A 144,179-nucleotide genomic window follows, 5' to 3' on the forward strand; every position below is an offset into this window, starting at 1 on the left:
GAAAACCACATCAGACTGAATCCTGGGTCGTGGAGTCACAGAACAGCCCAGATCATTAACATCTGCACAGACTTTGGGAATGTGAGGCTACTGTGACATTTTTTCTGCTGTGGATTCTAGAATGTCAGGAAAGAACATTACAAATTGGAAATGATTGGGAAGGTTTTGTTTGGAGTTAAAACGTAGGGCAATAAACAATAAACAAAGCAAGTCTATGGGAAGGTGAAAAAAATTAGTCAAATCAAACATGCAATAGCAGAAGTGTTGCTTACCTTAGCAAATATCACTAATAATGCTTCTGGAAGTATATGTTATGGATCAAAATTTGGGGGTCATTAAGTTTTTTTTTTAAAGACAAGAACACTTATTCAGCAAGAATGCATTAAATTAATCAAAAGTGACAGTAAAGACATTTATAGTGCAACAAAACATTCAATTTTCCCATTTCAAATAAAATAACTTTTAAATAACTTTTCAACACGGACAATAATGATGAAGTTTTTTAAGCAGTAAATCAGCATATTATTTCTTTTTGTGTTTCTGAACACTGGAGTAATGACTGCTGAAAATTCAGCTTCGACATTACAGAATAAATTACGTTTTAAAATGCATTCAAATAGAAAACAGCTACTTAAACTATAATATTGTTTCACAATATTAAAATGTTTTTAATGGCAAGTTCTGTCATGAAACTCTAGATGGCACAGGCTTATGGTTTGTTAATGCAAACTTCTGATATTCACAGCATTAAAATATCTGGCCCAAGCTGATTGGTTCATGTTGCATACACAGCCAATAAGTTTGCTGCTTTACATTTGAATGGCTGGTTAGCAGGATAGGCAACGTCTGTCCTGGAGTGCCGATGTCCTGCAGACTTTAGCTTCAACCTTGAAAAAAAACCTCACGAGGGCTGCGTTCACCCCCAAAAAAACGGTGCAAAACGTTTATTAAACAGGAAAGGTGATGCGTTGAACACCCTGTTCTGATGACGCAAGTGTTGCAACTATGGCAGTTGAGAAGGCCATTCTTTGTGTTCTTTTTGAAGAATTTTCAGAGCCTGATGAAATCGGTATAAATATGTGTTTAATACTGCTAACTATGCTCGATGTTACAGTCACTGCCCTTGCCGTCCAGACTAAAAGAGAACATCCCAGTCGAGTGAAGGGATTTGTGGAAACTGTGGTTCCTAATTATTGTGATCCAACATTTGCCTTGCATTTCAGGATGAAAAGAAATTTCAGGTGAAGGATAATCCATTTCTTACCTCTGAGACTGTATTATGATCTATATGACCTTATTATTTTTATTGTGAGTATTAGGCTTATCATTATTGCTGATCACTGTTGTTGTGCTATGATATTGTTATGTTTACCATTATATAATCAGATGAGCATAGAAAAGTTTATGAAAGTGTCACTCCACAATACAATAGCAAAATATATAAATATGTATAGTATTTTTGTTACATTAATTAGTGTCTAGCACACCTTCCTAAGGAAAGGATATGGACCAGAAGACATTGCAATTACTACATATTTAGACAGACTTAAAGAAGTTCCAGATCTATACTTGTGCTCTTATTATTTCAGTTATTTTGCCTTTAATGTAAATAAACGTGCAAATATGCTCTTGTGAATTTATTTTGATGTTAATTACATTTACTTACAAATTCATTATCATCATGTTGATATGCTATGTTACTATAAAACTCTTACGACAAACATGTCTTCTAATATCTTGAATTGTATACCCAGCTGCAGCGGACACACATTAAATGCCTTCACTTGGACCCATTGTGCGATCTGTCTCTTTAATGGTTTATATATACGTTGCTGCTGTTTGGCTGACATTTTTGACACATCCACCAAACAAGAGAAAACGTATCTCAAACCCCGTTGCACACCCTTTCAAGGAAACATGCCATTCAACCCGGAAACCATAGCAAAACGTTGGGCACTGGTGTGAGCCTGAACGTGCCCCTGCTTGTAGCCCTAGTAAATCTGATGACCTTGATTAGCTTGTTCAGGTGTGTTTGATTAGGGTTGGAGCTAAACTTTGCAGGACAGCGGCACTCCAGGACAGATGTTGCCTATCCCTGCACTAGAACATTTGGTAGCACACTTTCAGAGTTCCTTTGAAACCCTCCACCTTCCCCAGCTCCACCTGTACAGATCTGCTACAGATTATATATGCTACTTGTGCAGCAGCAGTATACTCACAGCATCATATCTGCGCATGTAATGGCAGTATCCAGTTCCTGTACTTGCGTTGCAGCAGCAATAATCTACAACAGGGATCCTCAAATCTGGACCATTCCTGCAGAGTTTAGCTCTAACCCTAATCAAACACACCTGGACATGCTAATCAGAGTCTTCAAGATCATTAGAAAATCACAGGTAGGTGAGTTTGATCAGGGTTGGAGCTAAACTCTTCAGCAGATTGGCCCTCCAGGGAAGGATTTGAGGAACCCTGATCTACAACAATAGCAATAACCAACAGCAGCAGCAATTCAGCAGCAGCATAGCAGATCTATTCCACCAAGACCAAATACATTAATATTGTCATGATACAACTGCATTTTTGAACAAATAAATGCAGCCTTAGTGCGCATAAAAGACTTCCTACAAAAACATTAAAAAATCTTAACAACCCCAAATATCTGAATGGCTGTGTATTAGAACAGTGAAGAAGTTTGCAAAAAAATCTATAGAAACACAAAAATACATGCAGATGAAAATCATTACATAACATCGATCACTTCAAAACCCAATTACATTAAGGCTTGCATTAGACTGATTTCACACAAAATCAATATTTGACATAAAGATGAAGGCGCTCTGGTGAATGTCTAATGCAGCATTTACATTAAATATCAAACCCTAAAATACTTTTCCATTCTTCAAAAAGAAAGCCTTGTGACAATAGGGGTTTGCGAAGAGTTTGGATCCAGAATAAGGATCTTGTTTAATATAATCGTGCTGTAAAATAACTAGGAAATGCATTCGATATGCAGCCTAGATATATTACATGGGTAAAAGAAACTTCTCATTACTTGCCAAAGACCCATTCACTTCCTGTTTAAGATAAGATTATTTGATGTTGCATTCAATATAGTTGGAAAATAACCAGCACCTCAAATAAAACGCACTGCACAGCACTGATCTGTCCATCTGTATAACATTCTTCCATGAGAAACTCTCCCACACATACACACATTGAGCTTAACAAAGTGCACTATGTACAGTGTTTTGATGAACTACTTTATCAGGAATGCAATGTTTCCATAACACCCTTTCCAGGTGCAGTTACAATGTCACCTGCAAATGCAGGCAATACAGTAAGAGTACAGGTGTTTAAAACACCTCACGAGAAGCCATGTTGGCCTATAATCAGACTGATTTGCCTTGCACCCCTTGAAAGTACAAGGGATGAAATATTGCTGCGTTTGTGGATCTGACACACTGTGACCCTATAAAATTTGATAAAAACTATAAACATAAAATACAATTCACTCTTCAACATTCATCCACAACCTGCACTCTCTCCATAACCCTGTGCGATGAGCTTCTTCTAGATCGGTCTTTTCCTTGCTTTATTTCTCTTCTCCATTACTGTGGATCTTGTATCTCTCCAGGAACTCGGTGTGCTTCTGTCTCAAGATCTCCTGCTGCTTCTTGAAGCCGTTCACTCTGAGGAAAACCAGAAAGCAGCATGGGTAAATACATTTTTTACAATTTCTAAAGAAAATATGAATGTGCTATCCCATGCAAAACTCACTGTCATTATGCAAGATCATGGTTTACCAAATGAGAGGTTGTGAGGGGGTTGATGAAACGCTAATAATTATATATCAAATGTAAAATTTAAATAAACAGGGCTGCACGAAAATCTATCTTAGTGCAATTAGGAATCAAAGGCTGTAGTCTGATGTGCTGTGTGTTTCACAGTGAAGCGCAGCACCGTGTAAAGCCCGCAAACAGTTTGCTGAAGACAAGCAGACTAAGGACATGGATTACTGGAACCATGTCCTGTGGTCTGATGAGACCAAGATAAACTTATTTGGTTCAGATGATGTCAAGCGTATGTGGCGGCAACCAGGTGAGGAGTACAAAGACAAGTGTGTCTTGCCCAAGAGGGTTAAGGCAGTGCTGGAAAATAATGGTGGCCACACAAAATATTGACGCTTTGGGCCCAATTTGGACATTTTCACTTAGGGGTGTACTCACTTTTGTGGCCAATGGTTTAGACATTAATGGCTGTGTGTTGAGTTATTTTGTAGGGGACAGCAAATTTACACTGTTATACAAGCTGTACACTCACCACTTTACATTGTAGCAAAGTGTCATTTCTTCAGTGTTGTCACATGAAAAGATATAATAAAATATTTACAACAATGTGAGGGATGTACTCACTTCTGTGAGATACTGCATCTGCAAGAATATAATCTAATGCACAGCTAGCCATGGGTTATCCCTTACAATGAGAATGTAATATTGACAAACTCTATCACAATTAAAAAGAGTTCTGTCAGGACCGCTATCATCAAAATGATTGACACTAAGCATGGAGTTTGGATTGGGGGTATGGTTCTGTTCTGTGCAAAAACTCCCTGCCCATCCATGCAGCCTGTCATGAATGAGCAGAGAGAGCCGCAATAACCCCCTTAGGATAAACAAAGCAGATATCATTAATGTTCTTAAAGATATTTAACTATAACAACATTATTCATGATAAAAGGAGTCTGATTCAACAAGGAATATCAGAAGCCAAGTCCTGACTGTGGCGAAAGGAGGAGTTGGGGATGGAGGAGGGTAATTTGCTCCTGAGCAATCAATAAAGCTGCTAATACTGAATAGGCCTTATATAAGAATGCTGTGATAGGTGTCATATTCCTATAGGTAGAGGTGGATCACGTGATCTGCCAGATCTAACTCTACACACTTGATTTTGATGCACTTGATTTTGACCTTTGAACAACAAAGTCAAAATAAAACAGTAAAAACTAATAAATAACTAAGTTATTTACTTGCACGCCATGTGACCATTAACTGAAATATTGAAATATTAACTTAAAATCTCAGGGAGTACTTCAAGTAAATATTTTACATCTAATCTTGTTACGTACTTGTCAAAAGTCTAAATATTCCGGTCCCACAATACAGTGCCATCATGCAATTTAGCATTATCCTAAATACCATTTTTTTGCCTCAAAATGTTCTGCCTTTATCCAAAGCAGATGCTCTATCCTTTATCCAATTAGGGAGCTGACTGAGTTGCTTATAAAGAACAAATCCATAAAGGCTGTCAAATAACGTGATGGGAGTCCCCAACAACAGGTTGACATGTATGCAAGGTCAAAAAACACTTTCATTGTCTTATATGTATTTATTTTTTAACTTATTTGCTCGACGACTCCCAATCGATTTGTTTAACGAATAATTTTTCCAAACCCCTCCTTTGCATGACGCTAATCTGCGGTGATTGGTCCGATTGGTTTCATTTTAATTTTATCTTGCCTGTAATGGCCAATAAAGCAGCATTTATGAGCAGTGCTACTTTGTGTACAGCGTTACCAGGGAAACAGCTATTTTACGCTTCAAAAGCGGCACCTAGTGGCAAAGAATGAATTGGCATTTTCATTCAGACCAAAGCGAAAATACCAACAAGTGGGCGGGCAATATGCTAATGTTTCATGTTGACATCAACATGAAACGGCTTGGGATTCGTTTTAAAAACGACTCGTTTCAATTTCTTTTGAGAGATAATAACTTTATACACGGTGCACTTTCAGATTTAAACTTTGCAGGATGTTTTCATTCATTTTAGAGCTGTGTTACACACTGCATGAAAGGTAATTTTCAAAAATCCATAATAGGGGCACTTTAACAATTTATTCCCTAACGTTCAAACGCTACAGCTTTTGTATTCAAAACCTCTGATGTGCCTCCTGAGGCGACACGTGTAACTTCAAAGCGTTCCCCACCTGGCTTTTTCTTTGGATGTGTTATAGATCTCAGTGATGACTCTATCCTTCTCATCCATGAAGTTATTATGGACCTCTTCCAGTTTCCTGCATGGCAGACCAGCCCAAGGGTCAAAGGTTAACAGATTTACTGCCAACATATATATTTGGAGGGGTGAACAGACATCCACGACGTGCCCGCATTGCTTTAGGGTCGCATTTAAAAGGCACACAGGCACTGACAGGGCAATAAAACATTTGATAATTTTTCAAAACATTTTAAGTGCACTTCTGCTCCGCGTCAAGCGAGCAGTGTCTGTTTATAGAAGATACTTAATCTCAGTCGCCTGAAATCAAGGTGTAAAAACATTTAGCCGATACTGAAAAGCATAACTAAACATCAGGGATTATGGGAAACCAGTGAACACGCTCTACTGGGGTTTGTCTGGCTCTGGGACAGACAAAATGCGTTTCAAAAACAAAACATCATTATCACGTACTCATCCGAAAACCGACACATGAACTAAAGAAAACATTTTGCACTCTGTTTCATACAAACAGTTGCAAAACACTCACTTATCAGCGCAACATCATTCAGAGTGTGTTGGAAAATATTAGGATGGAACGCTGTGCATGCTGATGTCAATACTATGTATTAGCGCTTACCTGAACCCAAAGTAATGTACGGAGAGACTGAGTAGCATGGTTAGCACGCAGTAGCCCACCAAACGCATGTTACGTGTCTTGCTCTTTTCCTGCTCCTCAGCCGTGTTCTCCTGAGGCTGGGCCTGTCTGAACTGCTCCCAGTAACGCATGCTCTCTGCAGCCTCCGCACTAACAAACAGAGACACAACACTGGTATTTCAGCCAGTGAACCATACACTTTTGCAACATGACTCTTAAAAATAAAAATCTCTTAAAGTTCCAAAGGGGGGTTTTAGCAGTGATGCCATAGAATAACCATTTAGGTTCAATAAAGATCCTTTCAGTGAACAGTTCTTAAAAGTACAAAGGAATCTTATGTACACTTGAATGGTTGTTAAAGGTTCTTCATGGAACCAATAATGCCAATGAAGAAGCTTTATTTTTAAATGTGTAACACATATACCCAAAATTATCACTGTCAACATCACATCTCTCTTAAGAAATATTTTTGTGTATTATTCAACAAAAATAGTTTTCATACTATTACCTCAAATTGTACAAACATTATTTTAAAATGACAGAATAATAATATTAACCACCAGATTATTACAGATTCTGAAGAAAATGTGACTGGTGCTTGTCTGTGCAAATCTTGTCACCATGATGATAGGATGCTCTGAGTGGTTGCTAGGGTGTTGCTATGCAGCTGTTTAAGTGTTCTGAGCGGCTTTCCTGTAGCTCAAATGGTAGAGCATGGCGCTAGCAACGCCAAGTTCATGGGTTCGATTCCCAGGGAAAGCAAGAGCTGATAAAATGTAAAAACTGTAACTTGAATGCAATGTAAGTCGCTTTGGATAAAAGCGTCTGCTAAATGCATAACTGTAAATGTAAATGCTTTCAGCATGCTGTTATGCAGTTGCTATGGTGTTCTAACTCTGAGTGGTTGCTAGGGTGTTGCTATGCAGCTGTTTAAGTGTTCTGAGAGGGTTTCAGTATGTTGCTATGCAGTTGCTAAGGTGTTCTGACTAGGGTTGCTACCTTCAGCAAGGCAAAATAACCCCACAAAAAAACCCCCCAAGAACACAAATAATCAGTTCAACAAAACATGTTCAAGTATGTACACTTGCAACAGAACATTAATATTGTTGTTTTTAATTAGATTATTTATAATCTTTAATTATTATTGATTTTTTTTGACAGTTCTGCAGCTCAGCTGCAGTTACCTGCTGTTACCTGGATGGGATGAATTTTTATTTTTATTTTATAATTTGCTTAAATATGGATTACATTATTATGTCATTATTTGTCCCATTTTTTTATCTAAATAATTTTTTGTTTTGTTTTTACTTTTTAAAATGCCAAATTGTATATGACATGATTATTTATTATGTATTTATGATTAATTTAAATGATAAATTAATAAATAGGGTCTAACATTATTTATAATCTATTAATTCATCTGTCTAATAAGGTCTAAAATTATAACAATTATGTCTACCAAGCTCTGATAATGTATGGAATATTATATTAACAGACTATCTAAATTTTAATAAAACAATAGGCCTATACCTTTAGAAGCACGGATGTGTCTGTCACTTTAAAGGTATGGTTTTATGGTTAAATGAAAATTCTATCATAATTTACCCAGGTTGTTCTAAACCTGCATTAAGTCTTTCTTCTGTTGAACACAACAGAAGATACTTTGAAGAATGTGGGTAACTAAACAGCTGCTGGTCCTCAGTAACTTCCATAGAAGAGAAAAAATACAATCAGTCATTGGAGACCAGAAACTGTTTGGTTACCCACATTTTTCAAAGCATCTTCTTTCATGTTCAACAGAAGAAAGAAATTATTACAGATTTGGAACAACTTGTGGGTGTATAAATGATGACAAAATTTTCATTTTTGGGTTGAACTATCCCTTTAAGTCAGACAGTCCACCGTGAACAACCGGAATGCTTCTCTGCTTATCTGCAAGCATCATCATTAGTTACAGGACAGACCCATTGATTACTTTCCCATTCAGCCCTACATCTGGAGAGCTTTTTGTTCAAAAGGCAGATGTGAGCTCCTAGATGTTTTGAACAGCGCAGGTTTAGCACAGTTTGTTTTAAAGGCGCACGATCTGGAGACTCCATTGCTATGGAAACAAAGACGCCACAAGCTTCTCTAATACTTCTTATGAAAATGATTTCGTTATAATTGCTATTAGTATTATAAACAGTGCAAAATACTTATTTGTTGATTCAATGAGTTGCTTTTGTAAAATACATGACAAATCGCATCCCATATTGATTTAATACAGGACGCATCATTTTACCTTTAAATATGGGACGATTCCGTATTTTAAGGGACGGGTGGCAACCCTAGTTCTGACTGAATGGTTGTTAGGGCATTGCTATGCAGTTGCTAAAGTGTTCTGAGAGGCTTTCAGCATGTTGCTATAGAGTTATTAGGGTGTTCTGAGTGGTTGCTAGGTCAGTTTTAGTTTGTTTCTGCCGATTTGTTCCTCCTTTTTGACATATGATAAAATTAATGGAATTTGGGATCAAATCTGTGCCTTTAAGGCCCCTGGTTTCTACAGTATATATGCCAATATTATAACCTTCATGTTAGTATAAGATGCCCACTTTTACTAGTAAAATCCCATTTAATAACATCAGGTTGGTTAATAATGACGCTAACAGTCACCTGGGGCTGTTGGTGGAGCTGGAGGATCTGAAGGCCGGACCTGCAGTGTACTGGTACCTCAGCCTGAGGTCATAATCTTGTCTGGACCCTTCTCTGCTCAGCACCCTGTATGCCTCGTTCAGCTGCACAAACTGACTGTGCAGACTGGGATTGGACGGGTCACTGTCAGGGTGCAACTGAAGATGAGAAGATGGATATTTTTGTTCATATCAAACCAATGACATTACACTTGTATATACATTTATCAATTTAAACAATTCAAAGAACATGAACTGCACCTGCACAAAAATATTTAGTATCCTTAATGAACTGAATTCATAAAAACACCAGATTAATGCACGTTTCATATTTAGTGAACGGAATATGGCACAAGCCTCATCTTTATGACCTTTTCACCTTTCTACTCTCACTTGTTCTGTAAGTCACATCACTCATAAAGCTTTTATCTGCTTCTGACTCGGAAACAAAGCTCCCATATCCTCGGTTTGTACCCTCATCTCGTGTCACACACAAAAGCATGTAGTGGTTCTATCTTGCCGTCACTCTGCCTCCTTCACTCGTAAACAGATGTTTCTCATTCTCTGTCTCGCAGACACATAATTCGCAGACTCGCATAATTGTCTCACAACTTTCGTTTGTTGATGTTCTCTCACCAACATTTAATTGCTTCAATTTGTGATGTTGACAAATTATCCAACAAAATAAATGTGCCTAGTAAACTCAACAACTAAACAAATAGAATAAAATTCAAGAATAAGTGCCTAAAAATGTAAGACTATGGGAACAGACAACAGTCTCTCTGCCACAATTGAACAGCTCCCTCGAGGGGTGAGGAGGTGTATAGCTAGGCATCATTTTTGTACAACAATAATGCAACAGGATACTTTTTTTTACCACTAAGGATAAACTATGCATTAGAGAAGAAATTCTGAGGATCTGCCTCAATTTTTGACAAATTAAACTAATGCATATTGCAAAATGCTTTGATCACATCCATATTACTAACTCCTCTTCCATTGTCAAAGCATATAGATGAAGCAATAAATAAAATAAAATTTAAAAATAACTATAAAAGATAACGGTAACACTTTACAATAAGGTGTCATTTGTTAACATTAGTTAACGTATTAACTAACATGAACAAAAAATGCATTTATTACACTATTTATTCATCTTTGTTAATGTTAATGAAAATACAGTTGTTGTTTATTCATGTTAGTTCACAGAGCATTAACTAATGTTAACAAACACAACTTTTGATTTTAATAACGCATTAGTAAATGCTGAAATTAACATTAACTAACATTCATAAATGCTGCAGAAGTATTGTTCATTCTTAGTTCATGTTTACTAATGTTGATAACTAATGAACCTTATTGTAAAGTGTTACCAAGATAACTATAAAAGTGTCCAAACTGGTGGATGATAATGTTATAGTTAATAAGTGATCATAACACTAGACTCTATAACCAAAATCACTCTAAAATAACAGAAAAATCCCTAGAAAATAACCTTTTTGGATTTGTCAAAAAATGCATTCTTAATTTGCTCCAACGTAGCATCTGGTTTCACCCCGAGACGTTCATAGTAATTGGTCGATGACCTATAAACAGAAAAAGAGGCAATGAAAACAAATCATTTCTCAACACTGTCTTCATGATGACAAGATTACAAAAACTACAATAATAGTCACTCTACAAAAATAATATCTGCAGCCAAATCTCATAATCTCATGGCCTTGATGGTAATTTACAAAATAATGTTACCTAATATAACAGCCTGATTAGAACAATAAGTCAAAAATAGATTTTTATATTTTCTAAAAAACGTGAATGGTGCTAGTTTCTCTGGAAATTCCCGGGGGTTGTTAAGTAGTAGCTAGGATGTTCTGAGCCAACAATTATGCCTCTATAATATTCTGGTCTATAGATGACAACATCAGCTCTGAAGGATGCATTTACATAATTGTTCAAATAAAGATTTACCAAAAAAAAATCTCATTGCAAAAAGTGAATTACTCAGTATTTTTGTTTTGCTTTTCAGTACAAAAGACAAATAGTCAGACTTGTGAGAAGTAAACTTAAGTTGCAAATATATTTTATTTTTATAATATATTTTATTCTGTTGCAATAACGTATAGTATTGCTATATAGAAAAAACAGGGACTCAAATTTGTTTTAAGCATATGAGCTAAACCATTTTGGTTTTGGAAGCTCCATGTATTGTTATTGCTCAAATGAAAATGTTTAATCTGTATTCAACAGATAAATAAAATTTGGTCGTGCATACCTGTGCGCAGTACAGAGTGAGAACAGCCGCTGAGAACTTTTACAGAACCACAAACAACTCTGACAGAGACGAAGATGAGCCTTCAACTGCATGATGCGCCCGTAGAAATAAACTATAACATAGATGAGAATCTAAAGAACAGATGAGATAAAGGGGATTATTATGGGAATAACATGTTTTGTTTTAGATTTTGCTGCAGTTTCAGTATGTTCAATGCATCCTGTGTTTTGTTGCAGTTTCAGCATGTTGAATGTGTACTGTCTGGGTCAGGCTTCATAATGTTGTGTTTAAGTTTTAGCGCGCTGAATGCATGTTGTATTTAGATGAAACTTTATCACGTTGAATGCGTGCTGTGATCGGACTAAGCTTTATCGTGTTCAATGCATGTTGTTTTAGCTTAAAGCTTAATCATGCTGAATGCACATTTTGTTTGAATAAGGTTTTATCATGATGAATGCATGTTTTGTTTTACTGAAGCTTTACATGTTGAATGCATGTTGTGTTTTGGTGCAACTACATACCGCTCAGCAGGATACCATTGAAATGCAGCCAGTCAGCAGCTCTGCAGGAGATCCTGAATGGACACACACACACACACACACACACAGTTTTATATAATAGTTTAGGCCACTCTTTGACATCTGAAGTTCTTAAATTGATCTAATCACTACAATCTAAACCCTATAGTCTAATTATTATGTGTAGACATTATTAATCAATGTAGATTTATCAGGATCTTACTGTCATTGTGTGAACAACAAGGAGTACATAATTCAAGTAATACATGTGTTCCTATCCAAACATCTACATTAACTAAACATCATAAACCTAGACAACTATTCAACTGGAATCTATGACCAATAAATATCAAAATCTCAAAAATCAAATTTGGCAGCTGTCAAAATCTAGCTAACTAGACAGTACTTTTAGGAGCAAAACACGGCTGTCTCGGGTCAAATGAGCCCAAAAATGCTGTCTAGCCAGCTCACTAGGTTTGAGACACAACCAGTGAAACAAATGAGACGGTAGCTAATGTTGTTGTTTATGAATAATCTAAAGTGCACAATCTTAAAACCGTCTGATAAATGTCAGTTTATGTGACACAATACACCTTCCGGTCGACTCATACTAGCTTAGCTGCAATGCTAAAAACAAAAACAACAAAACTAAAGGAAGCGTGTAGCTCAACACACAAACATCGATCAAACGGGCTGTAAATCTCATTAGCGAGACATTAATTTAGCGGATTAAACACACATAAAGCCGTCACCTTCATTCACAGACTGCTCTCATGTTCTGCTGCTCTCATAACGCTGTTACATAAAAGGACAAAGTGTTTACAACGGGTTACCCTTCATTTACATTAATAATCTAATGATATTGCTACAATACAATTGTACATTTTTAGAGAGAACTAGATATTAATATTCATATGAATTATTACTTAATATGAGAATTCACAGTAGAATTTGCTTATTTATTGGTTGCCCTTCTTCATTGTTATTCTATAATAATAAGTGAGAAATTTTTGACAGCATAAAATAAAATGTATTATTAAAAATATTTTATATATTTTTGTACCTTTATGTATTTAAGAGTAATAGTAAATTCAATAGTAACTGGAGTAACTTCAGAATAAATAGCATCTTAAATAAACACTGTTTTAGTATTGCAAACAAATTAGACATTTTAGTATGTTTTGTGTTGTTGTCACTTTAATGTGAGGATTGTGTAACCCCTGTAGTGAATTTTTTTTAAAGAAATGGCACATAAAGATATATTCACTATATAAAACCATTAAAATGCTGTTCTGTGCATGCACTGGTTAGTCGGATCAGCAGCAAAAACACATGAACATGCTTCACATGTGCAGTGAAAAAGGCATTTATTGAAGTGCTAAAAGGTCCATTCAGTTTGCTTTGAAGAAAACAGAAAATCTTTGCCATTCTGTCTTTGGACGTGCTATGATGAAAGGCTCTCCACCTTTAAACAAAAAGAAAAAAAAAGAGAATATTGGTCATGGTGATTCCTCACATATAATATGTCCATAAATAATAGTAGGTCAATGCAATATTGACCTCAGAGAAAGAAGGGAAGTGATGATCGAGAATGTAGGCGGCTCTGACACGTTGCTCTCCTTCACTGTTATACTGAATGGCTTCCAGCAGAGGAACACCATTTAACCTGGTAAACTCCTCCACCACCTGTTACAAGCAGGAGGACTTAAATTAAATTTGCTTGTAGAGTCATTCTAAGAAAGCCTGTCATTAAGTTTCTAACAAAGATCAATATAAAATTATTTGAAGTGCAGGGTTATTATCGTTAAAATGTAAAATGTAATTTTTGGGTAGTAAAGTAAAATTTTATAAAAATTTTATAAAAATAACAAAAATTACTAAAAGTTTTAAAATAAAATGAAATTGGACAATATTTAAAATTAAAACTGGAAAAATGTTAATAAAAACTATATATATTTATAGTATCACAATACTATTTGAAGCGAGAATGGATTCTTCAATGATCTCACTGATTCACCTGTGGGCTGCTGGATACCAGCATGTACAGCACTTCCAGGCTCAGGGTGACCACCTCTGGCTCGGCCATCTTGAGTGTAGCACAGAGGGCAGTCAGCAGCCCCGCTTGTGTCAAACCAACACAGTGTTCTGCGCCATGATGGGCGATATTACCCAGAACTCTCAGTGCCTTGTACAAACAACAATAATTGTGTGAGAACTCAAATTTATCTGTGTATGTTATCAAAATGTACATGATGTGAGTGAATACAAGTATAGTAGAATTACTGCAGTAGTAATATAAAACTTTTTAAAAACAATACAGCAAATTCAAGTAATCTATCAGCAGTGATTTACTATGACAGAAACACCGTAATATTAAGTGAATACAGTCAAACAAGTATTTAAAAAAAAGTAAGAATATTTCTACTAATGAAAACAATATGAATCATATATATATATATATATATATATATATATATATATATATATATATATATATATATATATATATATATATATATATACACAATTACAATTTATATAAAAAAAATTATATTTGATTATATTATAAAATCTAATTTATTCCTGTGATGCAAGAAAATCTTCAATGTCACATGATCCTTCAGAAATCATTCTAATATTCTGATTTGTTGCTCAAGAAACTTTTATTATTATTATTATTATTATTATCAATGTTGAAAACATTTGTGCTGCTTAATATTTATGTGGAAACAGTGATACATTTTTTCAGGACGCTTTGATGAATAAGTTTAAAAGCTTTTAGAACATTATAAATGTCTTTACTGTCACTTGTAATCGATTTAAAATATTCTTTTGTTTTACAAAAATCATAAAACTCCAAATTTTGAATAAGAGAGGAAATTATTCTCAAATATTTTCACGTATGTTTTTTTTCAGTACTTTAATATGGGTCAGTGTAAGATCATACACCTCGTAGTGGGTCGCAGCCCAAAAATGTAGATATGTTAGATTGATGTATATATGCATGCTGGTTCCTCACCACTGAGTTAATTCCTCTAGAGAAAGACAGAAACTGGATTAATATGGGAACCATATTAAGAAGCAGCAGGCCAGAGCAGAACCCACTGGAGCCAGCTGAAAAAACACAAGACAGTGCATCACAGTTGTAATTGTGAGAATGGTGTTCTCTCCAATAAACACAAGTTAATTTGTGTTTGAGCTTTAACTGGGATGAATAATTGGGGTGTTAATCAATTTAAGCACATGCATGCTAACGTCCTGCTCACCGGTGAGGTTGTTGAGCGCCCACAGGCTCTCTCTGGACAGAGCAGGATGAGGGTGAAGGTAAGCCTGACTAAAGACACAGAGCGCGGCGAGGAGCCGAGTGTCCTCTGGCATTACATCACCTCCATTGACCAGAAGGTTACCAAGGCAACGTAGAAGAGGCCAAATGAGCTGCACAGCAAAAACAAAAGTCCCAGTCCAGAGGAAAGCAGGTAAAAGCAGTTTTTAGAGGATGAGAGAGCCATAATAACCACATGATCATTCTGCTGATGAACTGGGCAATTTGTTCAGTTTATAGAAGTTCAAATATTATTATGTATGAGAAAGTACGACCTTGCTTTGGCACCAATATAGGTTTCCTGAGATATTCTAATTCTATAATTCCCTCTCTCCCTGTTAAGTCTGTATTATCTTAATATATATATATATTTTTTTTTTTCCAAAGTACTGTATTTATTATTTTATATTTTTTAATATGTATGCAACATTTTCTGTGTTCAACTTTAATATTAAATATGATGTATTTTGTGAAATTCATAAAATAACACACACATAAATATATATGTATATATCAAATTACTGTATATATTCTTATATTTTTCTGTGTTCAATTTTAATATTAAATATGACTTGTTCGTATTCATAAAATAATGTAATAATAAGCATTGATTATAAAAGCATTGATAATTGAATTATATATAGGCATTGTTTCTATTCAGTGAACACAATTTAAAATTACTCTAATCCTAACCCAGATGTGAAGTATGTACGTGATGTGGGTATAAAATGTGCTGTAATGACTAACCAACTCTATTCCACCCTCCAGGTTTCCTTGAGCAACAGCGCCTCCTAGTGTTATCAAAACAGCACTGCACTGCGAGAGGGCGCCTTGAGCGATCAGCATCGAGTTATCCAAATTACTGCAAACCACAACATCATGTCACAATTCAGCTGATGTTTTACTCACTAGCCTCTTTTTAATCCAGATAGAGATTGAAAGAGAAGTCATGCCATCTGGAGGAACTGGCACTAAACAGGTTTTAGCACAACTCTCCATTACTCTGTCATTGTTTAGTACGTTTTTATGAAAGGAGAAAAGACCACACCTGCTGACTAAATAGTGCAAACACCATGTGCACTCAATCGCTGGCCCGTAACCAAACTCAGGATCTGGAGTCAATGCTGAGATCACATGAGGGACTATTCCTGAAGCCATGACCGCTCTGGGGTTTCAAATATAAAACAGAAAAATTTGTGATGAATATCTTAATCTTTTTCATTTACATTAACTATTTATAGTAAACTATAGCAATTTCAGTGTGCCAAAACCTTAGTTCACTTGTCATAAATACGGCAAATGAACATAAATAAACAAGTTGTGGTCACTTACGGGATGATTTTTTCAGTTGCGTCTTTTGCCTGTAGCAGCTGAGACAAAGTGAAGCCAATCGCCTCCACAACGGCCAAATTATACCTCTGATTCTAGAACAGAAAAACAATCGTACTATTTCATGATCTCAAGAACATGTCCAAGTAACATTTTAACCCAAATTAAAAAGAAAGAAAAATTAAGAAATAATATTTTGCTAAAAGAAGAAGAAAAAAAAAAACATTATGACATTATTATTATTAGATTTGATAAAAAATAAAAAAGGAAAATATTACTCTTACAGTAATGAGAATCACCACTGAGAATAATAAGAACAAAAAATCCACAAAAGTTATATGTCTGGATGTGTTATGGTATTTAAATTAAAAAGTAAGAACATTTTAAGAAATAAGACTTAGCTTAAAGATTTTTTTATAATTTTTTATTATTATTATTTAATTTTTTTGCATTTCATAACAGTTAAACACCCCCCCCCCCCCCCCCCCAAACTTCCCATTACTGTGATATGAAAAATTTAATAAAATAAAATAATGAAAAGTACTCTTACAGTACTGAGAATCACCACTGATAATAACAAGAACAAGTATAACTGAAGGGGTAAATCTGCACATAATCATCAGTTGTCCAAAAAGCTTCCTTTTGATTTAGGATGAAATATAATCCAGATTTTTTTTTGTGAGACTCAGCCTATGAGAATGCATTCAGAGACACGAAATAACATTATCAGTATATATGCTAAGATTTGATTTAAAGTACTGTTAGTAACCTAAATGATCTTACATGAATGCAATTTGCAAGTGCAGAAACTATTCCCTGAGCTAGAAGCTTCTCTCTAACCACAGCGCTGTCAGGACACAGATTTCCCAGCGTGTATAAAGAGAGCTCCTAAAGGAAAAGACAAAAGAGACAAATTCATGAGGAATGATCGATTACATGCCTCTGACACTGACTTCAAAGTGGTAACCCACTGACCGTTAGCTTGGTGCTCTGACTGGAAAGGTAAGTGAGGAGGTAGGGGCTGGCAGACAGACAGGCCTGACCTACACTGGGGTGAGTGGAGTGAGACAGCTCATGCAGACAGCGTGCCGCTTCCAGCTGACACTGAGCATTATGGGAACTGAGCTGTCCGATCAACATGTGCATGCTGTTCTCTGATCTGAAGAAAAACACAGGCAATGCATTAGTAAATACACTATCTTATCTATATATCTTTGGAATAATGTTTTTTTTTTTTTGAAAGAAGTGTATTATGCTGTGCATTCATTTGATGAAAATACATAAATACAAATATTATTATAATTTAAAATAAGTAAATGTATGATAAAAAATATCTAAATATTAAATAAGAATAAATAATAGTATAAATTATATTATATTTAAGTATATTAGCTATATTATCTTTACTACATAAGTTAATTAATAAGGATTATAATTAAATATATTGCTAAATAAATTGCGCAAATGTGACATTATTTCCATGACAATCAAGCATGATTGCAAAAAAATAAAAAAATAAATAAAATTACTGTTCCTAAAAGACGCTTGCAACATGTAAAGTTTTTCCTGTTTAGTTTAGGGCTGAAATATGACTTGTTTTGTGAAATTTACCCCTACACATTAAAATATAAGTTGTAGACCTCCTAAAATAATGCAAGGCAAGTTTATTTATACAGCACATTTTATACCCAAAGGTAATGTCAAAGTGCTTTGCATAAAAATTATTTAGAAAATAATAAAATAATCAGAAAAGATTACTAAGAAATAAAACTAACAATCCAAATTAAATACTAAAAAGTATAATACAAATTAATTAAAAATTGTATTAATTTAAAACAAACGAGAAGAAAAGAGACATAAATAAAATGATGCAGTGCAGCAAATAATATAAAGTAAACTCTGTGTTGATATTGAAGTCCTACTTAATGAAAGTAAGTTGGTTCTCTGGGTTTCTTAGTGCTTTTCGTAGAGATGCAAGACGAGCTGCTTTCTCCTCACCCCCAGACTGGACTCCACGAATCATCTCTCTGACCTGATGTTATACATACAGCACACATGCTTCATAAGACATAAAAGCAACCATACATTCAGTACATAATAAACCTAAGCATTTCTCTCTGGAGACTGACCTGTTCAGGTGACCGAGGGGTGGAGCCAGTCTCCATGGAGTCTTCCTCCTCATCCTCATTCTGCAGGAGTCTCTTACTGATGAGCTGTCTGTCTCTCCGTGCCTGTCTAAGAGCTATGAGTAGATGAATACATACCTACATTAATATATTACAAACGTAGGCCTATATAAGAGATGAAACACACCTTTCTCAAACTCTCTTCTCTTGTGTTTGAACTCCTCCAAATTATTGGCAGATCCACTTGCTTTGTGACAGAGGGTTTTCAATCTCCACATCTTTAAGATGACTGTTCACTGCATCCAAATGAAAATTTGCACCCTGACTATCGTATTATTTTAATCTGTTTCTCTCATCACATATTCTAACGTGTTTTATTAGCCTGGCTTCCTGTGGTTGTTTTAGAAAAATGTGAACCCTGAACGATATTTCAAAATAAAGGTTTCCTCGGACCTGCTAAAGACATAATAATAATAATAATAATAATAATAATAATAATAATTATTATTATTAAATGATTTAAACAGCTAATTTATAGACATTTTACAATTACAATTCTGTTAACAATGCTCTCACGCTCAACGTGTGGCTTTTATTTTGAAATGTTAAAATTTAGTTGCATCCCTCGCGTTTCGCTTCACACTTCTGTGAAGAAGACTCGAGTAAACGCTAGCAATTCATCTCGATGCCATTAGTAAATAAACGCAGAGCACATCCACAGTTTCATTTACAGTTTCTAGGTAGGTGACTATGACCAATTTGCGCTTTTACTATTTAAGTAAATCTAGACATTCAGGGTTTTTATTTGTCCAGACCAACACAGCATGAAGGCCACATGTTTCTATGCCATGCTGTAATATTGTTTCCAGTTATGTATATTCTAGCAAGGTGCCAAGATGTGGTTTGTGTGCATGTTGATGTATTTCAAAGCATAACAGTTGCCCTGAGAGCCGCTATATTCTTTGTAGTCCACATGCTCACCTCTTAACTGTAACGTTAGTTCTTAAACAAATGTATATTTTTCTTTATTCAGTTGACAGAATCGCCAGAGGTTTATATCCACCATGTCAAAGGCAACCAAACGCAAGCACGTAGTCAAAGAAGTTCTGGAGGACTATGTCACACCCACTAAAGACCAGGATATCATGAGGGTACAATAACAGTTTTTGAGATCTGTAAGGCTGTGAGAACTCAGTATTCTCATTATACCATGATACTAATAATTCTACATCACCTTCACATCACAGGTCTTGGGAAGTAATGGCAATAACCTCCATGAAGCTGTGACTGGCAGTGGCGAGCGCTTCCTTGTCAGTATGCCTACTAAATTCCGCAAGAACATCTGGATCAAACGAGGTGAGTTTGTTTTACCTCATGGATATATAACGAATTTAAAGACATTAAATGTTTTTTCTGTTTGTTAGGAGACTTTGTCATTGTTGATCCCATTAAAGAAGGAGGGAAGGTGAAAGGAGAAATAAGCTTCATACTTTACAGGGACCATATTCAGAACCTGAGAAAACTTGGTGTCTGGTAAGGCCATGTCTTTTTTTAAGTTGTTCTAAACCTGTAGGAGTTTCTTTATTCTTTTGAACACAAAAGAAGATATTTTGAAGAATTAAAAAATATATATATACTGTGGAAGACGTCCATGGGGACCAGAAACATTTTGGTTGCCAGCATTCTTAAAAATATTTCTGTTCCACAGAAGAAACAGGCTGAGGATGAGTAAATGATAACAGTTGTGTAAACTATCCCTTTAAACCTAATCCTGAAATATGTATCTTTTTTTATGAAAGTTCAGTTTTAATTAAAAATCCATTGTGTCTCAAGAAAACAAAATTGAAATGTGTTTAGTAGACAGCATTTTCATTCTTCACACAGGCCAGAAGGATTCCAGGAGGATCGCACATCCAGTGAGAGGAACGAGGGAACACCGAAAGAAAGAAGTGAAAGAAAAACAGAGGAGGAGGAGGGTGACAGCGAGTCTGAGGATGACTACAGCGATCTTTTTGTAAACACCAATCGTGCCACTGTTCTCTACAGTGAGAGTGAGGAAGAGACTGATGAAGGTGACGATAATGAAGAGGAGGGAGAAGATGAAGGAAGAGCATAAAACTGCAAATGATACTGGAAAGTGCTTCCACCACAGCATGACCAAGAAGAGTTTTATATGAGTCTTAATCGGGCTTAAAAACCTGGGAAAAACTACAGTGATGCCTGAGACTGAGCTAATTTTGCATTGAATGATTTCTCTCTGATGACTTTCAGAAGTTTCTGCTTTAGTTTAATTTGTTTCAAATCTCAAACACATTTTGTTTCATTAAAAGAAACGTATATTATAATTCTTGTAAATACGGTGTTGTAATAAACTTTTTGTACACTTGTTGTTTGAGCTGGTTTATTACTCAAAGTAGTACATTTACATTAACTCACTGAAGTCAGATTTCAAATCATAACTAAGACAAAGTCAGCATGAAATGAATTTCTCATTTTCATTTTTAATTGGTCTTTCTCTGGGTTTCTGTGTGTATTAAAAAGTACCACAGAACACTTCCACAAATCAAATGAATGCCCTAAAAGGGTCATAAATTGAAACAAATTCTTAAAAGTGTGAAGTTAAGGCATTAAATGTAGCATGCACCACAAAATTTTTACATCAATTTAAATATCTAAATATACTTAAATCGAGATTATTCTACTTGGTGCAAAATGAAGATATGAAGTTTAGTTTCTGACAAATCTAACCAAATTAAGTTTGAATTTGCTTAAAACAAGATTTTAGACGATGTAGATTTAAACGTTTAGACATCTGTACTTGACAAGACAAAAACTGAGCAAGAACATCACTTTTTTGCTATCTTTAAATACTCTAGTTATTGGGAGCAGCGGAAGTCGTTGATCAGTTCTATTTTAAATGTTCAAGTTTTTCCATTTACAACTCATTGTGTGCTCCATATTGATAGTGTTCCCTTAAATTTATTCCTTAAATTTTCTTTACTTGGTCTTAAAAAAGGTCTTTAAAAAGTCTTACATTTACATCACAAAACCTGCAGAAACCCCGTTTATAAAACCTTTAGGCAGTTATTGCAGCAAAATGTGAAAGTCAGGAATATTCAAAACAATTTTATACAAAATACTTTGCAATGCATAACACCAGTTTTCAAGTGTTCAGTAAGAATGAGTACTTGCTTTAACTAAAATAAAAGTTCAGTCTGAACTCAATCAGGGCTAAGTTTGACTCTCAGAGTTGCATTTCTGCATTCAGGGCTGGGTGCCGACGTTTCGTTCCAAAGTTGAATCATCTCAGCTGGGCTTCGCTTGTGCACCAGGAGGATGGTGTGATTCGCACAGGGTTTCTTGGGCTCATCTTTGGGGAAGTCAAAGGTGAGGAAGGCAGGGTGGTTGATAGGGTAAACTCCAAGTCTCAGAAGACACATGCCCAGGTAGACATCGTCAATGGGGAACAGATGAACCCTTTGTGACACCTCCAAAAGCCTATGAGCCAGAGAACCAGAGTAAAGCACCCCTCCTCCACCAGGGTATGATGGGTACAGCCCTTGATAGAAACTCTCCGGGATGTAGTACTTAGTCCTATTAGAGCGTATAGGTGCTGCATTGCTTAACACATCCCCCACAACAAACGTCTCCATTTTATTTGCCTGCCTGGATCCATTTGAGGAGCCTTCGTCTGCCTCCTCAGCCAGCAGATAGTCTAGGACAGCAGGTGTCCTCACAAATACATCATTATCGCCCTTAAAAATGAAATGGGCATGCGGGCATCGCCTTGAGAACCAGTCCCAGAACAGCACGTCCTTCAAGGTGAGGTTGAAGAAGGTGTCCATGAAGTCCCACTGGATGATATCACCATATTTCTCACTCTCTAAGTGCAATTTCTCTTCAATATGCAAGTCTTTGGACTTCCCCAGAAGGAAGACCCTGCGGACGAGCCTTTGCCTCCCACCTAGTGTTTTTATATTTCCTGAACGCCCCCATGTTGCTCTTATGGCTTCCCTGTTCTCAAAGTTTGCAGTCTGAGTTTTGATGGCCATGAGCAATGTTGGTGCCCCTTTCTTTGCTTGAGCATCACAAACATCTAAAGGATCTAAGATCAGTGGATAGTCTCGACAGTGCATGGTGGCTACAAAATTCTTCATCTGGATTGGTAGTTTGGCGTAGTCTGGCATTATATTGTTAATCTCATAATTTGGAGAATATCTATCTCCAGTCCTTCTGGACATTTCTGTTTTGTAAGAAATACTGGATGGGTTTTCAGCCAGATGAGACCTTAGGATGGGGTTATACTAGCGGTCCGTCATGTACTGGAGGGTGTTCCACAGACCGCCTCTGTCTAGCACGCTTCTCCAGAAGGATTTCGTAGGATGAGGAGCCAGATCTCTGGAGTGTTTGAGACCACTGGCGGTAAAGTGTTTCGGCAGCACAGAATGACCAACATGTGCACCACGGGGTGCCCCATGTTTCATGACATAGCACAAAGTAATTGAGACATAGATGTAGACTGGGAGCAGCAATATGCATGGCAAACAAAAGAACATAAACTGCTGGCAGTATTGACGCAGGTATGGTAAAGCCATAAACTGAGGAAAGAAAGATTAAGAACGTTAAATAGATAGTCAAATCTGACCCTGGACCACAAAACAGTCTTAAATCGCTGGTGTATATTTGTAGCAATAGCCAAACATACATTGTATGGGTCAAAATTAATGATTTTTCTTTTATGCCAAAAATCATCAGGACATTAAGTAAAGATCATGTTCCATGAAGATATTTTGTAAATTTCCTACCATGAATATATCAAAACTTAATTTTTGATTTGTAGTATGCATTGCTGACTGCTGAGAACTTCATTTGGACAACTTAAAGGAGATTTTCTCAATATTTATAATTTTTTTGCACCCTCAGATTACAGATTTTCAAATAGTTGTATCTCGGCCAAATATTGACCTATCCTAACAAACCATACAGCAATGGAAAGCTTATTTATTCAACTTTCAAAGGATGTATAAATATCAATTTTGATTGACAATTATGACTGGTTTTGTGGTCCACGGTCACAAATGTGATGGTTTTTTTCTCAATCACTAGTTCACAGGCATCACTGGTGTAATTAAAGATCATTTAGACCAGGGCTGTCCAAACTCAGTCCTGGAGGGCCGGTGTCCTGCAGAGTTTAGCTCCAACTCACCTCAACACACCTGCATGGTAGTTTCCAGTATGCCTAGTAAGACCTTGATTAGCTGCTTCAGGTGTGTTTAATTAGGGTTGGAGCTAAACTCTGCAGGACACCGGCCCTTCAGGACCGAGTTTGGACAGCCCTGATTTAGACAAAGACAAAAATCGTCAAAAATTCCCCATCAAAACCCTAGTTTTCACCAAAATGGAATGGTGCGTTTTTGTTATCGCATATTATATTATTTACATTTACATAAATCCATGCATTTACATACAATTATTCAGCATAAAATATATTAGCCTATAGTCGACTACATAAATAATAATAATAATAATAAAGTTTATTATAAAAGTATCTAAGTTTTAAAATTGTAGATAAAAAAAAACTTTAATTTAAAACTATTGCCTATTAACGAAACAACTCACAAGGTGAGACTTGCTAACGTTACTCTAAAAAGCACAGCAGAAATCGTTTTCTCTCTTTGTGATTATTTTACTGTTCCAAAAACGAAATGAAAAGAAAACTGCTATTACTAAACTACTAAATCGCTTTAAACTTACCATGTTTTCCTGGTGATGTATTTTATGATGAATTTCGATACATTCACATCGCAATTCCCATAATGTTCGCGGAAACTAAAAGACAAAGATATGTGGAAACGTCTTATTACAAAACAAACCAACAAATATGTTTTTAAAAGTAAATTGACATTCCCTTGTTGCTCGTGGACTGTGGAATCTGTTGAACAGATGGAAACAAAATAATAAAAAAAGAATAAAATAAAATAAATGTCTATCTTTTAACCTAAGAACCTTTTTGAGAACAACCTCCACATGCAACATCAGGCTGTTATCCCTTTTTTGTCCAGTGCTTTTGTATATTGTGGTTTCACTCACTCAAATACTTCTTGTGTGACAAGTATGGTAAGTTGTCACCATATATTGCATTGCCACATGAAAGCGTCACAGATAACAAGTCACTCCCCTCAGGGAGTAAGATCAGATGATCTGCACTACAAAACAATATCAGTATCACTGTTGATGTTGATTAGAATCTGGATTTTAGAATAAAATATTTTCATCAGTGTGATGATGATATTAATATGAGCTCACCAGACCTTTTGTATGGAATCAATCATGGGTAAAGCACTCTCATCTTCTCCCCAGGCAGCTCACCCACAAACTCATTGTCTTCAGGCTGCTTGCTGATAAATGTATTTCATACCGAGCATTTTTTTTAATTCTGTCACCACTAGAAGGACTAATCCTTGACAGAGTCTTGGTGGGACAAGTCGAGCCGGTTAAGTAGGGGTTACAGAACTTTGCTTTCCTCTCTTGCTTCATATTATATATATGTTTTTAACATCTAAGTAATATTACTATTGAAAGTTGCATCGAAAGTACACTGAAAAAACTATTGTAAATGTAGAAATTGCTAGAAAATGTCACAATCAATTACAAAGAAACAGTAAGTAACACTGAAATAAAGTTACATTCGGACGCAGAAGAACATGTAGAAAACATTGTGTGTTTTCTTATAAAATTTACTTCAATAATCTGTTTTATTTAATATTCCCAAAAAAGTCAAATAAAATAAAATAAAAAATCAAAGATAAATATTTCACGATTTATATGTTGGAAAACAATTTTATTTATTTAAAAAATATATATTTTGGTAACACTTTACTTTGGTAATAAGTTCACATTAACTGCCATTAGTTAACTGCATTATAGTTAACATGAACTAACAATGAAAAATACTTCCAAAGTGTTTATTAACCTTACTTAGGTTAATTTCAACATTTACTAATACATTTTTAAAATCAAAAGTTGTATCTGCTAACATTATATAAAGTGAGGTAATATTAACGATTAACATTTAATGAATGTTAACAAAGCTTAAGTACTCCAATAAGTGTTTTGCTCACTGATAATTAACTTTAGTCAATGCAGTAACTGATGTTACTTAATGTGGCCTTAATGTAAAATGTTACCCATACTTTTCCTCTAAAATGTCTCATTGTCATCCATAACTTCATGTAAGTGTATTCTTTGCATGTGTTCAATGCATTCATCTGATGTCAAATGTTTTTGCGAATTATTTTCAATAAATGCTCTTTTTGGACTGAGGACTTCACAGTACTTTTCAAGCACTTTTATCTCTAAAATTTAAGGAAAATTTGATTCCTCAAAATGTTATCCATACCTGTACACACCATAGAGACAGATGAGGACGCATATCGTCTAATATTAAAATGAGTTGTTGATCAATATAAGTTTTTCAAAGGCTGGTTGTCAAGTTTTTACCTCCAGTCTCCATTAAAATTGAACATTTGGTTACATCCTTGATAAAACTCAGTCAAAGTTCTGTCAAAGAACGAAGGAACTGTTGACATATATATCACTCCAAGAAACAGACATAAATCCTGATGAATTCATTTTTTAAAATGGTAGGAATTAAGATTTATTTTTTTTCTCCATATGAACAAGTGGTTTGATTTTATTTTATTTTTTAACAAGTACTATTTTTTGAGAAAACTTGCAAAAATTTCTAGCATATTCCAAGTCAAGAATGAACATGAAAAAGGGGATTTATTGCTGAATGTCAAATGAAAACTACACTTTCACCGTGTGAATACGACTCAGTTGCTGCGGTTACCATGCACCCATCTATCTGAACCACAAGAACATGCAGAGGGAGGGACGCCTTCACAGGCAGAGAGGAAGAACAGAAGAAACAGAAAGAGAAAGACAGGAAGAAAATCAATTGGTGAGACGAGCGGTGCTTTAAACGACTGTGTGCACACAGAATGAATCTTGAGCATGTGTGTGTGTGTGTGTGTGTGAGTGAGTGAGTGTGTGCATCTGCATGTGTGTCTAAGTGTAAGTGTGCGGGTGGCGGGTTTGTCTTTTCAGATGTAGTTGTAGGTTGCTGGGCTCTGGAAGTAGGGGTTTACACTTTAGAATCCACCTAAAGTAGCACGTCTAGTAGCCGAACACCCATTGCTTCGAGCAAGTCTCCAACTTGCATACAGATGTGTCAAAAAAAGAGAGCGCGGACTGGGAACGACCCCACTGAAACAAAACGAAGGAAAGCCAACAAAACATGGAGCATTCGCAGATAAACACATCTGGTCGTATCGTTCTTCATCGTCTTCCCAGCATGATGCAGACACGACGGGCATTAATGGATCTGTTTTATGGGCAATGCAGTTTTCGATGAAAAGTCCTGAGACACAGTGCGGCTTAAAGCTGCTGGCATAGGAATGGGAACGTGTGGGAGAGAGATGTAGGTCCGTGTAGGCTAGAATCAGGCTGGATTGGTTCCTCCGCAGGCCAATGACTACACAAGGAAGGAAGGTTACAGTGCAATGAGCTCGTGTCACCACTAGGGGTCCGGTTTAACCCTTTAGCGTTAACCCAGAGCTCTCTTTCGACAAAGCCAACATCCTAAAAAGAGTACAAGCATACCTATACACACACAGGCGCACATCGAAACTCACAACACGCACACGCGCTCGAAACGCTAACCTGAAGACGAACACAACGCGAACGCACGAACGAAATGCGTTCTCGCACGAAACTGCGTACACAAAGACACGTACATATACACTGAGGTTCAACGATACTCTCACGCACACGGACAGAAGTGTAAACACATTCATTGGACGCACAGACCACCGTTTTGAAAACCCTGAACACCAGGGCCGATACTGCGACCCAGCGTCATGCCCTGTGAACTCCTGCGTACCTCTGTTTCAATGGAAACAATATGCGACAACCAGTTGAGAGAAAGGAAAACGTTGAACGTAGAAACCAAAGACGAATGCAAACGGCGCTCAGATGCGCGAATGATTCGGCATCCGATGCAATATAACGTCGGTTATGTGTGCACGTGAATCCTAGTCATGTAAACAAACACCTTACACAGAAGTGATTCGATATTGCATGGTGTCTGAATAATATCACAGTTCAAATGGGGAGATCCTGAACAAACGAAACAAACGAACGAAGAAAAAAACTGAAAAACATGTCTATAAAACCCAAGAGTCTGTTTTTAAGAAAGGCTACAAAACTTCAACTGAACCTCCCTCGTCGGCAAACAGCAAAAGGCACCACAATATTATTCTATTTCTAACTCGTGAAAAAATTGGCACGTAATTCTTCTTCGTAATGCTGTAAATCAAAAAAAGGAATTACATATAAATAGTTTTCCCCCTATAAAAAAAGTCTTTGCTGCTAGCTAGTAGACAATTTTTGCTGAAATGAAAATAAATATTTCATTTGTTTAGAATATCTGTCTGTTATATAAAATAAAAAATATTTCTCATAGGTGCAGGTCTATAGCATATCATTTGTTTTGCGCGCCTACGCAAGTTCGTTCGTCCTTGCTCTCGTCGTTCTTTTTTAAAGGGGTGCATTGTCCGGTCTGGACCGTGACTGCGACAGTTTGTTGGCCTGCACGTTTCCCCGGGAGCCCGAGCGTCCCGTGTTGGTGAAAGTCCGTGTGTCGTTGGGTCGGTAGATGGTAGCCGGTTCGGTGGCGTTCATGTTCTGCATACTGAGAAACGGCGTGCTCTCGCCGTGGCCGAGGTCGCCGACCTCATCGTCCTCCCACTCGCTGTCCGACAGGCAGCTTTGAGAGCTGTAGTTCCTGGGGCCCGGCGTGCGCTGCGACACGTGGCCGTTGAGCCGCGACCTCCTGTGCCAACGGCGGCCATTGCTGCTCTTCTTCGGCTGCTCTCGGGAGGACATGTACTCCTGTGTGGTCTCGTAATCCTCATCGTCCACGAAGCGGTACGGGCTGGACGGAAGGGAGCCCGTGCTCTCCGCCGCGTAATACGGGCGTCGGGATCGCTGGTAGTGGTGCAGGAGGGGTTGGTCGTCATCGGGCGAGTAGGCTGCCATGGCGATGGCCGAGGCGGCGGGCGGCAGGCAGAGGGCATGGGTGGCGTTGGGCGTGGTGATCTGAAAGGTAGGTACCTGCGGGGGCAGTGAGGAGTGAAAGTCCACCGGCGATAGACGCGCTGGCGTGGTCAGAGCAGACACGTACCTGCGAAGATGCAGAAAAACATGGGGTGAGACACAGGACAGAAAAATCTTTTAAATACACATTACCTTTAATAAATTCAGGGTCAGTGAGAAGACTCTTATGCTCAGCAAAGCTGCATTCATCTAATCAAAATTATTCCAGTGAAAATTAAATATTTTTACAGTTTAAAATAACATGTTATGTTGAAAACAACTGTTGCTTAATATGTGACAAACATCATTTTTTATACTTTGATGAATAAAAAGTTAAATAATTTGAATAGAAATATTTTGTATTTCTTATTATCAATGCTGAAAAAAGCTGTGCTGCTTGGTATTTTTAGAAATGGTGATACATTTCAGGATTCTTCGATGCATATAATGTTCAAAAGAACAGCATTTATTTGAAATAGAAATCTTTTTTAAAAAGTATTAATTTCTTTAAAAAAATTTAAAAATCGTATTGACCTTAAACATTTGAATGGTAGTGTGCTGCATGTTATAATTTATATGAATATTAGCACATTCAGATCAATATTTATGGAATAAAAAAATTGTTTTTGAATCAATGATTTATGATGAATCAACCAGTTATAATGACATTATATCTAAACTACACTAAATACTAAAAAATCTTAGAAAACAGTTGAAAAAAAATTATGCTATTATGCATTATTTTATCTCGCAAAAGCATTTAACTAAATATTTTCCCACAAAAATTAAATTTGATATACTGAATCAGCCTGTTTACATCAACCATCCAACCAAAACAGCTCATGAAAATGAATCTGACTTCTACTTTAGAGAGAAAAGATAGTGTAGAAAAAGCAGAGCAGTAGTGTTTTGTTGCATTACACTGCTACCTGTTGGAAAAAACTAGGAAAAATGTTTTGAAAGGAGGTACATTTAATCATTTAGCAGATGCTTTTATCCAAAGCAACAAAGGAGGAACATGACAAGGTAAGTTAAGCTACTGTCAACGCTACAGAACATATCTGAGATCTGCTTATATTGTACAATGGTTCAACACCAAATATCAAATTCCTGATCAAATAAAGCTTACAAACTTATTTAACCAACAGGACAATCAGCATACTTTCATTTGACCACAAATATACTCAGTGTCTTTTATCTGTGAAGGTGAACACTTCTTATCTGCTGCAGTCGTTTCCTTTTTCACTCACCTGTCACTGTGAGGTGAGTCCCGCAGGGAGTCGTAAGAGTCTCCGTACTGTAGGGGGCACTGTGTAGTGCCAGAATACCCACAGTATGCTGCTCGGCGGGCACGAGCCTCCATACAGGCCGGGCTGCTGCATTTACTGGTGGCAACAGAGGAAGAGAGTGCCCCCGACTGGCAGTCAGAATGTATGCTGTCCGTCCTCTCCATACTCCATGTGCGCTCCTCGTGCCTGACAGGTGGGAACAACACGGGGGGGTTTCAAGATGGCGGAGTGAGTGGTAGCACTTTTGCAGGCTCCGGTAAAAAGTTTATTTTTAGTCCTTGAAATGTGATAAACTAGTGTAACAACCTCTTTACTAAACAGATATTTAACGTAGTGGCAACATTTTATTTGTTTTTTGGAATCATGTCCGACCACAACTACAATTTGGCTGCTCTCCACGAGGCATGTGACGATTTGGACATTGAGGGAGAAATGGAAGCAGAGCAACATTCATCCAAAGAAGACAAAATTAACAAAGAACATACGCCGATAAAACAGCCAAATCCAAAGAAACAGAGAAAACAAAGTGAAATTGAGGACGTGAATACTGGCGCTGCAATTCTTCATGCAGTACAAGCTCTGACCAGAAAAATGGACGAGCAGACAGAACTTTTGAAAAGTTTCGACAGACGTATTGAAGCTAACACAACCGCAAACAAAAAAAACCGAGAAGAAATCTGCGCGCTTCAAAAACAAATAGGAGGCCTTCAGAGAGAAAACAGCTTGTTAAAAGAAGCATGTGCAGAGCAAACCCGATATAAAAGAAGGTGGAATCTGAGGATGATTGGTCTCCCTGAAAAGGATGGAGAGGACACGAGAGAAGTTGTCATCGGGATACTGACAAGAGTTGTTCCAATGTCTGTGGAGCGGCTGCGAGACACCGTAGACACCGTTCACCGGCTGGGAAGGAAAGGCGATGCCGCTACCTCAAATAACACACCGAGAGCGATCATCATTCAGTTCGGGATGAGAACGGTGCGGGATGATGTTTGGAAGAAGTCGAAGGATGCGAGAGTGTGTAGAGACATGCACATACGTTTCAAAGAAGACTTCTCGAAAGAAGACCGGGAGGCGCGTGCAAAGCTGTGGCCTCTGGTCCAAGAAGCCAGAAAGACGGGTAAAAGGGCATTCTTAAAGGAAGGATATGCGCTGATCGATAACCGGAGAGTGGACCCCAATTGATCACTTGTTTTGCTTTCATTTGAATGGCTGTCAGAAACTCAGCCTGCACTCACGTTTGACTGAGAAATTTATTTTTTATTGTTGGTTGACATAAATGCTCCAATATGTAAGTATCAACACTACCCGCACTTTGTTTGTTAATGCATCACTGAACATTCGGGGTTGAATAAGTCGATGTTATGATCGGAGCATGATAACCTACGTTGATGACTCCAAATTTTTATTTTTTTATTTTTATTTTTTTGCACGCCAGCATATGGCAGATACTGATTGTTTACTTTGAATACCTGTTAAATGTTTTTAAAGCTGGTCATAATGTGAGAATTTTATTTAATTTTTATTTTTTTATTTTATTTATTATTATATTTTTTTTGGTAGTCTACTAACAATAGCTTTATGGCTGCCAAAATTAAGAAAAACACAACAAAGAAGACGAAGTTGATTCCATATCTAAATAGACCTTTGTTACAATAGCTGGTCGGTTTGTAGTTTTCCTTTATTTCCTCTATAGTGTATAGAGGATTAGTTACACTAAACATGTAGATTTAGGACTAATGACTCATTCCTGCGCATCGTTAATACTCTTTTGCGCACTGTTTATAGGTTATCTACTATCACCTAAATGTTTTCCTTTATTTCTTTAAATACTAGGGGGTTGAAAGATAATGTAAAACGTAAGGCTATTTTTCTTTTCTGTAAGGAGCAAAGGGCTAATTGTGTTTTTTTGCAAGAAACCCACTCAGATGAAGCTGACATCAAATTTTGGAAGTTGCAATGGGGAGACTCTATCTTTTTCAGTCATGGAACATCACGCTCGGCAGGAGTTATGATTTTGTTAAATAGATTTCCTGGGAAAATTATTGACCATAAAAGTGACCCTACCGGCTATTGGATAATGGTCGCAACAGAAATTAATGGTATAAATTACATTTTATTATGTGTGTATGGTTATAACAAAAGACCACAGAACAAAAATCTCTTCTCATATTTAAGTAAGTGCTTAGAAGAATGGAAAATGCTTTTTTCAACGGATAGAGTAATAATTGGGGGAGATTTTAACTTGGCCCCTGATCTTTGGTTAGACCGCCTACCATCAAAAAGACACTGCCACACATTTGACGAAACAATAGCTGAATTAATCACAAAGGCTAATTTAATAGATTATTGGAGAATGAAAAACCCAACCAGAAAACAATTTACCTGGTTTAACTCATCTAATAATGGCCAGTGCTCAAGATTGGATTATTGGTTAATCTCAGACAATTTAATTAATGAGGTAAATAGATGTGAAATTTCAGCATCACCCCTAACTGATCATTGTGTAATATCTCTGACACTTTCTACAGGTAGAAGAGAGAATTGCATAAACCCCATATGGAAATTCAATAATACCCTCTTGGAAGATACTGAGTTTTGTTATGAAGTTAAACAACTGGTTAAAGAAGTAGGTGAATTGGAAGTGTGTTTTCTGAGTGAATGGGAATGGTTCAAATTTAAAGTGAAGCAGATAGCTATTAAGAGAAGTAAGCAATTATCAACACTTAAAAAGATAAGACAAAGGGACATCACCAGTCACATTAATAGGTTGTGCTGTAAAAATGATTTGACACTGGAAGAGCAGACTGAATTAAACAATCTACAGTCCCATCTTGATAATATATATCTGGAAAAGGCCAGGGGAGCATTTATTCGTTCAAGGGCTCGTTGGATCGAAGAAGGGGAAAAAAACTCTTCCTATTTTTTTAGTCTGGAAAAACAAAGACAGACGAAGAAAAAAATTCGGAAGTTAAATATAAATGATGTTATTGTTGAAAATCAAGAACAAGTAAATGAAAAAATTAAAGCTTTTTATAGTAATTTGTATAAATCCCTTTTTTCTAAAGAAGATTGTTGTTTTTTCTTAAATAGGATTCAGGGGTTTAAAAAGACAATGGATGATAATTTTAAACAGTCTATGGAAGATGAGCTAAGAATTGAGGAACTAGACTTGGCAGTTCGACAGATGTCTAAGGGGAAATCACCTGGAATAGATGGGATAACTGTGGAGTTTTTACTTTTCTTTTGGAGTGATATCAGGGAAATGCTCTATAATGCCTATTTAGATTGTATCTCAAAAGGTAATCTTTCTCCCACTATGAAACATGGTCTCATCACTCTAATTCCCAAACCCAACAAAGATAATCTGTTATTGGATAATTGGAGACCAATTACCTTGTTATGTAACGATTATAAATTATTGGCACTTGTCTATGCTAATCGTCTGAATGAGGGATTATCACATATTATTGATGAGTGTCAATCAGCTTTCATGAGGGGTAGAAATATACATAATCATACCAGATTGCTTCTTGACATGCTTGATTATCGAGATCTCATTGATACAGATGCCTTTATTTTATTTCTCGATTTTTACAAGGCATTTGACACTGTTGAACATGCCTTTTTATTTGAAGTCTTAGGTTTTTTAGGTTTTGGGAACAATTTTTGTAAAATAATTAAGATGTTTTATACTGACATATATAGTTCTGTGTCCCTGAATCCTGGTATGACTCCTAGGTTTGAGGTGCTCCGCGGTATTAGACAAGGGTGCCCGATTTCTCCCAAACTGTTTATTCTAGCCACCCAATCACTTATCATGTGCATTAATCACAACCCCGATTTGCATGGGATCTCTATATTTGACAAAGAATTTAAAATTAGTCAGTTTGCAGATGACACAGCAATCCTTTTAAAGAATAAATTCATGGTTGATGTTGCCCTTGATTCAGTCTCGATGTTCTCTAAAGCGTCAGGATTAACTCTCAATGTTAAAAAATGTGAGCTACTTCCCATTCACTCGTCATCGGATTCCATCATCTCTTCAATCGAGGTTAAATCTGAAGTGAAATATCTAGGAATAGTTTTATCTAAAAATGCTATCAGAAGGGAAGATGTTAATTTTTCTGACCGATTAATAGATATGAAGAAATCTTTGAGTCGATGGCTTACCAGAGACCTCACTATCTTTGGTAGAGTTACTCTATCTAAAGCAGAAGGTATTTCCAAAGTAATTTATCCGTGTCACTCCCTGTATGTTTCTTCCGGTAATATAAAGAAAGTCAACTCAATTATTTTCCAATTCCTGTGGAAAAATAAAACCCATTATATAAGGAAATCTCAGCTGGTTAAAGAGTATGATATGGGTGGTATCAAAGCCTTGGACTTTGAATCAATGTTTGGGACCTTTAAGATTAACTGGTTGAGAACATATCTATCACAATCAGATTCTATGTGGTTTCACATTCCTAGACATCTATTTAAAAAAGTAGGAGGGCTTGATTTTCTTTTGCAATGTGATTTTGAGGTGACCAAAATTCCTGTTAAATTATCAAACTTCCACAAACAAATTCTCCAATATTGGAAAATGATATTCACCCATAACTTTTCTCCACATGGATCCACCTTATGGAACAATAGGGTCATTATTATCAACAGAAAATCATTGTTCAGGTATGATTGGTATGAAAATGGCGTTGTGTTTGTGAATGATATTATAGATGATAATGGCAACTTCTTTGAATATAAAGCTTTCTTAGACAAATATAATTTAAAATGTACGAATAGAGAATACAGCAAGATCTGTAAAGCAATACCTGTACCATTATTACAGTTAATTCAAAGCACATTGTTATATTCAATAGTAAGACCCTTACCAACTTTACCAAATTTAGTTATTAATGACTGTAGTTTAGTTGACTATAAATGTAATAATAAATATATTAATGGTGTTTTGAAATCTAAATTGTTTTTTGATTATAACAGAGGATTGTGTGTACAGGTTCCGAATATGCTTGCATTGTCCATAGAAAAAACACATTTTAAATTCATCAAATGGCCCATTTCCCCAAAAGTCAAAGAAACTCACTTTAAAATAATTCATAAGATATATCCGGTTGCTGATTTTCTTAGAAAAAGATTCAAATTTGTTGTAGACCCCTGTGTTTTTTGTGAGATGGCTGATGAGACTCTGGAACACATGTTTTTCCTTTGCCCCGTGGTCAATAGTTTTTGGTCAGAGTTACATAATTGGCTGTCACTTAAGATTGATAATATCCCTAACCTCACCTTGTCACACATCCTCTTTTATATGGATAATGTAGATTCATCAGTATCAGATTTAGTCAATATGATTATTCTTATGGGTAAATATCATATTCATTGCAGTAAGTGGAGATGTTCTAAGCCTTCCTTTGTTTGGTTTATAAATGATTTTAAATTGTTTTTTACCTCACTGAAAAAGATCAAATCTACTAAAATTGCAAGGAAAATGTGTAGTGACATATCTAGGAAACTACTGTTTTGATTAATCTCCCCTTGTGTGTGTGTGCAGCTCCAAATGGTAATTTTCTTTTCTTTAGCCTTTTTGCCTGTGACTTGTCTATTTTGAAGTAGCTCCCCCTTGTTCTTTTGTTTTCTGTTGTTTTCTGCTTGGTTAGTACTGTTTGTATAGTGACAACATTTGTATATTGGTATGTATATTCTCTTTCCCCTACGAGAGTTTTGTATGTTGTTGTTTTTGTCAATAAAAAAAAAAAAAAAAAAAAAAAAAAAAAAAAAAAAAAAAAAAAAAAAAAAAAAAAAGGTGGGAACAACACAAAGGGAAGTAGAAAATATGTGAGAAAAAAAAAAACAAATAAAAATAAAAGGTATAAAAAGTTAAGTAAGATTTTTTTTTATTTTAAAGAGATTTATGGCTTTATTCAGGATGCAATAAATTGGTTAAAATTGGCAGTAAAGACATATCTCTTTTTTAACTCTTTGATCAAAGTATATGAAAAAAAATGCTCTTCACAAAAAAATTTTCACACAATTTTTTAGCAACTGTTTTTAACATGAATTATTATAAGAAATAACTGTTTTCTATTTTAGCAGCAAATAATATATTACAATGATTTCTGAAGGATCATGTGAAAATTCAGCTTTTGCAAAATACATTTTGAAATATATTTAGAAAATTAAAAACAGTTATGTTAAATTGTATATGTGACTATTTTTTAGTATTTTTGAACAAATAAATGCACCTAAATTATGTGTGTGTCTTTGTACATAATAAGTATATTAATTATTATTATTTAAACAAAAACGTTTATTTTGGATGTGATTAATCGTTGCCCATATATATATATAAATATATATACACTGTATAGACAGACAGATAGATAGATAGATAGATAGATAGATAGATAGATAGATAGATAGATGTAAATATATGTATATTTGAGATTGGAAAAATATTTGGGGTCCGATGGAAAAATAGATACATGTAAATAGTTTTGTCTAGTTAGGTTAGTAAATGAACAGCTAAATAGACAGATGGACAGAGGATATATCAAGTCAAGGATCTATATATGGATATATTGGCAGATGAATCAGTCAGGGAAGAGTCAGTACCGGTGACTGGAAGCGTGAGAAGCTGTGGAGGTGTGGTGGGATCGTGACGACATTCGGCTGCCCGAGAAATTGCCTGATGTCTCTGTTCCATGTCGTACTACTCGCTCAGTTGCTGGGACATTCTTAGATATATACTGAAATATAAAGAGTAGCATGAGATTGTGTCATTTTCACACCTGAATCCTAACCTAAATTTAATTACATTTGAAGAATGCTTAGTTGTCAATGTGAGCACCACAGGAAGCAGTTTATCACAATAATGTAATCAATTGCGAATTACTTCTGAATTGCTGTAACATCCAGAAGATACCACACTGCAGTTCACATAATCTTTAAGAACTTTCAATCTAATCTAATCAAACAAACAAACAAACCCAAATCGATGATTTACTCCAAAAGTACCAAAAGCAACATTAAAGGGGTCATATGAGTTTTCCTTTCTCTTTGGAGTTGCAAAGACTAAAGTCTCAAAACCAAAGAGATATTCTTTATAAAATTTAAGACTCGAACACGCCCTCCTAAAACGGCTCATTTAAACACGCCCCCCACATGTCTACGTCACGGTGTGGGAAGATTTACAAAACACCACCCAAATGTATACACAAAGAAAGGGGGCGTGATTTTTATTCTGGCTGTAGCATTATTCCTGCCGCCGGCGCCATGTCGTGGCGACGCTGTTTCGTTGTGAAAGCGAAACTACTGTGTTTGGGCTTCCAAAAGAGGACACAACTAGAAATCAGTGGTTAAGCTGTATTTACAACACTGTTCCAGAACAGTTCAACCCAAATATTAGTTTGTGCAGCGCATTTTACAGAGGACTATTTCCTAAACCTGGAAGAGTAGCCTACAATGCTGGCTTGCACAAAGGCTGTTTCTATAAAGTGGGGCAATTCCAACTATGCAAGAACAGTACATTTTCTTATTTAAAGAATTTGCTACTGACTATTCAAACGTGAGTTTTGAGCAGTGTAGAGTAGTGCTTGTTGTTTGTCGTTTCTCCGATCACAAATGCAGACATGGTAATGTTTATTAAAAAGACAGTGTAAGTCATTATAATTAGTAATTATGTCCCCACTGGATGCAACAAATGCCTCGTTTATAATGGGTTTTGTGTTTTTGTTGTCGTTGCGCCGGGACACGGCATCACAATACGGTGAGGGGCGTAACATTTCCGTTTCACGCTTGAGGTATTCGGTCAATCACAATGCACTGGATTGCTGGCCAATCAGAGCACGCCTCGCTTCTCAGAACAATGAGCTTTGTAAAAATGTATGCGTTTCAGAAAGGTGGAGCATAGAGGAGCAACAATAATGTACAGTATGTGGAAAATAATGTGTTTTTTTTAACCTAAAACCGCATAAACATATTGCATTACACCAAATACACAAAATAATGTTCTTTTTAGTAACGTCATATGACCCCTTTAAATGCTTTTTAAGGCAATCTGCCTGTGAACACTTTTTTAACTGGAATGCTTTATCATGCCTTCGATGACTAAATCTTCAGAATATGCAAAAGATATATCATCATGAGAGGCAGGCAACTCACATCCACCATGGGGATTTCCTCAGGGCCGGGGCCGGGATGGTTGGGTCCGTTGGCCAGCATGCGGTTCGGATGCTCTGCACACATGTTCTGGTGCAGGTGGTTATGCAACTTCTTTCTTTGTTTCCTGAAGAAAGATCCAATCTCAAATCTTATCTTTGACTTATACAATGACAGCAAATACTCTAATATTTAAAACAGAAAATGACCAAGTATCTACAGACAAGATGTACTAACCTGCTGATCGCTAAAGTGAAACATACAAAAGTTACTTTGATTTGGTGTAGATTAGGGCTAGATGGCATGACCATATATACATATATTGTTTTAATGATAGGAATAATATTATCATTTAGTTTGTATCCAGTAGAAAATATAAAATTAATTCATTATAATAATTGTAACAATAATTAGTTCTTTGAATTACTGAAAAATAGTCATTGCCATGGTCATATAATTAAATTTAATTTGGTTTGATTTTTTTGTTGTTGTTTCCAGCTAAATTGCTTTTTTTCTTTTTAAATAAATTATATATCAGCAATGTATGTACACTACTGTTCAAAGGTTTGGGGTATCTTATTCTCACCAAGGCTACATTTATGTGATCAAAAATACAGTAAAAATAATGATGTTGTCAAATATTATTGCAATTTAAAATAATGATTTTCTATTTAAATATATTATAAAATGTCATTTATTCCTGTGATGCAAAGCTAAATTTTCAGCATCATTACTCCAGTCTTCAGTGTCACATGATCCCTTACGAATCATTCTAAAAAAATAATTCTGCTGATTTGCTGCTCAAGAAATATTTCTTATTGTAAATACTGAAAATGGTTGAGCTGCTTAACTTTTTGTGTGTGTGGAAACCCTGGTAATATTTTTCAGAATTATTTGATGAATAGAAAAGTTCAAAATAACAGCATTTATTTGAAATATAAATATTATAAATGTCGTTAATATCACATTTGATCAGTGTAATGCATCCTTGCTGAATAAAATTATTAATTTAATAAAAAAAAAATTAAATAAAAAAAATTATACTGACCCCAAACTTTTAAACACAAGTATTATAAAAAGATATAGTGATATAAATTTCCTCACAAAGCAAATTTTGCTTATACCACCCAAAGGGTGTAATGCTTTTTTTTTTTTTGGTATGCTTTTAATTTAATGTGTGAATGTGCACAGCTCTTTCTGGCGATCGCTAGAGTTCCCGGGGCTTACTTGGTTTTGCAGTATGCCACCACACACACGATGCCAACCACCAGCAGTGCCACGCAGATGCCAGTTATCGTCAGCACACGTTTTTGGTACAGCTCCTCAGCCTCTGAAGGAATGAGAGCCATGGACAAGCACACACATATACACAGACATACACAGAGACAAACACACATGTACACGACGACCATTGAACACAAAGACACACATACATACAAAACACACAACCGCTGCATCAGTGGAAGCCTTTAAACCAAGTCAAAACTAATTCATTCGGCCTAAAACATTTTCTAACTTCAGTCTATATTTCATGTTATAGTTGTAAACAGCCATATTTGTCACTTCTAAACAGATTTCTTTAGTTAAAGGGACAGTACACCTAAAAATGAATATTCCGTCATTATTAACTAACCCTCATGTTGCTGCAAACCTGAATGATTTTATTTCTCCTGTGGAACCAAAAAGGAGACGTTTAAAGCTTTAAGTCCAAGCTACAATTTCCAATTAATGAAAATGAATGGGGACTGGGACTGTCAAGCAAGATTGTCAGTGAATAATAACATCTGAAGCTATCAAGCAACTTGGAAAATATTGCACAAGACATATGAATGACTTTATGCTTTCATGGTGCTTTTTTGTCCTTTTTAGAGATTGAGAGCCCCATGGAAGAAAATATGGAAGAAATGTATGGAAGAAAGCTACTTGGACCCCGATATGCAAATGTAATAGGCCTATATATGTCATGTACATGTATATTCATCCTGTCAATGCATGTAAATGCAAGCAAATATAAAAGACAGACATGTATTTAAAAAAAAAAAAAAAGTATTTTTTTTACATATATGATGTATATGCATATATAAATAAAATGTACTGTTGACATATATGGTTGCCACATATTATACTAAATAAAAAATCATCATATAGTATTATGTACATATGAACATATACAAATTTCACTATGGGGATTTTATATATGTTATAATCTTGCATCACGTTTGTGAAAATTATATATCACCTTATAGGTAACATATCGATATCATAATATCATATATATTGATACATTTCCAGCCATTTTGCTAAACATCTCATTTTGTGTTTCACGGGAAAAAAAAAGTCAAACAGGTTTAGAATGACATGAGGGTGAGTAAACAATGATTGTCATTTTTTGGGTGAACTCTGCCTTTAAACCTATAATCGTTATTTTTAATGGGCGCAGACGTGCATCAGATGTCATTTTAAAAACACATTTCAGATGGCTGATATCAGGTGCTCGGCAGCATGGGAAGGGCACAGCTGTGGTGCTTTCGCTGTCTGTCAGGGTTTCACATAAAGCGTATTATGCTGAAACGGTGGGAGAACTTTTGGCTACCTCTAGGACTGAAACCATACTGTGCAACACTGGAAACTCACATTTTTTGGCTAGAAGTGTTTATAAAATGAAATCTCCGCCCCTCTGAAAGCCCATTACATGCATTATTCTATATATAAAATCCTATGACGTCTGAAGACAGAGCAGTCTGAGTTTATAAGTCTTGCGTAAAGCATGCCTGTAAAATAGAGTTAAAACATGCAAACTGCATTATAAGAGCTCTTTGGAGAGGGTTGTTCATAAAACCCGATTAAACTTCACAAGCAGTTTTATCGGAAATAAATGTGTTTAAAAATCAACATGAAATCAAAAATAACCCAATTACTTTCTTAATGCACATTCCGGTGAATGATTCATCAGTGCACATTATTGTGAAGTAATAAATTAATGTTTTATTTCTTCATATTTTTTTTTTTTTTTATTTAAATTATTTCATTAAACTTTTCAAGTTCACATTTAATTTCTTTTTATATACGTATATATTTTAATGAATTTTAAATGCTATTAATTATATATATATATATATATATATATATATATATATACATATATATAATTTCACATTTCACTCTGAAATATTACAGTACTAATTAAAAAGGGTTGCTAACACCATTTCATGTTGACTTTAAAACTGATTGGAGGGTAAAGAACATACATTTTGGCAAACGGCAAACCAAATGTTTGATGAGCAGGTTTTATGAAGACCATATATACAGATGCCTTGAACACATATTTTTATATCTGGGTCTGATTTTTGAAAACGAGAATATTCGAAAAATCCTCTGGGGTGCTGAACGTGGGCAGCAACAGAGGAAGCATATAGAACATGAAGGGAGGGAACGAGAAAACGGACGGGAGGAAGGAGAGAAGAGAATTGAGGGCCAAACAGAAGGGGGATGAGTGTGTAATAAAAGAGAAACGCGGGGGGGAGGGGGGGCGGTTGAGTCAGACACTGATATTGCATTGCATGCTTGTTACAGGAAACAGAGATCAGAGTACACAAAGAGAGAGAGAAAACGGAGAGCGAGATGTACCCAGACCATTGGCTAATGTACTCTAGTGGTGCAGACAAGAAGACAGAAGAAGAGATGGGCAACACTCATTTTACCCCTCACTCGGCTCCCTGACACATATGCTGTGTGTAAATAAAAGTTTTATTATTGTTTAATGCACTGCAAAAAAATACGGTTCTTAATTAGTATATTTGTGCTGTTTTCCATGAAAAAATATACAAAAATATTTTTTATGAAAAAATATCCTTAAAACAAGATAAATGCACTTGAGAAACAAAATTGCATGCTTTGAATAACTGAGGTTTTTTTTAATGTCTTGGAAAGAATTCTCTTATATATGCTCTTTAATTCTCTCTAATGCTTCTATTATTATTACTACATATAAAAATGTATATTCAAATAAAACAACTTACTTTAAATTATAATAATATTTTACAATATTATACCGTAAAAAATTAATCATGGGTCTTGTAATTGTCATTAAAAAAATGAAGGTGATAATTAAAAATAGTGAGTATATTTCATTAAAGAAATTGTGATTCAGTGTTGTATATAAAATATTGAAGACCTTTTACTAATAAAACCAAGAGATGTGTTTTCCTCATTTTTTTTAAAGGAAACTTAAGCAGTTTTGAGGCTTGAATTGAGGAACTGATTAAACTAAAAAAAATAAATTTTAGGAAAGAAGACTCCCTTTTTGTTTTAAGAGAATTAGCTCAATTTTGCAGTTTTATTTTAGAGGTGATTGTTACTTCCCAGCATGCTTTGCATATGGCTGGATATGGAGAGTAAATTTTGAAATGAAATGCTATGCATTTTTGAGTGAAGGGAAACATCTATTAATGTTTAATGTTCAGTTATGTTTGACATTTGAAAGAGTTTCTGTTACATTGACGTTTCCATTATACAGTGCAATCGTTACCATTGTGCAGAAGAGTAGAGCTTATGGTTATGGATACTGCCCCTCTAAGGCAATTAAGCCTTGTTCAATGAGCAATAGCTTTGCTAGTGCAGTACTTTCCAGTATTTCTCAAGTATTTTCCTACTTGAGCTGTTTGGCTGTATACAGTCTTTAAAATGTACAAAAGAACTAGAAGTCAAATACAAACAGTCCTCACTCAAAGACATCACAGACTTATGAAAATGAAAACCTCAGATAAACAACGTCACACGACATTATTTACTAAACAAAAATAAAACCAAGATGGAAAAGCCATGTGTGGCAAACTTAGGACACCCTATATGATTCAATTGCCTGTAGATCCACATTTAGCAGCAATACCCTGAAGTAATCATGTTCTGTATGACTTTATCAGTCTCTCGCGTCATTCTGGAGGAATTCTAGCCCAACTCTTCTTCATGGTCGACCCAAGGACTCTGAGGTGCCCAGGGCCTGTGGCTACAAAACAAGCCCCAAATCATCAGCCCTCCACCAGCATGTGTGACTTTTGGTATGAGGTGTTTGTGTTGAAATGCTCTTTAGTTTTTCACCTAACGTGGTGCTGTGCATTATGGTCAAACATCTCCACTTTGGTCTCATCTGTTCAAAGGATATTGTTCTAGAAATCTTATGGTTTGTTCAGATGCAACTTTGCAAACCTAAACTGTGCTGCCATGCTTTTTTAGAGAAGAGGCTTTCTTCTGGCAAGCCTTCCAAACATGCCATACTTATCCCATATTTTTCTAATTGTACTATCATGAATTCTATCATTTAACATGTTAACTGAGGCATGTAGAGTCTGTGGTGTAGTTCTTGGGTTGTCTGCCATTTCTCTGAGCGTTACATGGTCTGATCTTGGGGTCAATTTGCTGGGAGGTTTGGTGTCTGTTTGAACATCTTCCACTTGTGAATAAACTTCCACACTGCCTAATGATGGATTTCACATTGTTTGGAAATGGTGGTGTTACTCTTCCCAGATTAATGGCAGCAACAATTGCTTCTCTAAGATCTTTGCTGATGTCTTACCTCCTTGGCATTGTATTAACACCCACCTGAAGGCTCCAGACCAGAAAACTGTCAAAACTTCTGCTTTTATAGAGGTGCTCACACTTGCTGATAATCACTGCTATTTCCCCCCTTAACTCCTATGTTAACAGTAACTTTGTCACACATGGCGTTTCCATTTTGGCTTATTTAAAAAAAATAATAATAATAATGACATGGTGCAATATGTCATGTTGTTCATCTGAGGTTTATTTTCCAAATTTTAAGACCTGCCAAGGAACAGATTTATATATATATATATATATAGTTTATCTTAATGTTCTCCCCATAATAATTGCGAATTCATTCAAGATATATTCTCTAAAAAGAGAACCAGCCTTATTATCCTACACACAATTTTTCTTCTCAAGTATTTTCTTTTAAAGTAGTTTTATGTTAGGATATTTGACTGGAAAACATGTCAAAAACACTGGTTAAAAGATTGTTTGTTTGTTTTTGTTTTTTTGCAGTGTGAAGAATTACAAGCTATTCTACATATCTTATTTGTCTAACAAGTTTAGTCACATAAGCATAATGTGTTTAAATTTAAGAGTTTATTACAGCAATAAACCACGGAAGGCTGTGGTAAAATCACTGTAACGATGGTCTTAGTGGCTTATCACTTTTATAAAATGGTGTTTTGATAAAAGACATGAATTGCTACATTTCTAATGATAGCACAACTTGGCCTATAATTCTTCAACTGATATACAGACACAGAATAGGAAATATGCATTTGATAAATATTGATCTACCTGACTGATGTGTTTCCTATATTCCTAAAAATGAGTGTCGCTTTGTCAGAGCTGAAAAAAGTAAATCAGAAGCTGGGAATGTGTTTGCTTGTTCAAATATAGGACAGAGAAAATAGAACGAGACGAGTCCTTATGTGAATATGCTTAATCTATGTCATCAAATTATGTCATGAACCTTAAAAACTAAAGAATCAAACAAATAATAACTTCATACCCATGATTTCAATTCCAAGATGCTCTGCCAATGCAGAAAGTTGACAATGTAAAAAAAAAGGAAAAAAACAAGAAAACAGGTTTCAGGTAAAAATGTCCACTTGTTCAGATAGAGGCGGTTCACTAGAATGCGATCAGTGGTGTTGTTTGGTTGGTTTTGTTTGAGACATTGAAGTGAGTGACTGTACGTTCCAGTAACAGACAGACAATGCAGACACACACTGGCCAACTCCATATTCCCCATAAAACAGAAACGAAACCAACGGAAATACCAGTAAACAAACAACACGCCTTTCTTGTTCATCGCATGTAAGCAAGCGTACAAATGCATGCAGACATAGACAGCCACACTTACTGCCATATTTACTAGACCTCATTTCTGGTTTAGGTTAAGAAGAAAAAAACAAACAAACAAACAGAAAAGCACAATGTACAACACAAAAAGACTCAAGTACAGATGAATGCAGATAAACATCTAATGATCCATATGCAAAACAACAATCAGATGGCTTTGGTTTAGTCACAAAATTACATTTTCATGTATGTTTTTAAACTTCCACTGCAAATGTGCAGAGGTATAAACATCTTGAGCTACGGCATGCATGATACTGGCAATGCTGAGGGTTCCTCTATAGCGGTTCTAGATGTCAAAGGTTAGAGGTTAAGGGTCATGCATCAAGCTTCAAGCTCAGAACGCTGTTAGAGATCATACAAAACAACAGCATCAATATTTCTTAACAACCAAAACTTGATAAAAATGTTCCAGGTTCAATGCAAGTTAAGATTTACTGACAGCATCTGTGGAAATTACGCTTGCAATAACGCACTTATAATGCTATTACGGAGGATTTGAAAGCAGAAATATGTGCAGAACCACTGAATAGATTATGTCTAAAACATACAATTTTGAATGCAGAATAATTATTTATCATTTTTGTTTTGTGCAGAACAATCAACGCCAAGATACACAGCAAGAAAATCTACTAAACAGACTGTATTGTACATTATTTTTTACATCTTCCATATAAAATATATGACACAAAGATTGTATGATGTATAAATAAAATAAAATAAAATAAAAATCCAGTAAAAAATCAGGAATTGTTTTTTAAACAGCCCCTTTGTGTTCTTCTGGAAAAAAGACAAAATTATTTATTTTTCTATGTAAACAGTCCCTTTCTGTTATTTTTGTGTATTATGTGAAATTTATCAAGTATTACATGGTCATGACAGCAGATGACATTCACTTCCATTCAAAAGTTTGGGGTCAGTATAATTAAAAAAAAAGAAAAAAAAAAGAATACTTTTATTCAGCAAGGTCACATTAAATTGATCAAGAGTGACAGTAAAAAAAAAAAAACTTTCTATTAATCAAAGACTCCTGAAGAAAATGCATCATGATTTCCACAAAAATATTAAACAGTTTTCTGTTTAAATATTAAACAGCACTGTTTTCACCCATAATAGTAAGAAATGTTTCTTGAGCAGCAAATCATCCCATAAATTAATCTTCATGTGACACTGAAAACGGGACTAATGGTGCTGAAAATTCAAGAATAAATTAGATTTTAAAAATAGAAAACACTTATTTAAAATTGCAATAATATTTTACAATATTACTGTTTTTTCTGTATTTTTTTTTTTTTTACAAATAATTGCAGCCTTGCTGAGCATTAGTGACTTTCAAATACATTAAAACATCTTACCGACCTCAAACTTTTGAACGGGAGTCTATATTGTTTTGTCTTGTTTTTTAAAACACCATAAGTTCAGTTCCATCCATGCAATTTTTGGGCTGATATCATTTTCTGTGTTGACACAGATGCTATCATTGATCTTAACTTGTATTGAACCCAGAACAATCCTTTAAATGATATAAATGAGTGGCTGTCAAACATGTCATGAATCTGTCTAATGGACTAATTCATTTATTAATCTAACTCTGTTTTATGGGAAAATAATATATATGTTAACATGCTTTTTTTGTGTCATTTCTTTTTTTGTGAATTTCTACATAATAAACCAATATAAAAACTCTGAATGGACAAACAGAGGCAGACATGTACATGCGCACACACATCATAGCCAGCATGCAGCTTCAGAGCAGACAGACAGACAAACAGACTGGAAGAAGAAATGGACATACTGTAGAAACCGGCCATAACGGAGGTTTGACAGCGTTCACCGGTATAGTCATTTGGACACCTGATGGAGGGAAACAAACCCACAGAGGGAGAAGGAAGGAACGAGAGGGAAGGGGTAGAGGAGAGAGAGACATGAGGAGGAAGAGAGAGAGAGAGACGAGAGCAGAGAAACATGCAGTTAGAACAACAGAGAACAACCCCAGCGAGCTGTTCCACCTGATGATGTCATCGCTGTGATGGCACAGCCTGCGGCCATGCTGGACGAGTTTGAACCTGAGGAAAGAGGGTCCATGTCATTTCATGCCATTTTTAGGATGGGTCTAAAAATATAGGCATTGTGACGGTTCAATTAGATAGCAATTCCTCAAGGGGGCGCTTACCCGCCTCAAAAACTCCATAGTCCTCCATTGAGCAAAAATGAAATATTAATACCTTTTTTTTTACTTGCTGGAGCCATTTGTACACACAAAAATATGCTTGTTTAAATCTGAGTAAAAATTTATTTATTTATTATTTTAAATGTTTTTTTTTATATTTTGATTTTATATTTAATTTAAAAAAATGTATATCATTTATTTGAAGTTTTAAATAAAACAGATTATTTCAGTCTTTCTACAAAAAAAAAAAAAAGTTTCATTCAAATGTTACTTGCTATTTCTTTCTAATTATTTATCAAATTTACTGGTACACTCTTAAAAATAAAGTTGCTTCACGATGTCATAGATGGTTCCATAAAGAAGCTTTAACATCTGAAGAACCTTTCTGTTTCACAAAAGGTTCTTTGTGGTGAAAGAAGGTTCTTCAGATTATAAAAAGGTAAGAAAGAGATGGTTCTTTAAAGACCCTGTGACTGAATGGTTCTTTGTGGAACTAAAAATGGTTCTTCTATGGCGTCTCTGTGAAGAACCTTTTAAGCACCTTTATTTTTAAGAGTGTATTTTTGAGTGATTTTTTTGTCAGTGTATGAATTATCATTTATTGTCATCACAAATTATTGGTCAAATCAGTCCATTCCTTTCAAGTAATGCCTAGATGATCGTGAGAGTTTAATAGGCATTGAATTCTCAATAATATGATGATATGACAATACGCGACATGCACATTCACATTCTCATACTCAATAGGTGTTTGACTTCAGTTGGATTTAACCGCTTACAATCAGAGGAGGAGCTGAAAAGGGAGACATGAAGTCAGAGACTTTTCTGCTTCTCCTGCATGTGTTTTAAAAAATCATTCTGAATGTAAAAGAACCACCGCAACTATAACGATAACAGCACAGCACTAAATTATTTTTATAAACATGACGGTTGTGTGCAGCACTATGCCATTTTTAAGCATGCCATAGGTGTCCAAGTACTCTGGAGCCGCTGTAGATCAAACATAATGAAACCTAATCTGAAGCTTTACGTCTTTACCTCCTCATAAAATGCCAATCAGTTCCACTTCTGTGATCGTCTATCAGACCTCACGTTAATGAGGGGAATGTCCTAAGACAAACAGGAGCAAAATAAAGTCCCTAAAAGCTTCATAATGGTGCCAAGAGCTTCGTCTACTCACAGGTTTTCATTATTTATATACTGAGGGTATTTTAGAGTTCAGTTCTACTGGGCAATTCACCTTTCAGTCTGTCTGCAGAATTTACTGCAGAAGTCAATGGGACAGGCTGCATTTCATTTGCCTCAGGAGCTACAGTAACACACACACACACACACAATGTGCCAAACGGTAGAGATTTTGCTAAACATTTTTTTACTGTGGTCGATATTCAAAACCTTAATTTGATGTGGGAAAATGTATTTTTGACTTCACAATTTATCCAAAGAAAGGTAAAAACATTTAAACAATTAATGTTATTATAATTCTGCCCAAATTTAATATTCTTACATGTCAATTTACTAATAAAAAACCCCAACTTTATAAAATAATACCAGGTTATATTAAAACCAGGCTGTATAATAACAGTATAAGACACACTTTAAATAAAAAAGAGACTTTAAAGATATAACAGCTTTATAAATCAATTAAATTAAATATAGACTAAGAAATGTCTTTGGTATATATATATTTTTTCTATATCATTAATGCCACCCAGATATTTTTGCTTTCTGTTATTTTTGTTTTTAAGTCACATACCTTATGATGTTTAACATTTATATTTCATGCATATATAATTAAAATATTCAATATATTTAACTGAAATATAAAAAATATAAACTATACCATTTTATACAATATGTATATAATTACATATACAAATATATGTATATATACATGTATAATCAAATGAGATGAAGTATGATTCATTAGTAAAGTATTTTATATACTGAATTTCCACCATGATTTACTGTTACCGTGATATAAAACATCTCATCCTGTGCTAAAGGATTTTGGTCATACCGCCCACCTGTACTGTGAAGTAAAGCTTCAGTGCTGTTGAAGAAAAATTCTCAGGCATATAAGTGAATCACTGTGTCAAGAAAGCCAAGAGCAACACACACTATTTTCAAATCAGTCCATGCTTCCCTGAGGGCTATTAACCCTTATAGCCACTTCAGACGCTCTGTTCTGTAAATTAAAGAGATTGACTCGACAAGTCACTGTTAAAGGATGACATCTCCCCAAAGGATTTGAGCTTTAAACAGCTTTAATGGGTTTGCTTCTCTTCCCTTAAAAAATCGGCGCATACACCATAAATCTGCGTTGCCCTGTCCAAAATGGCTGATAAGAACAGAGCATTGTGTCCGTGGTATCACAGGAGAGCAGTAAGTCAGCCTACCATTGATAATGCGGCTGTATACATCGACAGAGCTGACAGGCGACACGGCAAACCCTGTCCCCTTCCTCCAGACCCTCAGACACACTGTCATTTCTCTGGCAATTAAAGCTCAAAGAGTCCAAGCTCCAAGAGTCGGCTTCTTTCCCAGCAAAGTCCCAACAAAACTAAACTTACACAGTTTCATGAGCCAATACTTTGTAGCACTGGGTGTCATTTAGAAATGAATGGAATTTCTTTTAAATTCCCAAATTTGAACTGAAGCAGCAAATAGAATGCAGAACTGTGTTCTACATTTGAATTGAAAGGAAGTCAAATTAAAACTGAATAAAATTCGAATAAATTGACATAACTGTACTAACTGTAATCAGTTATCAGCATGGATTACCCATAAACATGTTAACATCCACACAATTACAGAAGGTGGTAACTGATTTGCTCTGATGCAGTTTTCCCTAATTGAAGTAAAGCTAAATTAAAATATAATAAAATATAAATATTATGTGAAAATCTTAAACTTGCGTAACTTCAATGAAAATTAGAAATGTTGCCTTGGCAAATAATTGAAATAAATATGTTTCAAATGAAGTACTAAAATTACTATAACTGAAATAAAGATAAGTTAAAGCTACGCTAAAAATAAATACATCAATAAAATTACAAAAGCACATAACAAATGTACTACAATTTAAACTAAAATACTAAAATAACTAAAAATTGAAAATAGAAATCTAATTTAAAATATTAATAAGTAATGGCATAAAACAATACTAAAATAATGGCTTCGATGGTAGGAAATAAACCTTATGCAACTGTAATCTGTGAACTGCGTTTAATTTTTGTTTCATTATTTTGAATTTATATGTGTCCAGGGACCACAAAACCAGTTTTAAGTGTCATTTTTTCAAAATTGAGATTTATACATCATCTGAAAGTTGAATGAATAAGCTTCCCATTGATGTATGGTTTGTTAGGATCGGAAAATATTTGGCCGAGATACAACTATTTGAAAATCTGGAATCTGAGGGTGCAAAAAAATCTAAATATTGAGAAAATCGCCTTTAAAGTTGTCCAAATGAAGTTCTTAGCAATGCATATTACTAATCAAAATTGAAGTTTTGATATATTTATGGTAAGCAATTTACTAAATATCTTCATGGAACATGATCTTTACTTAATATCCTAATGATTTTTGGCATAAAAGAAAAATCGATAATTTTGACCCATACAATGTATTTTTGGCTATTGGTACAAATATACCCCAGACACTTAAGACTGGTTTTGTGGTCCAGGGTCAGATATAGATTAACATGTTAATTTGACAGCCCTATTTGGAGTAAAAAATAAGCCCATAAACAATGACATTACTATAAGGTTAAGAACTTGTCAAAGTGAGATAAGATAAAATGAATATATTCGGAATGTGTTTAACTTACTTGCAGGACAGCTGATTTATACCATGTATGAAATAACAGTCTCCACCGTTAACGCAGTATGTCTTCTCGGTTTCATTGCACTTCCTGGCATGACTTGAGCCCGGAGACAATGTAGTGGTTACTATAGAAAGATACACACAGATAGTCAGAGATCAGCATCATACACGTTGTGAAAAATGTCTCAATGGCTGTGTTCAGAATGCTAGCATAAGTATACAGCACAGTACACGCTATGGGAAAAAATGCAGTATGATAAACACTTAAATTGTAGTATGCTACATTATTGTCACATGACCTCAATACTATGTTTAATTCAATGTGTGGCAGCCAGTTTATGTTTGACAAAAATGTCATGATTTTTTAACTCACATAACACATAAAAACCATTCAGCCTACAGTTTTTTTATAGACAACCTAGGAAGTCAGGGAAGGTCTCGTTTTTTAATTTTCATTAAAAGCTGCTCACATAGGAAATAAAAAAGTGATTAATGCATGACAATTTTTACATATAATACCTTTAAAAATCATAGCACACATGGATGGTTGAGTGCATTGCATTGTGGGATACAATATTACACGTATTGTGCCACAAAAACGTCTCAGGTTACGTATGTAACCATGGTTCCCTGAAGGGAACGAGACGCTGCGTCGAAACGCATATGGGAACGCCTTCAGCGTTACCAGGCTCTGAATATGATGTGTAATAAGTCAAACAAGGGCGAGGCGTCACGGGCGGGGTGACGTCACGACCAGGAAGCATATAAGCACGTGCGGCGGAGCCGGCTTCAGCTTCAAGTCATGAAGCAAGCGCTGGCAGGGATGCCGGAAGTGTGGCAACGCGACGCAGCGTCTCGTTCCCTTCAGGGAACCATGGTTACATACGTAACCTGAGACGTTCCCTTCCAGGAACTTCGAGCTGCGTCGAAACGCATATGGGAACGAGATACTAACGCCGCCAGACTGACAAGTCCCTGCCTGGTGTCAGGACGAAAGGACAGAGGAGCCGGGAGTGGCTCGGATGTCGAGGTCATAGAACCTAACGAAAGTCGGGGGCGTGGACCACCCAGCTGCATTGCAGATGTCCTGCATGGAACACCTGCCCAGAAGGCCTTGGAGGCCGCCACACCTCGGATTGAGTGCGCTCTGACTCCCACCGGCGGGGGGAGCTCAGAGGCCTCGTATGCCAAAGCCATGGCACCCACAATCCACCTACTAAGAGGAGGGCTTCGTAGCAGGAAGACCCCTCTTAGGCGGACCATAGCACACGGGCAGCTGGTCCGACTTTCTCCACAGGGAGGACCTGTGGATGTATGCGTCTAGTGCTCGCACTGGACACATACGGTTGTGCTTCTCCTGGTCTGGCTCCCCGAAGGGAGGAGGACAGAAGGCCTGCAGTAAGACCGGCTGTGGAACGACCGATGGGACCTTCGGAACATACCCCAACGGGGGGGTAGAGGAATACTTTCGCCGAACCGGGCGCAAAGTGAATAGAGGCCGTAGTCAGGGCCTGAAGGTCACTCACCCTCCTCAGAGAGGTGATAGCCAATAAGAAAACGGTCTTGATAGTGAGGAGTCTCTCAGTTATCTCCTGAATGGGCTCGAAAGGTGCATTGCACAGAGCCTCCAGAACCACAACCAGATCCCACGTAGGGACGAGATCGTACCGGAGGCCTCAGCCTCAACGCACTCATGACCGCACCCCAACCGGTGAGGGAAGCGTCCGTCGCTAGCGAGACACGGCGACAAGGAGCTCCCAACACCGGGCTCTGGGACAAGAACCAAGGATTCCTCCACATGTCGAAGGCACGGACACAACGGCGTGACACTTTGACAGTGCGGAGTGAGTTTCCCCTCAGGGAGACCCCCTTGGTCTTGAGCCACCACTGTAGGGGTCTCATGTACAGCAGGCCAGAAGGTATCACGCTGGACGCAGCTGCCATGAGCCCCAGCAGTCTCTGAAACTGCTTGACAGTGAGTGACTGGCCTTCTCGCACTCTCCTGACTGTAGTAAGGATCGACTCGATCCGAGCAGGGGACAATCGTGCCTGCATCGTGGTCGAATCCCACACCACGCCTAGATAAGTGATTCTCAGAACCGGAGAAAGCACACTTTTCTTGGCGTTCAGTCTCAACCCCAGTTCTTTCATGTGGGCGAGAACGACATCTCGATGCCGAACCGCCAACCGCTCTGATTGAGCAAGGATCAACCAATCATCGATATAATTGAGTATGCGGATGCCCTGAAGCCGCAACGGGGCCAGTGCCGCATCCACACACTTGGTGAAAGTGCGGGGTGAAAGTGCTAGGCCGAAGGGAAGAACCCGATATTGGTACGCTTTGCCCCCAAAGGCGAACCTCAGGAACTTCCTGTGAGAAGGAAGGATGGAAACATGGAAATATGCGTCTTTGAGATCTATCGTGACAAACCAGTCCTCGGACCTGATTTGAGTCACGACCTGCTTGATAGTAAGCATCCTGAACTTCAGCTTTCTGACTGAGCGGTTCAGTAGACGCAGATCTAGGGATGGGTACCGAAACTCGGTATTAAATCGGTCTCGGGGCTAAATTATGAAAGACCGGAGTATCGATAAGCTCTGACGTTATCGGTACTTCTGTCGGTATTGGAGAAATTAAGAAAACACACATACATTTATTGTTGCTCTCTCTCTCTCTCTCTCTCTCTCTCTCTCTCTCTCTCTATATATATATATATATATATAATGTCGCCAGCTGTTTTTATGTGCAATAATATTCAAACATTTGTCTATGATGCATTTTTGCTATGCGCAATTCAGAAGCCAGATCGCGCTCACGCGGATGAGCTTCAGCACACGCAACATGAAAGTCCTGTTTAATTATGATAGAAGAGAGAACCAACTATTCAAACATCTGCTCACACTTTAGGCCTGTGGCTGTTATATTAAGCTAAGTATTTATTTTATTTTTTTCGATTTTGGCTTCCAAGGATTATAGCCGCATTTCTCCCTTCCCTTCATAGCGGCGCGGATTCGTTCCTCCGAACCAAAACTTATCTGAATCAGCTCAATCAGTGATTGTTATAAAATGCCGTCTTTACTGTTGCTACATTGCAGGACATATTTGATAGTAAAACGTTGAGAGTACAATCTGAACAAGTGACGCTGTTCAGGCTGAAATGTGTGTGCGCGCGTGTGCCTGCGCGGCGGCGTGCTCCAAGACGGACAAGCAAAGTACACTTTGAGCTTCGGGCGCGTCGAAATAACACACAAAAATATGCCAAAAAAATACACACACAATGTGTCAAAATGGCCGGTTATGAGAGTCTTCACTTTTATGTTTTAAGTGGACGAGAACAGTTGGGAGAAAATCCGATGCGTGTCAGTATATTGTCTTAAAGTGTCAGACTGGAGCTTGAGCCATCAATGTTAATCAAAGAACAAAATGCAAAGAGAAAATCACCCACAGCTCTTAATCTGAACAACGTTATAGCTTTAATAAACATAAATCTATCAGTACATACAGTGAAAACTATGCAGTGCTCATTTACATTTGATTACTTTTGTAACTATTACTTACCTGAACATTAATATTAGTAGACCTTCATGGAAAAATGAAAGCACTGTTTATTTCATTTCATTTCGTTTGTGTGTTTGTTTTATTGTATTTGTCAGTTTGTTTTACTTTGTTTCTTTGTTCATATTCTTACAGTATCTTATCTTATGTATATAAAACACTAAAAATGCCTGCACACTGGTGCATTTACAAATTGATGAAGAGCAGGCATTTTTAGTGTTTTATATACATAAGATAAGATACTGTTAAGAATACGAACAAAGAAACAAAGTAAAACAAAAAGTACCGATAAGAATACCGTTAAAGTACCGGATCGATAAGCAGTATCGATAAGAGTAGTAATACCGTTAAAACCTTAACGATACCCATCCCTACGCAGATCCAGTATGGGCCTCAGCCCTCCATCCTTCTTCGGAACAATGAAGTACCGGCTGTAGAAACCGGACTGGGTCTCGTGAGGAGGAACCAACTCGATGGCTTCCTTCCTCAGCAGAGTACCAACTTCCTGTTCCAAAACCAGAGCCTGCCCGGGGCGGACCGCAGTCATAACAACCCCGCAGAACGGCGGGGGTGGCCCGCCGAACTGAATACGATAGCCTCTCGCTACGGTCTGCAGGACCCAAGGAGACACATTCGGCAGCCGCTGCCAGGCTGTCAAATGCTCTACTAAGGGAATCAGTCTCTCGAGACTGACCTCTGGTGCAGCCAGACCGCTGTCTCGAAGCGGCGCACCGGAAGGAGGCACGTGGCCTGGCTGCTGGGGCGAGTTTCTCGGCTCTGCGCTGCCGGGCGGACAAACCTGAGAAATATACTCGCTGGGACCGGCTGTGCCCTGGAACAGCGGCAGGGTCAGCAGACAAGTCCCTGGAGGGCACCGAGGGGAGACGGTCACCGTGTGCCGCGGTGTAAGCCGCTCCACCCCAGTAGGGGTCGTCCTCCGTAGTCCTGGGGCTCACCCGTCAGGACCTCTGAACGAACCAGACCCAAAGAGACACATTCGGCAGCTCGCTGCCCAATGATCTTCTAAGGGAATCAGTCTCTCGAGACTGACCTCTGGGTTCAGAGAAGCGGCCAGACCGCTGTCTCCATGCGGCGCACCGGAATGAGACGCGTAATCTGGCGGCTGAGGCGAGTTTCTCGGCTCCGCGCTGCCGGGCGGACAAACCTGAGAAATATACTCGCTGGGACCGGCTGTGCCCTGGAACAGCGGCAGGGTCAGCAGACAAGTCCCTGGAGGGCACCGAGGTGAAGTGGTCACCGAGTGCCACGGTGCAAGCCACTCCACCCCAGTAGGGGTCGCCCTCCGCGGTCCTGGGGCTCGCCCGTCAGGACCTTTTGCGCGAGGAGCTGGTATGCAGAGGAGGCTGCGCCCGCCCAGCAGCCACCTGAGTTTAGAGAGTGCGCATACCCTCTGCCCACCAAAGATGTTGTAAGCAGAGCAGGAGCCTTCAAAGGCGATGCCGTAGAGGGAGACAGATAGCTCGCAAGCGGGAACGAATGGCCGGGACGAAAAGATTTCACCCGCGATCTCGACACCTCGGTGAGGAGATCGGGGAAAACGGAAGGCTCCTGTGCAGAAGTAGCTCTCTGGGGCGAGAGAGGCGGCGAAACTTCGTCAACGCTCATCACATCAACCTCCTCGGAGGACGCAGCGTCAAGCCCTCGTCTCGGGGGAAGAGACCGCTTCCGAACCGAGAGACGGGACGCCAGATCAGGCGCGGGAGGAGATCGGGACATGCCCGTCTGACTCTCGCCAGCCAGATCAGCCTTTTTCTCTTTTTTTTTTTCACTGCAAGCCCCGCGAGCGCAGCCGCCGCTCTGCCTTTTTTCTCTCTGATTTAAAGGCAGAAGCGGGACCGGCTTTATTCATTTTATGCTTGTGCAAACACTGCAGCTTACAAAGCTCATAGTTATATCATATTGGGGTGACAGAGGCGGCGAAACCTCGTGAACGCTCGTCACATCAACCTCCTCAGAGGAAGAGAGACGAAGCATTGAGCCCTCGTCTCGGGGGAAGAGACAGCTTCCACACCGAGAGACGGGGCGCCAGATCAGCCTGCGAGCCCCACGAGTGCACCGCCGCTCTACCTCGGCAGCAGCGGGACCGGCACCGCGTGGGGAGCTCGCGAAGGCTCCCTTCTCGAAGAGAGCCCTCCGGGTGCGGAGACCGATTCTGCATGCTCCGCACCCAGGCAGACCACGCAAAAATCGTGTGTGTCCTCGCTCGTGATATAGCGAGGGCAAGGATGCACACACGACTCAAAACGTGGTCTGAAAGCTTCACCCCTGAGCTTGCCCTTGGCTTTGGCATGATACTGAATGCTTTCCACTTAAAACTAGGACAAACAACAGTAAATAAGACTGACATACACAGAGCGCTTCGCTGAATGACAAAAAGCTGAAGCCGGCTCCGCCGCACGTGCTTATATGCTTCCTGGTCGTGACGTCACCCCGCCCGTGACGCCTCGCCCTTGTTTGACTGATTACACATCATATTCAGAGCCTGGTCACGCTGAAGGCGTTCCCATATGCGTTTCGACGCAGCTCGAAGTTCCTGGAAGGGAACTGTTAAATTTAAATAATAATAAATAAAACAAGAAAATAAATATTAGATGGAAAACTAAAATGTAAAAACTAAACTGAAATAATAAAATTATTATAATTAAAATTAAATTACAATGAAATTATAAATAGAAATAACTAATAAAAAAATTCAACAAAAGCACAAAATTAAAATTAAGACAGAAAACATAAAAAAGCTAATAAAAAAGAAAAAAAAGAAAAACCCTAATAGTGTAGAAATATATGGTATTCCATAAAGAAAATTAGCACAATATACAAACAGCATTGTACCTTCTTCACAATATAGTAGATAATAGACCATTCTGAGAACATCCAACATTATATAAAAAAGAAGAAGAATCTGGATTGTAAAAGTGGAGCAGAGGCAAATCAAACATTTATTTTACCAACCTGGACAACAGAATTTAGTTTAACATTCAAAAGTTATTATATATTTCAAACTTCAGAGTAACTGTTTCTGTCATTATTTATTCACCCTCATGTTGTTCCAAACACGTATGACTTTCTTTATTCCATGGAACTTGGATTTTCAAGCTTGAATAAAGACACTAAAGGTTTAATAGACTTTTGGATGAACTCCTCGTTTAACATCAGTGGATCAGAATTATTCCTGTTTCTATCTGTACACAGCACTGCTAAATATTTCTCCAATATGGCAACAGAACTGAAACTGCAGACACACACACACACACACACTTCCACAAAACACTGTATCATTCTGTATATAAACCAAAGTGAGACACACACTGCCAAATACACATGGCAGATGGGAGGATGTTCTCACAGGCATCGCTGGCTCACAGCCACACCGAGGTTTCAGATATTCTGCAGTGTGTCAGAGTCACGCAGAATCAAGCTGCGTACTGCAAACACCAGCACATCACATCAGGATCTCTGCAGCCAGAGACACGGGGAACCCATGATTCAATCGTCTGCCCGGACAAAGAGCCAGACGGAGATAGTCAGAGAGAAACAGTTAAGAGTGACAGATAAAAAGAGAGAGAGGGAGAACAGTAGCATGCTGCACAGCAATGCTATCTTTAAAAACAGCATGTGAAGCTGCATGCAGTATGCAATAAATATTTCTAACAGTAAGGTACAATGTTGTCACATTACATTACTTACATGGTTAAATCGGGTTAATTCAAGATTGCTTTCTGCTTTTGATTCAATTCAGTATAAGAATGTGTCCAATTATAATCAAATAATAAGTCAAGAATGGTTTACAAATGGCTCAAAAATAAAATTGTGCTCAAAATTCATCATTCATCGCTTGTAAACGGCACTTGATCTGTGCATATTTCTCTCCTGATTCAGATGAAATTACTTTTTCACTGGAGAAAGCAATATTATGGATAGAAGACTCGTATTTTAGTTTGAAGCCACAATTTGAAGTTTAAAACATCTGAACATCTGAATGTTTCTTACAAACTAACAACAATGCAGTTTTTACTTCACAAGATGTTAACTGATGGACTGGAGTGGTGTGAATTACTTCACTGTAAAAAAAAAAAAATTGAGCCAACTTCAAATTTTAAGGCAACCAGCTTCAGCAGATTTTTGAGGTTATCTCAATTTGTTGTTTTAAGTTTATACTACAAAAAGTTGAGAATCACCTACAAAAATAAGTCGAGAGAACTTAGAGAAGTTGAAGCTGGTTGCCTTGGCTCAACTTTTCTTTCTTTTTTTACAGTGTTGTGGATTATTGTGATGTTTTTATCAGCTGTTTAGACTCTCATTCTGACGGCACCCATTCAGTTCAGAGGATCCACTGGTGAGCAAGTGATGTAATGTTAAATTTCTGAGGGTGAATACATTTTTAGAAATATTTTATTCTTGTGTGAAATTGAAAGGTATCCTGTTATGGAAATAAGCATATTTTTTTTTTAATCCAATTTTGAGAAAAATGGTCTGAATTTTAAAGTTTGATTAAAAATGAGTGAAGGAAGAGATGTTAAACATTGCATTGCTGTAATAAAGTCAAGCACACTGCATTGTGGCACAGGTTCTCAAACTTGAACTGATGTCATTTGCTTTGTGCACTTTTATGAGTGGATGTTGATGGACTGTCACAATCACTCCTCCCCTCAAGGGTCACAGATCAAGAGAGCAGCCCACAACGCTCATGTCTGTGGAGAATGGACCAGTTCTGATGAAATCCATGGCAACTGACCAAAACAATGTTATTGTTACAGGAAAGTCTTTGAATAATTATGGAAATCAGAAATATACATTCCTAACACATTTGCTGATATGCTGTGTAAGTATTTACGGTCGCTCTTCCCTGATGACAATAAATAAATTCACACCCATAAAAAATCCACACCCCTCTTCCAATGTCTCTGCTTCCCTTAGTTTGAGAAGCTGGGCATTGTGGGATGCAGTATTGAACACAGTGTGCTCTGATGAATACTGCACATTGTGGCAAATGTAGTAGGTCTGTGATTCCTAACTAGTTATACGTGAACTTCCAGGGGTAATTGGAAACATCAAAATTTGATAAAACAACATAATGATAGATAGAGTGACAAAATGATAGATAGATAGACAGACAGACAGACAGACAGACAGACAGACAGATAGACAGATAGATAGATAGATAGATAGATAGATAGATAGATAGATAGATAGATAGATAGATAGATAGATAGATAGATAGATAGATAGATGACACTACCTGAATCTCCTGATTTTATTGCACTTCCACCTCCCAGACACCAGAGGTGCTGGGCACAATGCCTGAGTGTGTGTGTGTGTGTGCGTATTAGTCTCAAAGCCGTAGTGTTTCTTTCCTCCTGTGTACTAATTAGTGACGTCAAAGTGAGCCAACAAAATGTTCTAGTGCCATAAAGTTACTCCAGTTACACGTCTCATCTGATGTGTAGTTTTAACTTCAATCCACAGTAAATCTGGCTCCTCACAGCGCAGAGAGTTACACAAATGCATCTGACAGGATTCTGCTTCAGTTATTATTACATGTCATGCATTCATGTCGAAAAATAAATACACTCTCAGAAAAAAGTATCACTGTGGTGGTATATCCTTTCAAAAGGTACACTTTTGTACCTTTTTTACCCCTAAAGCGTGCATATCAGTACCTTAAAAGTACGTTAGCCTTTTTGTGACAGCTTTTGTACCATTTTTTTTCTGACAGTGTAAGTTGACAAAATATTTGGCTTGTATAGTACCTTACAAATAATTAATTCATTTGCCTGACGCATACTGGTCAAGCATTAGTCAGTGGCCTTGCATCAGAAGACAATATGCTTTGTTTAATACAAAATCTTAATATTACTAATATGCAGCAGTATAAATAAAAATATCTTCAAAAAACATCACTTAAGAGACTTCCACCATCTTTAACGTCACAACTCAACAACCCATAGTTTCGCAATGGTAAATATAAGTTTGCTTGGTCATTAATGTGCACATAACCCAAAATTATGATAATTACGATAATTACTCTTCCTTGGAAGTTCCTACTTGTGAGTTTGTTAGTCAAAATTATAACATCAGAATACTCCAAACAAAGAAGAAACAACTTCTTCAGCACATCTATTTTTTTCTCAGATTCTCGGGAGGGGGAAATTGGGGCTAAAGCGGGCTAAAAATCCTGTAGTTTGAGGCTGGCTTTATGTGACGTATCTAGTGTCAGGCAGACACAACTTTGGTGAGACCGAATGGAGTGAAAGCCAACCACCTGAGCCCTGCCATTTCATAACGAGCTAATTAACTAATTAACATGCGCACACAAACACACAGCACAGCAAAGAGAGAGAGAACAGAGGGGCATAAAGAGAGAAGGAAAGATGTCTCAGAGCACAATAGCCTGTCTCTAAAGGTCACACATCACTCCAGCAGGAAATGGAGGAAAGCAGAACGATATAACATTCAACCTTACATCTGTCTCAAGCATATGTCCTCTTCTCTGCAGTGACAGTGTGTGCTATCGAGCTGCTAGCCTGTAAGTGTTTCCTGTGCGACAGATAAAGTGGTCCATACCCTTTTGTACCTCAGTCAATTCTGAGGATGAGGTTTGTAATATTGGAGATATTTGTTAGCTACAAAGAAATTTACTTTAAATCTATTAATTCTAAGCATTGGGGAATACACAATATAATGTTTAAATTTAAATGGATAGTTCACCCAAAAATGAAAATTACCCATGATTTACTCACCCTCAAGCCATCCTAGGTGTATATGACTTTCTTCTTTCAGACCATTATATAATATATAATATATCAGAGTCCTGGCTCTTCCAAGTTTTATAACGGCAGTGAACGGTGGTCGAGATTTCGAAGCCTAATTAAGTGCATCCATCCATCATAAAAAGAGCTCCACATGGCTGGGTTACTAAAGGCCTTCTGAAGCAAAGTGATGCATTTTTATAAGAAAAATATCCATATTTAAAACTTTATAAACCATAATCTCTAGCTTCCGTTAACTGTCATATGCGCGTTCATGAGAAAGTGGCGGATGTAGGTGTAGCGTAAGCTCCGGTGAGAAGTGACGAAAGCGTAAGCGCAGAGGAGAGAACAAAACAAAACACTGGTCAAGAATTAGAAGTACAAAACGAGGATTTGTAAAGAAAAATATTGGAGGAGTTCGATATATAGACCAAGTGGAGACTGATTTTCCTTTGCTGTAAACAAAACTTGGTTCTTGCGAGACTAGCATATTCTCACCGGAGCTTATGATATGTCTTACATGATCTGCTGCAACGCCACTCTCGTGAATGCGTGTACGAAAGTGGAAGCTAGATTACGGTTTATAAAGTTTTAAATATGTATATTTTCTTACACAAGTGGATCGCTTCACTTTAGAAGTCCTTTATTAACCCCACAGAGCCCATGAGCTATTTTTATGATGGATAGATGCACTTTATTGGGCTTCAAAATTTCAACCACCATTCACTGCCATTATAAAGCTTGGAAGAACCAGGACATTTTTTAACATAACTCTGACTGTTTTCATCTGAAAGAAGAAAGTCATCTACACCTAGGACAGCTCAAGGGTGAGCTGAGTAAATATTGGACAGAACACATGCTGGGTTATTTTGACCCAGCTGGTTGGGTTAATGCTTTTTACCAAATCGGCGTTGGTGGCACTGAGAACCTCTCTCTCTCTTGTAGGACACAAAAAGCCTGCGGTCTGACTGTAACTCAGCAGCTGGGTTGTTTCATGAGAGAGGCTCAACCCAGCAGTTGGGTAGAAAAATATAACCCAGCATTAAAAAATTACCCAGCAGCTTAGGTATAGAAAAACTACCCAGCACCTGGGTAAAAAATATAAAAAATAACACAATAAAATGACCCAACAAGCTGAACCCAGCATATGGGTAAAAACCCCACCCCAAAAAAACAGCATTTTTCAGTGTAATGATGATTTCTTAAGAATTCAGATTTAGCAATCACAAACAGCAACTGATCCTGACTAAAAGCATTACATTGAATGTGCACAGTGAAGCATTACAACAAGAGAAATAGAAAGCTTGTGTACCACTCAGAATTGAATAAAAAATCTTCTTAAGTTCCAATTCTGAATTTCAATTGAATTTGAATTGAGGTAGTGAATGGGAGATAAAACTGCAATGTGAATTTGAATCGATAAAGAATTAGAATTTCTTAGAATTCAAATTACAATTTAAAAAAAGTTTAAAATGCTTCAAGTTCTGAAGATAGATAGATAGATCTAGAAAAGCACATTTACTTGAGTTTTGATGCCACACATAAACAGGCATGTAGACAAGACATGAAAAAGTGCCAAAAATATACATACACCTTTGTTTTCTAATCAATTTCTTGGACAGTCCAATGTTTTCTTCTGTGTGTGGCTGTGTGTGTGTGTGTTCGTGGATCATAACAGCATATGTCTTCCTCCACAGGGGGAGATGGTGAGTTTATTCAATCATGACTGAAAGACAATAATGTTGATCAGGTGCTGCACTAGCAGTGCATCTGTTCTCCGCTTTAAATAGATCCAGAGAGAGGCTTTTAAAGACTGCACATATTTCCCTCTATCCCGTAGTCCATCCTGGTGTGGCAGGATATTAGCTCCATTAGCCTTGGCTCTGAGCCGACGGATGGATGCGAACAGGCAGGAGAACATGATTCATGACCCAGCGAGGGGAGTCATGGGGAAGGCTGTAAGTCACACGGGGCCTGTACGGGGCATCCGATCCACTCTACTCAACCAGGTGCCGATCAATGACATCGAACCACTTACAGGCACTCCCTATTCAGACGCCATTCACAGACATGTCCATCGCAAGAGTGATCACACGCGTGCAGAAAGGCACATGCACAGGCTGCAAAATGCATGTGGGGGAGGAGGTGGAGGGGAAGCTGGACGGATGGAGAGACAGGCTAATGAAAAGAGGAGTGAATAGAAGCAGGATAGAGGAACGAGGGACTTGAAGGAGACAGATTATTAAGAAGGAGAGCCACTGACGGGAAAGAGAGAGAAAAAAGGGGTTTAAAAAAGACGGTATGTGTGTACTACAGTCTTTCTGAAAGAAAATGCAGCGTGTGCACTGTATACTGTACATTTGCATATGCATAAACTACACATTTGCATTTACATTCATTTAGCTGTTGTTTTTTAATGCAATGCCCAAAATTAGCGAATTATCATAAAGCGGACAAAAATATTAGAAAAATATTAGAATATATATAAATGTGTGTGTGTGTACAGTTAGGTCCATATATATTTGGACACTGACACAATTTTCATAATTTTTTCTTAGGAATTACCTAAGAAGGAATCCCCCCCCCCATTTTAAGGGGCTCAAAGGTAATTGGACAAATAAATATAATCATAAATAAAATGTTAATTTTGTTGAGAATCCTTTGCGGCAACGACTGTCTTAAGTCTGGAACTCATGGGCATCATGGAGACTGGGTTTCCTTCTTTGTGATGCTTTGCCAGGCCTTTACTGCAGCTGACTTCAGTTGTTGTTTGTTTGTGGGTATTTGTACTTTAGTTTTGTCTTCAGCAAGTGAAATGCATGCTCAGTCAGGTTGAGATCAGGAGATTGACTTGGCCATTGCAGAATATTCAATATTTTTTACCTTCAAAAACTCCTGGGTTGCTTTTGCTTTATGTTTTGGGCCATCATCCATTTGTACCATGAAGCGCTGCCCAATCAGCTTTGCTGTATTTGACTGAATCTGGACAGAGAGAGTATATCCTATACACTTCAGATTTCATCTGACTGCTTCTGTCTTCTGTCACGTCATCAATAAACACCAGTAACCCACTGGAAGCCATGCATGCTCATGCCATCACACTGCTCCTCCATGTTTCACAGATGATGTTTTATGCTTTGGATCATGAGCTGTTCCAAGCCTTTTCCATACTTTTTTCTTCCTGTCTTTCTGGTACAGGTTGATCTTAATTTCAGCCTTCCAAAGAATGCTTTTACAGAAGTGATCTGGCTTTTTTAATGTTTTTTGGCCAAGTCTAATCTGGCCTTGTTTGCACCTTGTGGTGAAATCTCTGTATTTGCTCTGGTGAAGTCTTCTCTTGATTGTAGACTTTGAGAGTGACACGTCTGCCTCCTGGAGAGTGTTCTTCTCATGGCTGGATGTTGTGAAAGGGTTTTTCTTTACCATTGAGAGGATCCTCCGATCATCCATCACTGTTGTCCTCCGTGGACATCCAGGCCTTTTATGTTGCTGAGCTCACTAGTGCGTTCTTTTTTTTTTTCTCAGAATGTACCAAATTGTTGATTTGGCCACTGCTAATGTTCCTGCTATCGCTCTAATTGATTTGTTTTGTTTTTGAAGCTTAACAATTGTCTGTTTCACCTGCATGGAGCACTCCTTTGACCGCATGATGTGGGTTCAGAGCAACAGCTTCCAAATGCAAACGGCCCACTTAGAATCAACTCCAGACCTTTTACCTGCTTAATTGATGCAGAAAATAATGAAGGAATAGTCCACACCTGTCCATGAAACAGCTTTTGAGTCAACTGTCCAATTACTTATGATTCAAATCTAATGTTGACAGTTTAACAGCTGAGCCCAAGCCGCCATTACTTATTTCAAAACGTCACTTTAGAACTAGTAATGAAGAAGCAAAGAGTTGCTTCATTAAAAGCTTATTGTGTTATTAAAAGCGGCGTAAAGTATAACGAGGGAGAGATTGACTCAGCGATCGTGATTACCTGCATCACATCCAGCATTAATTCTTCAGATCAATCTCATAATCACAATTTGAATGTCCTATAGGCTCGTAATATCCTTTCATTTGTCAAAGGTGATTCATGATGACACGACAGCCTGCTCAGTGCGCTTGTTGGCTGTGTGCAAGCTGGTTTTGAAAGTAAAAATAACTTCCTTGTTCAAAACTGCTCTTTAGTATTTTTCAATTTAAAAGTCTTTACTGCTGAATCATGAACACATACACACACACACACACAGTTTACCAATACTAAATACTACTGTTATTTATATAAAATAATATTTATTGAATAATAATATTCAGTGAACAACAGCCATCATAAAAGTTGCAAGGCAATTCAATCAAAAGTACAAAGGCGGTGCTCTGATATACAACATTAAAGTTACGTAAACATGAGATTTTGCCAAAACTATAATAGGTTAACGAGACCAAAGACTGCTCGTTAGACATACCCAAATATATATCATGTTTAACCACTACAGACACATCAGAGCCGGCGGTAAAAGAACATCTGGCCGAGGTGAGGCGCTCTCGGGTAGCTTCATGAGCACTGAACGGCTGCTGACGATCTGGAGCTCACATCTCCAAAACCGTTGAAGCAAATAAAACAAGTACATTCTCGCATAAAAATCTCTTAAAACTACATTCCGTGACACAAAAACAGTATTATTCTTAAATTATAATGGATTAGGGCATCCGCCATGACACTGAGAAATGCAAATACAAAAACATTTTCATCTAAATACTTTAATTTTTAAAAAATTATTTAAATCAGCATATACAAATATACATAAAATGACAGGGATATTTTTTACATTGTGTATAGCATGCTATTTCACAACTATTTGTGAGCAGCAGACAGTAAACAGTACATACTCTGCAGCTGGAGTAAGCAGCACACTAGTACTCCACTGTGAACACAGGCAGAAGTTGACAGACACTGGGCAGGGGTGGAGGCAGAGCAGCATGCGCAGGAGTGTGTTTTATGTCTGCGTTTGCGTCAGACTCATTAAGCTGAAGGCAGCAGTGCTGAGCTCTGGACAGAGGACTCATTCCTCATTTATCTCAACAGTAACACTGGATCCAGAATCATCAATTAAACATGACCTGTGTCCATGTGCCTTTGTGAGATGCGCTCATTCATACAAATGTGTAGCAGCATGATACAAAATCTGCAATGCATTTTTATTTCCATTATATGTTTTTCTGATTTAAAATGGTTATTGCAGAATAACGGAGACTGAGATTTGATTGGATAGTGACTGTTAGTCTCTCATATTGTTAGTTTATATAACTCTCTGACTGTCTATTATTTCAGAGACAGAAAAAGCTATTGTATTGTGATAAGATTACGATTAACATTGTGAAAACAAGCATTTTTTTTTCTCTTTAAAATAATGTGCACTGATGAATCATGCAAAATAAGGCCATTTGTTAAAAGAATAGTTCACCCTAAAATTAAATGTAATTTACTTGCCCTCATGTCACTCCAAACCTGTATGATTTTTGTGGAAGAATACATTTTAATGTTATTGTTTTCCCCTTACAAATAATGTATCTAAAAATCTTACTGAACCCAAACTTTTGGACTGTAGTGTAGTGGTTTTTTGTTTGTTTGTTTTGTTTTTTGAGAGAGAGTGAGTTATGGAGAGGACAAAATTATCAGTGAACAACAACATAAATTTGTGCAAAAAATTATTAAAGACTTGGAATATAGCATATGACCCATATGGACCATTTATAACACATTCTGCCTCACATCTCCAAATGTGTTCCTCAGAAGAATGTAAGGCTTTGAAACAACATGAAGGTAAGTAAATAATGACAGAACTGTTCATTTTTGGGTGCACTATTCTTTTAAGATCACAAACAGGGTCAACTGTGGTTGCGGCTGTGTGTGTGTGTATTTTGGGTTAAGTATACTTGGCTCTTGTATCTTACAGGCTCTTGGCATTGCAGCTGAAGAATTCAGCGGCCAGAGTCAAGCTGGGTCTCACGTCACACACAAACATATACACAAAGATGTAAACACACTCCTCCTAAATGACCCGTCTTCAAGGACGTTCTGCTTTAGCCAGCGCAGTTGTTGTCCTGTTTTAAGACTCACACAGCCACACACCTTTACTCTATGCTCTCAAATACTGCAGAGCTTTACCCTGGTGACCCCCCATATGGCCACTAGAGCATCTCTCTCTCTCTCTTTCTCTTTGTCTCTCAGGTGTATGTGCTGTTATATATAGCTGATATCTGTGCACTTATGGACTGAAATGGTTGCTGTTCCTGGAGTGCAGAATCGGCCAAAATGATACAGTTTATATTCATTAAGCATAGAGAGTTATCTGCAGATTTCCACTGAACACACACACACACACACAATCCCTAATATATTCTATCGATTCCTTTACTCATTCTTTCATTCATTTATTCTTTCATCATATTCATTCTCTCGGTCATTCGTTCATTCTTTGTGTCCATGAGACACTGCTGACACATCAGATAATGGAAGAGTTCGGTGGAGAGCTAAAGGACAAAGTTGAGAGAGAGAGGAAGATCCTATATCTCAAACCACTCAACCATTGCTGCCCTTAAGATGGGCTGGATGGAGCTCACATTAGTTACACACACACACACACACACACACACACACACACACACAGACTCTAACGGCACATCAAACGCCTCCGGCTGATGTGATATACTCCAGAGACAGAAGCAGTTGGGGAGATCAGTGAGTAAAACAGCAGATGAGAGAGGTGTGTTCTCTTCTCCACAATAACACCCAAACTCACAAAACAGACATGAATGCTGCCTCAAATTCTCACATCCAAATAGCTGTGTGCTGGTACATTTCTACATCCTAATGGCCAATAAAACAGCCAAAACAATCCTATAGACTTGCTATCCATTGAAGGATGGATCCAAGCCATATTATAGAGGGATGGACTCTTTTGACTTGGGCTTGAAATCAACTAGCAGTTACTCAAAAAGAAATGCCATATTTATAGCATTTACTGCCCTTAGTAATGTGCTTTTAAATGAAGGGATCAGATTTGATCAGAGTAGATAAAACTAATCTGAAATAGTTGTAACATAATGCTTGTGAAAAATGTGTTTGCACAGACAAACTTTTCACAGATTTTTTAAAGGAGTCATAAATGCAATCCAATACTTAGGCCAAATGATAAATTAAATAATAATCATTAGGTTCAATTTTTTAAAGGGAAAACTTCTGATTAGAAAACCACTCACATATTTCTTCAGAAACTCCAACAATCTAGTTTATCTGACCAGAGCTAAAGACTGGTCTCGTGTGCTTTCACAGTACAGACATCTTACAAAGCATATCTGCTGTAAATATAAAGTACACACAGAAAAATCTGCCCCATGACGAGCAAAGCTGAAGCTGGTCCCTGTGACTCCCAGCCATTTGCAAAGAGGGAAATAATGGAGCTCTTACTGCTTTGGACGCTGACGTAGCTGGTGGTGTTTTCTCTGCCCAGCGAGTTCTCCGCCACACAGGTGTAGTTCCCAGAATCCTCCAGTCTCACTCTGCTGATGTGAAGCTTTGAGTTTTTCCTGCACAAACGCAACCAAGACACAACAAAAGAGAGAAACTGAGAAAAACATCAGGGTATATGAGGGCAGAAATTTAAAGAGGGACAAAAAAGTCAGATGAGAAGGGGGAAGAAAAAAAACAAACATTGGTAGAGACTTTGTAGAGAGTAGAGAGTTTGTGTATGTGCACATGTAGTTGATATTTATCCCAGAAGGATAAATACCTGGATCACCATGTTGTTGGGCCTAGAACAAAATTACTATCAACCAATCAGACTGTAGGATCATATGCTGCGTTCCAACTCGAAAGTCAGAATTTCCAACACTCTATTCGGAAAAGTGCAATGAAATGGCACTTGCACTTTGGAAACTGATGTGGAAATCCCCACAATTTTGCCAAGATGAGCTCACATAAACATGCCAGCACAGAAAACCATTTAATAAAAAGCAAAGTTGCAACATCACATGATATAAACTTACAAGCAACCTTTGATCTTTGTTCTCGTCAAACTTTTGTAACAAGCAGGTTTGAAGAGACAGGTGTATAAAATTGATAAATTGATAAAATATAATATTGATAATTAATATTAACAGATAATATATAATATTGATAAATTGATCAAATATGATAAATTGTTGTCGCTGCTGATAATCCTACACCTGCCAAATGCTAGCATTAACATTTTGTGTCACTGCATTGGACAATAAAATGTCCTTACATTTAAATTTCCATTCAAAAGTATTGAGTGTGATTTTTTGTCTTTTTTCTTTTTTAAGAATTAATATTTTTTTCAGCAAGGATGCATTACATTGATGCATTACCTGACAGTAAAGTAGGGGTGTAAGAAAATATCGATACACGTGAGTATCGCTATATTTTGTTTGGCGATAGGCTACTGTATCGATTCTCCAAAAAGAATATCGATATTAAAAAAAATGTTTCTTCAGCATATTAGAATGATTTCTGAAGGATCATGTGACACTGAAGACTGGAGTAATGATGCTGAAAATTCAGCTTTGGCATCACAGGAATAAATTACATTTTAAAATATATTCAAATAGAAAACAATTCTTTTAAATTGTAATATTAATGGTTTTTTTGTTTTTTATACTGTGTTTTTCTTAAGTAAATACAGCCCCAGTGAGCATAACACGCTTACAAAAAAAATCTTCCACCCTCAAAATTCTTAACAGTAGTGTACTTATAATTTGTCTTTATTAATTTAGCAAATGTTTTATATCCAAATCGACTAACAAATAAGCAACATCACAAGCAATAAAGTCTGTGAACTTGATCAGAGGAATCAGAGATACAGAGTAGGAATATCCCACATCTGATTTTGGGCTAGGATTAGGATTAGACCTGATTTTTGATAGGAATGTTGTTCCAGGACCAACAAAGGATGTCGGTCCAGGAATATGTCGGACTTGGCTTCATCACATTATGCGTGGGGTCTCTAGTGGTATCAATGTGATACTCGCATTGTCTCTCTGGCCTTCTCCTCAGGTCAGCATGTGGACAGCTCATTAGAGGAGCAAAGCTCTTGAAGGATCTCGCTCTGGAGCTGAACGCAGAGAAAATGGCATCTGCGCGTATTATCCTCTGTCCTTACTTTACCTCTATCATTATTAAACCATCCCTGTCCACGCTGTCAGCTCTTTCGCTCACAGTTCATCTGCGTAAGTGTGCGTACGGATGTGAGCGCGTGTCTCTGTGACTATGGATCTGCAGTTTCAGCACACACACATTTGCAAAATTACACAAGGGGCCAGTGAACAGGCAATCCTGTTAGAGTGATCTGCTTTCTGTGGAAACGTGCACCTCAGCACTTTTTCTCAGAGAACAGAAGAGGACCGTCGCGTTACGGAATGCCCTGAATTCTCCCGTATGTTTCTTTCCATGCGGTCCCGGCATATTGAGCAGCTACATACGTACTGACGGTGACATACAGACTGAATATAAAGCTACATGTGCACTATTGATTTGTGTTACAAACGGCTAAATGACATTGATGCAATTTTACTGCAACATGTACAGCACAGCAGCTTTTTATTAGATCCTTGTTCCCGTTTAAGAAATGCAGCTTTCCCATATATTAAGACATTTGCATGATTATGCAATTCTCACTGAAGACTAGTTTATCTAGACCCCAAGCGTATATAAACTTAGTCATATGTTTTTTTTTTTTTTATTCCATTCTCCACCTACAGACACCACTGAGGGAGAAAGTATTGCGTGTTTGGGCCCACACATTCTCCCCTCAGATGCGCCGGCAACCCACGGTCCCATTGCCAGAGAAAAGCAATGACGGGGAAGTTACCCACAATTCACTGATGGAGCTTCCTTCAGATAGTTGACCAGAGTCTGGAGATTCAACATCACTTATTTTGACTGAAGAGGAATAGTTCAGCCAAAAATGTATTTTTTAATATCATTTACTCAATATCTTTCAAACCTGTATGACTTTTTTTTCTTGACAAAAACAAAATTACAGCCTCCACTTGCACAGAATGACACTAATGCAAGTAAACGTGAATGTACAGTAAGTTACACTACTGTTCAAAAGTTTGATTTTTTTTTAAATAAATTAATATTTCTATTCAACAAGGAAATGTTACGCTGATGAAAAATGATAGTAAAGACATGTATTATGTTACTCATTATGTTACAGCTTTTAATAAAGTTTAATAAAGTATGTCCTTTTGAACTTTTTATTTTAAGAATCCTGATAAAATGTTAAGCAGGACAACTGTTTTCAACATTGATAACAATAAGAAATATTTCTTAAGCACCAAATCAGCATATTAGAATGATTTCTGAAGGATCATTTGACATGAGTAATGATGCTGAAAATTCAACTTTGCATCACTTTGCATCAATAATTTCTATTCAAATAGAAAATACTTCTTTTTGATTTTAATATTATTTTAGAAAATACTGTTTTGACTGTATTAAATATAGCTTTGGGGAGATTTCTTTCAAAAACGTAAGAAAATCGTACACAAACAAACTTGTGAATACTTTTCAAATTAATTTGAATTTATGTATTTAATCATTTTGTACTTTCCCATGAATATGACATGATGAAATATTGACTAAATTAAACTGCAAATGAGATTTGAGCACTATAACCGAAGGTTTAAAATATAGCTTACATTTCTTTTCTCCATCTGAGGACCATTTTTTGGCACGATTAAGATGTTTTTGGTACTACTTTCATTATATGAGAAAGAGCAGCGTGAACTTTCTTCATAATTTCATAAAGAAAAAAAATCATACGGGTTTGGAACAACATGAGAGCGCGTAAATGATGAAAGAGTTTTCATTTTGTGTGAACTACTCCTTTAACAAGATGTCTGCATCTCTCTCCCCTCTGAAAATCTCGGAGTCTATTTACAAACTGGGACAATCTTCTGCTTGAGTTGATGGGAGATGTATTTTTAATACCTCTGATGCCAAGAATAGTTCTGCCAGCGTATGAGTAGTGTGTTTGTTTGTGCATCTCTGTGTGTGTGTGTATTTGATGAGTCTTACTTGTTGGATTTGATTTTGACGTCTTTCCTCTTGCGGAGCTGGCTGCCATCTTTGTACCAGTTGAAGGAGGGGCTCGGGTTGCCCACAGCTTCACACTTGAGTGTCAACTTTTTACCTTCCAGGAGCCACTGAGAATCCATGGGCTTCACCTTCGGAGCTGATGCTGCGGCGAAAACAGACAGAGAGTGAGCAGAAAAGAAATGTAGGTTTGCCCAAAGGACAGAGAAAGAACACATTGTTTTCTCTTGAATACCTCAGTTGTTTCTCGTAGACAGCAATGAGCAATGCTTTCACTTTGATTTGCACTGATTTAAATAAAAACAACAGAACATATAATGTTGCAAAACATATTCGCTTGTTTTTCTGGGGTGTTTATTCCTTTCACGTTCATTTTACATTTTGCACACACGTCCCATTTGCTGCTCTTTTTATTTATCCTAAGGAATTTTAGGAGAAATATTTGAGACAAAAAAATGAAACATAACTGGAGCAAACTATGAGCAATACAGATTCCTTGGGGTGGAGGTGAGATTGACTAATGTGACAAGTGGAGAAGAAAGAGAGGTTACTGGAGTAAAAAAGAAGAGGGACAGATGGAGGGAGGGATTGATTTTGTAGGAGGAGGAAAGGAGAGAAAGAAGAAGACATGACGGCTGAAAATGCAAGGAAGCATGTTGAGAGACGGACGCAGACGAGAGGATGAAGAGAAGCAAATAGAAGAGTGGGAAAGCAGAAAGAAGTGAGAAACGAAAGAGCTTGTGAGAGATTAATTTGGGTCATCTTTCTGCAGTTTACCTCGCTAAAGTAATCCATCTAGCAATGAGAAACAAGCCCAATATTGTGAACAGTAATAAAAAATACAGCAGCAAATAATGATCACAGATCACACACACACACACACACACCCACACAATAATAATGCTGCTACCACAGAGAGTTTGTTTTATTTTACACCTCAAGGTTCATGTGAAATTCCTGACAAACAAAAACGACACCAAACATAAAGCCTTTTTTTTTTTTACCTTTAAGGTTTTTTTTTACGTTTTCCACCCAAGTTTCCATTACTGTAACGCATTTGAATGTTTTACTATTTTGAAATTCTTTTTTTTCTTTCTCAAAAGTGATTCTCATAACAAAAATTCTATTTAAACCATCTTAAAATAAAAATTTGTTTTGTTTAAACCAGTTTTAATCCTTTTTATTTAAACTAGCTTAAATTAAAGAAATATATATATATATATATATATATATATACTTTAAAATATATATACCTTAAAAATACTATTATGTATAAATACATACAGTTTGTATATATATTTATATACTGTATTTATATATATATTATTTACAATTTAAATTTAAATTATTACAATATTAATATTTATAAGGACATACATTATATACATTATAATATACAATAAATACCTTATAAATTAAAACATTAAATACAATTTAAATATAATGTTTCATAAAAATATATGTAATTTTTATTTTAATTTCAATTGTCGTAAAATTTGATTTCATTTCTTTATGCAAAATATGTTTTAACATATCTTTCCTTTGATTTTGAGGTAATATTCCTGTAAGTGGAAACAAAGGACTTCAGGTACAGATTTGGACTGAACACAACATGTTATAGCCGATTGTTCACTGTTTAACTGAGTGTGGCTCCATCTGTGGTTTTCTCCCTCTTTCGCGCACGCTTCAGAGCAATACTTCATTCTGTCACATCCAATGAAATCACACCTTCTCGTCTCCAGATGCTTCTGACTCTCTCTCTCACTCACTTTTTCATAGACACACACACACCAAATGTTTAATACACACTTACACCTCTTGACTAAAACACACATACAGTCCTCATACAATTAATGCATATGTACAGAAGCACTCACACACACATTTCACTTCTTATCACATACTTGCACGTTGTAACTCTGCTCACGTGGACTCAGGAGCATAAGAGGAAACCTTTACATGCCGCTCACAAACAGCACAGTGAAAAACCTCATTCTGAGTCCATCCAATCAGCTTCACTCATCAATACCAGCCAATCTGCTGCCTCGGCAACTCAAGCTACACTTTACATGAATCTACCACCACTTCAGATCACTTCATTTGACCAGAGAGTGAAACCACTGTCGGAAATTTGATAACAGAGAAAGACATACACACATTCTAAAGGATGTGGGTCCCTTTTTTCAATATTAAAACACCTTAACATGCAGGGACAACTTAAAAAGACAAATTTTCCAGACTCTGTTGCAGTGTTTTTATCAACGTTAACGAAAACTATTAAAAATCATTTTCTATAGTTAAAGGTAAAATATATATATATATATAAATATTAAATGAAAACTTAAACTAAACAAACTAAAATTAGAATTGGTGCCTTGCAAACTAACTTAAATAAATGTATATAAGTTGACATACTAAAATTGCTTTTTGTTTGTTTTTGGATGACATCATCAAGTCCACCTATTTTTCAACCTCCTACCATACAAAGACACTTTTCACGAACAATTCCAGACGGAAAAAAATCATGTCCCTATTTTTTTTTTCTCACTGAATACCCTGTTTACATTCCGTTACATTATGTAGAAGGGAAATAAAATCCTAAAAATGTTAACTATGAAGTAAATCTGCAGAAAAGATCTGGTTATTCTCTCGTTTTTATTTGGGCTTTTGCCACTTTTTATTGAAAGGACCCCAACCAGATTCAAACTTGTCAGAGCATGTGCACTATATTAAACCCATCTACTACAGTTACAATGTATATCAGGTGTTCCTTTTCAGTCGATCACTCCAAGTTACGTAAGTGACCGACGAATTGGGATCCCAATTCGTCGGTCACCGACGTGACGTCTCCGTTCCCTCCTTCAGGGAACGAGGGTTACATACATAACCGAGATGTTTCTTTTGTATAAATCACTAAACTATCAGCAACACAAAAAGTGGAAGTATTGGGGACAGCTGTCCAGAGGACAAAAGAATACCAGGCATTTCATGTTCATCATCGAGTTGATTTCTGCTTGATCAGTAAATCCAAGTATAAACACAGAGGCACAAACGCACACACTGATAATAGTGACATATGTATTTTCTTCTCTCTGCCCAATGCTCCTTCCACTCTCTTTGATAGTCCTGGAAGTCTTTTATTAGAAATAGTATTTCTGTCCCTGTTTCCTCTCTCTTCCTTCTTCCACAGAAACAAGGCCTATGAGATGAAACTGACTGTCGCTCTATAATACAAGTTTAGACTGGTTTCTGCAAATATTAAGGAAAAAGTTAAACCTTTTAAACCTAGTTTAACTTATTATCAAGCATGCAAACAAATAATCAAGATCTAAAAACACACATCAAGCACAGTTAACATTTATAAAACAGCAACATTCACTACTGTTGAAAATTATATGGTTGGTAAGCTTTTCTAATGAAAGAAGTCCCTTATGCTCACCAAGGCTGCATTTAATTGATCAAAAATACAGTAAAAACAGTAATATTCTGAAATAATATAACAATTAATAAGAACAGTTTTCTATGTTAATATTTTGTTTAAATGTAATTCATTCCTGTGATGCAAAGCTGAATTTTCAGCATCATTACTGTAATCTTCAGTGTCACATGATCCTTTAGAAATAATTCAAATATATATATATATATATATATATATATATATATATATATATATATATATATATATATATATATATAGACGGTTTCATCGGGCGCATGCGCCTGGCCCGAAGTTAACTTCCGGTCTGTGTTTGTTTATCGGCCTGGTTAGTGGTGCCGGCTACAAACGTAGTTAAAGTTAAAGTGATGAGTAATGAAGTTGGGCTCAGGTTGTTGTGCTGTGGGATGTGTTTCACATAAATTTATTTATTTGGGGTGACTCGCCATGATATCAAAACTGACCGATTTTCCAAAAGGCTTTACTGAATAAACATGAGCACGTAATGCACGTTTAAAAATCAAAACGACGCGCGGGTGTTTTTTATCTCTGTATTCCTGGGAAAACTGTCTTTAGAAAATGTTTGATGTCATTTTCATTTCATCTTGCATGTTATATGCCTGATAAAGCAGCGTTTGTAAGCTCAGTGCTGCTTTGTGTAATGTACAGCCCAACAGCCGTTTCCGGGGAAACCTCTAGTTAAAGCGCCTCCTGCTGGCAGAGAATTAATTTGCATTTTTAATAAGCCAAGTAGTTATCGCTGCATCTCAGTCTGGCAACCTGTGAAGCTCTGGTGAACTCCATGCCCAAGAGGGTTAAGGCAGTGCTGGAAAATAATGGTGGCCACACAAAATATTGACACTTTGGGCCCAAGTTGGACATTTTCACTTAGGGGTGTACTCACTTTTGTGGCCAGCAGTTTAGACATTAATGGCTGTGTGTTGAGTTATTTTGAGGGGACAACAAATTTACACTGTTATACAAGCTGTACACTCACCACTTTACATTGTAGCAAAGTGTCATTTCTTCAGTGTTGTCACATGAAAAGATATAATAAAATATTTACAAAAATGTGAGGAGTGTACTCACTTCTGTGAGATACTGTATATAGACGCTTTCAACGGCAACAACATAAACAAACATTACTGCGCATGCATGCTTTTGTGGCCCATATATATATATATATATATATATATATATATATATATATATATGATTATTTTATTAATATAAAGCTAAAAAGTACAACATTAATTTCAAATAAAGTAAAGTAAATTCGTGACGTATTGTCAAGTATGGTGACCCATACTCGAAATTGGTGCTCTGCGTTTAACCCATCCAAGTGCACACACACAGCAGTGAGTAGTGAACAAATGCACACACACACACAGAGACCGTGAACACACACCCGGAGCAGTGGGCAGCCATTTATGCTGCGGCGCCCGGGGAGCAGTTGGGGGTTCGGTGCCTTGCTCAAGGACACCTCAGTCGTGGTATTGAGGGTGGAGAGAGCGCTGGACATTCACTCCCCCCACCTACAATCCCTGCCGGACCTGAGACTCGAACCCGCAACCTTTGGATTACGAGTCCAAGTCTCTAACCATTAGGCCACGATATTGTATAATAATGTAAAAGTTTTAGTCACTTTTGATCAATTTAACGAAACCTTGCTGAATAAAAGTATTAATGTCTTTGAAAAAATGTTGAATTAAAACTTTTCAAAAATTGGATATTTAAATAGCAGTGCATTTTAAAAAACAAGACATCTATCATGTTTCAGTGAATGAGAGATTCCAATACCCTACTAAACAAAAGATTTTTTATTAATCAATCAATACATAATTATTTTCAATGACCAGTCAGGAATATTTAACATCCTTGTTGTCATACATCTCAACTTTTACTTTAGTTGAAAATCCCACATTGGTAATGGTGGTCGAAAAATGGCTGGTACAAGGTTAATGTAAGAGTCTCTGACATCACCCAAGACAGAAGTGTGTGTGTGTATGTAAAGCTCCACAAGGTTGCAGTTGTGCATGAATGCTTTTGCTCAAATCAGCATTTTCTGATGGAGTTTTATCACCGACCAACCCTCTCTCTTTCTCCTTCAAGGTTCAAATGTACATCTGTCCAGTGGAGCACACACACACACACACACACACACACACCCGTCACGCACACACATTATAAAGAAGAAAACTGTGAAAATAAGCTGAATGAAGCCCAGACGCTCAAATGACACGGCAAAGAAAAACATTAACACTCATTAACACCTGCATGCAAGAGCATTTATCATGAGCTTCATACACACAAGAATGGACAACCTCTTTCTAAGCTATCGCTGGTAACCGTCACATAACCGCATCTCTCTTCCAGACGGCCCTCAGCTGGAATGAAACCAGAAAAGACACTTAAGATTTTTATTAAAAACAAACCCATGGAGGCGAAGCAGCGACTGTTAAACTTGTCCATCGGTGGAGAGGAAATCTGAATCTGAAAACAAACCTGATGTTGCAATATGAAACAAAATGTGATATAAAACACAGCACTATCCGCTGGGACACTCGATAGAAAGCCAACAGTACACATAAATAAATCCTGTCACAGGGACAAAAATAATTTTTTACATTTACATTTATGCATTTAGCAGACGCTTTTATCCAAAGCGACTTACATTCAAGTTACAGTTTTTTTTACATTTTTATCAGCTCTTGCTTTCCCTGGGAATCGAACCCATGATCTTAGCGTTGCTAGCACCATGCTCTACTATTTGAGCTACAGGAAAATAAATAAACTTTTAAAGAAATAAAGCAAAATACAGTTTCTGGTTTGAGAAATATTTATGGATGAAATTTCCCACAATTGCCAGATGTGGCAAAAAAAAAGAAAAAAAAGATAAGAATAAAACATGATTGGATTAGCCAAATGAACCGTAATGAGAGCTCTGTCCATAATCTGGAGAAAGAAGCATTTTGATGTCTACATCAACTTTTGACCTGTCCATATGATGCAAAAAGTCAGAAAACAGCACACATCCATTAAAAAAGAATATATAAGTTCTCTTATATAGCTCTATTTTTTCTTCGAGATGACAATGACACTCTTTATGGCATCTCACTCTAGAAACTCGATCCTGATTGGTCAAACGCAGTCAGAGGTCAAATAGTTCTGAATATTGACTGCTGTCTAAGACAACTCTGTATAATCAACGGCTCATCCTGTTCTGTCTCTTTATGGCCTCTACAAGCAAGCAAATACAATCATTTTGTTCATGTTTTTCGTCTTTATTTTGCCATAATAACCGACTATACATTATCCCTTAAGCATATCAACAATTATTTAATTTTTTTTTAAGTTACAGAAATGAATACTTTTATTCAGGAATTGAATTAATCAAAATGACTTATACTACAATAATGTTACAAAATAAATTATTTAGAAATAATAATAAAATAATAATAATATTTTTTTCTTCATTAAAAAGTTATCTTCATTAAAAAGTTCAAAAGAAAAAAGTAAAAAAAAAAAAATCAGCATTAGAATGATTTCTGAAGGATCATGTGACACTGAAGATTGTAGTAATGATGTTGAAAATACAGCTTTGTATCACAGGTTATTTTAAATTGTAATTATACTGCATTTCACAATATTTCAGTTTTTAATGTAGTTTTAATCAAATAAATGCAGCCTTGGTGAGCACAAGAGTCTTCCAAAACCTTTAAAAATCTTACCAACCCCAAACTTTCAAAAATTACTTCATATAAAACAGAACTTAATCCAAGTTGCAAAAAAAGAAAGATAACCTTTCACTAGGAACAAATCTTATAGTGTGAAACGGCAGAACGAGACAGCGAATGCAGAGCTTGTGATCGAAAGTTTCCATAATTCTCTGGAAACAAGGTCAAATTTAACATGCTTTAGACGGCTTGCAGTTTTCACTTCAGCTTCACGCCACAGCTCAGATATCACACATCTTCACTCTTTCCTTCACACACACAAACACACTCCACTCATTCTCCACAGCTTGATGACAATACTTGCACAGAGCAGAAAAAAGTAAAAGTAAAAAAAAAGTTTTCCAGTAAAAATATCGAAACACTCTTAACACAAGATAAATTGACTGGAGAAGCTAAACTGCGCAATAAGACTTTCAAAGAATAAATCTTGAATTAAGTCTATTCGTCTTACCCCACTGCCATCTCTGACTTACTTCAAGCATAAATCTAACTAAATTTATGCTTAAAATATATAAAAAAACAAGTATTACATTGCTTCTCAAGTTTAGATATGTTGACTGTAAATCAAAACAGAACTATTGATTAATAAAACGATTTGTTGCAGTACACATGACATCTCACCCCTCTTTTTTCCCTCCCGTGGTCCATCTTTTCTTCTCCTGTCACACTTTCTCCTTTGCTGCTCTCTCTCTCTCATCCTCCTGCAGTTGTGGTAGCTGATCTCTCTCATGCTAAGACCGGATTATGAAGAGTAAGCTATGAAGACGGGATGCGAGCGTGTATGTGTGTGTGTGTTTCCACATTATAACCGTGTAGGACAGTCCCACCCCTCATCACACTCAGCAGGGATACACCTACTGAAGGGTGGGGAGTGTTGGGAGATTGTTGGAAAGAAGAGAAACAAGTTACGAGCTCACAAGAGACGACCGAGTACTGAGAGACAAACAGAGAAAGAGCGAGAAACAAAAGAGCCAAGCAGCAGAGAGAAAGTATGATAAGTAGACAAGGGAACATGGATGATAAGAGATAATTAGAGGGTCCATTAGATGTATTTGTGCCTCAAGGGAAAGAAGTAGCCGAAACGCCCTGTAGATGGATCTGGATCAGACTCAAAACAAAATAACACGCAAAATTGGGCTGGTAAAGCTTACCGGTTCAATAATCGAAGCTGGTAAGCAGGTTGCGGGTTTGAGCCACTTTAGTGATAACCATGGTAGTAGATAATCTTAACTAGCTACGAATTGTTGTGCGTACTAGTTATATTGGTTCAACATTGCTAAAAGAAATATGAACAAACAACCTTGCCGACCAGCTTTAGGTGGTTAATAAATATTTTGGGTTAAGTTTGCAAAAACTAAAGGAAAATCTTGGGATAAAATGGAACAAATGGACAATACCATGAAGAAACATTTAAAATGAAACATTTTTAAAATAATAATAAAAAAAATTCCAGATGACGTAAAACCAAAAAGAGACATAATGTGCACTACTGTTCAAAAGTTTCTGGTAAGAGTTTTATTTAACTATTATTTATAAGAAATATATACTTTTATTTATGCAAGGACACGTTTAATTGATCAAAAGTAACTCTAAAGACATTTATTATGTTACAAACAATTTATATTTAAAAAACATTGTTATTTTGAACTTTCTATTCATCAAAAGGATATTGTGGTTTACTTGTTAATAATAGGAAATGTCAGCTTTGAATCACAGCAATAAATTACATTTAAAAATATATTTAAAAAGAGAAAAGTTATTTTATTTCACAATATTACTTTGTTTTTGATCAAATAAATACAGGCCTGGTGAGCATAAGAGACTTTTTTCACAAACATTTAAAAATTGTACTGACCCCAAACCTTTGAATAATAAAAACTCTCTAAAGCAATTTTTTTATGGTTGAGACTCCTTAGTTATGCATAAACTAATCCACATAAAACATTAGTCTCAAACTGACAATCCACACAACTTTAAAGACTAAATAATGAACATTTCCTGCTGAATAATTCATGCATGTTTTCACATTTCTACATTTAAACCGTATGCTTTAACCCATAGATTTCCATTACTGTGTTACTGTAGAATCATTCTATGTTATCAAGTTTAATTTGTATTTGACTTAAAACATCCCTTTAATTGGGTTTCATTTAGATCAGCTACAATAAATAACCAAATTCGACTAGTTAAAGGGTCATGAACTGCCTTTTTTTGTACTGTTCTCCGAGGTTCGTTTATAATATTATCAAGATTTTTTACATCAGAAGACATCATAACTATTTTCTGTCCTGTTTTTGACACTGCTGTGATTTAGGTTAAAAACACATAAATACTCAGTACATATCAAACGAGCAGACAGAGCAATAGTGATTACATAATAAAAACTACTTACTCACACTTGTGTGGTGCAGCAACAATATAGTCGGCACAGCATCGTCTTTTAGTTTCAGTCTTTCTGAAAATCCTGCGCCGAATTGTGCCTTGTTTGTGAATGAATCCGCAGTAAAATGAAGTGAACAAAGGACCAAGTTCTTAATGATGCGCGGTCTGGAACTTCATTAAAAATAAAGTTCATCCACTCTTTCCTAACTGCACAGCGTCTTGCCTTTGGTGCATCTTTATCGTTTGGCTTTTGCATAGACCTGCATTTGCCTCTCTCATTATTTACACTACATACGTGAATCGGTGGGCGGGGCTAAACAGGCAGCGATGTAGAAGCAGACGTTGATCTTCTGCGGAGGGGGAGTTTAGCTGCACTATTACATCATAGAGTGGAACATTCTACAAGATGTCGTTTTGGCAGAAGCTATTTTTAGATCAAGTCTTGAGTTCTGAAACTTACAGGATGTTTTTATAGTACCATGACATCTTATATTTCAAAAGATCAAGGGAATTTTGATTCTCAGTTCATGACCCCTTTAAAAACCACATAAAACCAGCTACGAGATACCAAACCAGCTACCAATGCAACTGGATTTACAAGCAGGGACCAACACAAAACCATTATAAGAGCTCTGTAAATCCACACATAGTTTACAGTATGGGTGTTGTTGGCAGTACATCTGATCCTAACAGGCACACGGGCAGGCAAGGCAGAGCGGCAGAACAGGCGGGTGAGCAGTGCTGCTTTAACCTAGAGCAACTTTTGGACTTATCTCTAAATTTATGCCTAAAACTGTTCCAATGTTTTGCACACAAATCCAAGAAATGTACATAAAATAAAACATGTAGTTCTACACACACACACACACACAAACACACACACACAAACAAAACAAAACAAGCAACTTGTTTTTAAGCTTAAAACAAAAAATTCTGCCAGTCCAGTTAAACAAAGAACATTCAGATTAAAGATGCTTAAGTATATTTATCTTGTTTCATCAGATATTTACATATTTTAACTGAAAAACAAATCTAAAAACACACAAAAAATAGTCCAAGTCAAAAGTGAAAAGAATAAAGTATATAAATACAAACAGCAATAACATCAAAAAAATGTCTTTGGCCATTGCATCACTCCTCACACAATAAGTATTGCTATTTTAAGACAATGCGTCGAGTTAAAAATAGTTTAAAAATAATTTTTAAAAATTTGTCTCTAGACATGTGACAGGTAACAGTGATGTAAATAACAAGCTTGCAAAATTTGAATAAATCAAGCTACAAGGTCCAGAAGATCAAGATCTCTGAGGTGAGACAGAACAAAATCATCATTTTTAAGGAATTATAAAAATGATTGTGTTATGCTAGATAATAATTTATTGAAATTGTAATACAAAAACAATCCCTGTAATGCCATAAAAAGCAAAAGAGATTAGGTTTTGCACATCACCAGTGCTACTTAAGTTGGTACACATCAAAATGTAACTCAATATCGCTGAACAAAACGAGCATCACATTAAGGATTTGTGATTATTCGGACTGTTTTTCATCTTAGAGATTTGAGAAACACACAGTGATGTAGCAGCCAAGTGTGATCTGTTTACATATTTGATACAGTGAGTTGTTCAGATTTCCACTCTTTATATCACCAAAATAGTTTATGTCTCCTGAGATCCTCTTTCTCTCTTCTTCCTTCAATATAGGAAGAAAAGACCTGGGCCATACTGACACTAATACTTTGGATGAAGTGAAACTCACCCAAGTGTGCATGCAAGTGCACGCGCGCACACACACACACACACATACACAATTGATGTACACACTAGTTTTCTCACAGGAAACAGAAAGAGCGGGTGAACAGTGAGCTTGATAAGAGTAACATGAAAGCTTGTCTGAGACACGCCTGAAAGAACAGCAGTAAAGAGCTAATATCTGAGGGAAGAGTGTGTGTGTGTGTGTGTGTGTGTGTGTGTGCGTGTGTGTGTGTGTGTTTGTGTGTGTGCGGGTGTGTGTGTGTGTGTGAGTGAAGTTTAGGGTCAAGTCTATAACACAGCCTTTCTGTCAACTGCATTTATGAAAGAATGGCAGCCGCTTCAGAGAGAAAATAAACAGAAAACAAGAGAGCAGAATTAGATTTGTACATTTTCTAAAGAAAACAGGTGCTTGTTAGATGGTCTCCTACTGGTAAAGACCCAATCTCCAATTCATTATGACTTCTATTGTCAAATATTATTATAATTTAAAATTATTGTTTTCTTTTTGAATAAATTAAATTTATTCCTGTGATGCAAAGCTGAATTTTCAGCATCATTACTCCAGTCTTCAGTGTCACACGATCCTTCAGATATCATTCTAATATGCTAAATTGATGCTCAAGAAATATTTTTTATTATTATCAATGTTGAAAACTGTTGTGTCACTTAATATTTTGTGGAAACTGTGATACATTTATTGTTTTAGGATTCTTTGACAAATAGAATGTTCAAAAGGAACAGCATTTAATTGAAACAGAAATCTTGAGTAACATTACCAATACCACTTTTATTCAATTTAATGTGATCTTGTTGAACAAAATACATTTCTTAAAACAAAAAAAAAAATTCTGAACCCCAAACATTTAAAATTAGTGGGGTCCAATGTTGTTATTCTTCATAAAGAAAGAAAATGATTTGTTTGGAACATCACGAGGGTGAATAAATTATACATTTTTATTTTTTTTCGGTGAACTATCTTTTTAAATGTGCCTTTAAATACCTTAATAGGGTAATAATGAATCATTTTAATAATAATTTATGTTAATAAATACCTACCACAGACGTATATTATTTAAAGCTAGTTATTTTTTTATAATTATATAATTAATTTATATAATACTGATACTGTAATTTATATAAAGCTAATGTAAATACCATTGACTTGGCCAAACCTTAGCCAAACCAATAAAAAACAGCTCTCACATAAAAGAAAAGAATAGAAACGAGCAAAAATAAAGAAAAAGGTAACACGTTAAAATAACACTACATTTATTACACTCTTTATTAATCTTTGTTAATGTTAGCTAATAAAAATAGAGTTGTTCATTGTTTGTTCATGTTAGTTCACAGAGCATTAACTAATGTTAACAAACACAACTCGTGATTTTACTAATGCATTAGTAAATGCTGAAATTAACATTAACTAAGATTAATAAATGCTGTAGATGTAGTTCATTCTTAGTTAACTAATGTAGTTATCTAATGTTAACTAATGAATCTTGTTGTAAATTGTTACCGAAAAAAAAAAAACTTTTTAGATTTAGAAGATTTAGTTCATTTCTGGGGACAAAAATTGTCCCGTGGCTATAAGGTATGACTGGCATATGATCTTAGTGGTTCACTTCCAGTCGCTCACACACACATAAGGTCGACATATGGGCATACGTGACTTGGTTGCAGTGTGTGCCAGCTCTCTGTGACACTTGTGTGTGTGAGAGAGAGACAGACTGTCACATAGAGAACAGACCAGAATGAATGTGCACAATGATACTGACAGCCAAAAGAGGGCATGTCTCTCTCTCCCTCACTCTCTCCATCTGTTTGTGTCAGACCAAATCTGTAGCTATCTGTTCCTCCAAACACAAAAAACACTAGAAGTTAAATCCAGCAGGAAAGGGTTAAAGCATAGTGGAGGTTGAATTTCTTCATCTGAGCTTGCACAATTAAAGCCGTGTCCATGTCTAAACTACTGATCATTGCTTGCCATGAGTTTATGATGCAGACGATGAGATGTCTTCAAATCTCAGACAGACTCTGATTCACAATAGCACAGAGTTCACTTTAAAACCAAAGGTACTGTTAAATGCACATACAATACACGTCCTTAGACAGATTGGATATGACAGCAGAGGCAGCCCACAGCGAAATAGAAACAGACAACATTAAGACATGTGAAACCACAGACTGCTTTTTAGAGAGGCTGGCCTAATAAATTGGCTTAATACAATTCCACCAAACAGAGAGAACATACTGGAAAAAGAAAATCATTGCCCATGCTCTCAAATAATATCACATATAAGCAGAAGAAATAATAAATAGTTTTTGTCACACTACAAGACTATTTACAGTACGTGGCGAAATATCTAAAAAGTAATTAAGCTATTGGAAAACCATAAAAAATGACAAGTTACATCACCTAAAAACCATATATAAATACCATCCCTTATAAATGTATATAAACGTCACGATAAAATTAGAAATACCGAAATTAAAATGTAATATAACTTACCTGAATTAACCATATAATGTATATAAGTTATTATTCTGTTATTGATATTATTTTATTATCACATATATAATATTAAACAATATTCATATATAAACACACACTAATATTATACTATTAATTTATAATTTAATATAATGTATAATAATATAAGATTAAATTATACGCAAATATGTACAAACACAATTGAGCATTTATTATTTATACTATTATTATTTTTATTACACACACACACACACACACACACACACACACACAAACACACACACACACACACACACACACACACACACACACACACACACACAAACACACACAAACACACTGGGTTTTTGCGTTTTATGGGGACATTACATATAGGCATACTGTACAAACTGTATTTTCTACTCTCTATACACACACACACACACAAACAAATGCAAATATTTATACAAACACCTAAAGTATTAAATAATAAGAATAATTACAAAAGTGTTATGTTTATTCATTATTTTATTATTTGTATTTTATTATCATCAATATGCATATATGTAAAAATATATAGTTTGTGAAACTTCATCTGATCAAACATTGAGTCATGACAGAGATGTTTGAAAATTACGGCCATTATCACTTTGTACTTACTCTAGTCATTACTCTCGAGTGGAACGCCAAGCTGAGAGCATTGCATTGTAGGATACACTATTCCACACAGTGTGTTCAGGTTGTACTGTATACTGCACGTTTTGGCAGATTTATTATGTCACACTGTGCACAGTGTACATGTTGCAAATTGCAAAACAGAATAAGTATGGCAGTGTGCCATTCAGAACATGCCCATTGACTGTAGAGTCTTGAAATGACTCTTCAGCGCAGGTCCTTCCGCCTACAGTGTTTGAGAGAGCACTACACATGTGCCCTCTCACTGTCAGGTGGGAACTGAAAGCATATCAAGCCTTTACATTTATGGTGATGTGGAAATTTACATTCATGACAGCAGAGGTAAAAGCACACTATACAACAAGACTGTAAGAAAAGAGTTGTGCATGTAAAACGTGCCACCATAAATACCAGGTTCACCAAAGTCAAAACAACCCTCCAAGATTTCTATTATATTACAGTATCTACTTCAGTGTCATTTTATTTATTTTCTGGTGACTAGCTTGCTAAAATTATGCTCTTTGCAGTTAAGATTCTGTAACAAAAGCCCTGTTCCATGTAAGTATCTTGTGTTTAGAAACATGATTTACTAGAGAACTACTGAACAGAGCAACCAACTGCAAATTGCTCTGGAATGACTTTACTGTAACACTGATATTTGCTGTTTAAGAGAACCTACGCTAAAGTAAGATTGCTGGAAAGATTATTATTTTTGGCAACCTCTGGGACATGCAGGCACATATGATAATACACCACTTCATGTGAGAGCCGCAGTGCCATGACAGGGTTTATTTTCCTGAAGCTGTGCTGCTTGTCACAGTTCATTCCTCACATGGGGAATGCTGGGAAGTGGGAATATAATATTTTGAATATCAAATTGGGGCATGGTGCATCATAAATATGAGTGAGCTGGTTATGACTGTCCATGATTTTGCCAAGCAAGTTGTGTATGGGATAATATTCTTGTCAAAGTCCTTCGGTAACACTATCCCTAACCATTACCTTAATCATTAACAACCAATGCAATCAGAGAGAAATTATAGGTTGATAAGAACATTATTTAGGCCGCAAGCACAGACCAAGACAACCCTAAACATGACCCTAAAATTTGATTAACTGATAGGAAAAAAACTTAAAAAAATTTTATATTTAGCATACATCAAGAAAATCAGGTGTGAGCAGTTAAAAGCTCTGCATGTTCTGTCAATCTTTGTGTGAATGAGTGGCATGGTTTAATCTATAACACACATAATTACACGTCAAACTTGTGTTTTCAACATCTGCCGTCTCACTATATGATGACATGAACACACAAACTTCATCACCAGCGGCTTTACACTGTTTCATTTGCGAAAACTATTGTCAGATAAACAGAACCTCAAATGTCTTCACAACAAACAGACAAAATAAAAGTTTGATTCAACTTGAAAAAATTAATGTATAACAAAATATACTTCTTATTACTATAATTATTTAGGTATCGTACAAGACATGTTTTCATCTATGTTTTAATTTATACAGTATACATATTCTGCTGCTCAGCACCCTATTTGACAAAAAAAATGTTTTAAATTACCTGCTGTATTTTCATTTGATTATATTTTAAGATATTGATTAGATTGTTAACATTGAATGAAGTTAGACATCATTAGAAACCATTTTTGATTATGCATTTGCATAAAATCATAAAATATATAAATAAAAACAAAAAAACACAAAGCAAACGAGTTGTATTTTCATTCATTCTCAAAGTCCAATAAATGTGTGGAATTTATTTACTTCCCTAGTATAAAATGAATGTTGTGATAAATATGCGATTTCAAAATGATACAGAAAATAATATTACAATATTATTTCTGGCCATATTGGCCATCCCTAGCTCATACTACAATAAGTGAAATAATTGCACGGCCAAATCAAATGTATTTGTACAGAAAATCATGATGTTAAGGTTTACAACATCTAAATATCTTAAAGCTGCATTTATAAGTAATTTATAAGAGTATACTATATGTACCCGGATAAAGTTGGATATGATATATATCCAATTTTATACATGGAGCTGTGTGTTAATACAGTTTACAGTATATTTTGAGATGACAGATTGTTTTGATTTTGATTGTTTTGACTATGATTGAGACTCCCATATACTGTGTATTTCGGAGAATAAAGTAAAATGGTTATCTATAGTTTAATAAGAAAACTCTTAGGTTCTCTGTGTACTGATGATTTAAGGCCACTAACCTGGAAAACTCTGGTTTAAGGATATTTTGCCCCCAAAATTTAAATTTTCTCACCATTTAACCTACTCATGGGTTTCTTTCTTCTGTTGAGTACAAAAGATGATACTTTGAAGAATATTGGTAACCAAACAGTTGACGGAAGCCATTGACTTCCAAATCATGGAAAATTACTATGGAAGTCAATGGTGAAGGAGTGGATGGCAGATCTACAATGGCCTTCATAATAATATTAATTACAGTATTTCTTGAATAATTATTAATCAAAGTTACATTTATGCATGTTAGAGAATAAGTTGATTATGGCTTTAGTCTGCCTTTCTACTCTCTAAGAAGCTGCTCTCATTGTGTGTGTAACCATGCCCGATAAGGTTTAGGGCTGAGACAACCTTGAAGATAAGTGTTTCTCTGCGTATGTGTGTTAGTATCTGTCTGTACAGAGAGAAGCTCAGACAGTCCCAGGACAAACGTTCCGCTGCCGATGTCCAGCGTATCAGATATACGTCTTTGGAGAGACGTATTGCGTCGGACCTCTGATCACTTGTCACTGAAAGAGTAATCAGAAGATATGCTTCAAGCTTGCGTCCATATGTGGAAATTGTCTAAGTTTATCTAGGTTTTAGAACCAATCAGAATTTTGATGACTTATGCATTGACGCAATTACCCAGCAAACACGTGAATGTGGGGCCCACATGGGTTTCACATGGGCTACAGGGTTACAGAGTGGGCATGGGCTCAAAATTGGCATTTTATCTGGGGCCATTTCCCATCCCCCACGCACTGCATCGCGCCGGCGCCATTACTCCTCACTAATTTTCTGGAGAAGACGTTTGCCTTCAGTGTATCCAAGGTAAGAATGTCAATTTTTAAAACTGAAAATATAATTATATTGTTTACCAACGATAATGTTAACCGAAACATAGTTTGGATTTTTGTCTCGTTATATTTTAGACATCATACTCAGATTGCGCCATATTTTTCCTCTTATTTCTGGCGCCAATGCCTGAAGGATAATGCTGTATGTCTTGGTGTTTCCAAACGCCCTCTAAAAGTAAAAGACACTAAAAAGCTCATACTTAAACTGCAAAGTTTGGCCCCGGGCTGTGTGCTCACGATACAGGAAGAGTACAATGATGAGGTCAAATGGCTAAAATAACAGAGAAGCGAGTGTAAATAAGGTATGTTAGCCTGGGACAGATCTTGATTTGAAGAGGAAACAATAAGGATGTTTAACAATACATAAAATACAATATTACAACAATATTTAATATTTATCATGCAAACAGGATATTCTGCCTTGTATAAATCTGCATCAGTTTGCATTCAGGTGTTATTACAAATCATACTAATTGCCTAAATTAAAATGTAATGTTTTTTTTTTTAAGTAATAAGAATTTTCCCCACAGAAAGTAATTGGACGGTCTCGGTTGTTGATGCGGTGGAGCAGAAATTGGCAGACCCCACCTTCCAGAAACAAGAGGTATGTTCTCATGACCCTTTAGCAGGTTCACAGTTTGCACTTACAGTACTGTGCAGAAGTCTAGCCCACCATTTTGTTTCTTTCTGTTTTTTAATACTGCCTATAAATTTCCTGTATTTTTTGGTTGTATTCTAATAAAATGATAGTCATTATACCATTCCTAAAACAACAAATCTAATTTTCACAGTCCTGTACATTTTCACAGCCCTGTATCTTTTCTGCTACAGAGGCAGAATGTTTTTGTACCGCAGGCAACACAATTGTAGAACAAGTCTAAAATATCTGTTACAGAGGCTACTGCATAGGAATTATAGGACTGTTCCATATGAATTGTGAGTAATATATATATGTATGGACTCGTTGCACACAGTAGATTACAACTTCCAGTGTAAAACAGCAGTGCACCATCGATTAACCTATGGCTGCATGATTTGGGGGGAAATGTAATTGCAGTTATTTGGGTTAATTATTTTGTGTTGTCTCCCATAATAATAATAATCTTGTTTTCCGTTAGGTTGCTGTGGTGGCAGAAATTGGAGGGAGTACTGTGGATGAAGCTACAAGAAGAATGATGGCCTTCCTTTTGGACCACCCCTTATCAAGAGTTCAATTTTGTTGGCCGGCATGGAAAGCGAGAGTTTCGGGGGCTCAAACTGCTTGAGGTTGTATAAGGTATCTTTACTTGCTGTTGGATTATTTATAACATGTATGTGCAAACAGAGGTTATTCAGTAGAGCTGAGTTTGTTCTTCATAAATCAGTGGAGTCAAATGAGTTTGATTGTATGCAAATAATTGTCCATACTTGGACAAACAATACCCCAAATTATGAGAATATGGACCAGGTGTACAGCTTATTTTAGTGATAAGTAACTGTTAATTTGTGGTGTAGCAATCACAAAACTCAGTTTATAATAAAATTCAAACTTTGTTAAAGACAAGTACACTCTTAAAGAATGCTGGGTTAAATACAACCCAGTGGTTGGGTTTAGACCCAGCGGTTGGGTTACTGCTCAGAAGGTTGGGTTAAACAACCCAGCATGTGTTCTGGCCAATATTTACCCAGCACTTGGTTGTATTTAACCCAGCATTTTTAGAGTGTACACTAATACAAGTGAAGTGATACTAAAATAAGAATAAATGAAGACATCATGATGCAAAAACCGTCTGAAATTTTCTTCTAAAAACATTTTTATCAGGCTCTTATGTTTACGTTCAGTTATTTCACTGTAATGGCAATGAAAAGGACCTATATTTGCCTGATAAAAATTATAATTGTTTAAAAGAATTTCAGATGGATGGATTTTTACATTTGTGATTAAATTAGGCATTTAATTTTTGTGTGAACTATGCCTTTAAATGTTGCCCTGTGCCCTTGTTTACACAGAAATCATTTGTTTATGATAGAATATTATATCTGATACAATTATTGTATTTCCTGAAAAAAAAGTAAAAATGGAGATGACTGCTTATTTATTGCAAGGGCTTAAATATGGAATTTAATCTAAATTTGCTCTTTGTGTTTTACAGGAAGCTTGAAAGAAATCTCTTGCAAAGCAAATTACCAGAAAAGAGGCAGACAAGTCAGTGTCAAAGTGGTTAATCGGTGACGGGAGGAAACTGTCACATAGTGGAGAGCAAGATGGGTAAGTCTTAAGATATTCTTGATTTTTAAGTGGAAATACAGTCTTTAAAAAGACAAGAAACATCTGTTTTAACTGAAAAAGTGGCACAGTGGTTGATTATTTGTTGTCTTTTGAAAGGGCCGTTGTGAGAGCGAGGACAGAGGAGTGAGGAGCTGCACTGTTGGTTGGTTTGTTTGTGAAATGCATTTTAGAGTTTTCAGATATGAATATACAAACGATAAAAGTTATGCCAAATAATGTTTGTCAGGAGCTTCACTTTAACTTTAAGATACTTATGTTTTGTAAAGTTGTAAATATACAAGTTTTAATGGTCATGTTCAAATTATTCCTACGAAACCTTGCTTAAAGTATTCAGAATAAAAGTTATATAGTTTTTCAGGAAGCTTAAAAATAACACTTTTTTTTATATAGATACTTGTGTCTTATAAAGTTGTAAATGTACAAGTTATGATAGTCATGTTTAAATTATTCTCAATAAACTTTGGTTAAAAGCATGAACTACTGGTTTCTGTTTATTGAATACCTTCAGCATTTTAGTGGATTTAATGTAATGTTTGTGTTTAGGGGTTTACTGTAAAATAGGGTAGCCCAAGCAGACAAATATGTTAGGCCATGTGAATACCTGTTATGGCCCATAAGAGACCTACATAAGACCTAGCTGGGTCCCATCACTAACTCATGTAGGCAGACTCATGTAGGCACCAAATGGGAGCTACCTGGTTAACCCATATGGGCCCTATATGGAGCCCATCTGAGTTAACCCATGTAGGGCCACCATGGAAACTGAGGACAAAATTAGTTGGTTAGCCCAGGTGGGCCCCAGATATCGGCCCAATTGCAACCCCTATGGGCCCCACATGGATGTGTTGGCTAGGTAGCAACCTCTGTTAGGGTATAATTGCTGGTGTTTTTGAATTATATAGCGGGTCGGCCTACGAACTCCATCGCGAGTGTTAAAGCTGACTTCTGCGGATGAAACTTCAAACTATTTCTTCAGTAAATTTCTTTAATTAATCGCCTGGTCTTTGTTCTGAATAGTTATGAATAATCATAACTGTTATTCCCCAACAATGGTTAACAGCAACTGTTTAGTTACCAATATTCTTGAGACCACAGCATTCAACATTCTTCAAAATATCTTCTTTTGTGTTTAACAGAAGAAACAAACTCATACAGGTTTGGAACAACTAACGGTGAGTAAATGATGACAGAAAAGGAAGTGAACTAGGAAGTGATTACTAAAGAATTGATAAGTCATACTTCTAAACTTGCATTTTTAAGGTAAACTGATGCACCTCAGCTTCCTGAAGTTGTGTAAAACCAGTCAGTCAGATTGAAAAAGGCTTTATTAAGAAATTGTTAGCATTATTTGTTTACTCTATTTGCACTATTGTTATTTTACACAAATTGGACGCAGGTACAAATGCTTTGACAATACAAATTCTTGCCAATAAAGCAGACTAAATTAAACCTGAGAGGAAGACGACGGAGAGATGCTGCATGTGATGTGATAGTAGGATGATGCTTGAACTCCAAGCCCTGCTGGAACTGAACACACACCGTCAACCAATCAGATCGTCCGATCTCCTCCAGCCTTCCATCAAGGGTTGCGCTTTGAAGGTCAGCTGACTTGCTCTTTCTCACACACACACACACACACACACTTACTCCTTCATTCTCATACATGCACACACTCTCTCACCCCATCTTTCACACACTTCTCTCCCCTCCCCCCGCGATCAGTGTGATATCTGCAGCACGCAGCTGTCACCATGGTAACCACTCTTGAGAGAGAGAGAGAGGGAGAGAGAGACATAGACAGAATAATTACACAATTAAACAATTAAAGGAGCAGCTAAAACGTTCTCCAGTGGATGCTGGTACTGCGGCTCCATCCGTCCCACAGTTAAAAGGAACAATGAGTTTAACTGTGACCTTTGACACCAACATTGCTCAGCGAACAGCTTTCTGGTCTCTCCGTGTCTCCTGCCACCTCTCCATGGTGGAGGAAATAAGAGTTCGCTACTCGATATCACTGGCAGCACGCAATTTCGCTCAAGAGCCCTTCTAACTGCGAGTTTGAGCGCACACGCACAAATATACACACACCTCATTCATTAGTGTTACAAAATCCATCCATATATTCACACTCTCGCTTTCTATTTCCAGTTTTACTATGTAGAAAATGCCAGAGCGGCCTGTATTTCACTGCAAAACACTCTTTAATATGTATGTGTGTGCGTATCTGTGTCAAAGACTTACTGTTACATTCATTTTTAGCTGCTTTTCAAAATACTTTGCAGTAATTACCGCAGTGATTTAATGCTGGTTAACACAATACTTTTTACAGGAATAGTAGCAAATAGTAAAAGATTACAAAAAGAAGTGAGGTTTAACTTTATCCTTAATGTTGTGGTCAAAAAGTTGTCTCAAATTGGGTGCCGATGGTGTTCCGGTTCACCCAAACTCACATTCAGTAAATGCACAACATGAACTTGTTTCATGCCTTAAATTTAAATTAAATTAATTTTGCCTTAAATAATGAAAGTTGTAAAATGAGGGGAAATGAGATTGTGACCCAATACAGGCTATATATATATATATAAATATATATATATATATATATATATTAGAATATCACCCTATTGCCAATTAAAAACAACTAATTCACAAACACACACAAATAAAAAAAAAAGAAACAGTGGCAAAATTAAATAAAGTAAATAAATAAAAACACAGTTGCAGTTGGAAATATTTTTTAAATGTTTTTCAAAGAAAATTATGCATTTCTTTGATCAAAAATATCGTAAAAAAAAAAAGTAATATTATGAAATATTATTACAATTTACAACAACTATTTTCTATTTGAATATATTTTAAAATGTAATTTATTCCTGTAATGCAAAGCTGAATTTTCAGCATTAATATTCCAGTCTTCAGTGTCACATGATCCTTCAGAAATCCTTCTAATATGCTGATTTGGAGCTTAAAAACATTCATTATTATTGCCAACGACCGTGATGCATTTTTTCTAGGATAGTTCAAAGATAATTTAAAAAAGAACAGCGTTTATTTGAAATATGAATCTTTTGTAACATGATATGTTTTAAAGGATGATATTAATATTTTAAAAGTCTTACTGATTACATAAATAACCACTATTGATGAATTCACTATTATTTTACAGCAGTAAGAGAACAGGTACCTGTAGTAACTGTTGTGTTTTGGTGGAAACTATTGGACCTATTTTTGTACAGTACTGTAAGATGAGGTACAGCGTGTGCTTTACACATGGGATCTATACTCCATAACACACTGAATCCCAAAGTAGCCCGCAGAGAAAAACCAGCTGCTAATTAAAAAAAAAGAAGAAAAAAAAAAAGAAAAGTTGACAGCAGAGCCAAACGAGAAGAGCTTACATTAGCATCACCTCCACTACATGAACACCTCATCACAGCATATTAACACTACCCAAGTTTAAGATCGGCAAAGACACTCATGCTAACTATGTTTTACATCTTCAGAATCACTAAGGCCTGAAAAATACTCCACTCAAGCACATAAACACAAACATAAACTATACAAGCTCAAATACATTTCAAAATGTGTCAGACTGCACTTCCATGCATTGCAGAAAGGGCATTCAGTTCAGCTGTTGTTGTGCCAAATAATCATTACGTTTACATATTTATAGTTAAAACAGATCCAGTTTAATGGCACAGACATTTAAAAGAAACTCTATCGCCCCCTTGAATACGGAGGTCTGTTACCACTACAGTAATCAGACCGCTAACAAACGGAGAAAGATCTAGTAAACAACATTTTATTCCAGCCAACAAACGCCCACAAAAGGAGACCCACATGCAATGCGGCTAACCAGTTCATTGTGTTTCTAAATTTGTGTTTTTGTTTTCTTTTGACTATATTTCAAAGTATCAAGTTGGTAAAGCATTTTCCAGTGCATTTTCAACATTTGCATGTGAACACTGCAATCACTATATATTTTCAAGTTAGTGTATTGTCTGATTGACTAGTTGAATAATTGAAAAGTGGAAGCCCTGTATGATTAGAGCTTTATTACCTGACGTTGATCAGACGCATTTCTTAGGCTCATTTACAAAACAAGTGGGTAAATATATTAAAATGTCCCCCTCGGTTATATCTTTTTAATATCTTCTCATCCAAAATATTCCAAATTCGGTGACATTCTGCTCTATACATACTGTAATAAATCCGCAATTCTGTTCGCATTTTCCACTTAATATATATGTGGTATGGGATGTGTAACACGATCAAAGATCACAAAATGCATTAAAAAAAAGTTGGACTAGTTTTTACTGAAAAGCTAAACTAAAAATGACACACCAATATTGGGACCCTCAAAAAAGAGCATGGATGCAAGTTTTGCAGTGTAAACTATCTAAAGCGCAGCGTGCTTATTATAAAAATATAAAGAAATCTAGAACTCACTAATTGACTAGCTGAGCATCATGACCCATCCTTAGTTAATATGGCCGCCGTAAAAAATACACAGATGCAGCATGTGTGAAACGGGCCCTAGTGTGATTGTCTCAGAAATGAGCTCCGCTGAGTCGACCTGCTTACCTGAGTCAATGTGTTTCTATCAGTTCATTTCAATTAGACATTCCTGGCACATCTCTCAGAGCTGAGGATAGCGTGAATGAGGGCTGAGCGAGAGAGAGAGCAAAGTGAAAGAGAGAGAGATAGAAAGAGAGAGATGGGCACAGTAAGTGATGAATAGTTGATGAGATGCTCGCAGGCAGAGCAGAAAGGGAAAAGCTATTCTCTTTTACTCTCCCTCCTCCCTCTCTTTCTCTCTTTTTCTGGTGTGCAGCCCCCTCCCCCTTCAGTGCATCTGGTTTTCTCTTTCTACCACTCTCATTTGCTTACCTTCTCCACTGTTCCACTCGTTTTTCCGCAATAGCATCTCTCATGCGCCCTTTCTCTGTTTCAGTAATATCTCCCCTTCTACTTTTCCACACATTTGTGATATCAGGAGAGTGCTGGCTATAGAACAAAATATATATTACTTTTATTTCATTTCACGTGCGCTTCTGCTGAATTCGTGACAGATCCATCTGATTTCTGTCTCTCTGAAAGACAGTAGGAGAGCGCTGGGCGAACGGAGAGACAGACAGATTCTTATGTCTTGTGAGCATAGAGTGGGGTCTAAAAGTCTGAGAGCTTCTTGAGTGGTGTCATTAAAGCAAAAATGCAATATACGTTTTTAATTTTCGCTCAAATTGTCATGTTTCATTTGCAATGTTAAATGTTTTGCGACATACAGAACACCAAGAAATTTGGGTTATTTTTTTTAACTGATTTGTTTATTGTCACTCAAATTCTTACGTGAATTATTTTATTTAATGCTTATTTTAACTAGAAAAATCAGCATTTTTGCGGACTTTTGTATTCTGTCATTAAAGAAAAAGGGTGACATACTGTACATAATATTAAGAAATTCATTTGTTTTATTTATATTTTAATTGATAAATTTTCACAAAAATTCTCATGTTGGTAATATAGTTTGAAATTAAATATGGTTTAAATTAGAAACAAATGTTGTCGTAATTTCAATGTTAAAAAGAAGCTTTTTTGCATACATTTGAATTCTGTCGTTAAAACAAAAACTGCATCAAAAAGAAATTAAGTGAAAGTGACGTGACATACAGCCAAGTATGGTGACCCATACTCGGAATTCGTGCTCTGCATTTAACCCATCCAACGTGCACACACACAGCAGTGAACACACACCCGGAGCAGTGGGCAGCCATTTATGCTACGGCGCCCGGGGAGCAGCTGGGGGTCCAGTGCCTTGCTCAAGGGCACCTCAGTCATGGTATTGAGGGTGGAGAGAGCGCTGGACATTCACTCCCCCCACCTACAATCCCTGCCGGACCTGAGACTCGAGCTCGCCATTAGGCCACAACTTCCCCAAAGTTCAGGTTATTTAAAAAAATTCACAAATTCAGGTTATTTTAAAAAAATTATTCCTTTTAACTCAAATTCTTGCAATGATAGTATAATTTGCTCAGAAAATGTTGATTTTAATCAGCATTTTTGCAGATTTCTGCATTGTCATTAGAGAAAATGGCAACATACAAAATATTAGGAAAGTCGCTTTATTTATTTATTTTTTATTATTATTTTTACCCAATTCTTTTTCTTTTTCCTGTTCTTTCTTTTCTTTTCTTTTTTTAAATTTTACTCAGATTCTCATGTTTTGAAATGAAATACAATTTAAATCATAATATTTTATTAATATTTTTCTTATCTGAAACATTTTCCATTGCAAATGATCAACAGTAAAATAAGCATTTTTGCACACTTCTGTCATTAAAGCAAAAGAGTGGCTATATAAAAAAATGTATGTTATTTTTTATTAAACTTTTCACCCAAATTTTGCAAAAAAAAAAAAAAGGAATTTCAACTGAATGCAAAAGATTGCAATTTTCAGACTTGCATTAAAACAAAAGACCAATGTACAAAATACTAAGAAATTAATATAATAAAAGCAGTTTTTTTAATTAAAATTTCCACTCAAGATCTAATGTTGGTCATTTAATTGCAGTGACAAATGTTATACAATGTTATAAATAAAACTATTTCCGCATACATTTGGACCTCACTGTACCACATAACCCAAACAGGAAGTTTTTAATATCACAGATATAATTACACTCCTCCATCCAGTACGATCAGCAAAAAAAGAATTGCCGTCACGGATTGCGTAGTTAGCGTCCGTGTACCAAATTGAAGCCACTGGACTACCGAGGAAGTTTGTGAGCATGTGTCAAGGGACTGAAGATAAACTAAGTGCTGTTCAACAATTCAGTGACTGGGTAAACCTCAAGTGTCCTTCTGCAGCTTAAAGGACATTCACTGTCTCTATAAGCTCCTTATGAAGCTCCATTGCTCCTCTACCACAACTTCAGACAGCAACAGCATCTACACGTCAGATTAAAGAGCTCCCCCCCCCCCCCCCCCCCCCCGCATTTGCCTGCATTACCATAATCTGACCAGGAGGTGGGGCTGTTTCTGTGACGCCGCCTCTGATGTTCTGCATGTCTTCATGGCTTCAGGGGTTGTGCAGGAATGTTTAACAGACTGCAGTGAGGCAAAAGCAACAATGTTGCGAGCTTAAATGCGCCACTGTTTGCAACGGAATATTAAAACAATGCGCAATCAATACGTTCATTAATTTTTCCCATTTTGTATCTGAGCGCCTTTGATAAGGGCTGCTTTTTATCTGGCGTGAACACACCGGCATGACTGCCCTCGGCTCTCTGTTCTCTGTGTGTTTGGAAGAGCACATGGAGACGTTACTGTGAAATATAAATCAGAGGCAAATGAGAGAAAAAGGAACACGGTCAGCTAAAACTCTGCACTCTAGACTGCAGCCTGCATAATTCATACGAGCTCCAGATCTCTCGCTCTTTCTCTCATCGGCATTGACACACACACACTCTTTCTCAATCCTCTTCCTCTCCTGCAAGCACATTCAAACTTACAGACTGTGTGTGTGTGTGTGTGTCTCTCTCTCACTTTCTGCTGCAGAGTTCAAGGTATGGTCACTCTGATCAGTCACGTTTAGTTCAGTCACTCTGGACTAGATGTTTACTCATACCCTGTCTGTCTGTCCGTCTCTGTAGTCTGTTGGTTTCTACATCTGCCATGTCCTTCAGTCTCAGAGCTGGATTGTGTTTGCACCGGTCTCTGTGGATCAAGACTGCTCTCATTTTCTTTCTAACAAACAGCAACACTCGCTATGTGACAGGCTTTTGCGCTGCACATTTTCCTAAAGGTATGCATTAAACTTTCAGCTTTTACTGGGTTAATCCTCTTAAAATCACCTGACCTCCTTCACACACACACTATTTCTGTATGACACTTCTTTCCTCTCTCACATTCCCCAAACTTTTTAGAGTAAACAAAAGCCATTTTCCATTCATTCACAAGTCAACTCATTCATATAGGCTCAGCGACACATACAGTGAGCCAATTTCATCGCCTTGGATATAATTTTCTCAGCACAGAATTGATATTTATATATGCCATTCATAATTTTAAAAACAAATACGTAAATATAAAATATTTAAAAATTTAAAAAATATATTTTATATTTAGATGTTATTTTAAATAAACTTGAATTATGAAAACCTTTATTCATAAGATTACATTTTTGCTGATAATCCCAAAACCTGATTATATTTGCATATGCAACCTGTTTGTATTTTTATTCTTGCATATGCATTACATTACATTAAATGTTATTATATTATATATTATAATAACAAGAGGTCATTTGCACAGTGGGGAAGTGGTCATATATATAAACTGCACTACACATTTTTGTCTGTGTCTCGGATATACAGTGTTTCCTAAAACCATGACTGTCTGTAAAGAACAGGACAGGAAAAAAACTAAGTCCTTGTAATATAATTTTAGGGTAACATTATTACTAATTCAATAATACGCCATTAGACTAAAAGAAAAGAGACACAGGAATTAAGAGAGAGAGCATTAAGGCTCTGTCTCTGGATGATGGAGTTATTCCAGCAAAAACTCATCATTTGTGCATAGGCCTATATGTCAACTGGAGTGGAAATCACAGTGAAAAAGTAAAAATGCTGAGGCTAATATCTTAAACAAATCGACAAATCAGGTGCCATATGAAACCCTTAATTTTAACCACACCTCTTCTGAAGGTCACTTGAAAACCATTAAGTGATTTACAAGGCAAGCTGCAAGCAATTTGAAGAAATAAAACATATCTCTGCACTAAAATGCAGTTATTGTTTCAAACAGTCACACTGTTCTTAAAGCACACTGAGACCATGCTCATTTCTAATTCATAAAATGTAAATATAATACAATGAAAACATCATTAAATGAAAAGTCATGTTAAATCAAATCACGTACATGTCATTGCAGGCTATAAAACATTTAGCAATATGTCAGATTATAATAGAGAAGGACTGTGAAGCCAGAGCTTATCTGCATTTGAATGGGAATCCCTTTCTGTAGGAGCCTTGCCGCTGCCACCTGATCCTGACCCAACCACAGGCACCAGATTTCCAGTTTCCCATCACGTGGTTTTCCTGATGCCAACCCAAAGCTAACTGATATGCTGCTATCCGCATTATTTTACACACAATTCTGAGGCCCGAAACTTCACATACCCCAATGGCCAAGAGACATCTGATGCTTCTCATCAAACATACACTTACAACATCTTGAGAAGGTTAGAGACCTGCATGAATCATGGCACATCATGCTGCATTATGCAAATCATGTGTTTCAGATGAACATAGGCGACTCTTAGCCTGAAGATTCATGTACATTGCTTCATATTGATTGAACTCAGTTGCCTAAGAATACAGAATAATTGGTCATTTAATGCATGTCAAGCTGATGTTTGTGGAAAACCTTTTTTAACATTTATTTCTAACTAGTATCTATCTATGTATTATCTCTAACTAGTTTAATAGCCTACTTATTCCAATAGTGATTAAAAACGATTTATTTAATAGTATTTGTTTATTTGATAATTGTACTTATTCCTATTATACTAATCTCAATAGTGACAAATTACTATTGTTAACAATTTTTTGTTGTTGTTGTTGTTGTTTATGTTTTCTGTGGCAATCTGAGGTTCAGATATCAACTAATATTTTTTAAACTAATATGTCTTCCATTCATTTCTGGTTCCAGGTCCAATGTAGTAGCTATTCATTGGATCTAGTTAACTATACGAATAATTACTGTTAGTACAGTTTTCCTAATGCTAGCTGTATTGACACGACAAAAATGCTGGTGTAAGATTTATTTCAAAACAATTTTCACTCAGAAACTGGTAGCAAATTTCAAAGCAAGGAACGCATATAAAAATGTGACATTTTGATACAGAAAGACTCTGGTAAACTTAATTATTATTATTATTATTATTATTACAGTGTATACTGATTCATTAGTGAGTATTAGAATTTTTAAAGAAAACATTTTACTAATAAGTAACTATGAAGTGACTAATTGACATAATACAAATAAAACATGCAATTCTAACTATAATGAGATTTTAAAAAAAGTTACTATAAACTATTGGGATATAAAAGAAGAATAGTTATTTGCAAAACTTGAATATGGATAGTGGTAACTGGAATAGAAAATGCTTGATATCTTAAACCACAGATTCTGATACAAAATAATAGTAAAATGTATTACCAGTAACAATGGTACAGTATTTGTCACTATTGGGAGTGCAAATCAAAGCCAAAGCTGGAATTGAATACACACTGGTCACTACACTGAAAACAAATAGTGTAGGATTTACTTTGAAACTATTTTACATATAATTACAAACAAACAGCAAGTAACATTAAATTAAACACAAAGTTTTAAAGTAGAAAGACTGAAATAATATTCTCTAAAACATATATGCTACTCCAAAACTCTCCAAAAAATAAATAAATCGTTTTTACAATGTATCAGAGTGCATAGGTCTTTCTAGCATCTACTGAACTGATGAAAGTGAAGAACTCATTAGTCACTATTAGTGATTAGTTTTAGCTGGTTTAGCAGAATAAATGTTAAAGCGGCTTGCCACAGATGTAGTCAATGCCTCTCTCTATCTCTGCTTGTATGCTTGTGCATGTTTATGTGGTTTATGAGGACACAAATTTGTATAATGACATGGGTATGACAGAGGTATTACAATATGAAGGTGGTTTATGAGGACACTGCATGTCCCCGTAATTCAAAAGGCTTAAAAAACATACTAAATGGTGTTTTTTTGAAAATCTAAAAATGCACAAAGTCTCCTGTGAGGGCTAAGTTTAGGTGTATGGTTGGTGTAGGGCAATAGTACACACAGTTTGTTCAGTATAAAAACCATTACGCCTATGGAGAGTCCCCATAAACCACAAAAACCAACATGTGTGTGTGTGTGCTGGTGTACACCTAAATGTTTATAACGGTGATTAGAACAATACTGCAGAGACGCCCAAACACAAGCGACCCATCTTCTCGTACTCCTCTAGAGCAAAACACAACGTTGTGATGCTCTCCGAGAACGAGCCGGTATTCGTTAACAATGAAGAGCCACAGCCACCACAGTCACAGTGAATAAACTTACCGCAGTCTTCACACAATATGCTCTCCACATCTTTCTTGAGGGTCTTCTCGGTGCTGTCCAGAGGAGCAAACGACGCTTTGAATACTAAAGGGTCCTCCGTAGGGTCCATGAAAAAGATATATCTGTGGTGCTTCTCCACCGCCACGCACGGAGCCTCGGAGCCGAATTCCCCGACGGTGACGAGCTGCTCGCGCTCCAGCCCGCCGCTGTTCACCGGCCACACGTCCAGGACTTTGACATTCACACTGTAGGGCTCCACGGAGATGTTCTCGGGAAGCGAGCTCACCTCGCCTTCGATCACCACGGCCGATCGGTAAGCCTGGTCCTGCAGCGAATCCAAACTCGGGGCGTAGCAGGCGAAGGAGACCCCGATGACGAGCATGGAGAAATGCACCGGATCAAGCCTCCTCATGCCGTCTGCTGTGGCTCAGGGGCGGCCGGCGGCGCTGCTGCAGTGCTCTCGGGGCAGAAGGTGCTGGGGGACTGAGTGCGAATGGGCTTGCGCAAGTGTCCATGCCATCTGCGTGTGCCGATTTCCCCATGCACTTGGTGACGGGGAAACACCAGCCGCTGAGGAACCGGAATCAGCCCCGTTCACTGCTGGGCTGCTGCATTCTCCTTCAAAGCACAATCCCCAAACTCAATAAGCATGCATGCATAAATGACGCTCCTTTGCTGCAAGACGCTCCTCGCTCACACACTCCCTCTCTATCTCTATCTCTCTCTCGCGCGCGCGCGCTACCTCTCGCTCTCTCTCGCTATCTATCTATCTATCTATCCAGCCAATGTCATCATCACCATCATCAACATCGCGCGGACGGGCAGAAAGACGCCTCGCTCGTGCACACAAAAGCGGCGGAGATGCGAAAAAGCTCCAAAGACGCGCTCCGCAGCGCAAACGACGCGCTACAGTTCGGCTGCGCGATGCAACAAGCGCGCGCCCTCCGCTCAGCGGCTTTTACGTGAGCAGATCTCAGCCGTCGGCTGGAAGTTCTGGCGCAAATGTGCACTAATGAGACGGAAGCGTCCGACCGACCAGCCAGCCGTAGAAAGAAATCCTGTGAAAGAAGGCGACCTGCTGGCGTAAATGTGCGTAAATTGTGTTAATACGCCGCGCGACATAAACTAATAGAGAAAAGGCAGTCGGGCCACCGCGGCAGACCGCTGACGCGATGACTAACGCTGCGAAAAGAAGCTGGAAATGCAATCGATGCCTGGTTAAAAGTGCGTTTGCCGTGATTTTCTACTCGAGAACAATCCGCATTCAGGTCACATTCACCATTTTGCCCCAAAAAGCGATCCGCCACGCGCCAAGAAGATAGATACACAGCAAACCATCGAGCATCCTATCAGCCATATTTACCCCGGCAACAGGTCCTGCGGGTATTTGCCATGTACCCAGGGCTCTATAATGATAGGAGGGGACCGGTCATTGCGCCGTCATGACAAGTCAAACTAATGAGCAGAATTATTTGCCAGAGTCTGGAGGATTATATTGTGCACGGTTTGCACTGGGATTTTAACTTGAACATTAGGGTTACATCATGCGTAAATGCGTCGCGAGAGAACGAATGTGCCATTGCCGTCCTGTCCTGAGGCTGCTGTAGGGCGACATCTGCAGTCACAACGCGAATGTGTAACGCAACAGAGAAATGTCTCGCTTCAGACTCTCGTCGATATTATTTTCGCATTTGCTTTACTGGGCCAACGACGAACAAGAATGTTCGAGATGATAACAAAAAATCTAGTTTAAAACACAGGCACCAAGTTTTTTTTTCAATGTAAGCTAATCTTCGTATTCACGTTGGATTTTTGAAAAACGTTAATACCATTTTCAGAAAAATTGTTTAATGACGGCCATCATTAAATTAAAACGTTAGAAAGTTAAGCCTACTGAAATGCTTGATCTCGAATTTCATTATTATTTTCAAAGACGTTTATTTTCGCGGTATTTTCATTTTAACATGTTTTTAATTTTCATTAATGTTAATATTATTTAATTATATGTATTTTTAATAATTTTGATTATATTTATTTGAAACAAAATTATTAATATTAACTCTTATTTATTAATAACATTTGTTTCATTAAAACCCAGAAGTTACTCTATTTGAGCTTAACAAAACGTGCCTTTCATTAAAGAGTCATAATAACTTGGCTGAAAATTATCAGAAATTATTTTTATACAATCATGTTTAAGAATATTTATATCTGAACATTTTTGACTGACAAATGAAATGTAACTGTGCTAACCAACTTGCAGGAGCAATTGTTGTCATGTGACAAGAAAATCAACATAGAGGACCCTCGTCATATAACTTTGTAAAATATGTTTCAAAACATTGCTATTTATAAAACCAAAGTGATATTAATGATTTTAAAATGTATAGAACTGACATGAATTCAAATATTACATTTCTGAAAATGCGTTGACATGTTTTATACTAGAATGTTAAAAGACTGTTCTTTTTTATCACCTCTTTATAACTTACACAGTTGACTAATAAATGAAAACACACACACACACACACATGTTGGTTTTGTGGTTTATGGGGACTCTCCATAGGCGTAATGGTTTTTATACTGAACAAACTGTGTGTGCTATTGCCCTACACCAACCCTACACCTAAACTTAGCCCTCACAGGAGACTTTGTGCATTTTTAGATTTTCAAAAAAACACCATTTAGTATGTTTTTTAAGCCTTTTGAACTACGGGGACATAGGCAGTGTCCTCATAAACCACCTTCATATTGTAATACCTCGTCATACCCATGTCATTATACAAATTTGTGTCCTCATAAACCACATAAACATGCACACACACACACACACACTACTGTGCAAGTCTTAGACTACTAGTATTTTCACCAGTAAAAAAAGAAGCCTCTTTTGTTGTAGTGTGTCAGTGGGAAATATCAGTTTAAATTTCCAAACATTCATTTTGTGAGATTTTTGTTTGCACAAGCAAGGAGTCTGATAATAGCCAGTGCTCCACACAGAGATCTGATCTCATCATCATCCAGTCTGTCTGGAATGACATGAAAAAACAGAACAAACTGAGACAGACTAAATACAGAAGAACTGTGGCAACATCTCCAAGATGCTTCAAAAACCTACCTGCAGTACTGTGATACAGTAGCTACTGTGAAAAGTTTTAGGCACTTGTGTAAAAATGCTGTAAAGTGAGGATGCTTTCAAAAAATAATGTCATAAATATATTTTACTTAGCAATTAACTTGTATTAACTAAATCAAAACAACACTTTGCGTTCAAAAAAACTTTGTCCTATAGGTGTACTTGTGCATAGTTGTTCATATTTGGAAATACGTTTCTTTAAGTGTCTTGGAGACATTGCCACAGTTCTTCTTGATTTAGTCTGTCGTGTTTTTTTTCTGATTCTTTATGTAATCCTCACTGGATTATTACAATTAATGGCAAAAGGAATGTTAGGAAATGTATACTGATGTTTCCTACTGACACACCACAGCAAGAGATGAAATAACTGGCTTAAAACCTTTTTTTTTTTTTTTGTAAAAATACTAGTGGTCTAAGACTTTTGCACAGAAGAGTGTGTGCACTGGTTTGGGTGGTTTACTGAGACACAAATTTGTATAATGACATGGGTATGACAGAGATATCATGTGAAGGTGGTTTATGAGGACACTGCCTATATGTCCCCATAAACCAACAACACCAGCGTGTGTGTGTGTGTGTGTAACTTTTACTCTTGCTTTTAGGCGTCCTCAAAGCATTTAATGAGCAACAACCTCAGAATTAATTCACTCATTAACAAAGTTGGAAATATTCAAGTGTTGACAGTTTCTATTGTGGGCGCGGCGCTGTCTTTTATCCTAAAAGAGGGACAGAAAAAAGGAAAGAGAGATAAAGAGGGGACACAAATTGACACATAGTTAGTCAGATCTCAGTGATCTCAATGGTAAATGGTAAATTTGGAGCATACCTTAAGAAGAATTTCTTTGTAAACTTCTAAGTTTCTCCATCCAGCTCACTGCAGTATTTGCACCAAAAAAAAAACATATATATATATATATATATATATATATGTGTGTGTGTGTCAGTCTGGTATATGTGGCACAAGTTTGCCTATTTAAACATGAAGCTGGTTATCCTAACTTAGCATAAAGACCAGGTAGGAAGAAGATGAAAAAAAATATATATATATAGATATATATACTGTATATATCATGTTATGTGGTCAAACAGTCATTTCAGAAATTCAGACTACTTTTTCACTTTTTGCAGGCATTATTATGTTGTCGATTTAATTTAAAACTAATTCAGTTTTACAGTTTACAGTTTTTTACAATCACTTTGCTACTATTTTCAGAACCTTGATGTCATTTTTCACAACTCTAGACAAAAAACTCACAACCAATGATCAAAATGCTCATTTTTCAAAACTCTAACCCTTTTCTCAATTGCTTGGATACAATATACATAAAACTTAGATCATTTGTTCATTCAACAAAAATCAATATGACACAACTTAACATCAAAGTACTATTTCAAAAGGCAATTCACACATTACATTTCAAATGAGTGTCTATTCATGTCCTTACAATGATCTAACTATCAATTGATACAACTGTTCAAAATGATAAGTAACTGTTGCATTACTCTTAATGCATAGTTGTATGGAAACAGACAAACAATCTTCCATGTTTAAATCATGAAAGTTTCAAGATACTGTAACGAGATTCATTGTCACCAATTAGCATGGAGCATGAAGCAATTAGACTACAATATCCATGGATGTAGCCTAATATTTTATCATAATGCTTCATCAGACACTGTGTCTCTGGTCCCAAATACTGTACCACCTTTTCAGACTATTTACAGTATGTACTGCACTGTATAAATGCAGGCCCTTGTAATTGCTTGTCCAATTCTGCCAACTTGTTACTGATGATTGAGTGCACATTGTGGAATGAGTATATAAAGAGTTGATTGGGATCCAATTGCAAGAGCATAGTGATACGTAACATGGAGCCAGCAGGTGATCCAGGTCACAGTGGAGGTCAAGCAGTGGTGGGAGGAAGACGAGGAAGACGTGTTGGTCAAAAGAATGGCAGGGGACAGGCACCCCTTCTGAGAGGTGGTCGTGGGCCTCGTTTGAGAGGTGTGGGGGAACGTGGTAGAGGACAGGCACCCCTTCTGAGAGGTGGTCGTGGGCCTCGTTTGAGAGGTGTGGGGGAACGTGGTAGAGGACAGGCACCCCTTCTGAGAGGTGGTCGTGGGACTCGTTTGAGAGGTGTGGGGGAACGTGGTAGAGGACAGGCACCCCTTCTGAGAGGTGGTCGTGGGCCTCGTTTGAGAGGTGTGGGGGAACGTGGTAGAGGACAAGGCCACGGACCAAGACAGCGGCAGCAACAGCATAGAGTGTCCAATGAAATTCGGCAATAGATGTAGACCATGTCATAAATCATGACATGACAATGACTGAGGTGGCTACAACGATACAACCAAACCTCAGAAGGTGAAGTGAAGTGACATTCAGCCAAGTATGGTATGGTGACCCATACTCGGAATTCGTGCTCTGCATTTAACCCATCCAACGTGCACACACACAGCAGTGAACACACACACACCGTGAACATACACCCGGAGCAGTGGGCAGCCATTTTATGCTGCAGCGCCCGGGGAGCAGTTGGGGGTTCGGTGCCTTGCTCAAGGGCACCTCAGTCGTGGTATTGAGGGTGGAGAGAGCGGTGGACATTCACTCCCCCCACCTACAATCCCTGCCGGCCTGAGACTCGAACCCGCAACCTTCAGATTACAAGTCCGACTCGCTAACCATTAGGCCACGACTTCCCCAAGGTCAACCGTGGCCTCAATAATCAGAACTTTCCGCAATGAGAACCGGTAAGTTATCAGCATGCACTAAACATTATGCTACTCTCAATTGTCAAATGACTGCATACCAATGTGTATCACAGAATAGGTGATGTGACCAAGTGTCTTCTTACTCTAATGTTCCCTGTAGAATTGTGACCAGGCCAAATAGTGGAGGCAGAGGCAAAATTCTAACTGACCAACAAGAGCAGGCTGTGGTCGATTTGGTTCGGGCCAGAAATGATATTCGCCTTACAGAAATTCGCCAGCATATCTTGGACAATGAAGACATGGTTCAACAATGTGGGATCCATAAGTTTGCCGACTATTGCACGCATACTGAAAAGACACCAGGTATCTATAAAACAACTATACCGTGTGCCTTTCGAAAGAAATGCAGACAGAGTGAAGCAAATGAGGACTGAGTATGTTCAGGTAAGTTCAGTTTCAAGATGGCTGTTGTAAAAACATTCCCAAAAATTCTACATTATGTAATCTCTAAATCTCTTTCCAAAATGTATTTTTAGAGGGTGATGGAGCTGGATGCTGATGACGACCATCACAAATTCATATATTTGGATGAGGCAGGTTTTAATCTGGCCAAGACAAGGAGGAGAGGTCGGAATTTCATTGGCCAGCGGGCAACCATCCAAGTACCTGGACAACGTGGGGCCAACATTACCATGTGTGCGGCTATATCAGAAGATGGTGTGGTGGGACGCAGACCTCATATTGGACCATATAATGCAGCTCTCCTTGTCACCTTTCTTGATGAGCTCGATCAGGTTTGTAGAGCTGAAGGTGTGACCTATGTCATTGTGTGGGACAATGTCAGGTTCCATCATGCTCATGTGGTGCAAGCATGGTTTCAGGCCCATGCACAATTTACCACCCTGTATTTACCCCCATACTCTCCCTTCCTTAACCCGACTGGAGGAATTTTTCTCCGCATGGAGATGGAAGGTTCATGATAGGCGCCCTCATGAACAAGTCACTCTTCTCCAGGCCATGGATGACGCCTGCAATGACATCACAGCAGACCAGTGTCAGGCCTGGATTCGCCACGCCCGAAGGTTTTTTCCAAGATGTTTGGCTAATGAAAACATCCATTGTGATTGATGTAGATGAGAACCTGTGGCCAAATCCACAACACAGAGTTGATGACAATGTAGAAGTACAGTAATCACTCCTGTTTTGTTTCTTACAGTACAAGCAAGTTGAGGAACACTGCATTTGATGTTTTACAGTACTTTCTTTTCTATTTCCTAGCTAATTACTGTATTTTTGATTCAAATAAACCTATGTTGTGATTGAACTGTAGTGTTTTGCATCAATATATTACAGACTTTGTTCAATGATTCCACTGTGTCTGTAGTATTCTCTCTACTACTGCAGTACTTTTACAGAGATGCATTTACTGTACATGTAGTACCATAATGAAACCTGTATCACCTATTTTGTTCTACAATATTTAATGATTGTACGAACAATGACACAGTGAAACTATCAGTTGCTTGTGTGTGGGTGATCTATAGTTGTTTCAATGGTATTTCACAGTAAATTAGTTTTTTTTGAACCAATGATTGTGCAAGATTTCTTTAAAGATGTGAATGCACAATGCAATGTTTTGAACATTAGACAGCCTGTGTTACAAGTGATAACCGTTTTGAGTTTTGTGTCTAGAGTTGTGAAAAATGACATCAAGGTTCTGAAAATAGTAGCAAAGTGATTGTAAAAAACTGTAAAAATTACAAAAAAATAAAAAGATCTATACAAATTTGGGCACCCTGCATGGTCACTACTACTTGACCACTTACAACACCCTGACTCAAACAGTACAACAAAATTAATCTTAAGATGTCATGTCCTAGCCCATCTGATTACAATATCCTAAAATAAACCCTATATTTACACATCTACTCTATAGCAAAAATATAACATTCAATTACTTACATGGCACAGGTGAACTCTTTTCAGATGATCTTGACAATTCTGACAAAAAAACATTTTAAAAAAGCAATCACAAAAATATCAGAAGAAATGTAGCAGGAACATTATTACACTATTTACATTCATACAGCATTATTTTCAGCTTTATATTTTATATAGTTTATATTTATATTAGTATATAGTACAGTTATCTGTAAATATTTTTAGATTCTCAGGGTTTTTCATTGATTTTCTTAAAATAACACACAGAGTCCCTAAAATAAAAAATTAAATAAAAAATACAGACTTTTACATGCATACAAGAAACTTTTTTGTGCCCTCAAGAATGTACATGCATTATGTAACGCATTACAATTTCTAGTTTTATATAACCTATTTCCTTTGTGCATCACTGCCATCTTACTATGAATAAAATGATAGCATGGATGCACATGAATTAACAGAGATCTACCTGCTCAAAATGTTGCTTTTCTTTATGGTAGTACCCCTAATATCAAGGCCTAATGTCCAATTTAACACATCCTCTGTGGCGGTGGAGAAACTATGACACAAAATGGGCTGATGGCATAAAATTTGCCAAGTTGAAGGGTCTATAAAAAAAAGACTGGTACTGTAAAAAAGTGTTTAAGATTTGGCTTTCATTGGGGCAATATGCCATCTTTTAAGGCCTTAGGTCTCTTTAATGCATAGTCTGTGACAGCCAAGAAACCAAACCACGAAATGGGCTGATGGCCCAACAGGTGGCTCTGTGTGCATTGTCCTATATGCTAAGTTTTTTTTTATTTTTGCAAAGGCCCTATTTTTTATTTTTGCAAAGATCCTTGAGGCAATGTAATATGGTGCTAAACCCAAAATGCTTATAACCTGCAATCTGCATTTTGCGTAATGAAAAAGTGCACAATTAATTCATTTCATTCATTTGACGATCACTAAATAATCACTTAACAGCTGCCATGACCAAACCTCACTTCTTGTACGATAAATTTATTTTCATTAAATTTTTAATTTTCTATTATTAAAAAACTAAATAGGGGCAAAAGTCTGGAAACACAAATATTTTTCCATATTCTGCTTTCTTTTTTCCATACTTTTCCAGACCTGGAAATTACTTAAATTAAATTCCATACTTTTCCGTACTTTTCCAAACCCCGTAATTTTATTGATTGATTTTTTTTTTATGTACATTTAAGTCATTACCTCATGTTATATTTTCCCTGGCAAAAAAATAAATTAAATTAAATAAATTACACACACACACACACACATAGTTACAGTTATTAATAATATAGTTTCACTCACTGATTTCAGAAGATGGCAGCAGAGGATCACTTATTGGCTCATTCTACCCACTAGCCAAAGTTTTGCTGTGGGATTTTTATAAAATCACTAATGTAACATCTGAAATCATATTTTGTAAAAGTTTACCACTTCTTACTAAGGTAGCCTATCAGTTTTTGCAATCACACAGTCAGAAAGTGTCAATTTAGATGAAGGGAACATTTTTAACATATAAGCAAAGTCCATTTGTCAGCCTAAAAATAAATAGAAATATTAATTAAAATAATAATGAAATTGAATAAATAACTTTGACAGGCAAAAGGTTTGACAAATCTAAATCGTTTTGTTTAAAAATATATATTTTTGTAATTTTATAATTCAGCCTAATTGATTGATTGTGTGTGTGTACAGGTTTAACCTCCATTGTGGGGACCAAATATTCACACAAGGAGTAAAACCTGAATTTTTGACATTTTAGGACTGACACTTGTGGTCCACAGTTGGCTGAATCTGGCTAAATGCACCGTTTCTCAATCAGAATGGGGCCAGATCCACAGATCCAAAACCTAGCCAAATCACAAGATAAATGGAAGAGGATAATAAAACGCCATCATGTTGACATTTATTAGCCTATTCTTTCGAGTTTCCCTTTCCCTGTCTCTCTTTCACACACATACACTATTAAACACATGAACACGGTAATATGAGAGATAATCTACATCTGGTGATGAACACAGACAAAAAGAATAGCAAAAAATTTCCAAAGAATGGCAAAAAAAAAAAGATCAAAATGAAGAAGTTTTCTGCTTCATGCGCAATCGTGACGCTGATGTAACTTTTACCAACACACTCCTGATCTGAAGAATCTCACGGACTGCAGAAATAGAGCCCCTCCACCAGACGGAGACTTCACAGATGAGAGAAAAGATGCGAAACGCTTGTAAGAGCCCATTCTGTGTGGATAGAAGTCAGTGGAGAACTTGATGGTTCTGCAGCACGCTGAACAAACCGCTTTTCTGTAGAAACATCCTGACACAAAATAAACGAGCCGCTAATCTTCCACATGCATCTTAAACAACTAGGAGTCTGCTATTGCTAGGAGGCAATTTAACTTTTTGTACATCGGAATCCACAAATGGTTACAGAATATCGAAAAACCTCTTTGTAGTGACTCTGAAAATAGACCCATTTCATATTAAATATACATTTTTTTAAAACAATTTCTTTCAAAATCATACAATTATAAATGTAATTTTAAAAAAATATATATCAAGAAAGAAGTCGATATAGCCTATATTTGAATCCTTTACATAACTCTAAACATACAATTGCTTTTAAGACAATCCAATGGTGGTATACTTATAAAAATAATAGAATACGCTTTAGATCATTTCAGAATGTCATGTAACCCTCTAAAAAGGTTTTGTTTATTGTCTTTTTGCAGTTTATCCGATCCAAGTTGACGGCTGGTCGCGGAGGTTGCGTCTCCTCCTTCAGTAAGCGTCTCTAGCAGCAGATCTCGCGAGAGTTCCACGGTCGCTCGACAACAGTCGCTTTTGCGGCAGGGCTGAGGGAGACGGAGAGAGAAGGTGCGGGGAGGCTGCATCATGGCGGACAGAGACAGTGAAAGTGAGCACGGTGGATTCGCCACAGGCCCCGGCCCGATGCAGCCGGGCGCCGCGTCGCAACTCCAGCACGACACGGAGGAGCTCGCCTCGAAGCGGGTGGACATCCAGAACAAACGCTTCTATCTGGACGTGAAGCAGAACGCCAAAGGCCGCTTTCTGAAGATAGCAGAGGTCGGGGCCGGGGGAAACAAGAGCCGCCTGACTCTCTCCATGTCCGTCGCCGTGGAGTTCCGCGACTACCTAGGAGACTTCATCGAGCACTACGCCCAGCTTGGTCCCAGCAACCCTGACACGGTGCAGGACGAGCCCAGGAGGGCGCTTAAGAGCGAGTTCCTGGTGCGCGAGAATCGGAAGTACTACATGGATCTGAAGGAGAACCAGAGGGGGCGGTTTCTCCGAATCCGGCAGACCGTCAATCGCGGGCCCGGTCCGGGAGCCTCGCAAGGCCAGACCATCGCACTTCCCGCACAGGGACTCATCGAGTTCCGCGACGCGCTGGCCAAACTCATCGACGACTTCGGGGTGGACGAGGACCCCGCGGAGCTGCCCGAGGGCACGTCGCTGACGGTGGACAACAAGCGCTTCTTCTTCGACGTGGGCTCCAACAAGTACGGCGTCTTCATGCGGGTCAGCGAGGTGAAGCCCACCTACCGCAACTCCATCACGGTGCCCTGCAAAGTGTGGTCCAAATTCGGCACGACCTTCTGCAAGTACGCGGACGAGATGAAGAAGATCCAGGAGCGGAGCCGGGAGCGGAGGGCGCGCGAGATGCTACCGGAGGGCCTGCACGAGGACGACGGGGACGAGGACTAATGCATCTATGAGTGCACAGAACGAATGACATGATAATCAGACGTTACTGTAATGCGGGATCGATCTACACACACACAACCCTCACAGACTCAAACAGTTGCATCTCTTCACTCATCGCCGGAAGTTACCCACTTACCCACCATTTAACAGTAAGACGCTGCTATCGACAACATGATGTATGAACCGTGTCCAGGATGGTGCAGGAGTGTGTGTATATCCCTCTTTACCCACGTGTGTGACACATCCAAGCTCTTATGCACTACAAAAAGCCACTTGTTTTCCAGTACAAATATCCTGACAACATATATATCAAAGTAACAAATATATATATACACTTTTATTATTTTAAATAAAATCCAACAGTTGGCACAATTTTATTCAGACCACTCATGAATGACACACAGCAAAGAATGTCAATACTGGAAATAAATGAACATGCCTAGTCAATGGTTAAATGACACTTTATACAAAACATATGAGTGGGGTCAGTTTTAATATGATTCAATATGCTTTCTAAACACTTCAGCACTGACACCTGTCAATCATGTTGCCAACTTGACAGCGACTGCTTCATGTGTAAAAACTGATGACCTAATTTGTATTGCAGATTTTAAAATGTGCTTTCTTAATTTAAAAAAAGTACAAAGTGATGTGAAAATGCTGCTGATATTCAGCATGCACAATTGGGTTTTTAACAAGAGCGTGCAAAGTGAGTGACGTCACTGTGGCTTGTTGCTTCTTGGAGTAACAGACCCCACTCCTACAGTTCTGCTTGTTAGTTATCTAAATTATTTTAAAAAATGTGGCGTATTTGACTGGAAAACAAGATGGACGTTTTTTGCAGTGTAATACTATTTCCAAAGGTGCAAATTGAAAAAGAGAAAGAAATATATAATTAGTGCTCACTTTTAACTTCCAGCACAAAAGCTATAATTTAGGAACCGTTTGAACCAAAGGTTCAACATGCAAATGAACTTCAGAAGTGAAGGAACAGTAATGCGGGAGTGCTGTGAATATTTAAACATGACCTATTGTTAGATTATCCAATTTATATAAATGGATGTCACCCCTTCTGGTTCGACTTAAAAGGTGCACTTGGTCATTTTTCCATTATTTAAACAGTTTTTCACTGGTTGCATCATGGGGGCCGCCATGTTGAGATCACATGACCAGCCAATTAACAATATAAATTCAATGTTATTAGTCACTTTCATTTGCAAAATAAATTTATCATGGCAGAAGAAGCTTCATGTCTCACATAAACCAAAAATGACAGAGTGCACCTTGAAATGCATATGAGGAAATCTAGATATGTTTACTCGTTTTCCTTTTAACGCTATACACAAAGCAAATGAGATTGTTTGCACGCGTCATGCAATGTGTGCTTCGGTAGCCGCACAGCGAAGGCATTGCTAAAACAACCGGTTGACGTTTGTTCCTGTTAAATACGAACCCTGTTGCACCATTGCCCACTGACATTTGGGCAGACCGTTTCATTGAAGAGCTAACTTAGATATACAAACTATGATTTTGTGAATCAGATGTACTTAGATCCTTATGAAATTGCCCACGTTTTCTGTGGGAATTTTTCTTTATTTTGTTTTTGGGGATGGGGTGGGAGGGGGGAGGATACTCAAAAAGCAGCTGTCCACTAGTGCGAGTTGCATTAATATCTGCGCGGAGCATCCTCTACAACGTCAAAAAACAACTCTGGTGCCTTATATTCTCCACACGTTTACATGCTTTACGTGTTCGATCATTTTCTTTCCGATCGCTGTTTGTCTTTTGTCGTTCGGGGTCACAACAGCGTAGTTGCTGTACCACTCGTGGAGCTTCTTCGATGACTTCAACAAGCCAATCAAAAAAAGAGGCACACGGGCTCTTGGCCCTCCACGTTGCTGGGAAAAGAACGATGATATTGCAATCAAACAGCACTGACGTAAACATGGACGTGCTGCGTTCATGTCGCATCAGAATTACTTGGTTTTCCGTGGCGGTGCTTAAAGGCAAAAACGATCCATGTGCGGTTTTGTCCTTGATGCCAGCCTCTGCGAAATTTGTAAAATTATGATTAAGACGTAAACACTTTTTTTGCTTGTCAAAAACTTAGGTAATTCTGGCGCGCCGTGAATGCAGTAGTAGTCACCTAAAGGCGGTGGAGGTCTGCTCCTCATGCTCTGTGTAAAAAAAAAAAAATTAATTAAAAAAAAGTAACAAGTTTAAAAAAAGAGAGAAAAAGCGGCGTGTAAAAAACAAAACAAAAAAACAGTGTGATAAGGTTGTACGTATGTTTCTCGCTACAGCCCAGCATTATGCTAATGTAGGCCTATATTAGTAGACTTACGGCCGAGGCAGTAGCCTGTATGATTTTTTTGTATGGTGCTAATATCCCCATTCGTGGGATTTACTTCTGCCGGTCTTATCAGTTGCTGAAATAGTTTGTTGTCAACCTCGTCACATCGCACCTTGAGATTGAACTTTTCTCACTAAAGTTACAGTGCTAACATTTCAGTATCGTGTGCAATATATTGTAGGCTGCGTGCCAATGGCGGCGTTGCCCAAAATTAAGTCCCGCCGCAGGTTCACATCCCCCTTCGGACTCCCAAAGCAAAACTATTTCCTAAAAGATCTTTTAATGGGTACTCTATTCAATGCCTGATTAGAAATCCTACAAAATCACTGAATAATGGTTTGATAACTATAAGAAATAACCAAAGCTACACATAGTCAAATTAAACATTTGCCATTCTGGTTTTTGTTAATCCAGTCGCATATTCCAGATGATTCGAACTTTGAATGTTAAGGCTATAAAAGCATTACCTTACTTTGAGTATCTAGAAGACAATAATGCATTGTTTTTGAAAAGGCATTACTGATGGCTACCTCTTGGGGTCCGAGTGGGGATCGGATTCTGCGGGATGATTGAATCTTGCGTGACATCGGCATTTCGTGTGTGTGGATACTCATCCCCTGCAACGACAAAAAATGTACGCTTGAGGCTCGCTTTAATGAAACATGTCTCCGCGTATTAAACTAACCTTTTTGACTGCCCAAGTCAAAGTTGAGGGTGTAATCTACTAACTAAACCAGTCACCACAAACAGGGACCATCTGAAAGCACCTGCATATACAGCGGCAAATCTGCTGTCCGCCAATCAGATGCAATCCTGTGTGACCTAAAAATATAGTGATGAAGTCACTTAAAAAGCTTCTCGGTGGTTGGAGTAGTTTAATACTCGGTTGCTAATATATGTGTATTTTTTTTCTTATTTTAGCCAATGTTAAATGCACAATGCTTCAGTCAGAGATATTCATAACTATTTATTTGATAAAATATCTAAAAAAGATAAATACTTTTTTTCTCAAACCCTCTCTCGACATAAGCCAGCTCACTAGTGTTGCAGGGGAAAGCCTGTTGCTGTCAGACCCAAACGTCACAAATACACGGATATGTGGGGGTTTTGTAAAAACGAGACCTTTATATGTACTAAAGCCACCAGCCTACGGATAGTTTGGGGGTTTCTAGCCACAGACTCCCATGCTAAAGGCCCATTTCGTGCTAAGCACATGAGGAAGTCTAATGGGGATCAAGGCTGACGTTATTCCTGTGGAGCGTTTGGTCTCTTGTTTACCACTGCACAATATTAAAGCATACATACGCACTTTGTCTCACTCGATATGCCCTCGCATCTCTTCAAGACTGAATCTGAAACGGCATGCTTCTCTTGTAGGGGCTATTTTAGGTCTATTTGTACACTGTTATATTTCTTTTCCTCTTGAGACCGGTAAGCAAATCTTTTTCCTATCACTGCCCGGATCCGATTACGAAAACTGCTCGATGCGTGCCACAGTATGAAATTTAAACTGGAAGTAACATTTAAAGGTGTTTTCTATTGCAAAATAATGCAAAAATGCACCCTTGATCGAATACGCACATGTTTTAAGTCAATCGTGAAGGTGCTATTGGGAGCTAAATTGCTCAGTCCTGTCCTTGTGACATTGTTCAGCCAGACTTTCTCTTGTAATAGTGTTCGAGTTCTCCACCAGCAAAGACCAGTATTGGTTTGATGCACAACAGGCTGTGGGGACAAAAGATTAGACGGTACTCTGACTCCATGCTGGATTGGAAGAGCAATTTTCTCTAATTCCAGGTGCTTATCGAACGTCACCTGTCCTTAATGAGCATAACTGAACTAACGGATCTGCACAGACACCTTAGAGCCCTCACGTATCTGCAGTTTCCAATATGAAGAGCGAAGTGCAACCTTTTAACTTGATCTACGTGTTAATCTCATGAAGTGTGTGTGTGTGTGCGATTATACGGTTCCTCTTCCCTGTTAAACCACGGCCAGTCACCAACTTGGGTTAGTTCTCATACTTCACGTTCCTTCGGTCTCACAAGCTCAAGGCTTTGACCTGCTTAGCATGTAACTGTGAGCGTTTTGCGTATTAAGCAGACTGTCTGGGAGGGGTTCTGCATCAAGGGTCAATGCACAAGGAGGGTATTCACATATCCCACCAACCATTTCCTTTTTATTCCCTATCAAATGTGTTGTACTTAAAAATATATATATGACCTGTGATGTGTGTGTATATATGGTTTGTTACATATGATGCTCCTCTTTATTAAAAAAGATAGCATATATATATATATATATATATATATATAAAAAAATATATAAATATGTATACGATTCCTATATATGTGTTCCTATATGCATAGGAAATGTATATAGGAAAAGGCATATTGCTGTTTTTTTCCTTTGTATTTTATACTTACAGAAAGCATTGAATCAAATGGATAAAATACTTGCACTTTAAATATATAAAGAAAATAAAAAATCAGCATATTATTTTTGATAGGTGACCTCACATTCAAAGATTCTATAATTACTTTCCAGGCTTTGTGACAATTGCTGTTTGGCAGAAATCTATGAAGTTCTTCTACATATTGAAGTCTATTTTGTCCGTGTTACAGAAGGTTTACTAAAGTAAATTGCATGATGACTAAGTAGTGCACCAACTGTTATTTTCTTTAGTTGGTTAAAAATGTCTAATGAAAAAATACTGTGATGATTATTCTCATGTGTGTACCCATGTTAAACTTAAGTCATACATTCAAAGGTATTCAGTTCAGCCTTTCCTATAACATGAATATGGTGCTTAAATTGGCTTAGAAATCCATCGTGTTCTACTCTTCATCATTGCCACAACCATCCTCCTCCTCCTCTGCATCCTCTGTTTGTTCCCTTGGCTGTTTGCGTGTTCTCACAACTTTATTCAGATTTACGTTTCTTGGTAACAAGTGTGTTTTTGTACAGGTACGTATGTTGTTCTTGAGTTGGAAAGCCTTTGTGTCTGAAAATGACTAATTGCAATAAATCATCCATTCCTCCCTGGCAATGATTGGTTTTTCGTGTGGTTGAATTCTTACGTCCACTTCCAGTGGCGCTTTAGAAGAATAGTTGACCCAAAAATTACAATTCTGTCACTAAATTTGTTTGGACCCCATTGACTTTTAAATATCTTATTTTGTGAGCAACAAAAGAAAGTCAAACAGGTTTGAAACCACATGAGGGCGAGTAAATTATGACAATTTTCATTTTTGGATAAATTGCCCATTAAAAGCATCAAGCTAGTACAGAACATGCCAACATGAAACTAATAGTTCTTTGAAAACTGAAATTGCTTTAAAATAACCTACTTTAACCCATGTGCTTTCAATAGAAACAGGAGTTTCATGCAGAAGAGAACAATCTTTTTTTCTATTGTTTATCTCACAGTTGAGAATCAAGAGAGATGCTACTTCCTATTGCTAGTCAGAGCTAGGTCGTATTGGCAGGAGGGACGTTCTCTCTAGAGAGCATTTGATTGGACTGTGCAGGATGATTATTTTTGGTCCCACTTTATATTAAGTGACACTTTTGCTGCTATTGAGGTGGGATACGGGTAAAGTTAGGGACAGGTTTTGTGGTATGGGTAGGTTTAAGGTTGGGTTAAATTGTAAGGGATGGATCAACAGTGTAATTATAAATACAGAAATTAATTATAAAATGGAATTACATGCAGGTATTTTAAAAATATAAGTAAAATGTACCAATTGATTAATTTAAATGTAAGTACATAGTAGTTAAGGCCACGTAATATTAAGTGGGACCTTTATTTCAATATATTTAGTTTGTTTAGCATGCGCTTCAGCATTCTAGCTTTTTTTTTTTCAGACATAGACTGAAAGCTACAAAACTCAAATTTGTACTTAACTTGATATTAAAAGGCTAGTTCACCCAAAAATGAAACCCTCATGTCGTTCCAAACCCCTAAGACCTCTGTTTATCTTTGGAACGCAAATTAAGATATTTAATCTATTTTATTAATCTATTTAAAATATCGTATTTTGTGTTCCGAAGATGAACGAATGTCTGACGGGTTTGGAACGACATGAGGGTGAGTAATTAATGACAGAATTTTCATTTTTGGGTGAACTAACCTGTTAAGCTTGCATTAAACCCACACAATATTTCAGACGTTCAACCAAAACCTCATTAAAAAAAAAACACTGACATTGGGATGATGGAATAAAGGTGCGAAAATACCAAATTGTTGCTAGGTTTTCATACTCATTCTTTCAGTGCTCTACAGTTTAACTGACATTTTAAACTTAAGTCAACAGGAAAACAAAAACTCTTTGAGAACACATTCCTTGTCTTGTAGTGGGTGATTATTCAGTGCATGTTATTTCAGAGGAGACTTGCTCCCACTAAAGTGACTTTCTTTTCAACCAATGTCACCAAGCGGAAGTAAAATGGGTTGCCGTTTCATGTTGACTTGAAGAGTTGCTGCCTTAGATTTGTTCATTGGTAATACCTGCTTGACAATAATGTGTGTAACAGAATTTCCCAATAAAATCTATGATTTTGCATTACAATAAAGACATTAGAAATTAGAAGAACGATGTACCAGTGCTGTTCTGTAAGAAATTATTTATGCAACACTTGGCAAATGAGCTCCTACTAACCTGTGTGGCAGAAATAAGGACTTTAAATGAGATGAAACACACAGACTCCTTCCACACAGGCGGAGATGGTGAAATAATCATCACAATCTTTTATTACAACAGCGTCTGAGTTCTACCCTAAACGGGAAAATCATGTTAGCACAACAGCCAAAGCGAAAAGTAGGCTATAGAGGTCCCTTTAAGAAAGCCATTACTAAGAATGTATAAAATTGCAGCTCTTACGTCATTCCACATCCATAAAGCATAAAAGAGCCAAAAGCTCGTTCTCTCACGTTCAATGTCCTCATGCTTTACAACAGGACTATAAAAATCTACTTGCACTTGCTCAAAGTTTGTACCGTTAAGTTTCAGATTCCTATTTGGTGGCTCAAGAATTATCTTCCTCAAAAGTGACACGTTTCCAGGATTGAGACGTTTCCATTCGCTACAGCGATTCAGATGAAGAGGCAGGGAGGTTCATGGTGTGTTGTTTGCAGTCCTGCTGCTCAATATTCAGTCCAGGTTGAATTTACTGCAGGCACATAGAGACACATAGAGGCTTTGTGGTCCATTGAATAGAGAAAATGAGGGCGTCGCTTTCAGTCTGAAATGTTTTTCCTCTTCGTCACTGTTTTGCATACTCAGACTCAACTTGCAGTCTTCCTTCCTCGCTTGTGCGCATACAATTACAATGTCCCATACCCTGTCCCGTGTTAAGACACTGTATTTTCCAACATCCGACATATCCCTGGATCCATTAATCAGCCATCAGCTCTTCAGTTAAGAGAGTTAAAAAACAACGGCGCGGGTTAAACTAATCAAGGGTCAGACGTAGTCATCTTTACAAGCGTCTTCCCGCTATATTGGCTCCAAAAGGAGAAAATAAATTTACCATTAATAAATATAACAATAAATAATTACAAGGGGGTATTTGTATAACACTACAGACAGCCCACATGAATCTTTACATGCACCCCAACGTGCGGCAAAGCCCTTAATCTGGCTACTTCATGAGGCCGATACTGTGAGTGTCTCACAATTACATCAAATGCTACATCTAAACCAGACCTGTCAATCAGGAAGCCATTACCGCACACAGCCTTGGGATAGACACACGTTGTGATGTCATAAAGAATGCCAAACTCTGCCAAGTAATGTCATGATTTATTTAAAGGTGAAATGTGTCATTTCTGTGCCACGTCGGAATTGCAAATGTGACAAAAATAACGAAAACAAAAATATCAACTTTATACAACACATGCATGCAAGTTGTATATTATTTTTGTGTCTTCGCGCACAAAAAGTATTCTCGTAGCTTCATAACATTACGGTTGAACCACTGATGTCACATGGACTATTTTAACAATGTCCTTACTATCTTTCTGGGCCTTGAATGTGGTAGTTACATTGCTGTCTATGCAAGATCAGAAAGCTCTTGGATTTCATCAAAAATATCTTAATTTGTGTTCTGAAGACGAACGAAGGTCTTATGGGTTTGGAACGACCTATCACCCTTTTTGGGTGACCTATCCCTTTAAACATCATCGTGATGAACTGAAAAGCTTATCTACTCGTTAGTCGCTTAAACAGCCTTGTTGCGTTTATTATTGCACTCTAGCAAACTATTCTAACTCAAACTTTCAGGGAAAATGTTTTTTTTATTGGTTTTGGAAGGTTAATGGTGGGAAGTTGAAGTCAAGTGACCGTGGTGTAATTTGCTCAGACTATGTTTAACTTTTTACTTTTAGTGATTGTATTTAGGTTTCAAAATTCAAAAACGTTTGTCCATTTGGGAAGATTATGATGTTGAACAAAGCATGTAAGAATCATACTTTAACAAAATACTTTGTCGTCTCCGCATATTAAACTGACTTTAACATTGAAATAAACAACACACATTTCACCTAGTATCCCAAAGCATTACATTGTTGTTTGTCATGTCAATGTGATGTGATGTTTTTTACCTTCATAACACTTCTTAAAGTGACAGTTCACCACAAAAATGAAAATTTTGTCTTCAAGTCATTCCAAACCTGTATGGCTTTCCATCTATGGCGCAACACATACACACACACACACACACAATATTTTGAGAAATGTCTCGGGCGTTTTTTTTTTAAAGTTTTTTTCTACAATGGAAGTAAATGGGGTCTGATGTTGTTTAGGCCCCAGCATTCTTCAAAATATCTTTTATGTTCCTCAGAAGAAAATTGCACAGATTTGGAATGATATGAGGATCAGATTTTCATTTTTGGCTGAACTGTCCCTTCAATGGAATCTAAATTAATCTCTTTGTGTGTCACTGTAATGTCACAGTAAAATTCTAAATGACATCACAACGTGGCTGCATGTCACAGTGCATCCTCCGCAACACATTTGTGATGCCGCAATTCACTTTCTCTTGACTTTATATGCAGTGTTGTCATTTCTTCCCACTTATACAGTCTTGGTCTCCTCATTTTTCGTTTTTGGCACATAATGTTCATAGCATTATTAACTATGTTTATTGTTGTAGTAATAATACTAATAATACATATAATGGTCATAATAAATTTACTGTACATTGAAATAATAAGGACATTATAATGCTACGTTTGTATTTCTCTCGACTCCGTCTCACGTATTTGAACCCACTGCAGTCAGGTTCAGACGTAAGCGTGTCACATGAGTTCAGAGGTCAAAGAAGGCTCTTCAGCTATTGTGCTCTGGGGCGTGTTTATGACCGGCCCGTCCGTTGACCCCCTGACCTTGGCTGATTGACGGGCTGGACTGAGTTTTGCGCAGGTAACCTTCTTTCCCCTCCCCGCTGAACTGACTGGCTTCAATCTTATCCAAATCATCAGTTCCTGCGTGAAACTTGGCCTGCAGGAGGCTGATGTACGTCTCATAGCGACATTTCTGCAGACACAGAAAAAAAAAAAGATTAAAATGGCTTTAAATTAAAATGATTGGTTTTGGTTAGTTGCATTTTACTATTAGTGATTTGCATAATTTTCCCTGTTGACCAGGACCATGATCAGAACAGACTTGTGACATATTTTTGGTCACGACCCACCAATTGGGAACCACTGATATAGATGTTTTACAAACGCTATTTTATGACCAATGAGTACTTAATCAGCTAAAACCAATCATTTGATAACTAAAACAAATGTTAAAAGGTGTGTTTTCTAACAAGTTTGACTCAAACCTACATATTCTCCATCAGGCCCATACAAGAGCTAAAGTATAATTGTAACATCTAAAAAGCATTCATATGAGCTCTGAGACAGATGACTTTGTATGGTTCTGACCTCATAGGTTAAATAGTGCTCTTTAATTCGATACTCTTCTGATTCTTTGCTCTTGGGCGTCAGATCTGATGGGCTCCTCTTGTGTTCCTCCAACTCCAGAGAAATCTGCTTCAGTTTGTTCTCATGGGACTTCAGTTGCTCCTCCTGTATAAATTAGAACCACCATTATGTAAATACTGTACAACACCAACAATTTTTGTTGAACAGTCAACAATAGGCTTATACAATGCTATAAATTTCATTAGTATTAGATTACTATACCATTGTCACAAACCTTCATTACACCATTACATTATTAAATTCAGTAGGGAAATAATAATAGAAATATTTATGAAAAATGTATTACAAATTAAATATGATTTTAAAACGATATAATGATCAAAATTATATAGTTTTTAATTATAGAATTAATAATTATATGTAATATTTTATAATTATGTAAAATCAGGTTTGGAACAAAATCTTTTGTTTTTGCATTTTTAATCTATTGTTTAAAAATGAATGAGGAATGAGTAAAATGAGTAATCATTTGAAATCAATGTCATGAACATAAACCAAAATCATGTTTTGTTATTGCTCCAAATACATTTGTCAAACTGGAAAAAGAAGGTCAATATGACCCCACTGCATCATGGGATACAGTATTCTCATAGAGTATTGTGCAATACTTTAACACCAATGTTTACTTTGACACCATCATTAATAATAATCACATTTCTAAATTCTTCCACTACGTAATGAAGTTCATTAGTACGTAGATGGTTTACAGTTATATTTTGCACCTGGTTGAGTCTCGTTGTGGATGAAGGCAGCAGTGGTCTGCAGAATTTCTTCATGGAGCCGATGGCGGCGGGAAAAGCAGGAGCCGAGAAAAGAGCAGCGACCAGATTAATCCTGAAAATCCATGACATCATCTCCTCTTCACTCCTACACACACACATTTAAAGGGACAGTCAAACAAGAAACCAATGAAAGCAATCTGACCCTAGTACTCTGTGACATAGCAGACGGTTAACTAGCCAACTACAGTAAAAGCAACAAGAAATAGATTCCCGGAGCAGTTGAAGAGGTTTGATGCTTACGGAGCCTGCAGGAGGAAGACCCTCCAGTCCGAAGTCTTGAGTTTGAGGACGTTCTGTCTCTTGCTGTAGTCACAGGCCCTAGTAGCAAGAGCGTGGTGAACCCGTACTGCGTTCTTCAGGTCCACCTCTGACAGATCTTTATCAGGCTTATACTCATCCTGACCATACGGGGGAGACAGAGAGTGAATGCAAAAATTAAAATAAATGATAGAGAGGCAATGGCTGCGTTCCAAAACTCTACTGAGCTGCCAAAGTAGGTGGCATTTTAAGGCACCACAAAGGCAGTTCCAAAAGCAACAACATAACTAGATTAGATAATTATGCTGTTTTACAAGAAATCTGCTTTTGGTCAAATTGTACAACAGTACAGAATGTATCCTTCAAAGTGAAAAAGTGAGCAAAATGTGAATTAGAAGAATGTATTTATTTCATTCAATACTGAAAAGTACTTATAAAACAGGCTTGGTTACCCACGAGTTGTGTTTATTAATAAATTGAATTAACATTACTAATTGAAATAATAATGATAAAAACAAACTAAATTAAAATGAGAAATGTTACCGACAGAAATGACTTGTTGAAAATGATCTGTAAAGTAAAACTACAATTGAAATAAAAATAAATTAAATGTGAACAGTAATAATAATTAAAAAAAATCTAAAAATGATAAAAGCACACAACAAAATTACTAGTAATTAAACAAAATTTCAAACAAAACTAAAAATCTAAATATTAATAAAACAATATCAAAAACTAGTAAAATACTAGTATAAAAGAGTAATTAAATTAAATTAGTCACTTATAAGGTTTGATTGCATTTAGCATGTCACCTTAGAAGAAAGCTGCCTACAGTGGTGTGAAAAAGTGTTGGCCCCCTTCCTGATTTTTTTATTTTTTTGCATGTTTGTCACACTTTAATGTTTCAGATTATCAAACAAATTTAAATATTAATCAAAGATAACACACTTTAAACACAACATGCAGTTTTTGAATGAAGTTTTTTATTATTAAGGGGAAAAAAAATCCAAACCCACACATGGCCCTGTGTGAAAAAGTGCTTGCCCCCTAAACCTAATAACAGGTTGGGCCACCCTTAGCAGCAACAACTGCAATCAAGCGTGTGTGATAACTTGCAATGAGTCTGTTACAGCGCTGTGGAGGAATTTTGCCCCACTCATCTTGGCAGAATTGTTGTAATTCAGCCACATTGGAGGGTTTTCGAGCATGAACCGCCTTTTTAAGGTCATGCCACAGCATCTCAATAGGATTCAGGTCAGGACTTTGACCAGGCCACTCCAAAGTCTTCATTTTATTTTTCTTCAGCCATTCAGAGGTGGATTTGCTGGTGTGTTTTGGATCATTGTCCTGCTGCAGAACCCAAGTTCGCTTCAGCTTGAGGTCAATTAGGTCGAATTTTTGGCAAACACTTTTTCACACAGGGCCATGTGGGTTTGGATTTTGTTCTCCCTTCATAAAAAACCCCTTCATTTAAAAGCTGCATGTTGTGTTTACTTGTGTTATCTTTGATTAATATTTAAATTTGTTTGATGATCTGAAACATTAAAGTGTGACAAACATGCAATAAAATAAAAAAATCAGGAAGGGGGCCAACACTTTTTCCTATGTAGACAGGCAGCTCATTATGTTTTGGAAAAGAGTCTATGACTACTGTATGTTCAGACTGGAATACTAGAGTAGACACTGTTAGCATATTGTATGCCATAATGTATATTGCCTTATGAATTTTAGTCCACTATGTAACATTTTAAACTTCACTGTTGTCCCATGACTTAATTCAATAGGTTACATAATTCAATGAGTGACGTTGAGTAATAATCTTGGAAATATATCTATTATTTTGCATTCTGAATACAATTTTGTGTAATAAATGTCTTAACTCTTGGAAGTCTTATTAAATAATGTGTTTAAAAAAAGTGATTATAGACTTGTAAACTGTAAAAGAACACAGTTAAAATCAAATGCATTGCAAATTGTGGAAAACAGTCATCAGTGTAGTGGGCTCTTGTGGGACATTCTGGAAAATGTAGTTGGTTATCTGACTATTCCTTACACATATTATAGTGCACAGACTGCTAAATATTGTATGACTGTGTGTGGTGTGTGTGGGAAGTAGATTTAAATTACTTTCTGCAGGTAAAGGATCATCCCCTTCAGCACGGCATAAAACTTCTTCCAGCCTCTGCGTCCTCTCGGGGCTGCAGAGAGACAGAATAAAAGAGAAAAAGTGTGTGTGAGAGAGACAGAATAAAGACACACTTCACTAATGAGCTCCGCTGTTGTTTGCTGCAGCACAAGACGAGGAAAGAAAATCTCTACAACAAACTTCACTGCTCACAAATGAACTCCACCACAATGGAAGATACAACCTAATTGTTTTAATTAAAGCAGCTGCATTATTAAACAGAAGGAAATCTTGGCGGGGTCCTAAATAATGCTGATTTATTGCATTCCTTGACACTCTGCTCCAAAACTTGCCGTTTACTGCCTATGTAGCCAGCTACCTTAAAAGACAACATCCTAACCATCATGGAACCTCATAAGTGACGAATTTGGAGTGTTCTACATAAGAAGCGCTGCCAAACACAACACAAACTCAAATCAACATAAAAATACATAACACTCTTTAAATATAACATAAAATACTTACACTTATACATTATAAATTACATATTTATAAAGATTCATAGCTTAAAAAAATATATAACTCTCTTACTTGTTTTCTTATCTAGGTCTGCAATAAAGCAATAAACTTGGCATTGTATACTACAGATATTGTTGGCTCTGTGACAAATTGCCTGCAATGTTCCTCATTTGTAAGTCACTTTGGGTAAAAGCATCTGATAATTTAATAAATGTATATGTATATTTTTTAACAAATTTCATATTTTTTTCATCAAAAATGTTCAACATTTAATAAAATAAGTAATTTATATTCAACTGCTCTTTGATCTTTATTTTTCACTGAGCTTGTTTATTGTTATTGTCAAATAAAACTAAACCTACAGTTATTAAAAATAATTATCAAGTTACTGAAATAAAGCTGAAATGAACTAAATATAAATATTAGATGAATAACTTAAAAAAAAATGAAAATTAAAGTTTAAGTTGATACATATTGATACAGATTGATACAGACAAAGGAAAAATGACAGGAAATGATGTGGAAACAGCACTGGGAAATGAATACCAAAAGCATGATTTTGCAGAACAAACAAACGACACACGTACTGCGTTTGCCGTCCATGTCTGCATGGCTTTTGCGTGTCAGAATGCCGTGTTTGTACGTCACAGCATTGAGTAAAAGTGGTATGGCGATGAAAGGGTTACTGCCATCCGTTACCCTGACAACCCTCTTCCCTCCCACCTCACACTGCTCCTCCACCAGCTCCGACAGACTCTTCCTCAACTCCTCTTCCTCGCTGCAGAAACAGAGCGGATTAACCAGCATTAATGCACGTGTGCAGGTACTGCGCACATTACACGCAGATTAGCCCCAGAAGTCACATGATAATGCGAGCGCACTTGACTCCTGGGGATGATATTGGATACTCACACTGCCCACTCCAGCTTCTCGTTCTTTATTGAGTTATAGAGCACCTAAACCAGAACAGAGACATATGAGACTGTTAATACCGTAAGTCTGAAACAGCACAACTGCACCAATACAGTCAGATGGGCTTATGGGACCGAGCATTTGAAACAATATGCGTTTGAATCCAATTTAAACACGAATGCGTCTTTTGTTGCATTCAAAAATGCAATTTCAATATGCGCATTATGCGATTACTGCGTTTCGAAAATGTTTTAATGAAATCAGTCAGGTTTGGTGAGAAATCACACTATCAGTAAACATGCATGTGTTTTTCTGAAGCTATGTTTCTTTTTCATACCGCTGCTTGACAATAATAATATAATAGAAATAAAGGAAGCAGATACATGTCTGCTGTGTTTCCAAATAATTACCTTGAGCAATTCTTTGGGAAAATCTTTGCCGTCGTTGAGGCCGTCCAGATTGCTAATGAACTGCTGGCAAGACATCTTTTTCCCAATATTCTGCAATACAATAACAATACCGTGTTACAACAATAATGACATATATGCCAATTGGTATCATCATATCATTGATGGAAACAACTGACCCTCTGCTAAGCTATCCTTCAAAACTACTGCCATCTAAGTCAAGAGTATATAGATTGATTGAATATTATTCTTCTAACAGGGGGAAGGAATTTAACTTAATTGATAAATTATTCAGTGACATGATTAAAAACTGTTACTGTGAATCACAATTGAGGGAATTGCTTGAGGGCTGTTTAATCCACAGCATCCACTTCTCAAGATTTATTTAAAGATTTGGAAAAAGAGGTTATAAAACATCACTTATAACCTCTCAGTGTGAATATTATCAGGGCCCTAACAACATAGTTTCACCATATTTTGTTAAATTCCTGTAAAACCTCTCCAAACACAAGAGACCCTTACATTTACTTACATTAGAAAAGAGCAAAAGCTTGTATGAAAAATGCCAAACAATAACAATTGCAAAGATGCAGTAGGATTTGTCAGTACTATTTCTAAGATGGCACTTAGCGAAGGGTCAACTGATTTCAAGGTTGTTAATCAATGGTACATCCTTTTGATGAAGCCATTTGTTTACATCTTTCAGCTTATTTTTATAGAGGGAAAATTTGTGTGTGTGTTCGCGTGTATGACATCTATCTATCTATCTATCTATCTATCTATCTATCTATCTATCTATCTATCTATCTATCTATCTATCTATCTATCTATCTATAAAAATTAATGGAAAAAATACTACTAGAACTAATGACTAGAACTAATATGACTCGAGATCTACTTCAGCACAAATACTATAAACTACTATAGCACAAATGATGCTTTTCAGATCCATGAGCGATATTAATAGTGATCCTTAGACTTATGACTGGAAGATTGTGAAAGCTTCTTTCACAGTTTGAAGGAGATACCATATTAATTTATTATGGTTTATAGCAGTAACAATAACTGTAGTTGAGCATTTAGTATAGTCTTTTGCCAGAATCTACGGTCACATGGCAATCTTTTGTAAATATACATCACCGTATTGAAAACTGAGTGATTACAAAATGAAAATGTAACAATATAGAGATCAAATCATAGAGATAAAAAAACGAACTATATTCAGAACCACACCAGTTATTTCTAAACTCCATGCAGTTGACAAAGCTGTCAGCAGATGGCAGTATCAAACCAGACCAACCATTCGAAACATCTCAACCAACACACATCAATATCTCAGTCTGTCTGTCTCCCTCCTACCACTGAGATCTACTGAGATGAGTAATATTCCACGAATGATGGATGAAAACGTTCTGAAAACACATTAAAGCTGAAACCATTAAAAGAGAAGAAAAACACAAAGAAGAACAGAGGAGGAGAGAGAAGCACTTACCACCTGCCGCAAAATGAGTTAGAGAAGAAATGGAGAGAGAGACATGTTTAGGTCAAAGTCAGAGAGAACTGTAATATTACTAAGAGAAACACAACAAGAAGAAGCTTGTTAAGGAAAATGACACTATGAAGTGCATATGGTAAGGTTTTCAGTTTAGTTGCTGATAACGGTTCATTAGCATCATCTTCAGATGTTATATTTTTTTATATTTTTTATAAATATAATTCTTCTTATAACACTTTCTTGAAAATCATCAGTCTTGGCCTTCTGCAGTCAAATATATTTGTATAATGACCACTAGTCATTTAATATGTTGGATGGTGTACAGTAAACCAGTTATTAATGCAAAATCAACACTTAACATCAGGTTCTGATCAGCTTTTTGGTGTGAATACAGAATATAGAAATATGAGACAGGACTGAAGATGGTTTGTTTCCAGAATAATCTAATATTTGCTTCTGCAATTATATTGGAGAGTAATTGCTAGTAGATCCAATTAATGCAGTAACTAAAATTATGAGGCTAATAAACTTGTTAGTGTCAGACATTGGACACGGAATTAACGACCTAAAGAAGAGCTGAATACATACGTGTCCATGCAGGTCTGTGTTAAGAAGCATAAGTGCACAGGTCAGTGTGTGAGCGCCATCTATTAAAAAACGTTAGGAAAAACAAGAGTTAGATAATAAGAAATCATACATTCTATAGAACACATATTTTAAAACTAAAACACTGTTTCAAAACCAAACCAGCTGCACAGTTGCACATCACAGGAGATTTAAAGCATCATAAGCATCATTTGCTAGGCTAGCAACATGCTAAAATTTAACAAATGTTCCAACAAGTCACTCATGAGGTTACATTTCAGTGAAGATGGCGTCTTAGAAGGCTGTCTTGCTAGAGCTTGTAGATGTAAATTCACTTACGTACCATAAAAGTTCACTGAAATACATTATTATAAAATTTGAGCTACATAGCATAAGCTAAATCTAGAGAAATGCACTTGCCCTCTGAGGTGAGAGCTTCTGGGTTACAGTGACAGAAGCGTTTGGAGAAGTGCACCAGCACACGTTCCCTCTCCTGCGTCTCTCCCATCAGAGGAAACGCCTTCAGGAAGTTCCTGCAATGACATGAAGACGATCATGGTGCTGTGCTAAGAAAGAGCAGATATGCTAGTACTGCTATAATACAAATTATACCACAGGCAGTATATATATTCTTTACGGTACTTGTTATGTAATGTACTTGCATTGTGCTATTTAGTGCAGTCTGACATTCAATAAAAGCAACAAAAGATGAATTTTGGCTTGCATGGCTACAGTAGAAGAATTTATGTTCATTTTAGGACTGCACAATTTCAGGAAAAAAATCTATATAAACATGAATCATGATTTCAATTTAAACAATTGAAACATTTAACAGTTGTGGTGATTGTTTGTTGGGCTGCACAATTTGGCCCCAGAATTATATATCAATATGACAATAAAACTACAACAATAATTATCATTATTAAAGCATTTATTTTGGTGGAAAACAGCAGGACACCCTTAAAGCTTCTCTTTATAAGCTCTTCTCATTATACGTTAATGGTTGGTGGATGTTGTGTTCCCAAATTCATGCTATAAGCGACCCAAAATAGTTTCATGCACTTGTACTTCATGCACTTGCACAGAGTGTGTTTCAGGCCAGTAACTTTAGTCTAGACGGAATCAGAGCTTCTGCAAACTGCACTTAGTTCCTCCTCTTCTTGCAATGCAGGTATTTAAGTAATGGCATGCTTAACTTCTTCCAGTTTCAGGGGTATTTGTGGAACTGAGACATTAATATGTGACATGCGTGAGTATTAATCTAAAATAAGCTTCTTCCTCTTATTGCAGCTTTACCATAATAATACAAAGAAACAATGAAGCAGCTACATATGTGACGTGCTTTTAAAAAAACTTTCAACAACAACTGAGTCCTATTCAAGCTCAGCATGAAAAATCAATGTTATATTACATTTCTGACCTGCCCACACTGAAATCTCACTGGTCCAAATACCTGCTTAGCATAGCTGTGTATTACACATTAAATATGTTCAGTCTGACTTGATATTGTTGGTACATTTGCCATTTTGCTTTCGGTTAGGATAAGTATTTGCACTGTTTAGGACACTAACAATCTTGGTTGTACAGTATATTGTGGTTGAAATGTTCTCACCTTAGCCCTCTGTCTAATGATAACCCCGTGAAATCAAAGAAGCTCAGGTACTCCGATGCCACCAACTGGCTGAATTCATTGCTGCAGGAGAAAGAGACAAGGAAGAGAGGGATTGTGGGTATAAATGAAAACTGTTTTATTCCACTCCCTTTCCTATACAGTACGCTCGTTCACACACAAACGCTCACTTCTTGCCCAGGTGTCGTGCCACGTCACAGCGCTTGAAGCCCTCCAGATAGAAGAGCCGCTTAGCCAGTCGTTTGGCAGCATCTGAGTCGACGCGGCAGCCATTGGCGAGAGTATCCGTGCTGCCACTCTCCAACGTGTCCACACTGCCCAACTCAGAATCTGAGTCACACAGCGCATCTGTGAGGTTGGCATCACTAGGTTGGTGGAAAGAAACAAGGAAAAGAAAAAAAAACATCAATGTCCAGATGGAAAATACAGCCAGAACCAAGATGGTATAATGGATGGTTTTAGATCAGGGTTCCTCAAACTTTTTGACTCGAAGACCCCCACTGTCCAACATAATATTCAAAGGACACTATAATAGAGGTGGGAATCCAATTCCGATTCTGAGAATCACAATCCAATTCTAAAACTACTCTTGATATGCATTTTTCTTATTAATTAATGATACTACTGACTTCTAATAATATAACACTTATTTGTACATTTTTATTAAATTACTCATAAGTACATTTTAAAATAATTACATAATAATAAAATCAAAACAATTGTGTTAAGTATGATTAACTAATTAAAACATAAGCATATATAATGTAATAAAGGGAACACATTAAAAAAGGGAACAAAGAAACAGGTTACAAGCAAAAAAAACAAAAAAAGTGATTTTCAAAGTATCTCAAAGTTTTTCAGATGAGGAGAGTGAAATATATTTTTTCTTTTTATCAGCATTTTTGCCGTTTAATTATTACTGATAGACAGTACATTCAGACTAATGTGCAGATCTATTTTAACATCAGTTGTTTTGTCATGTCCTTAAGACAGAACTGACTGTTTACATGAATTTCACATCATAAAAGCATTTAAAGTTTCCAAAATTGATTGAGAATATAAATGCATATAACGTGTTAAGTATAACATTTTATTAACAGAAACTGGGAGTGATAAAGGTAAATTAATTAAACAGTTCATTTTGTGATTGCTTGATTATATTCAGTGCCCTCCAAAAGTATTGGAACAGTAAGGCCAATTCCTTTATTTTTGCTGTAGACTGAAAACATTTGGGTTTGACAAAAGATGAATATGAGATGAGAGATTAACCTTTCAGCTTTTATTTACAGGTATTTTCATCTGGATCTGATACATAATTTAGAAGATAGCACCTTTTGTTTGAACCCACCCATTTTTCATGTTACCAAAAGTATTGGAACAGATAGAATTAACAAAGATTAAAGTGAAAAATACTTCATATTTAGTTGCAAATCCTTTGCTTTCAATAACTGCATCAAGCCTGTGACCCATTGACATCACCAAACTTTTGCATTCTTCTTTTGTGATGCTTTTCCAGGCTTTCAACACAGCCTCTTTTACTCCCTTCAGTCTCTTCTTTAGCAGGTGAAATGCATACTCTACAGGGTTTAAGTTTGGAGATTGGCTTGGCCAGTCTAAAACCTTCCACTTCTTGCCCCTGATCAACTCCTTTGTTGTTTTGGCACTATGTTTTGGTTCATTATCTTGCTGCATGATGAAGGATCTCCCAATCAGTTTTGTTGCATCTTTCTGTAAATTGTCAGAAAAAATATTTCTGTCGACTTCTGAGTTAATTTTGCTGCTGCCATCATATGTTACATCATTAATGAAGATTAATGAGCCTGTCCCAGAAGAAGCGATGAAAGCCCAAGCCATTACATTACTTGTGTAATGTGTACTATAATGTACACCTGTGTACACTGTGTTTCAGATGAGCTTGTGTGTTTGGGATCATGAGCAGATCCTTTCTTTCTCCAAACTTTAGCCTTTCCATCACTTTGGTCCATAAAATCAGTCCATAAAACCTTGTCCCAGAATGTTTGAGGCTCGTCTCCTATTCTTCTTGCTAATGAGTGGTTTGCATCTTCTGGTGTAGCCTTTGTACTTTTGTTCATGAAGTCGAACAGTAGATTGTGATGCCTTCACTCCTGCCCTCTGGAGGTTGTTGCTGATGTCACTAACAGTTGTTTTAGGGTCTTTCTTTACAGCGGTCACAATGTTTCTGTCATCAACTGCAGATGTTTTCCTTGATTTACCCGTTTGAGGTGTGTTACTTAGTCCACCAGTGGTTTCTTTCTTCCTCAGGAGATTCCAAATGGTTGTACTTGCTATCGCCAGTGTTTGTGCAATGGTTTGATTGATTTTTCATCTTCTCTCAGCTTCACAATTGCTTGTTTTTCACCCATAGACACCTCTCTGGTTTTCATGTTGGTTACACATCTAACTAACTATAAATGCAGTCTGCACGGATCTGAAACTGAGCGCAGACATTCAGTGCCATTTAGAATCAATTAATAGGACACAGCAGGGCAACAAAACACACCTGTCAGTCACATGTTCCAATACTTTTGGTAACATGAAAAATGGGTGGGTTCAAACAAAAGGTTTTTTGTATCTTCTAAGTTATGTATCAGATCCAGATGAAAATACCTGTAAATAAAAGCTGAAATGTTACTCTCTTATCTCATATTCATCTTTTGATGTCAAACCCAAATGTTTTCAGTCTACAGCAAAAATAAAGGAATTGGCCTTACTGTTCCAATACTTTTGGAGGGCACTGTATATTTTTTTAGCATTTTAATTTAGATTGTTTTAAATATATTAACAACAACAATAAAAATATATTTAATTATAAAAAATTAAGTCATCTTTGCTGAGGCCCCCTGGATGAGAAACAGTGTTTTAGATGGTTCATAGCGAGCCATTTATCATTAGGTGGTTTAAGTACTAGCTGTTGAGACCAACTTCAACATGCCAGACCATTTTGGTTGAGCTGACTAGAGATGGTAAACCACTTCGGTAAACTTATGTTCCACCCAACTCATCCCAACCGGTTTGATCCGCTTTTTCCATAAGATTTGTTACACTAGTTTCCCCCCAGATATTAGCTAATCCTATATAAGAAATTGACAGAGATTATCTAACCCTAAAATACTGCAAAGATCTTTAAGCATTAAAAGAATTTAAGCTATTGATATAAGTGTCCAATCCAAGCCCATTAAAAATCTCCTGCAATTCATGCCACCGAATTAGCATTTAGCTCATGGGTAGCAAAGAGCATCTTGAGAGAAACACAATCTTTTTTTTCCAGCCAAGAAACGGCACATCTAATTCAACTAATTAAAATTTCGATGTGTACAATTACTGCGATGGAGGCGAGTGGCTCATTAGGATGTTCTTTAAATGAAGCTGTAATTTGGGATGAGGCGTTTTTGCGTCGGCTGCTGAGCCCCAGAGAGGACAGAACCTGCATGAGTCAGGCAGGCCATTACTGAAGTGACAGACGCCACGCTCTATATGATTTATTTATGAAATTCTGTCTGGTTATGGTACACAGCTAACTGCGCATAAACTAATGGGCCTTGTGGTTTCATTGCAATCATAAACATATTACACTCTTAAAAATAAAGGAGCTTCACGATGTTATAGAAGAACCTTTTTTGTCTAAATGGTTCCATAAGGAAACTTTAACATCTGCAGAACCTTTCTGTTTCACAAAAGGTTCTTTGTGGTGAAAGAAGGTTCTTCAGATTATAAAAAGGTAAGAAAGAGATGGTTCTTTGATGACGGTTCAAAGAACCTTTGACTAAATGGTTCTTTGCGAAACCAAAAATGGTTCTTCTATGTCATCACTATGAAGACCCTTTTAATCACCTTTATTTTTAAGAGTGTAGGAATGTACAAAACTTCATATTTTCATTGGGTTGACTTTATAACTACTATAATTTAGGCTTTTGGGACACCTGACCCAGATCGGATGCGTTTCTCACAAGATGTTTATACAAGATGTGTTGTGTTCAAAAATATCTAGACTGAGTGCCATGTAATGTGTCTTAAGATGTGTTTTTGAAAGCAAGATATTTGACACTTTGACTTTAAAACACTTCTCTGAGAGAGTTTTACCATTCCAAGCTTCTTGTTTAAAGCACAATAAATATTTTTGGACAGCTAGTCATCAATTGTGACTATATACACTACTTTTAAAGGCTTGGGGTTAAAAGAAAAATAAAGATATTTTTTTTATTTTGAATAAAATTCTCTTCTTTTGAACTATCTATTCATCACGGAATAATTAAAAAAAGTTTCCATCACAACTTTTTTCAACATTAATAATATTAAAAAATGTTTCTTAAAACTGTCACCGTTCCATATACGGGACGCCTAACTTTACTTCACTATATTACAATTAAATCCTAATGTAATCATGACAACCTATATATCATTGGAAAGGTTTAAGTCTCCTCAATAGATATCTCAACATCTTTTTGTTGTTACAAATTATGTAGGAACAGTAATAGATTAATTTATGACAAGAGTGCACCAAGGGTCTATGATAAATCTACATCATAACAGGAGTTCTGACCTTTGTCACAAAAAGTCTTTATTTCCTTGCCTTTTTCCCTATCACATGTTTTGGCAATCATCATAAGTTATATACCATTTGAAAGGTTAAAATCTCTAAATCCATTCTGTGAAAACCATTTTGAAATCGGACATTGCGTTACCATAGAAATGGTACTTTTTTACCACTTTTTTTACCTACTTTTTTACTCGTTTTAGCGGTCTCCTCCCCCTTAGCGGGGGTGTCATATTACATAATGTATTACGGTCTTTTAGAATCAAAACTTTTTATAATCTTGACAAAATACATATCATTGGAAAGTTCTGAGTCTCAAGATTCCATATTCGGTTATAGATGTAATATTGAGAGAGAAATTGATAGATTTGTGACAGATATGCATACAAATGTTTTTAACGTTTGAATGGCACCCAGTGGCTGTTTTTGGTATAACGCCTAAACAAAATTGCATTTGAACCTCAATTTTTTAAATATCAACTTCAAATTTGGCACACAACTTATGTACACATATGGCTTTAATTTTATAGCAATTTGGGATTTTTAACTAGTTAAAAAAAATATGTATTTTCTATCAAATAAAATAAAAAACAGTATAATATTTTTTTTTTACAGTAAATGTAAACTTTTATAACTTTTTAATACTTTAATTTTATTAAATCATTTCACTTCTGTAATAATCTGCTAATTGTCTTCTTTAAAAAGAGACCAACCTTAGGTCTGTATTCAAAAGCGTTCATGAATTATAATAATTTAAGTTTGCATAGTGCACTTTCTCGTGAATTTTCAAAAATGGGGATGACAGTTAAGGGGTTAATAAACAAATCAGCATATTAGAATAAATCATGTGACACTGGAGTAATAATGAAAATTCAGCTTTTCATCACAAGAATAAATTGCATTTTAAAATATATTAACATAAACTGCAATATTTCACAATAATTTTTACTGCCTTTTTTGATCAAATAAATGCAGCCTAGGCCAAATGAATTGCAAAGGACAAATTAAAAGGATGCTGTCATCACTCTGCGTGCAGATATGAAAAGAATCACACTGCGAATACAGATGGCATATGCTTACTGGTCAACAGTTTAGTCATGATGCATGTCCACAGCCATCTGAATAAATTATGGCTGTCATTTTCATTGTGGATGAGTCAAATTTGTTTGCATAATTTGATTAGCACAATTGCATTAGCTCTAAACTCGATAAGAAACGGTAATGTGTTGGTTGCCATGACGCCAGTAGAACCTGGTGTTCTGAGAGAGAGAAAGAGGGTGTAATTTGTGTCCCTCCCAAGCAGATGGCCCCTTCATCAGCATTACCCACAGTGCCCTAGAAAAGCCCCGACAAATCTCACACAGCGCAGAGCGAGCAGTCAAGCAGGCAGGATTGCACCGGGTACATACTGTAATTCTAGGTGAAGAACAAAGTAACAGGAACACTACGTGATGAGCAGTAGTTCAAGGTGATAAATGATTCCCAATTTCATCCGGAGACCACAAAAGTATTTCAGAATTTGCTGAAAATGTACCCACCATCAGGCCATTCAAGATGTAGATCAATTTGTTTCTTTATCAGAACAAATTTGGAGAAATTTGCATTACATCACTTGTTTACCAATGGATCCTCTGCAGTGAATGGGTGCCAAGTCCAAACAGCTGATAATGGACTTTTCCACTAGAAGAAGCATTATAATGGATATGGACTGGTATTTTGGCCAAAAGTGATGGTTTAAAACACCTTAAAACACTTTTTTCTTAATACAAAGCTTTTCACTTCAAAAGACAATAATTGATGGACTGGAGTGGTGTGGATTACTTGTGGATTATTGTGTGATGTTTTTATCAGCTGTTTGGACTCTCATTCTGACGGCACCCATTCACTACAGAGGCTGATTTTTTTTCAAGTTTATTTGTATAGTGCTTTTCAAGCAAATCTACATTATATTTAATAATTGCTTATCATTGGTGAGCAAGTGATTTAATGCTAAATTTCTCCAAATCTGTTCTGATGAACAAACAAACTCATATACTGTACATATTGGCTGGTAAAATAGATGGAATAGATCATTTTTTGGTAACTACTAAGTTATGAGGAATACATTTTAATGAAGGGGCTTCAAAATTTTGCAGAATAAGAAAGGGTGTCTTATACGTTACATTTGATCTGGTATCTGCTAAATTATTGATCACATGATTGATTGACCAGTGTTGTTAAACTTATCCACCAGTAATACATTACAACATTACATAAAGGTATGATGAAATGTCATCTGAGTTTAGGTTGCACAACCATCAAGCAAAGCACTCACCAAATCATCACAAATATGACTCACATCTACAGTATGTGAGCACATGTGTCTGCACAGAGACAGGTGTGAATTAGATCGCCAGACTCTCCGACTGGTTCAGCGCCCCTGACATAATCTTTCAGCAGTCAGGTGTCAAAACAACTGGCCGTTTGTATTTTAGTCCTGTGTACATAATGACTGAACAAACCTGATCGGAAAGCAATAATTCTCCATCTGCTACCGGGCTGCTGTGATCAATAATAATGATAGATTGCACAGTTATAGTATTATTGATTCCTAAAGAAACCTAAGTAGGACATTGCCATGGACATATAATATTACAGGAGCCAATGAGCTATGTTTGTATGACATTTAAGTAAATAATCTTATTATGATTTATATACATAGATACAGATAGATAGATAGATAGATAGATAGATAGATAGATAGATAGATAGATAGATAGATAGATAGATAGATAGATAGATAGATAGATAGATAGATAGATAGATGACAGTGACAGTAAAACTAATTATAACATTACAAAATATTTCTGTTTCAAATAAATACTCTATTGAACTTCTATTCATCAAAGAGAAAGCAGTTTTCACAACACTATTAAGCAGCACAACACTGATTTGCCATTAGAGGAATAAATGACCTTTTAAAATATTTTAAAATAGAAAACAACTTATTTTAAATTGTAATGATATTTCACAATAGCACCGCTTTTACTGTATTTTCAATCAAATAAATGCTGCTTTGGTGACCATAAGAGACTTCTTTCAAAAACATTAAAACATCTTATTGACGCCTAATTTTTGAACAGTAGTTTAAATATGAATAATTGTAAACTAACAGGTCCAAAACTAGCCATTAATTAAAGACTTAATTTAGGCTAAATTGATTTAGAATGTTACCCATTCTGGCATATATTTCATTTTATTTTATTTGCATTATTTCTTTGTTAATTTGATTAAATAAATGAACAAACAAACAAACATTTTTACATATTTTTATTCACCATTTGTGTTTATTATACTTTGTTATTTAATGTTTATATATTTTTTGTACCATGGTATATGACTATGGTAATTTAGTATCACTGTATATGTCAAAGTACCACAATATTACCATCCGATACATCACTGTACCATAGTACCACCAGTGCACTCTTTGTAAGGTTTTTTAATTCTTAGACAACACACACACAAAAACCTTCCACAGACTTCATTAGTTAAAAATAAATCACAGCCTGATGTCCTGCTCTAGAGGGTAGATAAACATTATAAGTGACTATGGCAGCACTGATGTACAGCGATCCTACAAGAAGCCAGCAGCCGTTTCTCTGTATGGACCTGCGCTGCTGCTGAGCCAGGCAGGAGATTAAACATGAGACTGCTTGTCTATGACTCACATGCCAGCGACTCTCTCTGCCCATTTTGATGCCGTCGGAGAGGGTGTGTTGGACGAATAAAGCGAGGTGTGAAGGAGTTGCTGCGGCCTTGTCAGTTAGCCAAAACACAAATCCCCCTTTGTGTGTTCTCTTACTGGAATACATCAAATCAGCAGGGTCGGACAGAAATGCATTACGCATCAGAATGTGCAATGACAACATTTTGGTTACAATGGGTTTAGGTAACTAAACACACACACTCACAATATATAGAACCTCAGGCTATGTATTTATCCAAAACCATTTAATGATGGAAAAGTTGATGGGTTAAAGGGATAGTTCACCCCAAAATTACAATTCTATAATCATTTACTCACCCTCATGCCATTACAAACCTGTTTGCATTTCTTTCTCCCATTGACTTCCATAGTATTTTTACTCATAATATGGAACTCAATGGAACCCAAATCCACTTGGTGACTAATATTCTCCAAAATAACTTATTTTGCATTCCACAGAAGGAAGTATGTCATACAGGTTTGAAAATGATGACAGAATTTTCATTTTTGGCTGCACTGTCCCTTTAAAATCTAACTTTGGAGGAGAATGGGGGCAAGGGGAATGTGTTTTTTAATCAGTGGTTTTGTATGGTGGTATCTAGCTCAAAACAGTTTTAAAGTACAATAATGTATGAACATTTCTTCCATTAAACTAAGTTTAAAAAATGGTATATGCAAACAGTGAATAAAATAAAACCACACTGGCATACATTCAGACCAGTATCAAATATATTATACAGGCAGACAACTGAAAGACTGATGTTCTTTGCACAAAGCTTTTTTTCCCCCATCATAAATCTCAGGTCAGGGCAGGTCGTTGCATTTTTATTCTGACAAGTTGTCTCATGTGTTTTACAGGTTGTAATTTTATGAAAATCGTCAATTATAATATTTGCTGGTAAAAACAATTGTGACTCTGGACCACAAAACCAGTCTTAAGTGTCAATTTATCGAAATTGAGATATATACATCATCTGAAATCTGAATAAATAAGCTTTCCATTGATGTATGTTAGGATCTGACAATATTTGGCTGAGATACAACTATTTGAAAATCTGGAATCTGAGGGTGCAAAAAAATCTAAATATTGAGAAAATCGCCTTTAAAGTTGACCAAATGAAGTTCTTATCAATGCATATTACATATCAAAAAATAAGTTTTGATATATTTACGGTAAGAAATTTACAAAATATCTTCATGGAACATGATCTTTACTTAATATCCTTATGATTTTTGGAATAAAAAAAAACAGAAAATTTTGACCCATACAATGTATTTTTGGCTATTGCTACAAATATACCCCAGCGAATTAAGACTGGTTTTGTGGTCCAGGGTCACAATTGTTTGATGTATTTGTTTGGTGGTATACTTTTACATTTTTATTTTTTGTAACTGCTTTAACATTGTAATTGAATAGCTTCTAATAAGCTAATAGCTGGTCCCACAAGTGGGGCATGTTGTCACCAAAAGTCAACGTGTTAAACTTCTTTTTTTTT

At 36.8% G+C, this 144,179-nt stretch overlaps 6 protein-coding genes and 1 pseudogene across 12 annotated transcripts in view; 2 read left to right on the forward strand and 5 right to left on the reverse strand.

Annotated features, from left to right (window-relative positions):
- Positions 1–488: 488 nt before the first annotated feature.
- Positions 489–12,960, reverse strand: LOC306883465 (dnaJ homolog subfamily C member 4-like). Of its 4 annotated transcripts, XM_079438744.1 has the most exons (9): positions 12,858–12,952; positions 12,109–12,161; positions 11,588–11,718; positions 10,811–10,901; positions 9,299–9,474; positions 6,629–6,796; positions 5,984–6,070; positions 4,321–4,348; positions 2,664–3,689 (listed from the first exon to the last, which is right to left on the reverse strand). In XM_079438744.1, the coding sequence occupies exons 3-9, from the start codon at positions 11,677–11,679 to the stop codon at positions 3,609–3,611; spliced, it is 723 nt and encodes a 240-aa protein (XP_079294870.1). In that variant the 5' UTR covers positions 11,680–11,718; positions 12,109–12,161; positions 12,858–12,952; the 3' UTR covers positions 2,664–3,608. The 4 variants fall into 4 exon arrangements, with proteins under 4 accessions (XP_079294873.1, XP_079294871.1, XP_079294872.1 ...); XM_079438745.1 differs by lacking the exon at positions 4,321–4,348 and having other exon boundaries at positions 492–3,689; positions 12,858–12,960; XM_079438747.1 differs by lacking the exons at positions 4,321–4,348; positions 5,984–6,070 and having other exon boundaries at positions 489–3,689; positions 12,858–12,960.
- Positions 12,961–13,288: 328 nt separating this feature from the next.
- On the reverse strand, positions 13,289–19,295 carry LOC306883796 (transmembrane and coiled-coil domain-containing protein 6-like). 3 transcript variants are annotated; one of them, XM_079439283.1, is made up of 13 exons: positions 19,070–19,295; positions 18,886–19,020; positions 18,679–18,788; positions 17,732–17,915; positions 17,540–17,644; positions 16,760–16,851; positions 16,476–16,592; positions 16,175–16,289; positions 15,372–15,540; positions 15,125–15,219; positions 14,123–14,290; positions 13,666–13,791; positions 13,289–13,570 (listed from the first exon to the last, which is right to left on the reverse strand). In XM_079439283.1, exons 2-13 carry the CDS (start codon positions 18,919–18,921, stop codon positions 13,550–13,552), a joined length of 1,338 nt encoding a protein of 445 aa, XP_079295409.1. In that variant the 5' UTR covers positions 18,922–19,020; positions 19,070–19,295; the 3' UTR covers positions 13,289–13,549. The 3 variants fall into 3 exon arrangements, with proteins under 3 accessions (XP_079295409.1, XP_079295410.1, XP_079295408.1); XM_079439284.1 differs by having other exon boundaries at positions 18,886–18,991; positions 19,070–19,280; XM_079439282.1 differs by having other exon boundaries at positions 18,886–18,998; positions 19,070–19,280.
- Positions 19,296–19,502: 207 nt separating this feature from the next.
- On the forward strand, positions 19,503–21,270 carry eif1ad (eukaryotic translation initiation factor 1A domain containing). Its single transcript, XM_079438088.1, has 5 exons — positions 19,503–19,622; positions 19,916–20,033; positions 20,130–20,238; positions 20,307–20,415; positions 20,767–21,270. The coding sequence occupies exons 2-5, from the start codon at positions 19,947–19,949 to the stop codon at positions 20,996–20,998; spliced, it is 537 nt and encodes a 178-aa protein (XP_079294214.1). The 5' UTR covers positions 19,503–19,622; positions 19,916–19,946; the 3' UTR covers positions 20,999–21,270.
- An 833-nt stretch (positions 21,271–22,103) lies between these two features.
- On the reverse strand, positions 22,104–23,477 carry LOC306883593 (N-acetyllactosaminide beta-1,3-N-acetylglucosaminyltransferase 2-like; annotated as a pseudogene). The gene has a single exon. The product of its transcript is annotated as an N-acetyllactosaminide beta-1,3-N-acetylglucosaminyltransferase 2-like (transcript).
- A 5,005-nt stretch (positions 23,478–28,482) lies between these two features.
- On the reverse strand, positions 28,483–104,213 carry LOC306883422 (pro-neuregulin-2, membrane-bound isoform-like; the record flags this gene model as incomplete). Its single annotated transcript, XM_079438670.1, has 11 exons — positions 103,799–104,213; positions 72,807–72,969; positions 69,174–69,292; positions 51,398–51,518; positions 47,191–47,249; positions 45,046–45,069; positions 39,714–39,816; positions 38,490–38,613; positions 36,942–37,075; positions 30,291–30,515; positions 28,483–29,128 (listed from the first exon to the last, which is right to left on the reverse strand). Exons 1-11 carry the CDS (start codon positions 104,208–104,210, stop codon positions 28,483–28,485), a joined length of 2,130 nt encoding a protein of 709 aa, XP_079294796.1. The 5' UTR covers positions 104,211–104,213.
- Positions 104,214–113,478: 9,265 nt separating this feature from the next.
- On the forward strand, positions 113,479–120,822 carry LOC306883540 (transcriptional activator protein Pur-alpha-like). The gene has a single exon (XM_079438856.1). The coding sequence runs from the start codon at positions 114,488–114,490 to the stop codon at positions 115,319–115,321; it is 834 nt and encodes a 277-aa protein (XP_079294982.1). The 5' UTR covers positions 113,479–114,487; the 3' UTR covers positions 115,322–120,822.
- Positions 120,823–122,397: 1,575 nt separating this feature from the next.
- Positions 122,398–144,179, reverse strand: part of LOC306883541 (PH and SEC7 domain-containing protein 2-like) — a 22,487-nt gene continuing 705 nt past the window's right edge. Inside the window, exons 2-13 of the mRNA XM_079438857.1 lie at positions 134,551–134,745; positions 134,363–134,443; positions 133,171–133,283; positions 132,754–132,812; positions 130,674–130,763; positions 130,264–130,307; positions 129,939–130,129; positions 128,835–128,905; positions 126,690–126,847; positions 126,390–126,534; positions 125,608–125,751; positions 122,398–125,212 (exon numbers count right to left, since the gene is read on the reverse strand). Of these exons, the coding sequence (XP_079294983.1) occupies positions 125,006–125,212; positions 125,608–125,751; positions 126,390–126,534; positions 126,690–126,847; positions 128,835–128,905; positions 129,939–130,129; positions 130,264–130,307; positions 130,674–130,763; positions 132,754–132,812; positions 133,171–133,283; positions 134,363–134,443; positions 134,551–134,745 (1,498 nt within the window). The 3' untranslated portion in view covers positions 122,398–125,005. The remainder of the gene's footprint in view (positions 125,213–125,607; positions 125,752–126,389; positions 126,535–126,689; positions 126,848–128,834; positions 128,906–129,938; positions 130,130–130,263; positions 130,308–130,673; positions 130,764–132,753; positions 132,813–133,170; positions 133,284–134,362; positions 134,444–134,550; positions 134,746–144,179) is intronic.

Source organism: Barbus barbus (assembly GCF_936440315.1).
Source record: "Barbus barbus genome assembly, chromosome: 17".
Lineage (NCBI taxonomy): Eukaryota > Metazoa > Chordata > Actinopteri > Cypriniformes > Cyprinidae > Barbus > Barbus barbus.

Excerpts from the sequence above, each read along its gene's own strand:
- LOC306883465 (XM_079438744.1), bottom strand. The coding sequence starts at position 11,679 with ATGCAGTTGAAGGCTCATCTTCGTCTCTGTCAGAGTTGTTTGTGGTTC. Across the intron at positions 6,797-9,298 it reads AGCTCCACCAACAGCCCCAG|TGCGGAGGCTGCAGAGAGCA; the intron begins GTGACTGTTAGC and ends TCTGTTTGTTAG. Across the intron at positions 3,690-4,320 it reads CTTTGCTACAATGTAAAGTG|AGTGAACGGCTTCAAGAAGC; the intron begins GTGAGTGTACAG and ends GGTTTTCCTCAG.
- LOC306883796 (XM_079439282.1), bottom strand. The coding sequence starts at position 19,160 with ATGTGGAGATTGAAAACCCTCTGTCACAAAGCAAGTGGATCTGCCAAT. Across the intron at positions 18,789-18,885 it reads CCCCTCGGTCACCTGAACAG|GTCAGAGAGATGATTCGTGG; the intron begins GTCAGTCTCCAG and ends GTATAACATCAG. Across the intron at positions 16,852-17,539 it reads CACTTGCAAATTGCATTCAT|AATCAGAGGTATAATTTGGC; the intron begins GTAAGATCATTT and ends TTTCTGTTCTAG.
- eif1ad (XM_079438088.1), top strand. The coding sequence starts at position 19,947 with ATGTCAAAGGCAACCAAACGCAAGCACGTAGTCAAAGAAGTTCTGGAG. Across the intron at positions 20,239-20,306 it reads GAACATCTGGATCAAACGAG|GAGACTTTGTCATTGTTGAT; the intron begins GTGAGTTTGTTT and ends TCTGTTTGTTAG. Across the intron at positions 20,416-20,766 it reads CTGAGAAAACTTGGTGTCTG|GCCAGAAGGATTCCAGGAGG; the intron begins GTAAGGCCATGT and ends TTCTTCACACAG.
- LOC306883540 (XM_079438856.1), top strand. The coding sequence starts at position 114,488 with ATGGCGGACAGAGACAGTGAAAGTGAGCACGGTGGATTCGCCACAGGC.